The sequence below is a fragment of the Podarcis raffonei genome, chromosome 2, assembly GCF_027172205.1.
Source record: "Podarcis raffonei isolate rPodRaf1 chromosome 2, rPodRaf1.pri, whole genome shotgun sequence".
Classification (NCBI taxonomy): domain Eukaryota; kingdom Metazoa; phylum Chordata; class Lepidosauria; order Squamata; family Lacertidae; genus Podarcis; species Podarcis raffonei.
The window spans coordinates 56,250,458-56,394,636 of NC_070603.1; the positions used below are offsets into that span (position 1 = coordinate 56,250,458).

General features: G+C 43.3%; 5 protein-coding genes across 12 annotated transcripts in view; 2 read left to right on the top strand and 3 right to left on the bottom strand.

The window, feature by feature from the left end:
* Positions 1-11,602: 11,602 nt before the first annotated feature.
* NDFIP1 (Nedd4 family interacting protein 1) lies at positions 11,603-34,670 on the bottom strand. Of its 2 annotated transcripts, none has more exons than XM_053376715.1 (8): positions 34,248-34,670; positions 22,429-22,510; positions 21,258-21,388; positions 20,983-21,070; positions 20,380-20,504; positions 18,643-18,709; positions 16,516-16,621; positions 11,603-12,561 (listed from the first exon to the last, which is right to left on the bottom strand). In XM_053376715.1, the coding sequence occupies exons 1-7, from the start codon at positions 34,314-34,316 to the stop codon at positions 16,518-16,520; spliced, it is 666 nt and encodes a 221-aa protein (XP_053232690.1). In that variant the 5' UTR covers positions 34,317-34,670; the 3' UTR covers positions 11,603-12,561; positions 16,516-16,517. The 2 variants fall into 2 exon arrangements, with proteins under 2 accessions (XP_053232690.1, XP_053232689.1); XM_053376714.1 differs by having other exon boundaries at positions 22,429-22,516; positions 34,248-34,664.
* A 7,329-nt stretch (positions 34,671-41,999) lies between these two features.
* Positions 42,000-49,135, top strand: GNPDA1 (glucosamine-6-phosphate deaminase 1). 3 transcript variants are annotated; one of them, XM_053376731.1, is made up of 7 exons: positions 42,000-42,110; positions 44,243-44,372; positions 45,186-45,287; positions 46,624-46,806; positions 47,343-47,527; positions 47,951-48,125; positions 48,622-49,135. In XM_053376731.1, exons 2-7 carry the CDS (start codon positions 44,249-44,251, stop codon positions 48,717-48,719), a joined length of 867 nt encoding a protein of 288 aa, XP_053232706.1. In that variant the 5' UTR covers positions 42,000-42,110; positions 44,243-44,248; the 3' UTR covers positions 48,720-49,135. The 3 variants fall into 3 exon arrangements, with proteins under 3 accessions (XP_053232706.1, XP_053232705.1, XP_053232704.1); XM_053376730.1 differs by lacking the exon at positions 42,000-42,110 and adding an exon at positions 42,273-42,296; XM_053376729.1 differs by lacking the exon at positions 42,000-42,110 and adding an exon at positions 42,725-42,896.
* Positions 49,131-71,793, bottom strand: RNF14 (ring finger protein 14). 5 transcript variants are annotated; one of them, XM_053376727.1, is made up of 9 exons: positions 71,690-71,793; positions 69,712-69,863; positions 68,298-68,460; positions 56,314-56,465; positions 54,298-54,804; positions 53,357-53,585; positions 52,295-52,467; positions 51,240-51,370; positions 49,131-50,884 (listed from the first exon to the last, which is right to left on the bottom strand). In XM_053376727.1, exons 3-9 carry the CDS (start codon positions 68,449-68,451, stop codon positions 50,833-50,835), a joined length of 1,398 nt encoding a protein of 465 aa, XP_053232702.1. In that variant the 5' UTR covers positions 68,452-68,460; positions 69,712-69,863; positions 71,690-71,793; the 3' UTR covers positions 49,131-50,832. The 5 variants fall into 5 exon arrangements, with proteins under 5 accessions (XP_053232702.1, XP_053232698.1, XP_053232699.1 ...); XM_053376723.1 differs by having other exon boundaries at positions 71,666-71,762; XM_053376724.1 differs by lacking the exon at positions 71,690-71,793 and adding an exon at positions 71,463-71,573.
* Positions 71,794-74,217: 2,424 nt separating this feature from the next.
* Positions 74,218-98,460, bottom strand: HSPA4 (heat shock protein family A (Hsp70) member 4). The gene is made up of 19 exons (XM_053376722.1): positions 97,985-98,460; positions 91,138-91,195; positions 90,057-90,197; positions 89,690-89,812; positions 88,487-88,586; positions 87,483-87,616; positions 84,822-85,066; positions 83,369-83,445; positions 82,605-82,756; positions 81,990-82,096; positions 81,573-81,706; positions 80,983-81,164; positions 79,854-79,958; positions 79,488-79,640; positions 79,219-79,344; positions 78,803-78,910; positions 77,739-77,858; positions 77,190-77,351; positions 74,218-76,209 (listed from the first exon to the last, which is right to left on the bottom strand). The coding sequence occupies exons 1-19, from the start codon at positions 98,089-98,091 to the stop codon at positions 76,003-76,005; spliced, it is 2,541 nt and encodes an 846-aa protein (XP_053232697.1). The 5' UTR covers positions 98,092-98,460; the 3' UTR covers positions 74,218-76,002.
* A 30,899-nt stretch (positions 98,461-129,359) lies between these two features.
* ZCCHC10 (zinc finger CCHC-type containing 10) overlaps positions 129,360-144,179 on the top strand; it is a 17,159-nt gene continuing 2,339 nt past the window's right edge. The window contains exons 1-3 of the mRNA XM_053376732.1: positions 129,360-129,486; positions 136,623-136,781; positions 142,641-142,682. Of these exons, the coding sequence (XP_053232707.1) occupies positions 129,446-129,486; positions 136,623-136,781; positions 142,641-142,682 (242 nt within the window). The 5' untranslated portion in view covers positions 129,360-129,445. The remainder of the gene's footprint in view (positions 129,487-136,622; positions 136,782-142,640; positions 142,683-144,179) is intronic.

Genomic DNA, 144,179 nt, shown 5'->3' on the forward strand with positions numbered 1-144,179 from the left:
AGATAATTTGAGAATATTACACCGATCCTGGGCCAACTGCACAGACAATTAGTTTCTGGACCCAATTCAAAGTGCTGGTTTTGACCTATAAAGCTTTAAACAGCCCAGGACCGTAATGTCTCAAGGACTGGCACTCCCCATATGAACCGACTCAGATCCCATGATCTTCATCTGAGGCCCTTCCTCATGTGCCTTGTCCGCCAGAGGTCTGGAGGGTGGCAACATGAGAACTGGCCTTTTCTGTGGTGGCTCCATTTATGGAAAGCTAGCCTCAGGGCAGCTCACCTGGCACCTTCGTGCACATCTTTAGGTGCCAGGCAAAAACATTGCTCTTCTCCTAGGCCTTTGGCTAATTAATCTATGGTCTTTTAAACTGTGGGGGGGACATTGTTTCTGTTTGCTACTATGGTATTTATTTTTGTGTTTTTATTTTGTAAAGCACCCTGTGATCCTCGAATGAAAGGTGATATAGAATTATTATTATTATTATTATTATTATTATTATTATTATTATTATTACAATATTAAACTAAATAACTACCAATTTGCTTCCATTTCAAGACACCCCATTTCAACTGCCTGAGGCTGCCCTGTCACTCTGCCTAATGGTAGGGCTTTGGCCTCCTCATAGTCACAGTACTTACACAGGGCCAGCTGAGGCAAGGTTCCTAATCACTGCCCCTGGCCAATGAGCTGTTTTCCAGCTTTTGACACACATTCAACCGTCTGTGTGTGTGTGTGTGTGTGTGTGTGTGTGTGTAGTGATGTTGCTTGGGTTTGCTTTCCTTCCTTGCCTCTGCTGCAATCTTTTGCTAGTTATAGATTTAGCAGCTGGAGCCAATTGGATTTGTTTGATTTTTCTGTTGATGGTTATTAGGCACAGGAAGTGCCAGAAGGGATTTGCCTTGAGTTCAGAAATCCATTCCCATTACAGCCGCCGAGTCTTTAATTATAGATTGTGTGCTGCTTCTGGTTTTTTGTGCTTTGTTGTTGTTGGGTTTCAAACGGTCAGTTGTGTGCACTTTTGTTGCACAGAGCTTCAGCAACAACAGGGGGGCTGTGCTTATGGCCCATTTTAAGAGGAGGCTCTGGCAGATTCCACAGCTTGCCGAAAGGGGTTGCACCCTTGGGAAAGAGTTGTAAGGCTCAAAATTAGGTGTTTACAAAAAACCAAACTGCATGGGAGGCCAGCAGATGATACAGATGATATTTCCAGAAACAGCCTGGTCCTTGGGGTGCACTTGGCTGAGTAACAGGAGTCATCTGAACACTGCCCGTTTGGTGAAGTTTTGTTCCCCCACCAACACATGCATACCTTCTGCGCCCTCACAATGGTTTCCTGGTTTTCTCACAGCAAAAACACTGATGGGACAGCAGGGCAAGATACTCCATAATTCTCAGTGTTTTGTGGGAGGGATTCAAAGGCAAACCAGAAATTTATCTTGGTGGAATTCAAGCGGATTAAAGTGCTCTGTCACCCGGTAGTTTGGTTTTTTGGCAGTTAAGAAAGTGAGGGGACAATGCACTGAGAAGTATGGGATGGACAAATGATTGACAACGAGACCTATCACCACTGCACCTGAGGTGAAATACAAAATGGCACTTCCCTCCCCACCATGAGTGAGTGAAGATCTGCACCAGGAAGAATGGGGGAACCAAGATCTACATTGGGGTGTATGACAGCAGTGGATCCTGTCCCCTGAGGCAGCTGCCTCACCTTGCCTCCCTGCCACTGCACAAGCAGATCAGGATCGATGTCATATAACCTCTTCAGAAGGGAGGTTCAATAAAAACCAGACACAGTCTAAGCTCCCCGTGAGTTTTATGCAAGCACATCAAGATGAATGCTCAGCCCTGAAGCCACCAAGAGGAACTTTTTGTTATAAAAGGACTCAGGTAGGGCGCTAACTGTAACCCAACTGCCTGCATGTCTTGAGTGCCTGATGCAACCACCACCACCTATGCAATTGACCTTTCATGATTTGGTGCTGGGTGCAAAACAGGCAGCTCCTTTTTCTTTCCCTTATTCACATCAAATTCTTGGAAGCCCATTTCAACACTAATAGTTCAGAGGAGCTGATTCTAGTTGCCTCGCTACCTCCTTTATCTGACTCTATCCCTCTCCTAGTTTCTTCTTCCTTCTGGCCCCGTCCTACCCTAGCCAAGGTTTTCACTCTGCCTGATCCCATCCACCAGCACCCCAGCCTTCAGCCAGCCTTTCTCCCAATATTCCTGATTCTCACCAGACAGGTCCCTGTCTCTTTGCCCACTTCTTTATTTCTTTGCATCAGGATATATATCTATTGGGACATGGGTGGCGCTGTGGGTTAAACCGCAGAGCCTAGGACTTGCCGATGAGAAGGTCGGCGGTTCGAATCCCCGTGACGGGGTGAGCTCCTGTTGCTCGGTCCCTGCTCCTGCCCACCTAGCAGTTCAAAAGCACGTCAAAGTGCAAGTAGATAAATAGGTACCGCTTCGGCGGGAAGGTAAACGGTGTTTCCGTGCGCTGCTCTGGTCCGCCAGAAGCGGCTTAGTCATGCTGGCCACATGACCTGGAAGCTGTACGCCAGCTCCCTCGGCCAATAAAGCGAGATGAGTGCCACAATCCCAGAGTCGGCCACGACTGGACTTAATGGTCAGGGGTCCCTTTACCCTTATATATCTATAAATATTTCCTCCCCGCTGCATTAATTTGCTGCTTCAGCTTGCTGTTCTCTTCTTGCTCCCCTGTGCCTCTTTCAGGGGACCCTGCCCCACACGGTGAGAAGCGCAGCTCTGGATTCATGCTAGCCCTCTTGCAAAGGGGAATATACAAGGCACAGCACTCCGCTCTCCTGAGCGGAACTGCTGTTTCCAAAACACATTCTCATTAGTTCGTTTCCGAAGAGAGGGAACACATGCAGGCTTCAGGCGCATACATCTGGAGAGCAGAGGCCCTTTCCCTCGCCTCAGACCCCTCCTTCCTGACCTCAGCAGTGAAACCAGAGGTTCTTCCGCTTCTCCGACCCCAGCTTGAACAATTTCCACACACAGGCATAAATAACATGACAACGATATGGCCAGCTGTCTCAGCCAGCTGTCACTGATGTTGGAGGAGCCTCTCAACTTATTTTCACAGCTAAATAACGTGAAAAGTATACAGAGTTGATATACACAAGTAGAGCTCTTGTGTTGGATCAGGCCCAAGGCCTACCTGGTCCAGCATCCTGCCTCCAGGGTAGCCAACCAGATGCTGGAGGGAAGCCCACAGGCAAGGCAGCTGTTGTTCCCTTGCAGCTGGCGTGTATGGGTATGGTGAGTCCAGTCCTGGAGGTATACCAAGCTGGTATATCCAGCTGTAATTGTGGTCAAACTACTAACACAGAACAGTTGACAGCCCAGAATGAGGCTTCCTATGTGCATCGAAATGCACGTCCACCCAGTTCATTAGGCATCAAAATTCTGAAAATAAAGGACTGCTAATGTGGGTGATTCTCTTTTGCTGGATGATGATGATGATGATTTATTTATACCCTACCCATCTGACTGAGTTGCCCCAGCCACTCTGGGTGACTTCCAACAAATTATAAAACAACAGTAAAACATCAAACATTAAAAACTTCCTTGTACAGGGCTGCCTTCAGATAATAATATTATTATTATAATAATTTATTACTTATACCCCACCCATCCAGCTGGATTTCCCCAGCCACTCTGGGCGGCTTCCAACAGGAGATTAAAAATACATTAAAACATCAGTCATTTTTAAAAAAAAAACTTCGCTAAACAGGGCTGCCTTCAGATGTCTTCTAAACGTCAGGTAGTTGTTTATTCCTTTGACATCTGATGGGAGAGCGTTCCACTGGGCAGGCGCCACTACCGAAAAGGCCCTCTGCCTGGTTCCCTGTAACTTGGCTTCTTTCAGTGAGGGAACCGCCAGAAGGCCCTCATTGCTCAGTGTCTGGGCTGAATGATGTGGGTGGAGACGCTCCTTCAGGTATACTGGACTGAAGCCATTTAGGGCTTTAAAGGTCTGCACCAACACTTTGAATTGTGCTCAGAAACGTACTGGGAGCCAATGTAGGTCTTTCAAGATGTCTTCTAAAAGTCAGATAGTTGTTTATTTCCTTGAGATCGGATGGGAGGGCATTCCACGGGGCAGATGCCACTACTGAGAAGGGCGTCTGCCTGGTTCCCTGTAACCTCACTTCTTGCAGTGAGGGAACTGCCAGAAGGCCCTTGGAGCTGGACCTCAGTGTTCTGGTTGAACAATGGGGGTAGAGACGCTCCTTCAGGCATACAGGGATCAGGCTGCTTTGCAGGTCTGGGTCATTGGAATCTAAGAAAATCATGTTATTTAGTCATTATCAAATTTATATCCCACACCCCCCTCCAAAAGAGCCCAGGACAGCAGACATGTCAGTACCAAAACAGCACAATTAAAAACTTCTAAAATAGTTTTTTTTAAAAATTCCTAAAAGCAATGAAAACTCCTAAAAGCAACCAGCTGTTGCCAAACTAATAATTTCAGGGTTGCCAGGGACAGAATTTCAACCCTAAAATGCACTGGCAAACAGGAATGGTTTTTAATTTCTCCTAAGAGTTAATAGTGAGGGAGGCTGGTACACCTCACCAGGGAGGGCATTTCACAAAGGGGCATGGTGTGGGGAGGAGTACCGCCAGAATAGTCATAGCAAAAAACAGGCTTTTAGTCGGTGATAGAAAAAAGAAGAAAAACAAAGCTAGAAATCCCAAGGTTATCAAACACCAGCAGAAACAGCATGGAATGGCATGTTGACAGCTCAGCAGCGTCAGAACAGGAAGTTATGTCCACAGCAAGAGATAATCTAGAGTTGGTCAATATCTATCCACAGCTGAGCCAAGTTATTTTGTCAAGCCAAGGTCAATGATATGGGAGAAAGTTAAGGTCAGAATTCATTACAAACCAACAGTTAAGCAAAAAACAAAAAAACCAACAAAAAACAACCCCAACCCCAGGACTCTGGGATACTGAGAACCATCCAAGCATAAACATGCGGTGCAACCTTATACATGCCTACTCATAAGTAAGCTATCTGGTGCTGCAGGTATCAGGTTATGCCTAGGATTCAGATGTAAAGAAGCAGTGGCTGAAACATAAAACACAGCTGTTACCCAAATCTGTCTCTTCTGAAAATAGTGAGATTAACTGTCTTCCAACCTGATCTTGGTAAGAGGAAAAGGAAGGAAGGAAGGAAGGAAGGAAGGAAGGAAGGAAGGAAGGAAGGAAGGAAAAACAGGATTTTTCAGATGGCATAAGTTTAAAGTCAAAGATAGTGGTTGCTGCCTGGGCCCATTTTCAAGTAACATCCACACGCAGACACAGTTGAGACTGGTCCATTAGGCCGATGGGGCAGTTCCCCAGTAACCTCAGCCAGACAATCAGGGGTGGGGCTGGCTCTGCCTGCCATTGCTTCTGACTCCACCTGCTGTTGGTCTCCCTACCTGCCACTTTACCAGTCCTAGTGCAGAGCTTTTGGTACGGTGGAGCTAGCCAGATTTTTTGCCCCGGGTGAAGCTTCCAGAGGGGCGCCACTGAAGCTCCCAGCCTGTGTGTGTATGTACGCAAATACATGGGGGTGGGTTTGCCAATCTGGGTCTTTGACCCTGCTGAAATAAAGCCTAGTTTCATCCCTGCCTAGCTGCCACTGCACAGAAAAAAAACTTTTGTTTGCTCCCAATCGAAAGTTAGAATGCTCAGTCAGGATCTCAGGATAGTTATTAGGTTTAGGTACCTTTCCTCCTATGTCACTACTGACTACAGAAAGGAAGTGATGGGACCAGCATTGAAGCCTAAATTGGCTGATCAACCCACTTCCATGGATTTTGAAATCGAGGGTGTTCCCACCCACCCCCACAAAAACCCAGTGATTTGACTCAGAGGGGGAGAGAAACAGAAAATGAGATGCTCAAAGGAAGGGAGATTTTTTTAAAAACTTACTGACAAATCCCAAGCTCCTCTGCACATTTAAAATAGCTCTTTGGGTTCCATTGGTAACGAGATGGAGACAGAGGTACTAGCCATGAAGACCATACATCCGTACCTTGGTTTTCAAACAGCTCTCTTCCGAAATGTTTTGGCTCCCGAACGTCACAAACCCAGAAGTGACTGTTCCAGTTTGCGAACTATTTTTGAAAGCCGAACATCCAACGGCGCTTCCGTGGCTTCCGATTGGCTGCAGGAGCTTCCTGCAGCCAATCGGAAGCCACGCTTTGGTTTTCGAATGTTTTGGAAGTTGAAAGGACTTCCGGAATGGATTCATTCAACTTCCAAGGTACAACTGTACTCTATTTCCACAGTCAGAAGTAGCAATGCTTCTGAATACCAGTTGCTGGAAACCACAGAGAGGAGAGTACTCTTCTGCTCAGGTCCCACTTGTGGGTTTCCCACAGGCATCTGGTTGCAGTGGCGTAGTGTGGGTTGCCAGAGCCCAGGGGTGCGTGGAGGGGGGGAATGGGTGGAATACGCACGTGCATTCAACTGCCTAATGGTGTCTGCATCACCCAGGAGATTGCAGCCGCAGAGATAAGAAAAGAAGAGTTGTCTGGAAAGGTCACTTCCTGGTTCGCATGGAGAAGCCATTTTCAACAGAGCCCAGTGATGAATACATGCAGCTATATAATGCAGCACCGGGTGTTGAAATTTTGTGCCCCTAACAATTTTGCACCTGGCGCGACCACCGCTGTGCCTCCCACCACCACCACACTACACCACTGTCTGGTTGGCCACTATGAGAACAGGATACTGAATTAGAAGGGCCTTTGGCCTGATCCAGAAGGGCCCTTCTTATGTTCTGGTGCCAACATGGCAAAGAAGCACAGCAGGCCTTGCCCAGCAAATGCAGGTAGCTTGCATTTTGTTCTAGGTGCCGTGCATAGCACTGTCAATCGTAGTGTCTTTCTGCACTTTCCTACATAAACCATTCAAGCCAAGCAGATCCAGGAAAATGGTAAACAAAAAGTTCATGAGACAGCCACGCCTCTCCAGTTACACAAAAACATCCTTCCCTCCCTCCCCCCAACCTACCCCGCCTCACCTCACGTGGAAGTCCTAGAGGACAAGCCAAGTTGCCCCACCATGACCCAAATGAAATTCTAAACTTTGCACCATCAAGGCAAGGTAAACATGTGGCTGATTGCTAGGTGCAAATAAACACAGTGGGAGATAAGGTGCTGATACTCTGTTCCTGGTGCTTCCGGCAGGTCTATTTGAACACTTTCAGAGTAACACACAAAACGTTCCTTTGTCTGCTCTGCATCCATGGCTATTCCCTCTGCCCCGTTTCTGCTGTCAATATTGTCTGAGCGGCACATAGGTTATTATGACAGCATGCACTTTTGTGTTTTTCATGTTGTTAAGACTTGGCGCTTCTTTTCATTTGGCACAGCCACGCAGACTCCACGCCAGTGTTCGTTGAGGTAAACACCTGGAGTCTGAAGGAGAGGCATGTATTCTCCAAAAGCCCAAAGAGTTGCTGTTGTTTTTCATTGCCAGAAAACCAGCAGAAAATCAGTTCTCCCAGATGTTAGATTTATTCTAGTCGCCTGTTAAAGGCAGGTAAAGGTACCCCTGACCGTTAGGTCCAGTCGCGGACAACTCTGAGGTTGCACGCTCATCTCGCTCTATAGGCTGAGGGAGCCGGCCTTTGTCTGCAGACAGCTTCCGGGTCATGTGGCCAGCATGACTAAGCAGCTTCTGGCAAAAAGCAGGTAGGGATGGACTAAATCTGTCAATTTGTGTTTATTTTCTCATTTTTCCAATCTTGAGTTCAGCTCCCCACATTCCCACACTAGTTTGCAGCTGTTGTTGGGTTGGCTTTTTAAAAAAGTTAGCATGAAAAACCTTTTCATGTGCATGTCACATAGTATACGCTGGTTCAGGAAATGCATATTAAGCAGGCTCACATTAAAATGCAAACCAAACTAATTTTTCCCTCTGTCCCTAAAAATATTAGTGTTCAGATGAAGGGAAGTCATAGTACCACTCTGTTCTGCTTTGGTCAGACCCCCACCTGGAATACTGTGTCCAGTTCTGGGCACCACAATTTAAGAAGAGCTGTCACATGGAAGATGGAGTATGCTTGTTTTCTGCTGCCCCAGAAGGTAGGACTCAAACCCGCAACTACAAGAAAGGAGATTCTGACTAAACATTAAGGAGAACTTTCTGATGGTAAGAGCTGTTTAACAGTGGAATGGGCTACCCTGGGAGGTTGTGGACACTCCCTCCTTAGATTTTTGAAGGAGGTTGGGTGGCCATCTGTCAGGGATTCTTTAGCTGTGATTCCTCCATTGCAAGGGGTTGAACTAGATGACCCTTTGGATCCCTTGAAACTCTACAATTCTGTGGTTCTATGACTATTCATGAACTGGCCAACCACAGCATCTGGCTGCTCGCCCACAGGAGCAAATGTAACTAAGGCTACATACCTGCCACAGGTTGAACTCAGTTCTGATTAAGTTATATAGGATTGCATTATAAGCTCCCTGCTTCCTTGGAATTGTGAATAATTGGAAGAAGAGTATCCATAGGACTCTGTTAACCCCACAGCTGGATGATACAAGCCATTGTCTCTCCATAAGGGAAATGTTTTGAAATAGCCAAGCCTGTTTATGAAACACTTTGCTAAGGCATGGGGAATATTTGGCCCTCCAGACATTGCTCAACTCCCATCATTCCGGGCCATTGACCATGTTTACTGGGACTAAGGGGAGAAACACCTGGAAGGCCAAGGGTTTACCTCTTCCAGCCTATATGAATGGAAGTCTCCGAGACTCACTCAGCACCAACCCTACTATCTAAAACCAGCAAGCTTAGATACTGCCAGTTACTGCATGACTACTATATCCTTTCTTTTTGATTGATAATCTGCTCTAGGAAGGCATTTTCCAAGTCTTCTACCTGGCTTGGAGATCTGTGGCAGACCCACAGTAAGGTCACTGCTGCTTCCCTCTCCTACAAGAAATAATGCATATTTTTAAAGATGTCAATTGAGATATTTGGGTATCACCCCATTTTGCAAACTTTTATGGAGCAAAAGCTGAATTATGTTGCTGTGTTTGTTTCTGGACCAAAGAATGGCAGCATTTAAAAATGCATTTCACTAAAGATCACTCGGGATGAGCTTAATGACATTTCCTCGTTCCTTAATATGCTCTGTGTTGTTGTAAGAGGAGTAATAAGTGTTATTCATAAAGCGCACCCTGTGAACCCACCCCCAGCACACTCCACCTCAAAATGTTTTTAACATCCAGGCAGTCTGACTGCTAAGAGTGAATATACGGAGAACAGATTTGCCAAGTCAGCAGTCTCTCTCTTCATCCACAAAAGCAGCACAATAAAAACAAGGGCACCTTCTATTAAAAGATAGTTAATGATGTAATTGCATGGCAGGTTTGTCTCTGGATAGGATTGTAACATGTAACTTTGAGCTGGTCACCATGAAAGTAGCACAACCAGGCAATTCTGATATGGGCTCTGGGGCCTTGTACTCATTGAGCGGGATTAGGCAGTCATGGGATAGGGCTAATCTAAGGTGAAAACTATGGGACACGGGTGGCGCTGTGGTCTAAACCACCGAGCCTAGGGCTTGCCAATCGAAAGGTTGGTGGTTCAAATCTCCGCGATGGGGTGAGCTCCCGTTGCTGTCCCAGCTCCTGCCCACCTAGCAGTTCAAAAGCACATCAAAGTGCAAATAGATAAATGGGTACCGCTCTGGCGGGAAGGTAAACGGCGTTTCCATGTGCTGCTCTGGTTCACCAGAAAGAAGCAGCTTAGTCATGCTGGTCACATGACCCGGAAAAACTGTCTGTGCACAAACGTCGGCTCCCTCGGCCAGTAAAGCAAGATAAGCACCGCAACTCCAGTCGTTCACGACTGGACTTAACTGTCAGGGGTCCCTTTACTAAGGTGAAAACTGCCACGCACCGAATAAATGTGAGAGGCAGTTCTCCTTTAAGTAGTGACTACATTTAAAATTAGTCTGCTTCTCTGGAGCCAAGTGAGGATGAGCAAGTTTAACTGATACAAACTGCACAATAGCTCAGTTGCAGTAAGGTGTACCTAAATTGTCAGGGCACTTAGTGGTACCACTGTAGGGTTTATTTTAAAAATTCCAAATGCATGCACGTTTTTCTAAGCTGAAGTTGTAAATGACTGCCTTCTCTTTGCAAATGAAAGGATTTGTGTTCCCAAAGTGCCCTGCCAGGACAGTCAAATTACCCATTACCAAGTATGCTTCCTTAAACCTCTTAGGAAATGACCAGAGGAAGAGGAAATGTGACACCTCTTTAGTAAAAACAATGAATATCTATTGAAGGTGACAACAGTGAATACTCAGGATCATTTTACAATTAAGAATGCTGGAAGTTATACATTGCAGAGGATTATTTTTTAATTAAAAAAATTAAATATAATAAATTTAAAGTTCTTACAAGGGTCAGAATATTTTAATGGTGTTTTGGTGGGAAGGAAATAATCCTGATCTAAATAGGCCACTATGAAAGGTTGAAACTCATTAAGCTCCTTGTTCCAATAGGAAGCAAAAGGTTTAGAGCACTGCAGAACGAGGGATAACAATACTGAGTGAGCCATGAAGCTATGCCACCCCAGTTATAAAACTTTCATCAACAAGTCTCCTGTACATATTGCATCATCCAGAATGTACAATCTACCACTGTGCTGCAAGTTTAACACTTTGTCACAGGTCAATAAGGAGAACAGATTTTCCATGTCAGCAGATACGGAGGCAGAGTTTAGGTGACATTGCCATATCATAGACTGATATGCCTTAGAACAAAATGGGGAAAAAAGCTTCTAAATTGTGGTGTTCACAAGCATTTATATGTAAAAAAGGAAGGGGGAAAAAAGCACAGTGGGTGTCCCATAATCCTGTTGAAATGCTCCTCTTGTGTGTGGGTGGTGCAGTTTTGGCTACATAACAGCACTCTTGTGCTGAACTGTGGAAGTAAGATTGAAACAAGGGGGACCTGAACAAAAAGTTGCAGTGTGGAATGCTCCTGTTCATAATTCCAGATGCTCATATTTTATACCCCCACCCTGTTTGGATGGTGCCATTTTGGCTACATAAGGACTGACATTTTGAGGACTGAGAAAACTACCAACATGCTTTCAAGTTTCCGAATTAATGGCAATGGAAGCAACAGGTTTATGGAAAATAAACTCTATGCATCCACCAATATTGTAATATTAAGAGCTGGCACCTGATTTTGCTCCAGATTTGATTCAGCAACACACACACAAACTTGCCTGGGGTTAGTCAGGAAAAGTTTGTGTCTTCTTTGACAACTTCTCCCTAGAAAGGCCCAATGTTCCCAAATAGAGGGATCCACAAAGGAAGTCAAAGTGTTTAGGGCAATGAAACACAAATAACTAAGAATGGAGTGACTTCAAAGACAGTAGAGTGGAATGCCCCACTTAGTAAGAAAATCATAGCAAAATAGTTATTATTTGGCTGCTACTATCATGTCTATGTAACTCAGTTGCCATGAATTTACGGGGAATTTACACTGAAGGGAAAAAAGGCACCCATGTAAACACTGATGTACAGCAAAAAGAAAGCCCTAGTAATATAAGTGACATTTATTAACATTCTGCTATATTTACAGTTTTAACATAATAAAACTCTGAATTACTGCTTTGCAGAAATCACACAAGTGCACATTAATCTATATTTGAATGCACCAGAAATTAGAAAAGCAAGGAGTACAGCTATGTTAGGAACCATTTCAAGTTCTAAAGTCAACAAAAATGGCGATGTGCTTTCTGATTTTATGCACTGCATTATCAAATTATTTTAGGTGCTTTCTGATTTTATACACCACATTATCAAATTCTTTGAATTTGATACCACCAACATATACTATGAGAGTTCCTACCCAAAAAGTGTGCAGTACAACAGTAAGAAATACTGAATACATACTACCAAGAGTTAATACTTGTACCAGCTTCTTAATGCTCTTTCACTACTATGCCTTAAAAACATCCACATGGTACATGTAGATTTTATTTCCAGGTTGTTTTCATTTTATTTTAACAACAGATACATACTATGTGCAGAAATACAGTCAAAACAAATTTCTAAAGTTCCAAGAACACCCCTTCACAATGGCCAGCATTATTACTTATCTTACACTAAGAAAACATATTCAAAGTTCAATTTTAAGGAGAACAAAAAGCAAGACTGACCCCTTCTGGCTGCAGGGCAATAGCTCATGCTATTTAAAGAACTACAAATACTATATAAGGCATTATTAGTAACATCACAGACTTGATTGCAAGAGCCGTTTCAAACATTAGCCACTAATGATTCAATGATTACAGGAGTTCTGCATTAAACTATTAAAATTTTACATCTAGAAACAAATAGAAAGAAATGCTTCTTTTTTTCCAACAGTACTTTATTCATTTTAAAGCGGGTGATTATTTTTTTTCCTTCTGTGTTGAGAGTCTTGATTTATTTCCTGCAGGTGTCCACTTAAGGGAGAACTCATCAATGCAGGAAAATGTTGCCAGAAAACATCAGTCTGAAAAGAGCAAAAGCACAGTTACTATTTTAGCTAAGAGAAGGATGTTTACAATCTTGGAATACGTTTTTCATACGCAAATGCACAACTGTTCACTAGTTTTTGAATCCTTTGTTTCTAGTTCCCACCTTGCCCATTACATTTAATTCTGACCTCATTCCTGTGCCTCTGTGGCTGATGAACAAAATGTACACGGTCAAAGTTCTTTTTCTGGTATGGCACAGGAACAGAGGCACAATGAATTCCACCCCTATTCCTCCCACTCACAAAAAAAAAAAAACCTAAACGGGGATGGAGGGGGGGGAGAGAAATCTTCTTGATTACATGAGTTTAAGTTTAGATTTAAAATACTTTAAACTAGCAGAATCACCCAGAATCTGGACCACATCAAAAGCATACACCCGTGTGTGTGTGTGTGTTTCTGTCATTGTGTCTCTAAGAGCTACATAATTAGGGCTGAAGAGCAAAAAAGAGGACAGGCCAAGCTGCTGCCAGTCCGAGCTGGGGAAAGAGGTTGGTGGGTGCAGGTGGCCGTGGTCACTGTGCCCACATGCCTCTTTCCCGGCTTGGGCTGGCAGCAGCCGCGGCCTGCAGAGCAGCCCAAGCTGCCCCCCAACTCTGAGTCCAAACACCCCCCCCCCCAACATTTCCTTTGAAATGTAAAAGTCCACTTGGATGGGCATGTTGCCCCCCCTCCAAAAAAAAAGAGGACATGTCCAGGTTTTCCCAGACATACGGTATCTCTAGCATAACGGGAGGGAGAATCAGTAAATTTTCATTATCAAGCAATTTTTATACTTTTCCAAAAGATTAAGATTGCTAATGATATGCTGGATTTTACCATCCAGTTTAAGCAGCTCCAAAAGGAACCGTTCGCAGGCACACTATTGTTCATACGTGGCTGCTCATGTGGCTCCTGCACTAGGCTAGGTGACTTTTATACAAATTAAAGCTAAACACACCTCTTAGCAGTGTTCTTGCTTAGGTTGTAGGGGGATGTGGGCAGAGTAACCAACTATTACAAGAAACAACATTTTCTTGTCATCAAGGCCACAGGCCTTTTAAAGTTCTCAGGGAATTTCCGAAGATTAAAGAAGAAGAAGAAGAACCTCCAAGAGTGTAAATGGTAAAAACAAGGACAAGTGCTGATCTGGTGTTTTGTTCACAAATTACAGCAGCAGTACATTTATTTCCGATAGACAGGAATCCGAAAGCCCTGCTGATCTTATGGATATGAAACAAAAAAATAAGGAAATTGGCTTCTTCCAACAGGCTTTTGGGAACGGACTGCTGCTAATGAGAGGGCTGGCACAGTGCTGTTTTTATTATAATTATTTGTATGATTTTAATAGGTTTTATGTGTGTGTGTGTGTGTGTGTGTGTGTGTGTGTGTGTACAGAGAGATAATGAAAGAGAGAGTTTTAATTCTATCAATGTTCAATTGTTTTATTATTATTATTATTATTATTATTATTATTATTATTATTATTATTTCTACGTTTTCAGTTTTCTTTTTATCTGTAAGCCACCTTGAGGGGTATAAATAATATATGGGGGGGGGAGTTATAAGAATACATTGCTTAGTGCTGTTAAGCAAGAGTTAAGAGAGGCAGGGTGATTTTGTTTATGAACAAGGACAGACTGGACATAGGAAGCATGCAATCCTGTGGCTGGCTCCTAAGCCCTTAACTATGGTTACATATGCACCAGCCAATGGCCTCCTACATGAGCGCAAGGTCAAGTCTCCCATTCTACTTAAGATTACTTTCAAGTAAGCTCCATGGAACTGAGTCAGGGTAAACATACCCGGAATTATACTACACTTCAAATAACTAGTCATCTTTCTAGTCCTGTGAAATTTGTTATAAAGAGCCAAGCAGCTTTAACGTATTACAGTGGTACCTCGGGTTACATACGCTTCAGGTTATGGACTCCGCTAACCCAGAAATAGTGCTTCAGCTTAAGCACTTTGCTTCAGGATGAGAACAGAAATCATGCAGCGGCGGCGCAGCGGCAGCAGGAGGCCCCATTAGCTAAAGTGGTGTTTCAGGTTAAGAACAGTTTCAGGTTAAATACGGACCTCCGGAACGAATTAAGTACTTAACCCGAGGTACCACTGTATTTCTTATTACCTTTTTATTCTACCTTTCCTTGAAGGAGCTCAAAGTTCTGTACATGGCCCTCCCCATTTTATTCTGTACTTAAAACAGCCTCGTGAGGGTAGGTTAGGCTAAGAAGATAACGATTCCCCCTCTCCCCCCCCCAAAAAAAGTAGCTTGAAAAAGCTACATTCAGATAAAAATTGTATTTAATGGTTCCAGCAAGAGCAAAGGAAGAAGAGTGGCCTACTAGTTAATGGTGTTTCTAACATTGGAACTGAGGGGGGGGAAACATAGGAGCAGGGAAGTTTGTAATTCAGTGTGAATTTCAGATCCAAAAGGACTACAGAGGACACCACAAACCTTACTAAGGAAGTAAAGAAACCCTAACCACAGAGCATTTCTCTTTTTTTAAATAGCTTTTTCCAGCTCAAATGTTCTAATGTGGTGGGTGCCAACTGCATTTCTTACATGGCCCATGTCATGATGGTGGTTGGCTTTGGGTTTTTTTTAAGTGTCCCACCACTGCTAAAGAAATCTTCTTTCTGTGTGTGGTCTAGCCATGTATCTCATTAACTACTGGAAGGAAAGGCAAACCTTTTACAGCTTGTGCGGTTGCTGGCCAGCTAAAAAGAAAAGTGGAAAGGGAAAACTAGGGTTCCGTTTTATAGGATGCATGCTTAATAACATCCAGTTGAAACTTTCATTTTCCCACTACTGTCCTGGACAGAATATCTCCAGGTTTCTCTGCGGTAACAGTTTCTATGGAATGTCAAGGGCATGTCTTTCAAATATTTTGAACTAAGTACTCTTTTCTCAGCTTCTAGGCCCTTCTAACCCAGCACTTAACATCTGCTTGGCAGGTGCATATAGAGATTCCCACATCAAATTTTGTGGTGTCTAGGGCAGGGCAATAACTGGTTTTCAATATCACGATATATCACCAGTTAAACATTGCGCTATATCACAATATCTGAAATAAGGAAGGAACTACGCAGAGACAAATAGGACAATGTCCTGGCAACTGGTACTACTTAAGGGTCTAAAACTAATAAATGATGATATTATCAATCACCTCATGGTCACTTTCAGCAGCAGGCAAGCCATAATGCATCCAAATGAGACTTTTGGTTTTGGGCTTGGCTACCGAATGGTGGTATCCAGGACAATCCAAAGTACAGTGATGAGTCATGGTGAATACAAATAATCTGGAATCTATTGTGGCATAAGCTTTCATGGACTAGAATCCACTGTACCCCATGCCTTCCTTGGGTTCTGCTCCACCATTTAAGACTCTAAAAAGGCTATCTCTCTAGCAATTCTTGATCTGGGAGACCAGGGTTCGAATCCTCATGCACCCATGATGCCCACTGGGCGACCTTGGGCCAGTTCATATCTCTCAGCCTAACACACCTCACAGGTTTGTTGTGTGGTTGAAATGGGGGGGAGAACCATGTAAAGCAACTTGAGCAACTTGGAAGAAAAGGTGATATATAAATGTAATAAAATAAATAAACTGCAGGTTTCTCTGTAAGACACAACCCAGATTCCAGCAAAAAGGAAATGAAAGCAATGTTATCATATTTGTCCTTTCAAACTGGCATAATTTAGTGTAAATACCAATTTACCAATTAGTGCACATTAGAAGTTGGAGGAAGTGACTTCTACTGAAATCAATGGGACTTTCAAAATGTGTCTAGGATCATAACAGCAAATGGTGCTCTACAAATAAAATAAATCAGCCACTCTTATTTGGTGTACAACACTGAAGATGGTATATAGGGTGTGGGATGTCCTGCTTTTTAAGTCAAGCAAAGAAACACAAAGAATTAAAGCAGATTCCCCAGAGAATTACCTTTAGTAAATAAAGAGAACTCTAGTCCTGGGAAGAGTGGAAAATGTATCTGGCATCTTCCGAACCTTTGCATAATTGATAAATCCTCTGAGGAACAGGAGAAACCCTAACAAAAAATAACAGAGTTATATTTCACATACACACCTTCCATTCTTCTGAAAGGCAAGGTTCATTCCTACAATTGGTTCCCTCTCGTTTAACCAGTTATTAATCCACAGGATTACCCATTCTCTTATCCAATCACTGCTACACTTACCCAGGAACCTGCAGTGAGGGACTTTCTCAAAATGTTTCCGGATGTCCAACCATATATCTTCTGAACCACATATGTTTGTTGATACTCTCAAAGAATTGAAAAAGTTGGTGAGCCGGACTTCCCTTTATAGAAGCCATGCTGGCTGAAAAACTTGTTCTTTTATTTGCTTAATAATTCCAGCTTCAAAATGACTTTTAACCAACTTTAGAAAAAAGGTTTGCCTGACAGGGTCTGTTATTTTTTCAGTTCTCCTTCCCTCTGAGCCCCTTTTTGGGGGGGAGGGGAAAGATCTCATATTGGTTACCTTCCAATCCTCTGGTAAGGATCAGGTTTGGGTCTGGGAGTGTCGCAGGATTCGTTTCTGCTCCTGGAGGGGCAGGTTGTAGCCGTGATCAGAAGCACATTTGTACATCTTTGGCTAATGTACCTTTCAATCCTCTCATCAGGAGGCTGAGTTTAATGATGTGGTATACTGTCATTAAAAATTCAGCAGTTTCAATTTTGAGCAAAAGCTCTTGGGTTCACATTATCTGGACCTACTATGGCTTATGGCTATGAACCTTGCACGCTCCACACGCTGTTTTGAGTGAGAGAATATATTTAAAGTTTCCATGCCCTGTTTAGAAGAAAGTGCATCCAAACCTGGCAAAGGGTGGTTTGTTCAAACTATGCTTTGTTAATGAGTCACAAGCAACTCAGGTTTTAATGCAATGACAAACAGCAGTTTCTTACAAATCAGAAAAGGAAGTTTTAAATCTCACCACTTCATGCATAGTGGGGAAGGGGAAGTGAAACTGAGGCTCATGTTTGTACCCATGGGAGCATCTCTGCACCCCCCTTTAATTTTCCTTTCACAACTCTGTTGTCCAAAGTTCCTATTGCTTCCCCGGCTAGTTCCTTGTTCCTGATGTAGTTGAAGAAATATTTGTTTTCATGCCTTTACCAAATTTCTCCTCATTTTTTTCCTTTTCTTGCTTGACACATTTATTTGCTGGAATTAGGAATCATTTTTGTTCTCATTTTGGCAAGACTTCTTCTTTTTAAGAGAAGCTTTCTTGCCTTTTATGGTTTTCTTCACACTATTATTTAACCACACAGCTATCATCATGAACTTGTTTCTAAATCTGTGGTGTTCATTTTTCTGAGCCTGTTATAAATACATCCTCCCAGCTTCCCGAGAGGATCTGACCCAAAGCTGACAGATTTACTCCGTTTTGAAAAAGACTCTCTTCCTAAATAGTTAACATCACTAATGTTTTTTCCAAGTCAATGAGGGCTAAACTGTGACCCAACAGACCTGTGGAACAAATTTCCCACTTTTTTTTCTTCTTTATTTCAAAAAGTCAGGTGTGGATGCCAATTTGAACGCAGAGGGTATTTAATTCTTTCCTCCTGTGTTGTTTTAACAACTTAAGAAAAGCCCTGCTGGATCAAACGAAAGGCCCATCTGTTCTCATAGTGGCCAGATGCCTATGGGAAGTTTGCAAGCAGGATCTGAGCACTACATTATCCCTCCCTGATCACCACGACTCCCAGAGTTGCTCGTATCCCTCAGGGGTGAGGAGAGACAGCTACAGCACTGTACCTGTCATTTTCCACAGTCAAACAAGGTTGTGGGTTTCTTACTGCAAAGAATGAAATGTCCACTAGATGGCAGGATTCCTTGAAAGGAACATCTCAAAAATCTGCCAAAGTTCTCTCAAGTGGCCAGCATAGGAACTAACCTAAAAGACTGGCAGAAAAGCCCCTTTCTGAAATCAACATTAAAAATACACTACAATCATTATTACAAGAAAGGAATAACAACTAGATATGAGCAGGTTCATGCACGATTCCTAAAGTAAAAACTGAAATGAACGTTTAACACTTACCTAACACAAGGAACACCCACCACAACCAGTACTGACCATCAAAGTAACCAGGAAAATAGGTGGAGAACTAAAAAAAAAAAAAAAGACGGGGGGAGAATAAGGTCAATCAGTTTGTAGCTGCAGGATTTTTGCACTGGCATTTTGTTACTAGCAGCAGTTATTGCTGGATAAATTACTGCTATCACACACATTTCTTCTGTAAACTGTTTAGTACAATAATTAAGCAGTATATAAATTTTGTAAAATTGTACACCACCAGTAACTCAGGGTTAAGTTCCTAAATCTCTGCAAAAATTAATACTGCATGGTGACAGGACATGATCCGAAAAATCTCTATGTGAAGAGGTAACTCTCCAGATACACACAAGCACTTCTTGTTGCAATGGTCTGGGGATGTATGCTAACATGGTCAGACTTAATCCAGACAAGACAGAGTCCTTTTGGCCAGTAGGAAAGCTAATCTCAGAACCTGTTCTGGATGAGGAATTCTAAGGTGGCAGGTGATGTGAAAGAGCTTCTCTGCCTGAGATCCATAAGAGCGGCTGTAAATCAAGAATCCACAATACTGTGCTTAATGGCCCAAAACAGGAAGCTCCTGCATGTGCAAAATGCAACTACTGAAATACAAAAGACTATACAATTAAGGACCAAACATGAGTTCTCTGGCTTCTAAAAGCAATTCAATCACATTTTTTTCTTGCACATCCTCAAACTATCGCCACCCTGACACAAACCAGTCCATGAACTGCATACAGAATGTGTTGGGTGATTTCACTGCAATACCAATAACTTCCAGCGGGGAATATAAGCTTTGCAGACAGTAAATCCTTTCAGCCACTCAAATCATTGCTTCTACATAGGCATTTTCTCTTCTATCTCCACTTCAGAAACTAAAAGGTACAAGGCCAGTGAAATTCTAAATAAGCACCACTTAACAAACAGCTACGTTATACACATGTAGTTTTATCTATCCAACAACAGGAAAGTCTGACTTTATTAAGCCATGCTGTGATTCAAGAAACCTACACACACACACACACACACACACACACACACACACACACATTTTTAACTGGTTCTAAAACCGTGCCAGTAACTTTTATTGCAGTTTTGAATAAAATCTAATCAATAAAATGGGCAGGTCATTTTGGCACACTGTAGCAAGTACTCTGAAGGGCATCTAGTCTCTCTTTACAGTTTTACATACATCAAAAATGGAAAGTTTACATCACAGCATTTGTTTGCTCCTCTACATCAACCTATCTAACCAATCTGTTCCCGCTATTTGTGGGAATACATTACACCAAACACAAGTGTTTTTAGTATCCATGCCCTTCGAGACAACATTCACCTCACATAATTACAGAGCGAAGTATTTCAGATATCTTTTTTTTCCCAATTACTCTTCAATGGAGCTGCCTTTTGGTAATCTGAAGCTATACAAATTAGCTGAAACAAGCACACTGTGCAAATCTGCATAATTTCCATTTCAAAAATCATGTTTGGTGGTTGCAAAGATCATGGTGTTCAGAATTTCAGAATGCTTACACAGGGTTAGTAACTCAATCAAGCTGCATTTTCTTAATATAATAAAGACATATTCATATGCTTTGTACATGTTTTGTCTTTAGGACTTTCACAAAGGGAGGACTCACTAGGAAATTATTTGTTGCAATGCCTATCATACACAAAGCACTCGCCTTTTATTCAGCCTTCTTTTTCCACTCCTCAACTTACCCTGACAATCAAGATCCACTTAATGAGAGACAGACCAAATCCAGAAATGGCCCCATATCTTCCTGCTGCTGAGGTAGTCAGGCAGAAAGAGAGAAAGAATCCAATCCAGTTGAAAAGGAATGCCACTAAGGGAAAAAAATAGAGAGAATACAGCAATCACAATTGATTTCAATTTGTGCAAATTGTGGGCGTCATGGAGGCACCTCACTGGAAAACAAGGTGCTGGACGAGAGGGATCTTTGATCTGAACCATCAATGCACTTCATATTGTTTTTAAGCAGAAATGGTCACTCCACCCTTCCATTTTTCTGAAAGTTTCATTCCTAACTTTCCAATATAAAATGCATCCCAACTAACGACAAATCCCTTCTCTGCCCAGAAACAGCTGGCTTGTCATAAAAGTCGCCCATCTGCACTAGCAAGGACAACAACCACACCCCAAGCAGGCATGTAGCACACACTCAATGGGGAGAATCAATATTCAGGTGAGACAGTCTACTATATGGATGAACTACCTCTTTGAAAAAAGAAAGTAAAGTGCTAGTTCAATCATGTTAACAGTTCTGTCACAAAGATTCAGGTTGTTTTTTTTAGTGTACTTACTGAAGAAAGTCAGCATGAAAATGCCGTCATTTCCTATCCTCAGCTGGTCAGTATCGTCAAAGTCATCCCGTGCCACAAAGTCCTCCTCCTAAGACAGAAATCATTCAAGGTGGCTAGCAAATGTCAGACAAACTAATTTACTGGCATTAGGCTTACAATACTTTCCCCCAAAAGAAAGCTAAAGTGCAGCTACCATCAATGCTTACTCTTCCTTGAAAATCGCATGGTTGAGATACCGTAACTAAAGGCACATGACACAAAATCATCACACTTACCCTCCCAGGAACTAAAGGTATGGTAGCTTCCGCCTTGGTTCTCTCTGCTTCATCGTAAGTAGGCAGGGTTGTGGCTACATTGTAAGACGGGGGATTAGGAAACCCAGCCTCATCTTTATAATCAAAATACACTGCGGGGGAAATAGATGGGAGAGAGATAGGTTAATTATCAGAATACCTACATACTAAAAATTACAACCTAATATTTCTTCCTGATAATAAAAAAATAAGGATAGGTGAAATGATTATAGTGAAAGTATTGTGTATATGGCAGCAACCCAGCTTTATGGCACACAATGTGGCTAATTTGTGACCTTTCAGATGCCACTGGACTACAGCTGCCATCATTCCTGACCCCTCGCTAGGTTGGCTGGGGCAGATGGGAGTTGTAGTCCAACAGCATCTGGAAAGTCACTGATCAGCCACCCCTGCTCTATGGTGTTTTGTTCAGGTATAGAAATGGATAAAGGAGGATTCCTTGTGCACAACCTCATCAAACAAATCAGTGTTAATTTGCTTTCCAAAATGCAAGGTTGTCAAGGCTAGGCTGATGTAAATGACGAACATAATCATATAATGAGTGTCACTTAGAAGTATATTATGGTGTTTTGATTCATCTTATTAATTCTACACTGCATGCAAATATATTCCCAGGTGCCAATTTGAAACCCAGATGGCTTGGAACTTTGCAGGATGATCATAGCCTGTCATAACAGCTGAGCACATGTCTGCAGAATCCTCACAGATATAATGAAGACTTGGAGAAAGATGCACTCTGCAAGCAGCAAGGAATAATTATCCATGGTTTCAAAGTATGTTCAGAGGTGGCAACAGAATTTTTGGGTCCACAACACTACGTAGAGCAGACCAGTCACCCAGCTGCAAAAAAACTCTCCCTCTCCCTTTCCTGATACACACACCATTAGCATCAGGTTTTACAGCCACAACTGCAGTATAATATAAATTGGCAACAGAATGAAATGCTACCTTCCTCTCTATGCTAAGACAGAGCACTCAGGAACGTAAGATGAGCCAAGAAAGGTGGTTTATGAAATCACATTATTTCCCCATGAATTTATGTTGCCTTCACGTAACTTTGCTATCCTTCCAACCATTAGCAATGATAATCGACTAATGAAAATCAGTGAGCATTTAAAAAATAAATAAATACCTGCGTTCTCCCCAGAAATGCTGCTGTAAGGTGGTGGGAAATCATTTACAATTTGCAGGTTCTCACAAGGCTCCTCCTCATTCTGCAACTAAACAGAGACATTTTTGGTTTTAACATGGCAAGGACAAGATGAAGAGTGCACATTTTTATCTTAAAGGCATAGATAAAAAGAAGTCAGATTAATTTCAAATGTGGCTGCAGAAATTAGATGCCAACAGAGTATTCTTCCTATTAATAAACATACTTTAAAATGTTTTAAATGGTGTATAGATGTTTCATAAATTAAGAACATTTAATCAATGATTTAAATCATTATTTAACTCCCCAGTTCCCCTCCCAGAAAATTTAAATAACTGAGTCAAGTTTCCAATTTTAAAATTATACGTTTCCTAAACAAGAATGCATACTTTCTGGCTACTGTAGCAATTAAATGTACTGATTTGCAACTCAACGGAGTCTTTATATAACGTGGGAGCATAATCCAGAACATTTGACCAAACAGATCATGCATCTTTGTGCAACAGAATTGTGACTACTTAGAAAAAGGAGTATGGTTAGTTCTCTTTGTACATTTGCAAGGATACTGAGCAAGATCATATACTTGAAGGCTAAGTTTACAATCCTATGCATATTTATTTGAAAGTTAAGTTCCATTGAATAAACTGGGACTTAGTAACATGCATAGAATGGAGCTGTAGGTATCCAGAATTGTTAAAAAGCAATGGCAAAACAATGTTTTCTCCATGAGATAGAAAGCAAATGCCCATACTGTTTGGTTGGTAAGGGTCACAAATATTCTACAACACTGCCGAACTCAGATAGCGGGAGTAAAAGGTCATCCACAGATTTGTTTAAATAAATAAATATTAGCTGTATGGATTTGGGGAGTTACAATACCGTATCTCCTGGATTATATGCCCAGAAGGATAGAAGGCAACAGATAGTGTGTAATTTCTCCCCATGGTTCTCTTATTTTACATTCAGGAGGGAATGTTCTCTTTTTTACACTGAAGGGGCCCTTAGAGGAAAAGCTGTAGCTCAGTGGCTGAGCATATGCTTTGCATGAAAAACATCCCATGTTCTATGCCTGACATCTCCAGGTAGGTGTGGGAAAGAAGACTCCTGGCCTGAAACACTGGATAACCACTAGCAGTCATCGTGTTGACAATGCTGAGCTATGCTGACCAGCTCTGAGTCAGTAGAAGGCAACTTCCTGAGTGCCCAAGTGCAGGTTTTAACTGCTGATTCAGATATAATTTCTGTTATGATGAAGAGCCTGTGTGAACTTTAATCCTGGGCACTCTCTCCCCTCATCCTCCATAAATGGAAGAAGGAGAACAAAAGCTTCCACTTTCATTTTAGAACTTTCCACAGCTCCGTTACATTCTAACTCAGGGAAGTGCTGTCTGTTCCAACTACAGCCTATATTGACTGCAGTATTTAACAAAGGATCCAACATTTAGCGAGTAAGCAATTAAGGAGAAATAGAGATATAACTAGGACTCAATTATCCTTGTGACTTGGTTAAAAGGTTAGGAGGGGACAGAAAATGATGTATATAAGTAAAACTAGAGAATAGTAAGGGAGAGAGCTGAAGAGCTATGGTTGAAGAATTGAAGAGAAAGAGCTAAGAGACCTAGATAGCTTTAAAGGATGCCAAGAGACCTAGAAACTCAACTATAGAGTATAAATTGTTAAGTATTGGCTTGGTTAGAAAAACAGTGTCTAGAATAGTTGGATGTGTTTCTTTTTATTTGCTCTTATAGGTAACTAAGCAAAATGCAAAACCAGTTTTCTTTTCTCTAAAATAGTTTTCCAAAAAAATTATTTGTCTGATGCTTTACAAAAACTCTGAGGTAAAAGAACAGTTTGTTTCGGTTGAGAACTTGTTATTCACCTCACACTTAAGTGCCATATGACTCTTCCCAATAAAGGAAGTATACTGGCCCAATTAAAGAAAAATAGGATCTGCTTGGTGACAGTGGTGAAGGAGGGATCGGTTTGGTTGCCTCCCTTCCTTCTCAAGATGCACACCAAAGCCTGTGACACCACAGGAGCAGAGAGCAGTCTGAGTCAACCATTTCTGGCGTAAAGCAATTGTTTGCAGCAAGAATTGTGGAATGACTAGGCTGACGTGGAAGGCCATGCCTCTCAAACTGCAAGCCTAGGGATGGTGTTTCCTTCCCCCTCTCAGCTTCCAGTTTACCCAGAAGAACATAGAAGACTACTGCTAAGCTGGAAATCATCTCTACTTCCTGCACCACCCAAAAAGAGCAACGATGGTGTGGCAGAAAAATAAGGGAGGGGTGAGAGGGGAAGGTGGTTGCAGATGGGAAACGGCAGACCAAGACTTGGCTTGCAGACCACCAGTTGCAATCATTAACTTTAGTCTATGGCTCTGATAGATAGCTATGAGGGAAAGAAGTTATGGTACTGGAGCAGCTACATGTTGTATACATTTGCAAAAAAATGGACAGCCATTAGATAAATGAGAAGTGATTACTTTGAATATATTTCTGTGAACAGGAAGAAACAGTCAGAAGAACCTGTGAAAGAAGTGAGAATGAAATCTGAGGCAGTGCACGCAATGAAAGAAGAAATGCCACAGACATGGTTAAGGTAATTCCCCTAGAGAAATGGGAGAACTGCTGCTTTTGCATTCTAGATGCAAGAAAGAAAGGCATGCTGGAGGCGAACGGGGTGGGGGGAGACCATTTAAGATTTAAGTGTCAACCCTGGGAAACCATTGAAAAGGTGACATAATAATATCAGATAGAAAGAATGACAGAATGAAGGAGGAGGAAAGGTGATTAACAACCAAGAAACATGCTGACAATTCTGTTTTACAGAGTAAAAGAAATTGTTTTTTACTTTTTTATTCAAGCAAATTCCACCGATGCTGATAGTTATATGTGTGCATACGCACATACACACAAGAAGAAAATGAGAGTAAAATAATAGTGGTGTTGAATTATTCTGTTAATATGCTGCAATTTTGTTATTTTGCCATGATATTTATAATGCACCAAAGTCTAGGTAGTTTACCGTAGATGCAATACATTTTTCAAAGTCCAGAAAGTTACATGGGATCTCCTTACAGGCCCCTTCCTTCCTTCCTATTCAGTTGTTCTATTAAGAGGCAAGCTATAAATTCCAAGACTCAGCATTACATCTTGCCAGCAACATGAAAATGATCCTCCTCTCAATGGACAAAGCACACAGCCTTTTTCAACAATGCCAGCCATCTAAAATCAGCTAAGTGCTTATTAGCACAGTAAAGATGCACATAGTAGGAAGATCATATCATACACTTTTACATGAACAAATGCTGCTCTAATAGCATAAAACTGGCCAGTTGTCACTTACAATACAGTTTTATTTTTTGAGAATTAGCAACTGGGTGGCGAGGAACACAGAAAGGTAGAAAATAAGGCCTGCTCAAAGTTTGGGGTAACCAGGATAATGACTGTTTTGTGTTGTTGCAACTGGTGAAGTGGGTTTACTTTAAAACGGAGGTGGCTAACCTTTTTCTGCCCAAGAGTCAAGGCAACCCTTTCCAGAATCACATGCCATCGGAGACTGTGGCAAAATATCAGCACAGCACTCTCCTCCAAGAGCATAATTTGTATGTAAAAGTGCCCAATTACAAGAGATTCAAAAACGAAACTGGCTCTCTCTTTGTCCTTGTTATTTCTGTCAGTTAATAATGGCATGACTAGAATTCACTTCTGAGCTATACTACTGCAATATATTCTACTTTCAGGTCTTCCCTTTCCATCTTTCTCCTTTAACTTCTGATCAAAATCTGACCACCTGGTTAATGGAATGCCCATGTCACTATGATCACATTTCCTCATTGTAATATTTTATTCATTGGCTCCAGGCAGCATTCAGTTTTACTTGCTACTTTTAAATGCTCCTCCTTACCTTTCTTTTCTTATCTCACATTAGTCCTGCTTTTTTCATTTGTTGCACTCTTCTTTTTTCCATCTGCTTTATCTTTGCATGGGTTCTTTCTCAAACCCTGCTCATCATCTCTTCTTCGCCATCACTGAGAGCAGCTCAGAGTGCTCCAGGAAAAGGAAGAAGCACTCCAATTTGCTATAATGTTTCCCAAGTGCAGGTGATGACAAAAGGGCCAGGAAACATTGGAACAGCCACGCAGTGTTTTCAACCTTGGGTCCCCAGATGTTGTTGGACTACAACTACCATCATCCCTGAGCTCTGGCCTTGCTAGCTAGGGATGGTGGGAGTTGTAGTTCAACAACATCTGGGGACCCAAGTTTGAGAAAGGCTGGGAGAGTTCCTTCCTGTTTCTGGAGTGCTGTTATCTGTTCCCAATTGTAGTTAAAATAACATCATAAAAGGGAAGGGTGCTTTGCTGCCGAGCACCCACAGAAAATTGTATTCAGGGCAGGAAGGCTGTCAAAAACATTATGATGGGTCAGATCAGGCACATGGTCCAGTAGTTAATTACTCTTCCTTTAAAACATGGAGATAGGGCAAAACAGACTATTCCTAACCCCCATGTCTGCTGAATCTAAGGGGTTAGGATTGGTTCAAAGTGACCCATCGGCCAGTGGGGAGGAGCACCACCAAAGAGAGGCACCTCCATTCACAGAAGCTCTGCAGGCATAAATTTACCACTGGTAGTACTTCTGCCAGAAGCAGGCCCTGAAACAAGGCATTCCAGCAGTAGAGGATGTCAGGAGTCAAATGAATCTGAAGGCCCTCTGCTTCTCCAAGAGGCTGCAAGATCCAGGCCCATCAACTATACCAATCTGGACCTGGTGTAGTACCCCCACAAGCAAACAAAGAACCAATAAAAAAAATCTCAATATAAAATAAACCAATGCAGGGAATTAAAAACAACAAGAAAAACTACCAGAATGAAGAGAACACCCACCCAATCTCATTCCTTGGCCAGGACAAGTCACCAGGGCCTGGGAGGTGCTGGAATATCTGCAACTTCACTTTCCACTCACCTTGTTCTTAGGACTGCTCTATAATCCTTCTAGCTCAATATGAAAATGCGTAAATTTCTGAGTACATTTTTTGGCTAGGTACTCCTTAATTCTGATACTATTCATGACATTTTAAAATGATGTGGCCTTTTCATTAGGTATTTGCGCCTCTCACTCTCATTCAAATTACTCAGACTAGAATGTGTAAACAAACCTGTGATTGGTTTATTCTATTTTAATGGAAAATGGGTATTTGGTTCACTAGCCATTAGGATGCTTCTTTATTTGAAAAGAAAAAGGTCAGGCCATTACAATTTTCATATTCACCTTCACAAAGCAATGTAGAAAGGGAAAACAAAACAAAACACAAACAACTGGCATTTAAACTCCAATTAAATTAGAAGAATGGTCAATATTTCCTAACCTATGTTTTTCTTTCATTCCTTCTAGTAAAAGCTAATCCATTATTCCTCAAGAGTTTTAACACAACAAACCTCTCATGTGCATGCAACAGCAGAATCAATACAGGCATTACCTTACAACTGCTTATGTACATATCTAGAACAATGCAAGCCTTCATACCAAAACTATCAAAGAAAGATGGAATATTAAACATAGGCTTCTATTTCTGAATTCTATTGCCTTAACTTGTGTACAAAAATTAATTATTGGTCCCAGAATGACAACTCATGAGAGCCTCTAGATTGCAGAGATACCACTCCTCAAATCTCATCCTGTTGCTATGGCAACATAAGGGAGTTCTCAAAAGATCTCTACTAGGCATGTTTAAAATACACAATTAGCACTTCACAACAAAGCATGTAAAATACAACCCATGTATCTCAATCCATATGAAGGTAATGTATTATTACATCTGAGGCTTACTGCCAGTCATTTCTTTATTAGCTCTAGCTTTCTCACCATATATCCTCATTAATGTGCCTCTTCACTTTATGTCATAGCTGGATATGACTACATTTAGAAACCTGCTGAAGAGCAAGAGTGATTTGTTTATGGACGCCACCTCCTGTAGGTGAGGCAGTGTACATGATGCTACCAATTAAGGATTATTAAATGACACAACAGGAAGACACACACATCAAACAGAGGCAGAAGTCACCTAGATTGTCATTTGGAAGGAAATGGGGGGGGGTCACACCCACACGGTAAAAGCCTCATTTCACCAGTCCTACCCACATCTTTTGTCATTTTCTAGCCGATGTCTTTCATTTTTCAACATACATTTATTCAGCCATTTTGAAACATCTAGGTACCTCATCCCCCGATGTTGCCTCTACACTATTTTAAATCATTCCACATTATTACCTTCCAAATGATCTGTAAAGATCAGTTGCTTTTATATGTACTAAAACTGTTATATGTGTACTATGCCAGTCACTGACAATAAGGAATTACATCCAAGCAAGTGAGTGGCAGAAGAGTGATGGCTTCCAGTGGGCAGCCCACTGCCATGTTCAGGATCCCAGTGTTGCCTGAGGAGACCTCAGATTCAGACACCTCATGACTCAGTATACTCTGTGAGGGTATCTCAGCACACCCTTCTATGCTGCCTCAGCCTGAGGATGTGGGCCTCACATCAATCCTGCACTCATTCTAGTTCTTTACACTTGCTCCAACTTGAACTTATCATTGACAAATCAAATTGGATATATAACCATTGTTATTGTTATTGTTGTTATTATTGTAATTTCTATACCACCTTTCATCTGAGGATCACAGGGCAGTTTACAATATAAAAACACAAATATATGTACCATAGTAAAAAACAAAACAATACCCCCCACCCCCACCCCGTTTAAAAGGTCATTCCTGCTAGGATATTAACATATTAAATATCTACTACATTTTGAACGACAATCCTATTACTTCACATGGGCCACAAGCATTCATAGGATTGTGGTGTAAGAACAGCATGTGTCTTCTTTGTGAGTACATCATTTTGGCAGGACTTGGTCATCTTGCAATCAAATGAGATCTAATTGCTCTACTCTGCTTGTAGTACACTATATTCTGGAATCACAAAATTCTGTAGAACTGGTTGATACTGAAATCTGAATTGTGAACATTGATGTTTAATTCCAGGGATGGGGGAACCTGCGGCTCTCCAGGAGTTGTTGGACTACAGTTCCCATCATTCCTGACTATTGGTCATGCTAGCTGGGGCTGATGGGAGTTGCAGTCCAACAACCTCTGGAGGGCCACACGTTTACAAAATCGCATTTGTGTTTTGTCCTCTCTTTCCTTTTCCTTCATTTCTCTCTCTCTCTTTTCAATGCAAGCTTTTATCAAGGTTCTGGTGGCTGGAAATTTTACTGTATGATCTTTTAAAACACCATAGAAATTTGACTGTGCAACATTGAAAGGTTAAAATGGAAACTTACCATCATCACACTGCAAGTTTTTATAAAATAACTGCATTCAGTGTGGCTAACTCTATAATATGTTTAAGTTTTCAGAATAATCCTACCTGGTCTGGGGAGGGGCAATCAAGGCTGGGTGAACTGCCAAATCCCAAACCTTGCCAGGCTGATGCTGTGAAGGGCACATGACATTTTACCCCACACACCTACTGTCAGCAGCTTTCTTTATTCAAGTTTTTTCGTCCCATTGCGTGCAACAGGAGAGAAAATAAAGATCCAAAACCTCCTCTAATCCTTCCCCAACACGTCTCCTTTTTGTCCTTTCTGCCACTGGAGAGAGACAGCTGCAGTTTTCTACAGCTGAAATGAATAGGCCTTCTACTCTTCCCACAGAGGAGATTTCCAAAATCCCATTCCCCACCCCCAGGACACCCTGTGAGGGACCATAGGCTGTACCCTATATCACATTTACTTGGGCTTTTCATGCACCAGCAGCAAGTCATAGAATCATAGAATCATAGAGTTGGAAGAGACCACAAGGGCCATCGAGTCCAACCCCCTGCCAAGCAGGAAACACCATCAGAGCACTCCTGACATATGGTTGTCAAGCCTCTGCTTAAAGACCTCCAAAGAAGGAGACTCCACCACACTCCTTGGCAGCAAATTCCACTGTCGAACAGCTCTTACTGTCAGGAAGTTCTTCCTAATGTTTAGGTGGAATCTTCTTTCCTGCCGTTTGGATCCATTGCTCCGTGTCCGCTTCTCTGGAGCAGCAGAAAACAACCTTTCTCCCTCCTCTATGTGACATCCTTTTATATATTTGAACATGGCTATCATATCACCCCTTAACCTCCTCTTCTCCAGGCTAAACATGCCCAGCTCCCTTAGCCGTTCCTCATAAGGCATCGTTTCCAGGCCTTTGACCATTTTGGTTGCCCTCCTCTGGACACGTTCCAGTTTGTCAGTGTCCTTCTTGAACTCTGGTGCCCAGAACTGGACACAGTACTCCAGGTGAGGTCTGACCAGAGCAGAATACAGTGGCACTATTACTTCCCTTGATCTAGATGCTATACTCCTATTGATGCAGCCCAGAATTGCATTGGCTTTCTTAGCTGCCGCGTCACACTGTTGGCTCATGTCAAGTTTGTGGTCAACCAAGACTCCTAGATCCTTTTCACATGTACTGCTCTCAAGCCAGGTGTCACCCATCTTGTATTTGTGCCTCTCGTTTTTTTTGCCCAAGTGCAATACTTTACATTTTTCCCTGTTAAAATTCATCTTGTTTGTTTTGGCCCAGTTCTCCAATCTGTCAAGGTCATTTTGAAGTGTGATCCTGTCCTCTGGGGTGTTAGCCACCCCTCCCAGTTTGGTGTCATCTGCAAATTTGATCAGGATGCCCTTGAGTCCATCATCCAAGTCGTTGATAAAGATGTTGAATAAGACCAGGCCCAAGACAGAACCCTGTGGCACCCCACTAGTCACTCTTCTAAGTCCTTACTACATTCACATTAAATTCTCCAGAAATTTTAGTAGGGTACATTTTACAACTGTTTTAAAAATTGTAATAAATTCAGCAGGTAAGCATGGTAAGAAAACAACTACTGTAAAAGCGGTCCTATTTTTTCAAGCTTTGCTAAGTACCACTACTGAAAGAAGATAACACCCAATCAATTTTACTGTTATTGATTGTACAAATTGTAGAGCTTTGTTAACAGCCACAGAATATGAAATGTATAACCTGTTGGATCCTTTTTAACAATAAAACTATATGTAATGTATAACCTCTTGGATCTTTTTTAACAATACAGTATGAAATGTATAAGCTGCAGATAAGTCAAACACCTTATTTCCACTTGAGAGGCCCAAATCTGAGGTACAACAGGGAAGTTGAAGAAACAGCTATACAAAATCAAAATCTGAAATATATACTATGAGGTGCTACGTGATTTGGTAGAAGATCTAGTGTAATGTAGTAGACATTACTGGGAATTGGACCTAGGTTCAAATTCCCATACAACCATAACACTCACTTGGTGACCTTAGATCAGTAACTAGCTCTCAGCATAACCTACATCACAGAGTTATTGTAAGAAAAAATTAAGAGGAAACTCCATGTATATTGCCAAGTTCCTTGAACAGAATATGCAAGTAACTAAGAAACAAAGTAGTCCAGAATGTTCAGATTCACTGATACTTATTATTGTTAGTAACTAATATTCTGTCCTGAAAATTTTAATATGTTTCCCTCACAAAGTGCAATGTTAGGACCATCATTTATGCTGGTGGTGGGCAATATGTAGTCTGGAGACTGTTCTCAGAATTATAACAAATTAAATTTATAAATTCAAACTCAAATCCTCATCTGGTGAAGCATGGCTGAAAATATGGGGTGTGGGGACCTGTTTACAGAATTTGCAGAAATGAAATAAAAAGTAGCATACATTAATTAAATCTGAAAAATTCCATAATTTTGAGCATAGGGTGCTAACACAGCTAGAGCTCATATTAGGAGGGAAGAGCGCTTATCTCTCTTTCCAACAATGTCATCTGGTGCCAACAATCATGTGCTCTAACAAAATACCACACAGCTAACAGTGTTAAAAGGCCATGTGCTATCACAGAAATGCATGTTTTCTAGAGCTAATCATCAATCACTCATCAGACACATCTAAATTTTATGTCGCTGCAAGGAAGACAGAGTCATTTTCAGGCCTAGCATACTGTATGCTAAACTACATATACAAGCATTAATTCCAAATAAAATAAATTTTCTCCCTCTAACCTGAGAAATCTAGCTTTGCTTGCAAGACTCCCTTCAATAGGGATCTGAAACTGCTGAGTAAGCAAATTGTGAGAGTAATTATTTGTTCAGCCCCAAAAAAATGTCCTCAAAAAGGCACTAATAGACGACTATTTGTTGCCTTGAAATTTTCAGTCCAGGAAAAAAAACAGGGACAGGGCCAACTCAAAACACAAAACCAACTGATTAAAACAAGAGTAAAGTAAAAACAAAAAGCTGCATTGTTATTTTTATATGTGGTTGTTAGTGGGAAGACACCCACTTATATAAATCTCCCTGCTTCCATATATTTAGGTTGCAAACAAAGACTAACAACTATCATTTCTCCTTGGCTCCCACCCACTGCACTCAGGAAAGCATAAACAAAGGCATCCCAGTGACAGTTTGGGCCTTTTCAGAGCACTAAATTTACTGAAGCACTGGAAATTCTGTAATTCCCATGAAGAGGAAATATGCTGCAAACGTATAACTATCCACAGAATGCCACCCCACCACCAATTCTTTTATGCAAATGTCAACTTTTGCAAATTTCATCAAAATAGGAAGCTACTGTGCACTGATTCCACTGGTCAAACTAGTTTAGTATTGTCTTCAGAGTTTTGAACAGAAGAGACCTTGGAATTAGAAAACACAATCCCAAATGCTGGAATTCAAGAGTGTTTTGGGGTTTCCCAAACCTGAGCCTCCAGCTGTTTTTGGACTACGACTCCCATGATCCCTTGCTAGCAAGACCAGTGGTCAGAGATGATGGGAACTGTAGTCCAAAACCAGCTGGAGGCCCAAGTTTGGAAAACCCTGGCACAAGGTGGGCTAGGAGGCTGTGTTTACATCTCAACATTGTGAACATTTAAGGATCATAGGAATGTATAACGCCCCTTAACTTAAAAACAACAAACGCCAGCAAACTGGTGCTGCTGGATTTTTACTGTTTACATTGGAAAACTCGGGACTGGCGAGCGGGGGGGGGGGTGACAAACGCCAGGATCGAATTGCTTTCGGGATCTTTTCATTGTACTCGATGTCAATTAATCCGGGATAACTACCAAGCCATCTCCACATCATTGGCAATCGAGGCTGGTTAAAATCCCCGTGTAATAAGCAAGCACGCACTGAAAGGCCGGGGGGGGGCATTTATACCTCTGCCTTTAATGACCCAACTGTCGAGGGTGGGAATGCGAAGGCAGCCGGGCAACGTGGTTGATCTTAAAAGCACCGTCCCTCCCCAGCAAAGCGAAGGGAGGCTTAACTTAGGGCCTCGTATCCCCGAGGAGCCCGGGAGCCAAAGGGCCTCCCCGCGGTCTTCTCATCGGGGCGGCTTCCGCTTCTGGCCTTCAGAAGCAAGGGGAGGGGGAACAGGGTTGGGCGATCCGAAGCAAGGGGGCGGGAAAACAGATGAAACGGCCCCACAAATAAAGGGCCAAAGCAGCAGCTGGAGGGGGGGAACGCTGTTTTGGAGTAGATAGGGGAAAAAGCAAGATTAGGCCCGTGACGGGGGGGGGCAGAGAGCGATTCCCCCGCTCCTTCCGGGCCCCGCTTCCACGTCTTCAATGTCGGTCGTAGACAAGCAGCCTCTCCCCCCACCCCCAGTTCCCCACAAGCTCCTTCTTCGTTTCGCTTCCCGCGGCCTAAGCAGCCTCGGCGCTGCCGTGCTGTCTTGCCCAGCGCATTCCTCACCTGCTGGTATCGGCCGCCGCCGCTGCTAGGCTCGCCTGCTGCTGCTGCTGTTGCCGCCGCCGCCGCCATGGCGCTGGGCAAGAAGCGAGCGTGCTGAGTGAGGCGGGAGAGAATTAGCCTGGAGTGCCGGGCGCAGAGAGAGGGAGAGAGAGACCGGGCGGGGGCCCCGCTGGGGACGGTTCACGCGAACTCCCGTCCCCGAATGGGCGCTGCCGGGGCTGGTCTTGGCCGAGGAGGAGGAGGAGGGCGGCAGCCAGCCAGCTAGGTCACTTGCTGCTGCTGCTGCTGCCTGCTGAAGCGCCAACCCCTTCTGGTCGCCGTCCTCCTCCCCTTCCTCCGTCACACTCCTCCTCCTCCTCCTCCAGGCAGCCGCTCTCGTGCTGCTGCCCCCTCGCCATCCCCGGCGCAGTAGCGCCTCTGACGGCCCTCGCGCCCGCTCTTTTCCCAGGCCGAGGTGCGAACCTTCCACACAAGAATCCCTCGCGGCTTCGTTTCTCCTCCTGGTTTCATTTGGTCCGCAAGGACCGCGCAAAATCTCTCGCGGCTTTTCACTTCCCGTGAACTGATCTGATGCCAGTGTTCCTCCCTTGAGCTCGTTTTATCATAGCCATGAGGCGTGAGGAGAGTGTTTCGCCGCTGATCTTGAAATGCGATAACGACGACACCCTTCCTTGGGTTCAAGCAGTGCCGGATTTACGTAGAAGCTAAACAAACTATAGCTTAGGGCCCCACTCGCTTGGGGCCCCCCCCAAAAAAAAATTAAAGAGAAAAAACTGGATGTACATTTCCAAAACATGAGATAAAAAACAAATAAAATAAAACCTACATATAGCAACAGTACCTATTAGGTCCATAAATTACCATATAGCATATATTCAACCCAAAAAAAGCAACAATTTGTTGTTGACAAAGGACAGCTGGACATATAAAGGGGCCCGCTACCCTCAGTAGCTTAGGGCCTCATCAAACCTAAAGCCAGCCCTGTGTTCAAGTGATGGCCCCAGTGATGGAGCTTGCAGGAAACAGGCCCTTTAACTGAGGTGCACGGCAGTCACATTTGCTTGCCAGCGCCCTGCCACCAAGTGGTGCCATCATCTGAACAGACACCCCCACCTCACCCAGTGATTATAATTAATAACTACATCATTCGGACTGTGTCAGAATCCGAAAACCAGTTAACTCACTTGAAGAGCAGATAAGAGAGTAAGACAAGCCACACCAGCCTGCTTGCTCAAGTCCCACATTGTATGGCCAAGGCATTAAGCATCTAGAAAACGGTCGCCCATTTTACGGATGGAGAACGGGAGCTAAGGTTATCCTAGGGACAATCAACAGTCATTAGGCAGCTCAGACTGATTACACAATACATTGTAATTACAGTGCCCATAGCCAGTTCAGAGCCTGGCTTGACTTCGTTTGATCCTGTGAATCCTTCCAAGTTTCCTGTTTATATAAAGTCAGGCCGTGGGAGCTCATGGCGCAATTTAAAAAGTTGTAAGGTGGGAGTGAGGTACCATTCTGAACCTCTGATATCACATCCGCTCCTCCTTTAGATCACAGGAGCTGCTGCAATCCAGGTTGGTGTGCTCCCAGCTCACAATTTGCCATCCCTTCTGCAAGAGCATAGTCAGAAGGTAACATAAAAGCGAAGCCTTCAGTGTGGGTCATTCCAGCTTTCTTCACCCATATCAACATTTTTGTGCTGGGGTTTGTACAAGTGGAAATTTGTGAAGAAATTTAAGCCATTGTTTTCTGTGAAAGTGAAACTCCCCCCCCCCCATATTGAAACATCATAAAATGCCATAGGTACTGAAATACAAACCAAATTGAAAATGTTATTAAAAGTTATTTACTTTACAAATCAGAATCAAGTATTCTAGTATAAAATATTTCTGATATTTTCAGATTCCTCTTGTTGGCTTTCTTATGAGTTGCTGTTTTATTAAAAAGAACTATGAAAAAAAATGTTCTTTTTGTTGAACCTAACAAAACAGCCTTTGCCAATCCAGTGCACTCTAAATATTCACCTGCTAGCTGTTGATTTTACCTTGCCAAGTGGCCAGCTAAACTAGCTGATAGATGAAGAATTATATCTTTTATTTGTCACTTTTCATACCAAGAAAACTGGAAAAAGGGGAGCTCAAGAGAGAGAGAACAAATGAAAAACACTAATGAAGTCAAAGACATTGGAACCTGTTGTTCACTATATCAAATGGTTGTCTAATAAATTAGTGACACTGACATACAGCATACACCTCTGTGGTTATTTTTAGCCATGCATTTTCAGTTGTGTTCTAGGGAACTCTGGGGTTCCTCCCAAACATATCATGGGTTTTTCAATGGAAGGATGACAAGCGTTCATCATTCATTTCATTTATTACGGCCATAGGCCCATACAGGTAAAAACAACACATAAGTGATAGCTTGTGCCGTAGGGAAAAAAAAAAAGCAGTCGCTAAAACACCACTATAACAATAAAATACTATAAGATGGAAAGGCATACTACGCCTTAATTAGCTTGTAGTGCTCCTTGTCGTCGCTTTTGGGAAAGGACAGCGACCAGGAACCTAGCCACCTTCAGGGTCGTGTGGGTATCCTTGTCCTGCAAGATTTGGGCAAGGTGGAATTTTGGTGGGGTACCCTCTAGTTTCTGAATGATTGATCCCAACAAATTTGCCCGTGGCACATTGAACAAGGGGCAAATGAACATAATGTGCTGGAGCGACTCCGGCTCACCTTATCACATTCGCACACGGCGGGGGCTTGGCCCTTTGAGAATCTATGTCTCAGGACATTGGAGGGAAAAACGTTAAACCTCGCTTTGGTGAAGGCCAGTCTATGGGCAACAGTCGAAAGGGAGGAGAGGTATGATGGAACGCAGTAAGTTAAAGTGATACCAATGTTCTGGGGCGAGCAAACACCTCCCCCCAGCGTATAATTTCGCTGTAAGTCGATGTCATCCAGTCTTTGGCGGATCAATCTTTGAGCAGTGATTTGGTCTAGTTTTAGGGAATCTGAGGGAGAGATTCCATAACTCAGGAGTTTGGCATGAATTCTACTAGTCCAAAGGCTAGAGAATTCATCTCGCCATAAGCATTGGACAAGGTAATGGTTTGGTAATCTATGCCACAATGATAACCAGTAATTGAAGACTTGCTTCCACAGACAAGTTTCTAAGGATGCGATCTTCAATTCTAGTCGCATGGCTGCGTTGCTTACGCACAGGGGGAGCATTAGGAGCCGACGTAGGAATTGGCTTTGCAGAGTCTCAAGGGGAGCAAGATCTGTCATCACGGCCCAGAGCGGGGCAGCATAAGCAAGCACGGCAACCACTTTTGCCTTGAACACCTTTAGGGCCGAGGGAACATGCAAAGCTCCGTCTGAAAAGAAGAATCGGAGGAGCGCATATGACAAGGTTTTGGCCTTGTTAAGTAGGTGTTGAATTTGAGCTTTCCACCCCAAATTGTATTGAAAAATAACTCCTAGGTATTGAAATTTTAGGACTTGCTCTATTTTTGCTCCACCAAGCTTCCATTTGTATAATCTCCGGCTTCTGGAGAAAATCAGAATCTTGGACTTAGCATGGTTGATGGTTAATTGATTGAGTTGACAATACGTGGCAGAAAGTCAAGGGGTCCACTTCTGATCTTCCTCTGCAATGCACAGCTCCAGGGGAATATTGGTTATACAGTGGTACCTCGGTTTATGAACTTAATCGTTCTAGAAGTCTGTTCTTAAACTGAAACCATTCTTAAACTGAGGCACGCTTTCCCTAATGAGGCCTCCCGCCGCCGGTGCCCTTCCACCATTCGGTTTCCGTTTGTAGACCGAGGTAAAGTTCGCAAACCGAACACTACTTCCGGTTTTGCAGAGTTCGTAAACCGAATCGTTCATAAACAGGACTGTTCTTAAACCGAGGGACCAGTGTACTAGGATGCACACTCAGTACCTGCTCCAGTTCTTGCATCTTCTGAAGGAATTCTTCATCTTCTTTATTCACAATTCATTGTATAAAGAGATCAATGACAATAAATAGAAATCAACAGGACCGAAAAATGGTTAACTTTGGCTAGGTTGCTCTTCAGCTATTTAGTAAATTATCAGATATGGCAGATTCAATACAGCCAAAGTCATGTGTTTTTTAGTCTTGTTGATACTAATAGAAGATTTGCAGCCCCTTCCTATGCATGTTAACTGCAAAGTCTAGTGAATTCAATGATACTTACTCCCATATAAATGTGTATAGGATTGCAGCCATATGCAACTATTCAGCTCCCTCAGTGTAACCAATAGAATGTAGCTGCACTTAGCTTTGTCTGGATCATAGGATTTTACTTTTTAAAAATCTGACCCCATTGGAGCTCTTTTTCTTGATGTTTTGGTAATTTGAAAGAAAGTTGGTAAAAGGCTGCCTTGGTTGGAACATCAGGGATGAAAGAAACTATGACGTTGGAAACATCTCTTGAATAAAGACTGTTTCTAGTCATTTGCTTTCCAAATATGGTATGAATTATCCAGGAGCTGTATAACCAAACCTGATGATAAAGGCAGCAGTGATGTATTGTGAACCTAGTAACATGATTTTATACCTGCTAAATTTCAGCAATTAGTAACAAATGGGTTTCTGACTTGATAAGAGCAAAATGCCTGGATGTTGTCATCTGTAACTGCTATGGAAGAGAATTATATTGTGTCTGTTATTTCCTGCAGTTAGGAACATCACATGTAAAACAGCTTTCAAAGTACCGTTAGTCTGTACCTTCCTATTTCTATGTTTTATTTAACTGAATTTTATCTTTATTGTTTGCTTAGCAAGTATATGATAGCTTGCAAAGCAAAGGAAGGCTGGCGTACAGCTATAACATCAGTCATAAAATACCATAAAAGCAAAAGAGAAACCATCACAAAACCAAAACATAAGCCATCATAAAACAAGGATCAAAATACAATAGCTAAAAACAAAATGTAGCCCCTTTAAAATGACTTGGCAAACAAGAAAGACTTGACCTGCTTTCAAAAATATTGTAATGTCAATGCCAGTCAAGTCTATCTAAGGAGGGTTTTCCAAAATTACAGTGCCACCAGGAAATGGCTGTCTCCTTCATGCAAGTATAACGCAATACACAAAGAGACAGCACTTGGAGAAGGGCCTTAGTTGAAGATCTTAAATGCATGAGCAGGACAGTACAGTACAGTGGTACCTCGGATTAAGTACTTAATTCATTCCGGAGGTCCGTTCTTAACCTGAAGCACCACTTTAGCTAATGGGGCTTCCCACTGCTGCTGCGCCTCTGGAGCACGATTTCTGTTCTTATCCTGAAGCACTGTTTCTGGGTTAGCGGAGTCTGTAACTTGAAGCATATGTAACCTGTAGCATATGTAACCTGAGGTACCACTGTATAGGAAGAAGCACTCCTTCAGGATATTAACGGTAAGGACAAAAAAGCTCCTTGATTAATAAGCCCAAACCCAAGAAGGGCACCCTATTATTGTAATGTTGACTTGATAAGATCACAGTCCCTATGTGTATGTGACTTGCAGCTTTTTCTTCATTGAGGTAATCAGTATAACCTATTAAATGCCTTTTTCATCCTCCCTAATTTTCCTGCAGAGGTGAACAAACTGAAGGTGTATTAAAGTATCATACTAGGGTTGAATGTATTTACAGTAGGGCCTTGAAGTAGCCTGCCAACACCCAGACATCTTCCTCATCATTTAAAGTCTCCTTGCATATATTCCTACATTTCAGGTGGTGCTGGTCATTCCAGAATGACATGTGACTCTTTCATAAAACATCACCTGAATAGAACTTATTTGCATATTTATCCATATAAAACTGTATAAGAAGTTTTCTTTCATAAGGAAATGCGATGACAGCATCTTTATTTTCCTCAGTAAGCCTATTAAAATTCAATGAATGGCACAAGAATTACAGTAGGAAGTGCCCACCTGAGAGGTGCCGGAAGTGAGTTTCTGTGAGTTCCGGATGAAAAAAATCACTGCCTGTGGTGATGTTTTTCTGGGTGCTATCTCCCTCCATGTCCCCTACTTCCATTTTGTTTCCATCAGCCCAAAGGAAAGGCTGCAGTCTGCCTTTCCCCACAACCAACTGCTGAAGGCACATTTATGGTTATTTCTATTTTTACAATTAAAACGGCTCTTTTGCACAGAAATGCATTCGCACAAAAGAGCAGTGTTAAAAATCAAGAGTTTCCCTTGCAGGTGGTAGCTTTTATATGAGAGCGAGTCCATTGTACAGCGTCAGAACATCTGCTTGGGATGTCTAAGACTCAGATTCTGTCCCTAGCATCTCCAGGTAGGGCTGGGAAAGCTTCCTGTCTAAAACTCTACACTGTCCATCAGTTTAGTACAAAGCTGAGCTGGATGGCCCAATGCTTTGACACAGATAAAGTAGCTTCCTCTGCTCCTGTGACTGATCTGCTTTCTCCAAGAGCTATTGCTGGAAGAAGCCACTGCTGTCTGCCTGGTAACCCATTCCTATGCTGGCCATTAGTGATGTACGGAAGTGAGAGCTGGATCATAAAGAAGGCTGATCGCCGAAGAATTGATGCTTTTGAATTATGGTGCTGGAGGAGACTTGAGAGTCCCATGGACTGCAAGAACAAACCTTTCTTAAGGAAATCAGCCCTGAGTGCTCACTGGAAGGACAGATTGTGAAGCTGAGGCTCCAATACTTTGGCCACCTCATGAGAAGAGAAGACTCCCTGGAAAAGACCCTGATGCTGGGAAAGATGGAGGGCACAAGGAGAAGGGGACGACAGAGGATGAGATGGTTGGATAGTGTTCTCAAAGCTACCAGCATGAGTTTGACCAAACTGCGGGAGGCAGTGGAAGACAGAAGTGCCTGGCGTGCTCTGGTCCATGGGGTCACGAAGAGTCGGACACGACTAAACAACAACATGCTGGCCATTGAAGTTTGTCTACTTTGTACCAACCGCTTACAAAGGCAAAGTCCAGACTGGTTGTAGATACTGTCAAGAGCTTTGTCTGTTTGCACCCCGTTAAGACTGTTTAACAATCTTGACTGTGCCAAATTACAGAAACTGCTGCTCTAAGTGTGTCTGTTTTATATTGATGAGGAGGAGGATGGACAGACTCAGCAGGTTTTCAGAATTCATATAAGCTTGTAAAACTGCTTTGGACCAAAGATTTAATTATGAACAGTCTGAGCTTGTATCAGATTCCTGGATACAGCAATAGTAATCAGTGGTTAAAGGGCTAGACTAGGGCCTTAGGAGACCAGGGTTCAAATCCCTCAGTCATGAAATGCACTGGGTGGCCTTGGGCAAGTTACTGCCTCTTAACCTAACCTACTTACCGCACTGGGTTCTTGCAAGGAAGAAAATTGGGGAGGGAATTTGTTTCATTAGTATTATCTGACAAGATTTACATACCAGCCTCAACTGATGAAAACCTCTAAGCAGTTTCCACCACCTTCGAGGAAATAAACAATGAAAACTTAGAAAAGTGGGATGGGAGGGCAAACAGAATGGAGTATCCTGGGAAAGGTCGTGGCCGGCTGGCACCTTGGAGCAGAGCGCTCGACACACGACACCGTTCCGTCGCCAGCCTAGCCCCACTTGCAAAGCAGAAGTGCCTTCGGGTTTTTCGCCCCAAGAAGAGCTGAGCTAAGCGGAAAGGAGGAAGAAGTGCGAAGCTCAGCAGTTCCTGTTTGCACGGCGGCCGCAGCCGGGCGATCGAAGGGGAGGGGGCCGGGGCGGAGCTTCTGCTCTTGGCTCGGCTCTTCTCTCCACGTGACCTGCCGCCGTTCACATGACCGCCTAGGCTCAACGAAGAGGCGGGTCAGGAGTAAACTGGAGAAGTCGGGGCTGTAGCGGAACGGTAAGTGGGAGGAAATGTGCCCGGCGTTCGGTGTGGGCAGCGATCCAGGATGCGGATCCGGGGTGTTGCCTGTTCCTGCATGTGTGGACGCGCTGAATGACGTGTCGAGGCGTGTTCCGCACCGGAAGATCGGTACCTGTTGCAGAACCTGGGTCTCTTGCCGGACGCGCCTGCCTTGCGTGGCTGGTACAGAGGGGTCCTTTTGCGTGTGTTTGTCTGTCTGTCTGTCTGTCTGTCTGTCTGTCTGTCTCCCTCGTCGTCGTCTCTTCTCCATCTAGTGCTCTAAAATAAAGTTCCCTTTCCCGCGGTTTGGTCTCTGATCTCTGAGCCCTTGGCATGCAGGTAGGAGTTAAATGTTACTTCCCTCTTGCAGTGGCTTCCGCTATGTCTCCTAGCAACATTCCTTTTAAACAGCTCACCCGCCTCGTGGTGGTGGGGGGGTTTGAAGAGAGAAAGGGGAAAGAGGGCTTTCTAAGTTTTACACGCTTACACGTAACCTGGGTTGATGCCTATGAATCAGCAACTAAGACTTGGCCGTGTTTCTAATCAATCGCTATAATGTGGGGGACAGATATGCACTCTTCCCTAGGTGTTGTTAGCTGCTTTTGTTGCTTAGTTGATCTAAAAGTGCCCGTGCAACCTGTTGCTTACTGTCTTCTGCTCAGTGCACTGGAGGGTATATGAATGTGTGTGTTATATAAACACACTCACAACATCAGGTGGGAATTGTACTGGGAAAATATCCAGGTCCAGGTCCTTACTCATGGTGCCTACTGTTCACGCTGGGTATGTTCTATCTCCACGGTTGGAGGTCTATGCCTCTGAATACCAGTTGCTGAGAATCACAAGTAGGGAGGGTGCTTTTGTGCTTGGGTTTGGCTTTCAGGCTTCCCACTGGCATCCAGTTAGCCACTGTGAAAACAGGATGGCCCGATTCAGCAGGCTCTTTTTAGGCTGATATATCAATGCTCTTGATAAAAGTTTGGAACACCTTTGTTTCACTTGCCCTTCTCATTGGGTTATTTGGAGATCCTTTCATCATCTAGCAAACCACTTTTCCCTTTCAGATCATCCCTCTGGTGCTATTTATTATGTTTTTATATATGCTGGACGCTGCCCAGAGTGAGTGGGGCAACCCAGTCAGATGTTGTTGTTGCTGCTGCTGCTGCTGCTGCTGTTGTTGTTGTTGTTATTTCAAAACCTACTTCTGCAAAACTTTTCTTGGACCATCACAGTCTATGCCTTATGGGATTTTTTTTTTTACCAGTGAACTTTGCATGTACATTGTTTCTTTCATGCCCTCTTCTGCCTCCACTTCTCTTCTGTTGATTTAATCTACTCAACATAGTATACAAATGAATCTGAAAAGAGCAAACCCTGTGCGCTGGCTTACAACCCCCCCAACTTGTGCCAAACGTGTATGTTACAGTAGCAGGGGAGAAACACAGAAGGAGAAGAGGCAGAAATCGGAGCTAAAAGATGAGTGTAGATGTTGTTTAAACACTTGGCAACAAGGAAGAAGTGCAGGTGTCTGAGGCATCACAGGACTAGAGTCTAGACTTCAGAGGAAAAGGGGAGGAAGTGAGTGGAGTGAGGCATGAAATGGAATAACCCAAGGCTTTGACGAAAGAAGAGCATCAGCTGAGTAGATTCATCCACTGCTGCTCTTGCAGTATATGCTATGCTATCATGTGTACTGGCAATGGCAGCTCTGCAGGATCTGGAGCAGAGGTTTTTCCACCCCTGTTACTTGAGTGCCATTACTGGAGATGCCAGGGTTGAACCAGGGATCTTTTGCATATATGTCCTCAGCCAGTGAGCTGCAGCCCCTCACAGTGTACTGTTGTTGACCTGTAGGAGAGAAACCACTTTTGTGTCTGATCCTTCAGGATCACTGCTCCAAGCTGATCTCGTTTGCCCTCCTTTGAGAGACTCTGTATAAGCTGCACTTTCTTTCCTAAAAATACCCTTATTACTCTTTTTACCTGGGAGCAGTTTTAAGCTTGCAGGCCAAATGCATCCAAGCAGAAGAAGTGCTGTTGGCTTTAGGAAGGAATAGTAGGTGGTGATGTTGCTGATAGCTTGCCAGCTATTAGCAATCGGTTAATCAAACCTTTCTTTCACATTTGCAGGTTAGCATGAAACTCATCATTCTAGAAAACTATGCTCAAGCCAGTGAATGGGCAGCAAAGTACATTAGGAATCGGATCATCCAGTTTAGTCCTGGTCCAAGCAAATATTTCACCCTTGGACTTCCCACTGGTAAGTGACAAGCCTGGCTTTGTGATGGAAGGGCTCTTACCTCAGTTTTCCACCCCTAATTTACTTTGCTCTTAGTCAGCTGGAGGACTCAGCCTATATAATAGACATTCTTCTTTATATAGGGTATTTGCCGTTCTTTATGAGAAGTGACTAACTATTCTGAGGGCATCTCTATTTTGGGAAACTACCTTTAAAACAAGATCCATGTAAACTTCTTTTTAAAACACTTTTCTGTTGTGTGACTGCTCTACTACCCTCACATGCTACACATATTATTCCCAGTTTTACATAACCCCAAATCAGCCTCAAAATCCTATGGACTATGTAGAACTGGAAGATGGGGTGCAATGATGGTGGGGGATAGCATCTTCCTTGGAATGTAGACTATGGACTCTGTTAGATCATGTGATGAGGATTCTGTCACTTAATTGGCTTAGTTGTGTTGCGTCATACACCATCCCCAAATTCCTGATTCATGTACTACCCCACTATATATGCAGAGACTGGGATCATTTTCTCAGCATGCCAGCACTTAAGAGACTCTTCCAGTACTATTGACAGAAAACACTTTCAAGAAAATGTGTTTTGGAGCTGGGGTGCCAATATGGTCTTGGAGACCTTGATGGAAGTACTGATTAGAATGAATCTAAACAGGTGGAGCTAGAACTGAGCAGCCCCACAGGCATCTGAGCTGTTCCTCTGTAGTAGCACACACAGTGATTTCTAGTCAAATGCATGCTGCTTATCATTTCTGTGGTCCAGATTTAGATCTCCCTGACTGTGCAAGGCTTTTTTTTTTTTTTAAATCTCCAGGAAGTACTCCGTTAGGATGCTACAAAAAACTGATAGAATATTGCAAGAATGGAGATCTTTCTTTCAAGTATGTGAAAACTTTCAATATGGATGAGTATGTGGGTGAGTCACCTTTTTGTTGAGAACTGCAGGGGAGAGAAATAATTGCTATTCTTTGCCCACAGCATTTATTTACTGTGATCAACTCACTAAAGGTTTATTTCTCTACAGTATTGCAGTGATTCAGGAACCGAGCTTATGAACCAGGAAATGGCTGGTTCGCATCTCGCCACTTAGCAGCAAGTCACTCTCTCTCAGGCCTTTTTCCCCTATCTGCAATACAAGGACAATAATAACGGTTGTGAGGATTACTGAGATAATGTATGAATGCTGAAAACCTAAGAACTGTCTTTCAGAAATGAAGAGTGGATTATCAAATAGCATACTCTAGTAGCAAAGAATGAAGCACAGCAAAACAGGGGAGGGCAGACTTTGGGCTTGCAGAATCTGTTTTGTTGTTGTTGTTTTACTAAAACCTCAAGATCCACCAATCTGAGCTACTGTAGGTGTAAAAGACATACAGTGGTACCTCTGGTTACGAACGCTTCAGGTTATGAGCTCCGCTAACCCAGAAGTAGCTGTTCCTGGTTGCAAACTTTGCCCCCAAGAAGCGAATGGAAATCCCGCGCCAGAGGCACACGTGCAGTGGGAGGCCCTATTAGCGAAAGCATGCCTCAGGATAAGAACAGTTTCAGCTTAAGAACGGACCTCCGGAACAAATTGTTCGTAACCAGAGGTACCACTGTAAAGTTCCATACATACATGTCCAATTAAAGATCCAGGTGCCTCTGAGTAGCTACTGAGCAAAGGGCTTTGTTTTTAGTACCAGGGCTCATGGTCCTTTCATTCAAAAATCCATTCCTGCTTATCTCCAAACATTGTTAGTTCAGCAGTCTGTTTTTTTGTGGGCAGCGGTCTGTTTGTTTCACATTGCTGTTGCTTTCAGTCAAGCTGACAAAGCACCCAAAATATATATAAAAGGAATATTCATTAAATTGCTTCTCCATGTTTTTAAACTTAGTCTTTGGGGGAGGAAGCAAGAATTTAGTGTGTGTAATGTAGACGAACACTTCCCCACGATCCCTGCTTGCTGTGAATTAGAAAACAAGCTCCAAAGATTTGTTCTGTTTGGCCACACTTTCTTATCATGGGTCCATAGAGAGTGAACTTTAGACTGCTGTGTAACAGGCGAGGAGGAGCGTGGGTCGTCAAGTAGTGACATAATATCTGTGGAGTGTGAAACTCACCTGGAGAGAAACTCATCTGCAAAACCAACAATAAAATATGCAACTTTCCCCCCTGCTGGATACTACAGGAGAACATTGGGCTGTTGCCACTGCATTCATTTCACAGAAATGCAGGAATATATAGCCCTGAGCTAACCTTGTGTTCTTGTCAGGTCTTCCAAGGGATCACCCAGAAAGCTACCACTCCTTCATGTGGAACAACTTCTTCAAGCACATTGACATCTCCTCTGAAAACACACACATTCTGGATGGAAATGCAGCTAACCTAGAAGCAGAGTGTGAGGCTTTTGAAAGAAAAATCAAAGAGGCTGGAGGAATCGAACTCTTTGTTGGAGGTGAACATTGAGAGGGGGCAAGGTCTGAACATGCGTGGCCATCCCTCAGTGACTTGCAGGTGGTGAAATGACCTTCGTAGATCAGCAAATTGCCACAACGGCTTTTTGTGTCTACCTCAGAGCATGTGCTTTGTAGCGAAAGCAGTTCATTTTATGCTGCAAACCAGAGTGATGAACCATCAAGGGATAAGATACCAAGTGGTGTACACACATGTACGGAAGAGGCAGATAGTGTCAGTTAACTGAAGACTGCTGTAGCAGTCTAGTTTCATTATTTCTGCTTACCCTGTAGATAAAGCCATTCCTTTTTTTAGTGACTTTGTCAGGTCCTGGGATATTGGAGAAGATGCTTTTCCTAAATGTTTATCAGGGGCAAGTAAATTTTCACAGGATGGTTTATGAGCTAAAGCAGACTTGCAACTTCCATGTTAAGTTTTCTTGAGCCCAATAAGCACCTAATCCTGAATCACTTTCTTGTATTGTTGATGTTTCCTTTCTTTTCGCTAGATTCTAAACATGAACTGTCTCCATTACAGGTATTGGCCCAGATGGTCATATTGCCTTCAATGAGCCAGGCTCAAGCCTGGTGTCCAGAACCAGAGTCAAGACCTTAGCTATGGACACGATATTGGCTAATGCCAGATTCTTTGATGGAGACCTCTCCAAAGTGCCCACAATGGCACTTACAGTTGGAGTGGGTACAGTCATGGATGCCAGAGAGGTTAGCACAACAGTACCTTAATTTCAGGGATAGGGAACCTGTGGCCTCCGGAAGTTGCTGGACTACCAGCTTCTATCATCCATATTAGCAATACTGACGGGGGCTGATGGTAGTTGGAATCTTAGAGTGGAAATCAACGTCACACTGACTATGACGAATATTCCAATGTTGATAGCTCTAGTTGCTACTTTGCTCTCTCTGCCCCTTTTTGGCAGACACTCTCAAATATTGGTAGTATCCTCTAACTTTTGTCCCTTACTTTATTCGTAAAATGTTGGTTTTCTAAATCACGTCCCTCTCTCATCTCCTTCTCCATCCTAAAATCTGTACATATTAGAGAGTAGCAAGGAACATTTTTCTTATCTCGGAAGGTGACAAAAGCCCTAAGCCTAACCGTGTTCCCTGTTGTGTCTTACAATTCAGGTTATGATTCTAATCACAGGAGCCCATAAGGCATTTGCTTTGTACAAGGCTATTGAGGAAGGAGTAAATCACATGTGGACAGTGTCTGCCTTTCAGCAACATCCCCGCACTGTCTTTGTATGCGATGAAGATGCCACGCTGGAACTTAAAGTAAAAACTGTGAAGTACTTTCAAGGTAAGAAGCTTGGTAATGAGGATGAGAGATGGCCACCTTGTGTGTAAAACACAGAAGTGAAATATGGTAACTCAAAAGGACTTTACAAGAACTCGCCCTGGGTTGCTAAGTACGGCTCACTGCTCACCTGTTTTATCTTTTGGGAGCCTTAAATACAAGGAGAATCTTCTGAGACCATAACATGCAATGCAGACTGTTTTGGTCCATTCTCCAATTTGGAAAGCTATTACCTCACTGGGGAGTCACTAATTATTTTTCCTTTACTTGCTGCTACTCTTTTTTAGAAATGTTGAGGAGTGCAGCTTATATTTTTTAAAGCTCCAAGTGATGTACAGTATACTACTATGAACTGAAAACATTTCAACTGGCAACCACCCCAAGCTATTTTAGTAGTGACTGTAAGTTTAGGCAGAATGTGAAATATTTCCTTTGAAGCTACTGCCAGTTATATCTGCATTAGAACTAAGTGTCTGCTGTTTTGTATCAATTAATTCAGGTTTGATGCTTGTTCACAACAAACTTGTGGATCCACTATACAGTATGAAAGAAATGGGAGGAGAAAAAAGGCAGTCCAAGAAGCCATATAGTGACTAGCCTCTTACGATTTGGAGCAACTGGTTATGCAGTCCTGTAACTCACATGGAGCTGGTTGAAAGCACCCTGCCTTTGTATCTTGGGAACGGTCGACAGCAAAACACATTATTGGAAAATATCATTTTCTCAATGGTGAGGTAGTAGCAACGGATGCAGCTACACCAAGCATTGTTCAGCTGCAAAGCTAACTGTCAGTTTGCCCCCTTTTTAAAGACCAAATGAGAAAACAGAGGCTGTCTATTCTCCTTAACAGAGCACTGTATAACTTAAGGGTTACCGAGAAGTACATGTTATCTGAACATGTTATCTATTTGCATAACAAAAAGATCTGTAACCAAGAATGGAACGTGAAAATGTGGAGCTTTTGCTACTAATTTTTTTTTTTACATTAAAATCTGTACATTTTTCCAAAACAATCAAGTTGTATTTATTCTGTGGGATTTGGAAAGATGGATTGAAACATTGTTGGGTGCTGACTTGGGAACTAAGGGAACATAATCAGAGAAAGCAAGAATTGCAAGCCATCCAGAGAACACAGTTTTTTAAAGTTTCCACAATTCTGTAGTGCATCATATACAATGACTATATAATTCCCCCACTTCTAAGTCTTCCATGGTGCCAAAACATTGTCCATGCCAGTGACCAGCCTGCTCTTGAACTCTCCTTACTATTACTGCCTGGAGTAGTCTTCCCCAACCTGGCCTCCAATGTTTTGAACTAAAACCCATCAGTGCCAGCCAGAACTGAGTAATAATCCAAAACAGCTGGAGGGCACCTGCATGGGGAAGACAAACTACAGCTTCTGGGGATGCAGGATAGTAAATAGTTTTTGTTTGTTTTCTGTTTTGGTTCCTTTTTTATTACATCAAATACCATACTAGCAGCATATAGCCTGCGTGAAAATTAAGGTTGCACACCAAAATTCTTTAAATGTATAGTGCACTGGTTTAGTCTCTTCACAATGGAACCGTTTCTTCTTTAATTCCATCTTTTGGGATAATGCAGATTTTTAGTGCATCTCCAGGGTATACATCTCTCTCTGCAGCAGAAATAAACACCTCCTTGACTAACTGCAAAGCCTTCTCCAGAGACAAGGACACTTGTTCCCCATTTTGCAAGTTTTTGAGGCCAACCTGCTTGTCCGGCAGAGGCTGCCGCCTCTCTCACGCAATCCTAAAACTAGCATGCTGGTAATAGTTTGAGGACTTATTGTGCCAGTGCATCATTTAGCCATAAACTATATTATCTAGAGGCAGGTGTGATGGTGAAGGTGAATTTGTATGTAATTTTAATATTTATATGAAGCTATTTTATAGCACCTGTTGACCTTCAGTAGGGTGAGCTAGTAGGATGGCAAATATTTATACGCTGTGTGGAAGGCCAGCTTCAGAAATGAATATGGGAAGAGTCCCAAAAGTTCAAATAACCTCAGTGTTGGAAAGTGCTTCAGGAGGTGATGAATGAAAGGTAAAAATCAAAGAAATCATGCTCTCAGGTTCATAAGCCAGAGAGGATCTCCACTCCTGCTGGAATAGATTCTAGCATGAATGAGTTGCTGTTCTAGCATAAGAACCATTAAGGAATCCCTGATTTTATAGCAATGCACATTTATAACGCCACTTTCTCCTTAGTATGGGTAAATAACAATAATCACTTTCTACTTGTTTCAGTGGCAGCAGAGACATTTGCAAGAACTGGCATTCTAGCGAGTTTGCTCTAATTTTTCAAGGTGCAAGGATCTGAAAATTACGTAGGATTTCAAATCAGCCTGTGAATTTAAAGTGGGAATACAGTACCTCTGGCCTACAGGCCATTTCCCCCCCAGCCACACCCACCTGCACCACACTTGATGCCAGTTGAGTGACAGGCGGGCAGCCCCGCCCACCTACCAAAGTGGCCTGTGGGGTAAGTTCCAGCCCCCTTGCTGGAAATGGTTCCCCAGCCCCAGTTTGAAGACTTACTGATGACAAAAAAAAAAAAAGTTCTATAAGCATACTCTTTCAGTGCTTATGCATACTCTTCTCAAGTTCCAATGTTTAAGTACAATCTTGAACAATGGGTGGCACAACTTCATTTTTCTTTGATTTCTTTCACTTTGGAATCTGGGTACAGACTAGCCCTCCTCCTCCCAGAAGTTGCCATCATCTTCCCCACCTCGAAATAGTCTGAAACACACAAGAAAGCAACTCTTGAATCAGGAAACCATCCAAACGGACCTATACGTAACAAGACATGCACTCTGAGGTTCAACTTCCTTCAGCTCCTGAAGGACCCATTCATACAGATGTGCTGAAAAAGCACATCTTTGGATTCCAACACTTCAGGCAGCATGTTCTCAGCACAAACAAAACTCGTATATAAAGCCTGGTCGCCAAAAGAGAGCATGTCAGGGAGAAGGCTGACTAGATGACAATCTGCACTGAAATCCTTCTAGGTTTCAGCTCCTGCTGATCCAAATAAACTGGCCCCAAATGCAGTTGATGTAAGTTTACAGTTTCAGCATTGCAGAAGTATACATACCGGTTAAAACAGGGAGATGCTGGATCATTAAAGTGCATATATGGATTTCCTCTTGGCAGAGAACCCATACAAAGCCAACAGAAGTACTGTGTACAAGCAGTGCATGTCATCTTGTTGCAGCCATCCAACTTCTGACAGTGGAGAGAAATAAAGACACAAAGGCAAACAACTTCAAGTATCAATTATGTCTTATGCCACAGTCATCAGTGCTGTAATCACAGCACATTCAAAAATATGAAACTTGCTGATTTCTTTCTAGGGAAAAGGAGTTAACTCTGCTCTCTCTCACACACAATCACACAGGATTTCAGTTTAAGATCTTTCCACAGGGGGTGGCTGTGTTAGTATATTGCACAGAGAGAAAAACACATGTACAAACAGCTTGCAATTCTTCTCGCCCCAGATGTACACACACACACACACACAACTTAGAAGAACACACCATGCATCTGACAAAGCAGGGTCTGTTCTATACTTATGCTGTTTAAATTTGTCTAGGTTGAATCCAGACTTGGGCATGCTTAGAGTAGACCCATGGAAATCAGTGGGATTCAAATTAGTCATAACTAGCCTAACCCCCACTGATTCCAATGGGCCTACTCTAAACATGACTAAGTCTGAATTCAGGCCTTAGGGCAGATCTACACCACATGTTTAAAATACACCCAACACACATTTGAAGTGCATGGCTTCCCGCATAATGGGAATTATAGTTTCCCTTCAGAGTTACACTTCCAAGCGCCCTTGTCCTAATGCCAATAGAAGGGGACATCCTTCCTCTCCTTCTGCCTTCCTGGGTACATCATGTCCCTTAAAAACTACAAAAGCCAATTTTCTAAGTGTGTGTGTGTTCCAGCTTTTGAACTCCAATACCAAAGCTTCAAGGGAAATCTGGCTTTGGTTTAGTCTTTTACCCACAAGACAGACTGTGCATGGGTGCTAAAGAAGGAAACACTCAAGGTTCTAAGTTACTTGCCTATAAGAATCTGTGTTAGTATCCTTAAAACAAATGCCCTTGATTCTCTGAAGCATTTCCCCCTCTGCCCTGTTCTCACCTCTATAGGAGTCCCACAGCAAGGACAAGATTTGGAATTCTTTTCCAGCCACTCTTTGCTGTCCATTTCCTCCAGTGTCTTTTGGATCACCCTTTTTCCATAGCGCTGCTCTAAAAACTTCTGCGTGGCCTCGTCTGCTTCAAGGTACTCCTTGCGCAGGTCTGCTAACTTCTCTGAGGGAAACAATAGAATGAACAGAAGGCGCTGGTCAAGTCTGGCAAAACCGTACTTCACAAACGTGCCCAACTCCACTTCTCAAACAAAACAAATGCCATTACCGGTCAGCTTATCCCATATGGAACAATCAACAAGGGTTGTGAAGCAGCTGAATCATGGGCAATCAACGGGTTCTGAATCAATTCCACCACCGAAACTGATTTCCAAAACTATTGATGTACATAATTAGTTCAGGGCTTATTAAGAGCACTGAGCTAATTGGGGAGTTGATTACAGCCCTTCAGCCCTCTCTGTCTGGCTATCAGGGCTCTCCCCAAGCTTCACCCTCTTTCTCCAGGCAATGCCCCTCAATGGCCCTGTTTTGCACCCCGACCCTTTTTACCTGGATCAAGTGTGTCTGAAAACGCTTCTGGCTTACCTGGGTAGAAGATAAAGAGGAGTGTGTGGTGTGTGTAGAAAGTTGCTCTACTGTACGAAGGTAAAATGTACATTTCTCACTCCACCTTCTTCTGCCTCTAGCCCTGTCAACCACTGTCATGTGGCCTTTGGAGGGTTGGAAATGGAGCCTTCAGGCCGGAAAGTGTTTCCCCACCCCACTCTGGTGCACATCTGACTGTACACAACAGAATCTCAAAACTAGAGGCAGTACTTCTTCTTCTAATGGGGTGAAGAGGCCCATGGAATGGAGAGACAGCAGAAACAGTGGGATGAACATGTTATGCAGAAGACAACAGAATAAACTACATCCTTCAGAGAACTCCACTTAAATGATCCTATGGAAATAATATCATCAAAAAGGTGTCTACCTCAAAAGGCGAACAGTACATACATTTCACATCCAAACATTTCACAGTTAAAAGACTACTTTTGTTGAGTTCAACTCACCTGCAGTGACTTTACACCGGGAGACGCCATGGTAAGTCATCTTACACAATGTACAGAAGGCATAATTGCACCTGGAACAGATGCCCATCGTGCCAGATGGTTCCTGCATTACAGGTGTTTGGCAACATGGTCGTGGGCAATATACCACATCGGCCATCATATCCAAGCTCGACTGGAGCAGCAGGCGGTCGTAACGTGCAAAGAGTTCCTCTTCCACCAACTCTTTTACCTAAAATGATGGTGATCAATAAAATTTAGGGTTGGATCCAACTACATTCTAGTCAAGAGTAGATCCACTGAAATGAATGAACCCAAGTTAGTCATGTCCATTCATTTCAATGGGTCTATGCTGAGTTTGACTGCGACTGGATACAACTCATAGTGTTGGTGAGTTTCAACTATTGGAAAAAGAAGGAGCCTGCAATGGCTTTATTTGCCTAGCAAGATTCAGTCATGGCTTTGCTAAGAGAAGCAAAAGGCACACTGCTGAGGTAGTCATCAACTACTTTCTAGTTAGACCTGTTGCCTTTTCATAGGAACTTCAGCTAGCAGATCATAGGAGAGAGCAGTCAGTGCCCAAGACAGCATATCTACATGTGTTCCAGTTATTCCAGTACCAGACCAAGTCAAATTCCAGACAGCATCAAATATTCGCAAAAAGCTCTAGGTAGCACACCCATTCCAAATTACCGTGGCCTAATAACTCACTGCAGAAAACTAGAAACGTGGATTTAAGTTTGTGCTTAGTCTAAGTGCAAATCTATTTCACAAAACTACCGTCCTAGTCCTTTACAGCCACAAATCTTTTGCATTGAAGTCCAGGCTTTCATTTTTGGGTTAACGCCTATCTATTGTGGGGCTGAGAACAGTGCTGCACTTAAAAACAAAAAAATCAAACTCTTTTTTTTTTAATGGATTGCCATAGAAATAATTGTTATTACCTGCCCAGGAGTAGCAACGGAAGGACATTTCGGTTCTGGACAATTCAAGTAGTGGACCTCACCATCTTTGATTTTAATTTCAAAGTAGTCCTTCAAGCAAGCCCTGCAGTACACATGCCTGCATTCCATAAAGTACATACATTCACTTCCCAGCTTTTCAGAAAAGCAGACATTGCACGTGTACATTTTACTGTTGAAGCACTTTTGCCTTTGGGCCTGATCAAAGTCCAGAATCTCTCTAATCAGGCTGGACAGAGACTCAACATCCTGCACTGCTCTTGCATCGAGGGCTTCTTCATGCGTGGCTGCGGCTGTGGCGCCTGCCCCATCCTCTTTGCCTTTCCTGCTTTGCTCTTGTCCTTGGTCACATATCTTTGGCTCATAGGGCGAGCTGATGTTCAGATATGTAAGTGTTTCTTCCTTGAGAAATTGCATCCAGGCAAACAGGATCACACAGCCTCTGTTTTCTTCCCATAAGTTGTCCAAGTGCTTACAAAGCGCAGAGAGCTAGAAGAAAAACAAACGGCAGGGATGTGAGAGCATCTTCTACACTTCCCGAGATCTGTATCGTACTTTATCTTTTAAGAAAGCATACCATTTCAAGATTAGGGGTTGGATTCAAGTAACGGGTCCCACTAGCAGAAGCCCACACAAGGAATTCCACTAGCGAAACAGGGCTTTTCTCTCTCCCCCACCCCCGATTAGCTGGGGGGTGGGAGTCAGAAGAACCCCCGGAATAGCAAACAGGGGGAGGAGACAGCAGATTGTTCTATCTGGAAAGCTGAAATGCTTGCACTAACAGAATGATTACCATAGCACCATGCTGAATTCCTTCCTGGGGTTGGAAGTAGTGCAATGGAACATTCTGTTGAACAGAAGCTCCTAGCTTGGCGCTACAGCCTTAATAATATAGCAAGAATTTAGAGGTCTTCCTGAGAGCAGCCCACAGCACAGGGTGTAAAATACGTGCAATTCCAGAAGCAATTAAGTGTCCTTTGTACTTATATTTTATTTATAAAATGCCAGATGTAATAAATACCAGGGCAGTGTACAATGTTAAAACATAAAACCTCATTCCAATAGCACGTTACATTGGTAAAATGTAAGCTGGAAAGCTAGAGAGAATTTGGCAAGACTTCAAGTAAAGAAGAAAGGAGTCTCGTTTGGCAATCCACTATTGTTTCTGCAATAATTAATGGAGCTAAGTTCCACTGATTTCAATGTCTACTCTGATCATGACTCACACTGGATATCACCCACACACTTTTCTCATGATAAACTAAACCAAAATGCACATACCTCTCTCACTCTTTCATAAACAACTATAGATCTAAAATAAAAGCTATTTCTTTAATGTAAGGCAACAGCATCTAACTCTCACTTTCATGAAGCATTTTTAGTGTTATTGATGTCAAATGTTGAAACCCCTTTATTTCCTGACTTACCTAAATATAGAAAACCTTTGGAAAATCCAGTGTTCTGATGAACTGGATTACTATTTACTTAGAACTAAGCATGGGGCACAAAGTGAGTTTGGATAACTAGAAGGCTGGGGACTTTGCTGTACTCACACCATGTTTAGGAGAGCACAGTTGCTCATCATGTGCAGCGTTCATACTGCATGTCCCACATCACACAACAACCCTTTGTGTGCACAATATTATGGGTGCACATATATAGGTGACGTAGAAGGGAAAAGGAAAACCACAATTTATGGTAGGATTTTTCAAAAGAAGAAGCAATGCTAATCATGCCAAAGTTCATTGGACATGAAGGATTTAGAGCAGCTTTAAGAACAACTAAAAACATTTTAAACTCACACCATCTGACTTTAGGTATGACAGAGATACATCTAAGAAGTATTAATACATTATTCTTCCTAGCTAGCTCTTAAGCTTCTTCTAAGTAGTTTTTTGTTGCTGCATCCAGATTAATAACCAACCACGATATTAATCATTAACAAGAAATATTACCATTCTGGTGAACTACACGAATTGTTAAAGATCTGTATCAAACCTGTGCCTGAGAAAGCCACTTGCTACTGAGGGTGAAGACAGGTGGGGAAGTTGACGGGTAGTCTGGTGGGAATTCAAAATGCAGCACAATCGGAGGCAAAAAACAAACTCTGCATTCAAACTTGCTGTTCTGGAGATTCTCTGTCAGGTTGCCTAAAAAAATAAAAATCTGATAGTGTCAGGAAGAGGCAACAAGCTGTGCTACTACCTAACAGAATTGTTTGATATGGTTTCATAAAGTTTCCCTTCATCTGAAATATTTCTGTTATAAAACTAGTTCACACGGACTCTACTGAGATGTGTTTGGATTGCATGGTCCCTCCTTCCAACATGTTTTTTAATTCTCTCTTCCACTTCCTGGTTCACAGTAACCATTGCTTGCTGTGATGTTAAGCAAAAACCATGGTTATCACTAACCATGTTTTGTCTCCAAAGAATGAGACACCCACTCGGTAAGTTCTAGCTCCCAATAGTAGTTCTGAGGCAAACTGTAGTTAGTAGTAACAGTCACTGGCCCAATGAAGACATCGCAAGAAACTACCGTATTTTTCCCTCTATTACACGCAGATTTTTTCTCCTAAAAAGTAAGGGGAAATGTCTGTGCGTGTTATTGAGCGAATGTGTGGTCCCTGGAGCTGACAAGCGCGAGTGAAGGCAAAAATCAGGCAAATATCAAATCGTCCGGAGAAGGGAAGCCTTGAAAGGAGGAAGCTGCTGCTTTCCTGCATTCTGCCTCAGGGTCTTACTGCCCACCCGCTTCTGTTTCCTTACTGTGTTTGCTCAAACGGAACAAAGAGCAGAGAAAACCCCTCCCCTCCAGGCAAGCAGAGGGGAAAGCAGAGCGTCCTTCGTTCTAATTCCTCTCCGTGCGTCTGGGACTCGCAGGCAACATGCAGGTTGGGGGGGGGAGAGAGAGAGAGCTGGCTGGCTTGGGTGGGGGGGGCTTTTGCCTTCCTTTCCTCCCTCCGGTAAAACTCCTCTCCTGCATTCTTAGCCAGCTGCTTCTCTGTACACCCCTCTCGGTGCTCCTTGTCCCTTCTATGTTTTTCCTTCCCTCCCTACTTAAAACGTGGTTCCAATCACGGATCCACATGGATCCTCAGGATCTTTGCATTGAGTCACCCCAAATTCACCATCAGATCACATAGCAATGATCTGATGCAAAAACAGGGCTGCAATGGTGCAAAAACGTGGTTACAAAGCACGGATCCACATGGATCCTCAGGATCTTTGCATTGGGTCACCCCAAATTCACCATCAGATCACATAGCATGTCCATGGCTACAGCCTGCACCAAAAAAATCACGCACCCACTGTTGCCTGGGGCTGCAATGGTACAAAATCGTGGTTACAAAGCATGGATCCACATGGATCCTCAGGATCTTTGCATTGGGTCACCCCAAATTCACCATCAGATCACATAGCATGTCCATGGCTACAGCCTGCACCAAAAAAATCACGCACCCACTGTTGCCTGGGGCTGCAATGGTACAAAATCGTGGTTACAAAGCATGGATCCACATGGATCCTCAGGATCTTTGCATTGGGTCACCCCAAATTCACCATCAGATCACATAGCATGTCCATGGCTACAGGCTGCACCAAAAAAATCACGCACCCACAATTGCCTGGGGCTGCAATGGTGCAAAATCGTGGTTACAAAGCATGGATCCACATGGATCCTCAGGATCTTTGCATTGGGTCACCCCAAATTCACCATCAGATCACACAGCATGTCCATGGCTACAGGCTGCACCAAAAAAATCACGCACCCACTGTTGCCTGGGGCTGCAATGGTACAAAATCGTGGTTACAAAGCATGGATCCACATGGATCCTCAGGATCTTTGCACTGGGTCACCCCAAATTCACCATCAGATCACATAGCATGTCCATGGCTACAGCCTGCACCAAAAAAATCACGCACCCACTGTTGCCTGGGGCTGCAATGGTGCAAAATCGTGGTTACAAAGCATGGATCCACATGGATCCTCAGGAGCTTTGCATTGCGCTACCCCAAACTCACCGTCAAATCACATGTCTGTGGCCGCAGCATGAAGCACAAAAATGATACATCCACTGTTTCATTCAGAATTTTTTTTCTTGTTTTCCTCCTCTAAAAACTATGTGCGTGTTATGGTCAGGTACGTGTTATCGAGCGAAAAATACGGTATGTCTGAGGATGTGAGCCTGCAATTGTTGCAATGTCTGAACCAGGCCTTAGCTAAATAACATGTCTCTAAACCAGTGACAGGGAAACTCTTGTCTTGTGGGCCAAATTAAGCCCAGCAGGTTGTTTTGGCCAAACCATACCCACCTTTCCTGAGTCATATGGCACAGGAAAGTTCAAGGAAGAATCTTCCTTTGCAGCTACGGGTTGAATTCAACCTGCAGCTGCAAAGGAAAAATTGGAGTGGACTCTAAGTATGCACCTGATTCTTCCTTTGTAGCCCAAAGTGGACACTTTTCAAATTTTGCGTCTTTTTATGTTGACAATAAAATCTTTGAAGCCCCAGAAAGAATTCAAGCCAGGGATGCAAAGGAAGAATTTTTATTTGCAACCTCAGCTTCAGGTTTGACTCACCTAACATTGTATGGTGTCAGGTGTTGGGCTGGCCACTCTCAGATCTGGCTTTCTGTTCCCCATCCCTGCTCTAAGCAATAGTTGAAGCCTCTTAATTCTTCTACCACTGTGATTAGAGCAGGGGTAGCTAATGTGGTACCCTGTGGATGTTGTGGACGTTATCATCCCTGACAACTGGCAGCGCTGGCTGAGGGGGATGGAGGGCTCCATGTTGGCTACCCTAGGCTTAGGGGAAAAGCCCATTCCTTTCTCTGAATTCCCCAAAGGGAGAATGGTTTAGATCAGGCTTTCTCAAACTCGGCTCTCCAGATGTTTTGAGACTACAATTCCCATCATCCCCGACCACTGGTCCTGCTAGCTAGGCATCATGGGAGTTGTAGGCCAAAAACATCTGGAGGGCAGTTTTTGAGGAAGGCCTGGTTTAGATGCCCATGAACAAAACAGAAAAGCCAGACAAGCAAATTCAGCCTAAGTAACACTGTCATCCTATACAGTTAGGTGCATTCAAACTGGTGGGACAATTTAGTTGTGCACATGATTTCAAACTAAATAAATGTATGCATAAAATATTTCAGAAGGGAACAACATGGAGTTCCGGTGAGGCAGCATGGCGGCTGCAACAGCAGAAAAGAGCTCCTGAAGCCAGCCAGAGTAAAAGGCTGTCTGTCCGATTCCCGGGCTCCCAAGACTGCTGCCGCCAGCACCGCCAGCAGAGAGGAATCGGGGGTGCCCGGGAGTCTATCAAAGAAGCCAAAACACCCCCCCAGGACTGAGATTGAGCCGGAAAGGCACCCGACCCCCCCCCAACAGCCCAGAGGAGCTCTAAAACCAGGAGAACAGTGGAGCTAAAGCAAAGAGGGAGAAAGAAAGGGGGAGAGAGGAAGAAAAAGACAGAAAAAGGAGCCCAAAAATTTACCGCTGCTGCCCCCATCTCTGCCGACGGGAAAAAAGAGGAGAGGTAGGTGAGCACCGGGAAGGAAAAAGAGGCTCCGAAAAACACGTGGCTGAGCCCGACCGGAGCTCCAGCGGCAAGGAAAACAGCGAAAAGCCGCATGACAAAGGAGAGCACAGAGGGCAAGAAACTACCCTCTTTTTCCCCCTTTCTTTTTCTTTTTCTTTTTTTTTTTTATTTAACCCCCTTTTTGTTAACCCCTTCCTCCTCCCCCTCTCTCTCCCCCTTTTTTTTAAAAAAAATATCTAAAAATCTTTTCTATCCCCCCCCCATATACCTACTTTTATCACTCTTCTTTTTAAAAGAGGGGCCACTGCTGCTGCAGCCACCCTTTACTTGACTCCAATCTCTCCTCTCCCCCCCCGGCTCCCCCCTTCTTCTTTCTTCTTCTTCTTTTTACTCCCTCCACCCTTTACATATAGCCTATCTGTCTGTCTCTGCTTCTGAGTGCACTCCCAACCCCAACTTCCACCTTAACTGGACCCCAGTACAGTACCCCGTTGGGGTATATACAACCCCCTCCGAAACAAATATTTCCCCTGGCCCCACCCCCTAATCTTTTGCATCTCTACCTGCTGACCCCCTCCCTTTATATGAACGGTCTGTCCGTTAGTCTACTCATCTTCTTACCTCCCCCCCCCCCGCTTTGGCGGCACCGCTGAGGCAACTACAGAAGCCCTACAGAAGTTCTTAAAACACAGGCTAGAAGTGACACAAATGACCACCTAATCCAAACGCTCTGCACAAGCCACCAGCCAAAGCCTGATCAGCTTAGCAACCCAACAATACTCAGGAACCACCACTGCCACAACTCCTAACCACCGCTCTACTCCAAGAGGATGCCAAGCCAACCTCAAACCAAAACCATTAGGGAGACTGAGATGCCACCAACCAGGGAGATGGCAAACAATGCTAAGACCGTAACTCCCCTTCAAGACGATGACCGCCCAGTAACGAAACGAGACCTGAGGGAAATGGAAGCAAGATTAGAAGCACGATTAGAAGAAACACTGAAGGCCACAATGGCTCCCATGCAGGTACTAATCAACAATCTAACCTCCAAAGTGGAAGCTCTAGAGAACAAGAACCAAATGCAAGAAAGAATAATAGAGCAATACCGGGAGGAGAATGCACGAGTGAACAAGAAACTGGACGAACTGGTAAACCAAATGGAAGCAGAACACAGAGAGATGAAAATTAAGCAAGCCGACCTTGAAGACCGCAATAGACGTTGTAACATCCGCTTCCGCAACTTTCCTGAAAAAACAGAGGAGAAAAGCCCAGCAGACCTAATTATACACTGGCTGAAAAACACAATCCCAAGCCTGAAACTTGAGGCAGATGACTTGGAGAGGGCTCACAGAGCCCTAAAACCTATGCCAAAACCCAGCGCCCCCCCAAGAGACATCATTGTATGCTTCACACGCTACAAAAAGAAGGAAGAGGTATGGAACAGCATCAGAAACTTAACCAACCTTCGATATGGAGAAACCCCCATCCTGGCCTTACAGGACTTATCCCAGGATACCCTAAACCGAAGGAAAAGCCTGCGCCCATTCACCCAGCGCCTCCAACAAGCAGGGATCAAATACCGATGGGGCTTCCCCTTCCGCCTCATTGTAACAACTAATACAACACAACACACGGCCACCAACATATCTGAGGCCCTGCAACTACTAAAGAACCTTGAACTCGACCTCCCACCGGAATGGCAACCGACAAACCCACCAAGTGACAGCCCCAACCACGAGGAAACAACAGCAAACAACTGGACGACGGTACAGAAGAAAAAGAAACAACAGAAGCGGCACAACAACGCAAACCAATACAGGCAAGCATCATGCTCAGAACCGTCCCGCCGGCCATACGACACAAGAAAGCAGACCAAGATTAACCAAACCAATTCATCGCAGATGGACAACCCTACAACAACAACCCCAGCTGAATGAAGCAACCAGGAAAAAACCACAAACTGAAGGACTGGTGATTCCCCCCCTTTTCCCCCTCTCCCCCCCCAAAACATAGATTTAATTAACACCATCAACATCCCCCCCAGCCCCGCACCCCCACAGAAATCCTCACCCCAACACCAGTCCAGACGACCTCAACCATACTCCCCATCACCCACACCTTCAACATCCCCATACTCCATACTAAGGAAAAACAACTCCAACCTCAATAACACAACCCACAATCAGGCTAAAATCTGATACCCAACCAGCACTATGGTGGCACCAGAGCGTACCAGCACCCACATCCCCACCCCAACACACCAACAATGTTGCTCAAAACATTGGCAACATTGCTTATGAACCTTATACTTGACAGCGACGTTACAAAGTCACTTCACACTGTCTCGCTGATCACCCCCCATCGCAAACAACAGGGGGGATGGCCTGCCCTTGAACACGGCCCTCCACACCAGCTGAGACCTAGGACCAACCGGCTAAATGCCAGATGGCCCAAAACACCCCAAACAAACACCTATATGACTACATATAGGAAACTCTCCACAACTTACCCTCTACTCTTTAACCCAAATCTTACTCTAATCCCACTAGCCCCCCACCCACCACACCCTAGGTCAGCGCAACCCCACTGGTTCTTTAAACAACACGAAGAGAGAGACACAAGACAACCCGAACGGGTTGGCAGGGAATCACCCCACATAATAGATAAGCAAGATGGCTAACCTTAAAGCAATTACATTAAATGTGAGGGGGCTGGGAAACCCCATCAAAAGAAAGCGCATCACCTCATACATAAACACCATGAAACCACACATCACCTTCCTACAAGAAATACACAACCCACCCAAAGGCAGCAAACTCCTGAGCGACCCCCGCTTCAGTCAACAGTGGGTCGCACGAGGCTCAGGGAAAGCACGTGGTGTAGCCATAATACTTAGTAGAGACCTGAACTTCACTGCCACAACAGTCCTCAAGGACAAAAAAGGCAGATTCATCTTCGCTAAAGGGACACTAGACGGCAAAATCAAACTGACAATCGGCTCCATATATGCCCCAAACGCGAAACAATTAGAATTCTTCCAGAAGACACTAAACAAATTCCTCTCCTTCTCTGAAGGGGAAGCAATCCTAGGAGGGGACCTCAATCTAAATATGAAAGGTATATCCCTGAAAGATATCCACCCTACAACCCCATGGGCAACCTTCCTCCGAAGGAAACCTCCAACAACTAGGAACTCTTACAAATTACTAAAATTGCTAAAAAACAGGGGTCTCTACGACATCTGGGGTGAGCAAAACCCGGGAGACATCAGCCATACATTCCAATCGGGACGCCATGATACAGTGTCCAGACTGGACAGCATTCTACTCACACAGGGTCTGATCCCCTCAGTGGAATCAACAAACATAGGTAACATTAAAATCACAGATCACGCCCCAGTAGAAGTCATCGTTAAAATAGGAGAAGGAACACAAACCACCCCATCATGGTCCTTCAGCCCCATCCTAACTACAAACAAACAAATTAGAGAGAATCTCACAAAAACCCTCCAAAACTACTTCGAGGAAAACGATGTAGACAATATAACAACCCATCTCCTATGGGACGCAATGAAAGCGGTCACCAGAGGAGCTTGCATAAAAGAGAAAACATTCCTTAAAAAACAAACCACCTCAAAAATTAGCAAAATAGAACAAGACATCACAGTCCTCTCATCACGCTACAAACAAACAGGATCTAAAAAACTTCTCAAACTTATAGAACAAAAAAGGAGAGAACTAGACTCCTTAGAAATCAACAAAACAATGATCAACATTCTATACTCTAAACAACGTTTCTATGAATATGGAGGGAAAAACTCCAGATTACTAGCAAATAGATGTAGGAAAAAAGCACTCAAAACAAGAATACACTGCATCACCAAAAAAGACGGCAACATAACATTCTCCCCCAAAGAAATAATCTCAGAATTTGCAGAATTCTACTCCAACCTATACACCTCCCATAACCCACCAGAGAGGGAAATCAAAAAATTTCTAGCAGGACTGACCATGCCTACCCTAACTGATGAGGAACAGGAATTCATGGACAGCCCTATCACCCCAGAGGAAATAGATGCAGTCCTCAAAAATCTGAAACCACACAAAGCCCCAGGCCCAGACGGCTTCACAGCAGAATTCTATAGGAAATTCAAAGAACCCTTGATGCCTTACATGACCCGCCTATTCAACGACATCATAAAAGGGGGTCCCATCCCCAAAACCTGGACCCACTCCAAAATAGTCTCCATCCCAAAACCACTAAAAGATAGCCTCAAAGTAGAATCATACCGCCCAATCTCATTAATAAACCAAGACTACAAGATATTCACATCAATCTTGGCCAACCGCCTAAAAATCTTCCTACACAAGTTAATAGCCCCAGACCAGACTGGCTTTGTCCCTGGCCGCAATATAACAGACCCCATCAGGAAACTACTGAACCTGATCGAACACAGCAAGGCAACCAAACTCCCATTGACAATTATGTCCTTAGACATCCTCAAAGCCTTTGATTGCTTAGAGTGGAAATACATATTAGCAGTACTAACTAACATGAAATTTGGCCCCAACTTCCTACAAATACTCAAACAAATATACTCCCAAGCCTCAGCAAGATGCAGAACTAATAATATGGATTCTAATACTATAGCTATCCAAAGAGGCACGAAACAAGGATGCCCACTGTCTCCCTTCTTATTTATCTTGGCTCTGGAACCCTTAGCAATCCGCATCCGAGCAGCCACAGACATCAAGGGAGTGGAAATAAAAGGCAGAACCTATAAATTAGGGCTCTTTGCAGATGACCTAATGGTCACAACACCAGACCCCATAAACACAGCAACCTCCCTAATCAGAGAACTCAACACATTTGCAATGGTGTCGGGCCTACAGGTAAATTTCACAAAGTCAGAAGCTATGTGCTTCAACACCCCTCCTCACACCCAAAAAGAACTCACGAAGGTCACCAAAATAAAACTTTGCCACACCAAGTTCAGATACCTAGGGGTACAAATAACCAGAAACCTCAATAAACTGCACCTCCACAACTACAAGCCCCTGTGGCGACAAATTAACAAAGACCTAAAGAGATGGAATAACATGAATTTCACTCTCTCAGACAAAATAGCCATGATCAAAATGAGCACACTCCCAAAACTAACCTACCTATTCCAAACCCTCCCAATCTGGATCCCCCCAACCCAACTCCGCAGTTGGCAGAGAAAACTACACTCTTTCATCTTCTCACATAAAAAACCAAGAATAAGCCCCAAATGCCTGCACCTCCCCACCTCAGAAGGAGGATGGGGAATCCCCAACATAGAAGCATATTACATTGCCAACCAAATACGACATATAATCCCATATATACTCAAAGATGAGACAAAACAATGGGTACACCTAGAGAGGGACACAATTGAAAATACCTGCACCACAGCATACCCACTCCTCCCAAACAAACTAAAGAAAATTCCCACAACACTCAACAGGTACACACAGACCATGCTCAAAGCATGGAAAACACAAATAGGCAAACTATCCCCAACCCCATCCCCACTAATCCCCCTGGCGTACCACCCATTATTCCACCATGCAGCACAAAACCTCCAGATAAAAACCTGGCGAACCAAAGGCTTATATCGCCTAATAGACTTCTATAAAAATAACAAACCTTTGTCAACACAAGAAATACAAGACAAACTAGAAGACACCCAAATGCCCTGGTTAACACAACACCAACTACATGCCCTCTTAAACAACCCAACAGTAAAATTAGCAGCAACTAGGCCCCTGACAACCTTCGAAAACCTCCTCCTAACAACAAAGGGAAACAGTAAAGGGACGGTATCCGCAATATACAAAATACTACTCCAAAACCCCACAAACCCCCTAGACGCAATCAAAAAACAATGGGAGAATGACATAGGCTATGAGATTAACCCCACGCAATGGGCCAGAATGTGGTCTAAACCTCCCTTTAAATCCATATCAACGAAAAGAAAAGAACTCACACTGAAACTCACCTACAGGTGGTACCTAACACCAAGGAAACTAGCGCTAATACGCCCAGGAACCTCACCAAAATGCTGGAGAGGGTGCACCTCCACAGGCACATACCTCCACATGTGGTGGGAATGTCCCAAAATCCAACTATTCTGGGCAACAGCCATACGAGAAATATGTAAAATAACTAAACAAGTATTAGATATCACCCCAGAATTGGCCCTACTAAACATCTTCCAAGACAACAACGCCCATTTACACCACAAAGAACTCATAACCCACCTACTTTCAGCAGCTAGAAACACCATAACCAGACACTGGAGAGACCTGTCAGGAGTAAGCATGGACCAATGGTACCAAATAGTATGGGAAACAGCCCTACTGGAAAAATTAACTAATAAACTGAAACTGACACGGGGACAAACAGAAGAAGACACCTTCACTCCGATATGGCTCCCCTTTATCACATACACAACCCAACAGGACAATGACAATAATCCACCAACAGCATACAAATCAATATGGCTAACCTGATCCAAAACACCCACCCACCTCACTCACACACGGAAACAAAGATCACCACAGCCAATCACAAACAAACAATCACACCGTACGCCAACCCCAAACTCTCTCACCACCAAAGGAACACAAGTGAACAACACAAACAACGCTGACACCAAACTCTACATACACTAAGCATAATAGAAACACCGCCACCCGACCCCACCCCCATCCACCTTCCCTCTCTCCACCCCCCCTTTCTTTTTCCTTTTTTTTCTCTTCTCCCCCTAATGCCTCAACAAATGAAACGGATTTGTAAAAATGTTACATGGGAAAAAAAAATACGAGGCATTACACTTTTGTAAAACAAGAAAATCCTAAATAAAATATTAAAAAAAAAAAAAGAAGGGAACAACATGATACCAACCATATCTAGTAATCCACAAAGCTTTCAAAATAAGGTCATGGAAAACTTAAAACTAGGAGCTTAAGTTCAGTGTCTATCTTCTATATCTTATTAGGAAATTGTTCCTCCCTCTTTTGCTCTGTAAAAAGAACATTGCAAATGAAGATAACAATAGGAAAAAGTTGTTGAGCTCACAATCTTAAAAATAGCATGGTTCTGTCAGCGGCAGCTGTTTTATAAACATAAGCATCATTTCCAATGCTTATACGCAATATTAGACAGGAGGGTTGCTTCAACAGCTCTCTTTCTACCAATTAATATTTCAAGAACTCTTCTAAGAAGCTCTGATGAAAGATACTACACAAATGAAAAATTAATAGAAAAGCACATAATTTTTTTAAAAGAAGTGTGAGGTTCAGTTCTTTAGGAGTAAGTAAGCTTCAATCCTCTAAGTTGCCATGCCAGCTAAGATACAGGCAGGGTGAAACACAATATTGCATCAATGCAACATGTCATTCTGTGCTGGCATCACACCAGCACAACCATATTCAGTCAAAAACTAGGGTGGGATTCAACTAATGAGTTCTATCAAAGGAAGCCTTCAGCAAGGACTTCTGCTTGTGCAATGGGGCTTCCCCTCCATCCCCCCCCAAAAAAAACCTGAAATGGGGGAGGGGATTTCAGGAGAATCCCTAGAACAGTGTGAAAGAGGATTGATCTGTCTGGCAAGTTAAAATGCTTGCCCTGATGGAGCAACTGCCTTAGCCCAAAGTTGATTTCATCCCCAAATAATCCCACTCTATGGAGGTCATTTTATTTTGAAGACCGAGCTCTGTGATTATGTGTGATACAAGCAGACTGGGATCTCACATAACCTGAACAGCTTTCTTGGCAAACATTCAATGCACCTACCCCTACAGAATTTACAGTTAGCTAAATGTTTTAGGGCTGATTCACCTTCAGGCCCAACATGTAACACTCACACAACCTATACCAGGGGTCAGCAAACTTTTTCAGCAGGGGGCCGGTCCACTGTCCCTCAGACCTTGTGGGGGACTGGACTATATTTTTTGGGGGGGAGGGGAATGAAGGAATTCCTATGCCCCACAAATAACCCAGAGATGCATTTTAAATAAAAGGACACATTCTACTCATGTAAAAACACACTGATTCCTGGACCATCCGCGGGCCAAATTTAGAAGGCGATTGGGCCTTAGTTTGCCTACCCATGACCTATACCAACAAAATGTGTTGCATGATCTAACCTGTATTACACATACTTGCCCCCATCTATCATATATCCATGGATGTGGCATAGCCATCTGCTCACACCATATATTCGCCAGTATGGGGGTGGAGGTAGGGAGAGCAGGTGATTCCAAGGCTTGGTCCTGTGCAATACCATGTGAAGAATGAACATATCAGGCCACTGTGCAAATCAGTCCCTACTTCTTGAATAAAGCACTTGGAACATATGATAGTATTGCAATAAACTCAAAGAAGGTAAGTATCCACAGAAATGGACTCACCACTCATACATATGGTGAAGCCTGGTGGCAATTCCACAGAGATTCTAGTTTCTCCTCCCTGTACAGACTGCGCTCTCTTGAATTCATCTTCATCATAGATACTTGCCAAAGCAAGCAGCTCATCTTCCTGAGCTTCTTTGTCCTCTGAAGACATTTACAGTTCCTGTGAATGATGAACATATCGCCAGTATAAATTACCTAAGCAGACTCCTGTAACAAGAATGGTCTATTACAGCATTAATTCAGATCACGCTTAGGGCAATCTGAGGGTGATTGGAACCGAGAAAGAATGAGCCGTCACTGATAATCCTGGCTTCTGGAGGGATTGGCCATAGGAAACAAGTACATGTAACCAACAAAGCAGGACTGAATGGGCAAGGGGGTTAAATACGGATTTCTGTGCTGTACCCATCAAACCTGCTCAGCAGCAGATGTCACCCACCCATTAAGGTGATGTCATCTGATTGATAGGTGGGCATGTTCACGAAAATTGTCTTAGGGACAAAACTGGAACCCATGCTGGGTCAAGACTGGCCTGAGGGCTGAAGGCTCCCCAACCCTGTGCTAAGGCATGCTGCGTTCAGCCATGTAAAACTTCACTGCTTCCACAAAATTATTCTCTCCTGTATACTGAACCTAATGGCATGAAATAAGTGGTAGAACAACAATAAGGTAAAAAGCTAAAGGTAAAGGACCCCTGGACGGTTAAGTCCAGTCAAAGGTGACTATGGGGTTGCGGCACTCATCTCGCTTTCAGGCTGAGGGAGCCAGAGTTTGTTCACAGACAATTTTCCGGGTCATGTGGCCAGCATGACTAAACCGCTTCTGGCACACGGAGGACCATGACGAGTGCCAGAGTGCACGGAAACGCCGTTTACCTTCCCGCTGGAGCGGTACCTATTTATCCATTTGCACTTTGATTTGCTTTTGAACTGCTAGGTTGGCAGGAGCTGGGACAGAGCAACAGGACCTCACTCCGTCGCAGGGATTCAAACCGTCAATCTTCTGTTCAGCAAGCCCAAGAGGCCACAGCACCACCCGTGTCCCTTACAACAATAGTAGGGATGAAGAAAGCAAGACTAGAAAGCAATGGTTTTCTAAGTCTAAGCACATGTAACTTATATAGCCTCCTATTACTTCCCTGTTTATACCTGCCTCTACTTCTCTCTTCCTCTGTTGTGACTCTTGTGTCAGATTTTAAATTTGTAAGTTCCTTATCCCCTCATACTTGATAAAGTGAAATGCACACTGGTGACAGCACAGCAATCTTTTCTTAAAGGTACATGGAAAATGCATTTTCTTCCATTAAAATAATTGTTATTTCTTAAGCTACACACAATAATACAAAAGCAACCCCAATGTGTAACGTTGCCAATTTTCATTTTAGCAGAGGAATGTCGTAAGAAATTGGTACCTTTCTAGTTAGTCACATCAGTAAGATCTGATCATCAAACTTGTTTATCCACTGAATATCTAGGGCAACAGGAATACAACTTCTTGCTGAAGACAATGGCATTGGTGTCTTAAGTGGTCTACAGAGGGTCAATGATGCTTAGTGCTTGTTTTCTGCAGAAAAAGAAATAAAAGGTAAGAATCCTGAATTTCAGGGGGTTGGACTATTTGACACTCATGGTCCCTTCCAACTATACAATTCTATGATTCTAACATTACTTCTACTCTGCTAAAATATAAAATTCCTGGTGGATGCTTTCAGTCCCACAACAGGGTTTACTGAATTTAGAAAGGCTCCACCCTACTAAACCAGCAAACCCATTTAGTAGGAGTAATTCCCACTGCAGTTAAAGGGACTTATTTCTGAGCAGGCACATATAAAAGTGCACTGTAAATCTGACTAGTTTGCAACTCTACAGCACGTCCCAGAGCATACACTGATGTTAAAAGATGGGATTGTATCCAATGAAGTTGTTCCATTTGCACAATGACTTTGGCTTGTGCAACAAACCTTGCTGTCCCTTTCCTTCCTCTTGCCCCCTACCCAAAAAATACAATCTGGAGGTTTGAGGCGAACCCCAGAGCAGATTTGAGGAGCACATGAGGGGTGTTGCTCTGTTGTGCAAGCAGAAGTCCTTGCCCAAATGGAAAGACATCATTGGATATAACCTTTAATGTGTAGACAAAAATCAAAGTCATAGAGGTGTAACAGAAGGCAACAACAAAAATCTACTACAAACTCCTGCTCCATGTCAGAAGATAATGGAGAACAAGGCATTCCTGACAAATGCCTACTAAGTGTCTAAAAACACTTATCCCTTAGCTACTGCGTAGGGCTGGGCGATACCTGGTTTTCAACATTGTGCTATATCAACCTTGCGATATACTGATCTATCACAATGTCTGAAATGATGAAAATATGTAGAGGCCAATGGAGTCATGTCCTGGCAACTGCTACTACTTAGCAGTCTAAAACTGATACATTTTTAACTACCTTTACCATATTGATAAAACTGTTATTTTATGGAACAGCTACAGGGGTAGCAGGAATCAGGAGAGAAGCGATGACCAGCTTCAGTTTTTCCCACATCGTGATTTTTTACATAGCACACACAAAACATCGTGATTCAGGATATATTATGAAACGCTTATCACAATGTTGACTACTAACTGGTTTGGGACAATATATCGCCAAACCCTACTCTCGCATAATCCTGCAAAGTGTTCCCTTGACTGCAATGGCTCTCAAGAGCTAGATGCCCCGTGTCCTTAAAGCATTAAGGGAGAAGTAAACAAAAATAGCACAAATGCAGAGAAAGGGGCGAGGAAACTGCATCCTTTTGGTGTCAGTGACACTCAAAATGCCAGCATGTAGGACTTTCAGCTATAGTAGCTGGGGACAAAAGAAGCAGGTGTGCAAATCATTAGACTTTACTGTTGGGGGGGGGGGGAGACTGCATTTCTCTACAACAGAAGCATCGTGTTCAGGAAACCTACCTAGAGAATCCCCCCAAGAGGCTGCAAATTTGTGGCTCGTTAATTTTTTTAATTTGGGGGGGGGCTCTGAACTTCCCTCCCCGTCCTTAAAGTGAAAACACACCAATAGTTCCCTGTTGTTGGGCGGCGGGGGACGGGGACTACCATCTACTCCAGATTAGTTTCCTAATACAGACTGCGCTTAGCTTCCGGCCAGACCCCGAAGAGTCACGAAACCTGGGCGTGGCAGACCCCGCCGGTGCACAAGGAAATGCCGGAGCCGCGCCAACGTGCCTCTCCTATCGGCAAATCCCCCTGCCAGCTCCCGTGGCCGCTCCAGCCTCGCCAGAAGCCCCCAGAAGGCGCCGCCAGGAGCAGAGCAGGGGCGTCGCTCGCCTCGCAGGCGCGCGCGGGGACCCCGGCCCCGACCCGTCACTCACCAGCCGATGCGGCCCCTCCCTCACCTAAGTCTCCGGCCCTCGGCTTCCGGGTGCGACTCCTAGAGCGGCAAGGAGAGAGAGAGAGAGAGAGGAGAAGGGTAGAGAAGCCGCATGGTTGGCGGCCTACGGGTCATGCGCGCCCCTCGGCTTCCGGTTTGACTGGAGGTCTCCATCTTAACGTTCTTGGAGCGGTTGGAAGCTAATGGAGCGGCAGCCGCGTTCGTATCCGGCTGACCGGGGGGAGGGATCGCCCTCCCGACCCAGTGAGAACTTTTTGGCCGCTTTGGAACGTGGGTTGATTGCAAACGTGTTTGGCAAGACGCCCTTTTTTGCCGAAATCAGTTTAACTTGTCGTAAATAACCTGTGTATCTTTTTGGGTGTGTAGTTTGGCTCTGCTGCCTCTTAGCAGCAGTGTGTGATTACGGCGCAACATGGAGATCCGGGTCTGTGACGTTGCGTTTCACCAACAAAACAGTTGAATAGGCGAGTTTGCTGAAAGGTGCGATCGTGGCATCGTAAGCACCTTTAAGTGGTGCTTAAGTCATTCCCTTTGAATTCGGTACGATTTACAACCTACAAGCAAGCGGGGTTAGAACTGCAGTCTAAACTGTTATTAATCTCAGGGAGATACCACATACCCTCCCAACATTTCTCTGATGAAAATAGGGACATCCTATTCTCCATCAGGAAGCTTCTCGTGCGTTTGATCGCCTGCACACATAAGACGTCATATGCACATTGACATTGGTGGCTCTGCCTCACCTACCTCACAGGGTTGTTGTAAAGAAAAAAATGTGCGATGGAAGGGATCGTGTGCAACATCTTCACAGATGAATGGAATGAAATAAAAGTTTTAGCAGTAAGCTGCCTTGAGTCCCTGACAGGGGAAGAGGTGAGATATACTGTAATTATTATTAATAATAGTAATAATAGAAACTGAGAGACTGACCAGAGAGTAAATCCTATTGAACTTAGTGTGACTTAGTTCTAAGTAAAAATGCTTCAGAGTGCAGTGTAAGGTTGCCTGGTCTTGACCCAGTTACCTGTGAATAAGCTCCATTGAAAACAGTGGCACTTATTTCTGAGTATAGACAGTATAAGACTCCATTTACAGTAAAGGAATAAACACTCCGTGTGTTTCCAGAGAAATGGCTGGCTGCTGAAGCATTGCAATGAAAGAATTTAAAGTGGATTGGTAACCTTTTCCTTCAAAATTATAGGAAGGTTTTGTATGCCAGCTTCACAATTTAATTTAGTACAGGGATTTTATTTTCAGGATAAACAGGACCTAGTTCTGCACCTGCACACTTTTAATTGTTCTCCCGATATATGAAGGAGGAAAAAGGAAAACACCGACATTCTGGGATCACATCAGAAACAGAGACAGCTTCTATAATTCTGAGACAGTCCCTGGAAAAATATGCTGATATTATAGATCTATTGAAATGGTCCACTGATTTCAGTGGCTTCTGTCCATTAGCCTTACTCAGAGAATATTCAGTGATATTAATGGACATGACTAACAGGTCTATTAATTTCAGTGGGAATAGTCTGCTTATAATGTAATAGGTGTACTCAGAGCATTAGGCATGTATCAACCTCAACGCACACACATCTTTAGAAGGCTAGTTAGTATAAAACATGATGCAACATTCACACAGCTGTCCTGCTTCTCTCTGTGCAAAATGGGACGTATAATATTGGTCAGGTTATCTAGTGCGGGATACAACTGCATCGTAGTTTTTGTTGTTCAAGATTAACGTTTTTCTCCACAGATGATTATAAGGGTATCAAAACACCAGCTGCATACAGTAGTTGTAATGAAATGAATACTACTGAAAAGGTGGAAATAATGAGTTGGACTTCATTGCAAAAGGATCTGTGAAAATAGATGTAATTTCAGTTAGTACTATTTCTCCATAGGAGAAGCAGCTGACTGCAGGAAACTTTTGCCATTGGATTACTGTAAACCTCGTGCCCTCAGGATTCTCACCACCAGAATTTTACTGGATCACGGAGAAAAAAATATTAACCCTGCACCTAAAAACATTTCTGAAATAAAGAGGAACCCCCCTTTTTTTGCTCCTTTTGCCTTCTTAAGCAACATGCTGAAAGCAGCATACTGTTCCTAAGCAGACCTTTACACCTTAAGATGCTTTATTCTATTGCTGCAACCTTGTATATCAGCTATTTCCCCATGACTTCCCATTCCTTTTACCAGCACCTTGTATGTTTATACTCCCACCTTTTTCTTCCCTTGCATATGTTGTCTTTTCCCACATTAAATATTCCCCTTCATTCCAGTTTGGTTCTACCTCTCTTACCCTTTCCATATTTCTGAAACACTTGGGAAGAACACACCCTATTTAGCTCTAACATTACATACAAGCCCATACATAAACATGTAAGATTAAATATTTGTATAGATGTAAAGCAGTACTGATTTCATCGTTTCATGCACAGTGAAAAGCAAATGTTTTTTTTCAGATTTAAGGAAACTTGCACTATTCCCCGCCCCCCCGATGAAATAAAAGCTGACAAAACAATGGGGCATCATAGACCTAAAGCTTTTATTTCAGTAGAAGGGTTGCCCAGTCAATTTTACAGGCAGCAGTTGATGAACAGGTAGAAAAAAACAGCAATAATATTCTGAGTTGTCATTTAGACTCAAGGTGATCTCTGGAGTCTTCTCTAAGCCCATAATCAATGATTTTTGTTTTAACTAAAAGTTGGATATTTCCAGAGGTAAAAAATGGACTTCTGCATGTTAAAGAACCACTCTGATACTAGCACACAATACTTTGCTGTAGCAGAGTACCAGTTTAGTCTAAACTAACGGAACTGATTGTTTGATCCATGTGTAATTTTAAGGTATGACTTAACTGATGAAAGAACGTTACTTTCTTAAAACAATCCACCTCAGTTGTGTGGTAGTGTTTTCTTGCTTTACAAGAAGCTATTTGCAAAAAGACTGGACTCAACTCATAGATTTCTTGAGATTAAAAAAAAAAAGAGAGATTTGGCAATAGAGGGAGGCAAGCAGAAGCTGACATTTCTTCCCCTGCCTCCTGTTGCCAGTCCCTACAGCTTACCAAAATTATCTCCCCCTCCTAGAGGACCAAAGGACCCTGCACCTGCTCACTTTTCTGCAATACCCCCCCTACACCACTTATCAGGATTCTCCGAACTTCAGGGGAACAGAAAAGTGGGCTTCCGCTCACCCCCTTTTGTTGGCAGATTGCTGAATCCAACCTGTGTCTTTCACCAATAAATGGGTTTTTAAAAATCCAGTACAATCCAGTGCATTTATTTCTTGCAATGTGTATGGATGTATCCATTCCTATTTCAACACATACAAGTTTATATGACAATTATCAATACTAGAAGCAAAACAGCCAAAGTGTAGAGGAGCACATGAGAGAAACTGTCAGACTTCTTGTTTTGCCCAGAAGATAAAGCTAAGCACTTCCAAAATGAAGGAAGCAAATATCCTCTTCAGGGTTAACAATCAGAATTATCCAGAAGTGTGGACAGCAAGCAGTATCCTCTCCCCCGCCCCCCACATAAGCAACTACTTCAACTAGAGACAGAAATTTATACAGCATTTCATATAGCTGGGGCGACTTTACCATGAGTATACATTTTTGCATATCTAATAGCAGGTTTAGGTATATATTTGCTACTCTGCATATCAGATAAACAATCTGATACAATGCCCAGGACATCAATAATGGAGTGCGGACATGAACTGGAAAAAACACTCCAGCCTTTTCAATTCTTTGAATTTAGCACAAACATGTAATCTGATCCATGGCGCCATATACCTCACATAACTTATCAATGGCACAATGTGAAATGAATTATACTTCCAGCTAGGAAACATGCCATTATTGCCTCTGTAATTGTAGACAGATCACAAACTTGTATTTTGCTATATTACTCTTGTGCAATAAAACCAGAACTGCAAACACTTCTGGAACTTGTCTATCAATACTTATAAATGCAGCTGCTGCAATTCACAATAGAAACCTAGTGGCAGATTAGAACAAAATTATCTTCCTGTTATCCTCACGCTTTTAAAATGATCACCTGTGACTGTTTTTGCAAATCTAAGTGGTTACTGGTGGGCTTTTAAAGTCATGGCAAAAGAACCTATCTGACCGTTTAATTAAGCTACCCAAGAGTCAAGATGCTTTATACTGACCAATCTGATCTAAAAAGAGTTAGTGTGAGAAGCTGCAGCTCTCACTTGGCTCCCCGTTTATACTCAGAACATAATAAAGTTGACAAACTTAAAGCTTTATTGTAGTTTCTAATATAAACAAGGAACTGGGATTCAATCAATGTCCATTTCAGGAAGTTTCTTTTCTGTAGATGTTTGGGCTGTTGAATCAGTACTCTGTTCTGTAGTCTGAGACGCTCCAAAGCCATCCCCCTGGCCTTCTACTGGACCATTCTGTTCTGCTGGCTTTTGATCCTCTTTTGGAAGTTCCACCTTGGGTTTAGGTTTGTTGATTATAGGATTACACATGCTGATCAGTTCCTAAAATGAAAGAACCAGAGCACATTACACTAGGAAATTAAGTAAAGTTATGTTAAGGTTGCTCTCCAAAATGTAGCAGTAGCAGGACCATGGCTAGATACCAATATTAACTTCCCTAGCCTCTTTCTGCAGTACCTGGAGAAAAACAGCCTGAAGTGGCTGGAAGGTTTTGCCAGCAAACTGCTGGTGACACCTAACAACTTTCCACAGCAATACATTTTGGGTTGGGGAGTGGGAAGGCAGGGAAACCTAGTTTTTGGAGGTCACAATTGGCAGCTGGTCACCACCGGCTTTGGGTGCCTCCTTTGGGGTGGGAGAAGTGTGAGGGAGCCATGTGGGATTATTAATTGTATGTCTGCAGAGATGGTTTTATTGTTTTTAGATCGTTATCCTTTTTATTGCTTTTAGAGCTTGTGATTTGGTGCTTTATTCCATTTTTATCTTCTACACTACTTTGATGACTTCATGCTCTGAAGCAGTTTATGAATTTGTTAAATAATAACACAGTTGTGTGTTGGCTTGCTCCTAGGTGAGAAGCTGGAGCAGCTGTATGTTTGCAGTGGGCAGGATATGAATTAATACATTGTTCACCGCTTTGGAGGCCTTTGGGACAAGGTTAAGAAAACAGCTGAAAAATGTATGTGAATGGACCAACTGAATCAGAATGTACAATAACTTCTGCAATTCTCAGTTGTAGAAAATTCAAGAATATCAATATACAAATTAAAGGCACTGTGCAACGCTAGTTTAACTCAATTTATGGGGAGCGACCGTAGCTCAGTGGTTAAGAACCTGCTTTGCATTTCAAATGCCCCAGCTTCTCCAGGTAAAGTTGGGAAATACTGCTGTCCAAAATGCTTGAGAGAATCTGTGTACAGACAGTTCTGAGCTAAACGGGACCAATGATCTGATTTCATATAAGGCGGCAGTTCCCTAGGTTCTTAACTTCATCATTCCCCTGCAGTTTCAAAATTACTTACTTTTGTTTTTGCTTCAATTTCCTTAGCTGTGATAACAGGGTCCAAAGACAGGCTTCGCTTGTTCTGAAGATTGAGTTTGTTGTTCATCCATTCCATTGCATCATTTGCACTCTTCTCCACTTTGGCCACTTCTGCAGGATCTAAGTGGTCGTACTGTTCATCCTAAAATTTTAAGTAGTGAAATTTGACTTTGTAGAGTAATGCTATTCTACACTTACTCCTTTTGGTAAATCATAAAAAAACTTTAGCCTCAGTCTGACGAAATAATCTGAATGAAGCCTGGTGGTCTACTAAACAAAAAACTTAACAGAAGAGCACTATATCATGCTGTACTGATTAAAACATATCAAGTTAAGAGGGAGGATAAGCAGTAAAATCTGCTTGTTTGCTATGGGAAGAGACTACAATTTCCAAGCATAGCCACCATCACCTGAAAATTTATCCTATAAGGCCCTGAAAAGGAAAAAGAATTTCTGCCTTAAAGTTTACTACTGAAATTATTTAAGACAATTTTGAAATACTAACTTGTCATATAAAAGATAAAGATACCTTTGCTTTAAAAGCAAGAACAGCTTTCATGTAGAGTTGGATTTGTTTTCCAAGTTCTTCAAAGGCTTTTGGTCTTTCTTCAGATTCTTGAAATCGTGCCTGAATAGGCTGTCCCACAGCCTGAATCGAAGAGAAGTTTACCAAGACAGTTATTGATCTGAACCACACTTGTAAGATGAGTTACACTTGGACTGAAGACAGACACAGCATATTAATTTTAAAAGCAGCTTATGCCTTGACTGCAGAGAACTGTAGTAGCAACATAGAAAAAAAGCTCTAAATATACTATCTTGTAAGGAAAGCTGGTGATTCAAGATGCTTGTTGTGATTGCTTTACAAGTGTATAATTTACATGTTAAAGTTAGCATTTATACAGTAAGCCTGCAACTTACCCAGGGGTTATGTTCTACAGATCGTGCCTAAAGCAAAAATCGCATATAGACAAAACACATTGGGTTCGATTGTGGGTGGGATTGCCAATGTCATTTTCCCCAGAACTCCACTCACTGAATCCAACCTTGTGTCTTTCACCATGCACACAAAGCTGAATGCACACAAGTTAAATGTGTGTAAGTTGCAGGTTTACTGTATCAGACTCCTCAAGTGTCCCGATTTATTTGGCACATGACGGATTGGCAGAAGCCGCCCTGGCTTCTGTTCCCAATCCCAAGATGGGTGCTTGGATCTGCGTTGTATCAAGAGATGCAGTGCAGGCTGGGTGTGGCCTGCTGGAAGGTCAGCCAGGCTTGCACTGCTTCTGCCAACATGGCACAGGATGGGTGCTGCAGAGGATGACTGGAGAAAGGTAGGTGGGGTGGGAGCAGGCGAGGAAGGAGTACCCTGAACTGCCCTCCTAAAATGCTGGGAGGGATGCTGTATACAATCTGGCCAACCTGGATGAGCCTGTATAATCCTAGCACAGCTAGTTCACTCTCCACCCCAGCTGCAAGAATGTTTTCCCACGGTAATTACAATGCACAAGCAACATTCATGTATTGCAGATAGACCCTTGTATGTCAGGTTTCAGCTAAGTCAAGTTTGACAGTTTTTGAAGTCCCACTTACTTTCAATTCTGTCAATTTATCAATGTAAACCTGTTTTGACTGGTCTTCACCCTCTTCATATAGCCAGTTTTCTGTGTCTTCCAACTTGAGAGTGAAACTATTACGATCCTAGGGAAAAAATGTAAATAATGCAAATTGTGGGTTCTTTTTTTTAAACGAACAATGCATTTCAGATTAACTAAAGTGACATGAATCTTCAGCTCACATGACATCCTGTATGCAGCAGGTAGGCATAACTTGGTGGAACCACCTCATAGGCCAAATTAGGTCCTATGCTGGGGGAAACTAAGCCAATATGGCAGAGGTTGCCCATCAATGATTTATAGAGAAAGTGGACTATGTAAGCCTCCAATGCTGATACTGGATGAACAGGTCAGATCCTAACTTTCATAGCACTTGTTTTTAGAAGCACTTACCTCTTCACTAACAAATTTCTCATACACGCCACAGAGTTTGTCTCTCATTTCATAAACGTATTCCTCTACAGCATTCTTGGCGTCATTACGTTCCTTCTCCAGTTTATCTTGCATGATCATTTTGCCCTATCAGAAACATATTTATTATTTTCATTTCAATTAAAATAAGGTTACTTTGTGCCTGTGTGATTTATTACATGATCCCCTCACCTCAGCATCAACCACTAGTAATTTGTAAAAAACTTTTCTCCACTGACATTATTGCTTACCTCATTCTCAATAAATAAGTTCAACATATCCTTTCCTATCTGCCACACCAACTGATTCTCAATAGGAAGGTCAACAGTCGTAGTCTTTACTTTAGCTTTCTTAGCCTGAGGAGGTTGATCTGTTTTCTTCTCTTTTGATCCAGTTTGAGTTGTCTGCATTAAAACAGAATTCAAAACAGAAAAAGAAACTGTGACTAATCAATTGTGGCTTCTAGACATTTGTTTCAAGTTCTTTTTATTGAAGCTTTTCTATGTTGGGAACCAACACTAAGAACTCAACACTAAAACAAATCACTGTTATTCAAGTCCCACTGGCTACTTGTGTCCTATTAGTCAACACATTTTAGTTTAACACACAATTTTTACCTCCATTTCTTCAGCCTCAGTCTTGTTTTCAGCTTGTGCTTGTTGCTGGTGTTCCTCAGTCTTCTGTTGCTCCTTCTGTTGTTCTTCCTGGTCTACTTGCATCTTCTGAAATTAGTGAATAAAGCTTTGAATATAGATCAAGGAAACAGATCTTACTAAATGTGACTGATAGAAAGTCAATTGAATTTCTTTCATGTCCTTGTAGTGTGTTTCTTTCTAAACTTCCACTACTAAAGGAAGGCGGAAAAGTAGGCAGCTCTCATTTTCAGAGCAAAGGAAGGAACTCACGTCTCATACTGCAAAGGCTCTCTCACTTGTCAAAGTCCTCTCTCAGCAAATTCTCTAAGCACTTTAAAGTTCAGAGGCAGCACATACCCCTAACAGTAACGTTCAGCAAGAGCACAATACATTTGACAATAACATATGTTCTTCCGGCTTTTAAAGACTATTGGAGCTGGAGGAAGGGAGACACGCCAAAGAGGAGGCTATGACTATAGAAATCCAGATTGCTGCTTAGCTTAAAAGGTTCAAAAGCTTGTTTTCTATTTACAACTAACTTGAGGGTGGTTGGTTTTTTTAAAAAAAGTACATCAGGGATGGGGAGAACATGGGCCTTTACTGGACTCCAATTCCCATCAGCGCCAATGGTTAGAGATGATTAGAGCTGCAGTCCAGCAACATCTGGAGGGCCACAGGTTCCTCATCCCTGTGGGTACATTCTAGTTTCCTACATATTTACCTAAATGTATTTATGTTGTTGGGACAGCTGCATAGTCTATTTCACTGAACATGTGACGATGCAGTCAAAGTTAATTGTCAGCAACTTCAGCATTCCTTGTTAAAGGAATGTTTCAAATCCTGTGTTTGCAAAGTTCATTATTCTGGACAACCCGTATCAGTGGTAAGAGACAGTGGTACCTCCAGTTGCGGACAGGATCCGTTCTGGAGCTCTGGTTGGATCCTGAGGTTTCCGCAACCGGAGGGACTGCTTCTGCGCATGCGGCAAAAATCTGGGTTTGCCGCTTACGTATCCCAAAGTTTATGTAAGCGGAGGGATACGTAAGCGAAGGTACGACTGTACTGCTAAAAGCTAGGCTAACAAGGGCATATGACAATTAATAGAAGTTACCTCTTCCTCTTTTGCATGCTGATCTGTTTCCATAGGCTCTTCACTTTCTTCAGATTTATGAACTTCTACAAGTGATGCACTTGAAACACTGAAAATGCCATGGATGTTTACTCGGACTTTAACTTTAACTTTTGAACTGGTTCCATCTTTTTGGGGAATTACCTTCTGAACTAAAAATTGAGCTAAACAGGAAAATAAGACAGTAGCTTTATTAAAAGTAAGTTCAGTCATTTTTAGGTGGTTCTTAACAGCAAGCATTTGGTTCTATTTTAATAGTAGCAAAACATTTTGTGATTTGAGTGAGAAGCTTGATTTTGGCATGCACTCAACACCTACCCATCCCCAACAGAGTACAAAACTGGTTCCAAAACTCATCTTTACATAGCTTTTGCCTTTTCATTTAGTAGGAATCTTTACACCAAATTAATATTTACATTAGTTCCCCGTTTTTACACATTCAAATCCTAAGCACAATGGAAGCTGCAGCAATATTAAAAGAATCTCACCAACAGAATTAGAAGGAAACTGGCAATTAGGTTCTCACTCCAGTTATATTACAAAGTCAACATTACTTTCTTATGCATACATACCTATGGCAGGATTTGGGTAAGGCAATTCCTTAGGACAACTATAGTAAGCTTCCAGCGTGAAAGGTTCTTTTCTGTAGAATGTCAAGACCTTGGAAAATGGTGCAGCATGATTCTTTGGGAAGACTTCACAATCACTGTAGGAAGGGAGGTTATTTTGAGTGTACATCTTTATATAATCTATTTAAGAACATGCTACCCTGCCATTTCAGACAGGAGCAGCTATGTTTAGTGGACCCAGAAAATGTATGTGTTATATCCTACAACAATCATAGCAATTTATAATAAATTTATTGCATGTTTCATTATAAGCCAAACAACTGAGATTCTATATGCACATCTACATAAAATAGTATAGAATTAGATATGACTCAGCAGTAGCTAGTCCTTCAGAAGCACTTTAAAGTGTTAAATATTTACCTTAATCCTTCTTCTGCTGGGGAATTCCATTTCAAAGAAATAGGATATGGCACTAAATCTGTGATAGAAAACTCTCTCACTTTAAAAGCTGGGGATAGAATAGCACACTGAAAAGGGGAAAAAACATTAAAATAAGTTGTGCAATATTAAAGTACAGGTCAGCTGTAATATAAAAGCACTGATGGTTTCTTAACCGCCCCCCCCCCCATATAATTTGATTTGACAATGTCTATCTGCTATTGTGGTTCAGTAGACCTCTTTAAGATAGGATTTCAAAATAACTTTCAAGTAGATTCTATTTGTATTGCATTCCCAAAAACTTAGTCTAACTATTAAGATACATTGGATTTTTAGAAAAACCAAAAAAGTTGCCTGATTTCAGCTGCAAAAAAAAAGCATGTAGAGTGTCCTGAGCAGCACATCCTTTAAAAACAAACCACACACACAACACACTTGATGAGGTAGGAAATAAATGTATTGCCTTTCAATTAAATGTGTAATATTTTTTCCAACATTATTATTATTACTATTATTTATATGCTGCCCTATACCCAGAGGTCTCAACATTCAAGAAACTAGGATAAAGGTCTACAATATTCCAACAGTGGTTCTTACCTGCAGGGCAGCGCCTCGGGTGACAGCTTCATCAGCATTCAGAGTTGTACTGACCTCTTTACCAAAAAATTTACTGACACGCTCTTTTATAGCAGGTATTCTTGTAGATCCTCCTACTATTTCTACTGCATAGATATCCTCCTTCTTTAACTCTGTAAAGAGAAAAGACACTTGAGACATTCAAAGTCTGAACTTCTTTGAGCTGGAAGAATCTGACCAGATGAAATGTGAGTTACAAGTGCATTTTGGAATTGCGTCTATACTTGATACACACAAATCAAGTTAACTTTACTGTCTCTCCAAAGAAAATAGGTTCCCTAGTGGAAGATGAACACCTCTGAAACATCCCAGCTGGATCCACTCATTAGCACCAAGAAAGTCTCTGTTCATATACTGTAAACTGGGCAGCAGTTGCCAATGAAAGTGGACTAATTAAAGCATCTTCATGGCTAAGGTAGTTATTGTTCCAACAGTTCAGAGGAAGAACAATTCGTCTATATTAAGTTTAACTCTTGTTCTAACCTAAAATAATCTTATAAACAAAAAAATTACTTAATATATGTATTATTAGTTTTCTAAAATGAGTTAACCACAACGTTACCTTGAGGATACAAAGCCAGCCTAGTAAAAAGCTAACAAGACACCTAAAACAAAGATTACTGCTTTTATTATAGAATACTCAATGTACCAATCCTCCATATATTATACTACTCTGTGTAATCTTTTCCTGTTTATTTTAATCTTTGAGCTAAAGTGGCACTTACTAGCTTGCTCCAAAACACTGCGAAGTGGTGGTTCAACTCTAGCCAAGAGGTCATCACACATCTCTAAGAATTTGCTCCTGTGGATGAGTTAAAATATGAAAATATACTTTAAAACAAAGCAGAAAATAAAACAGAGTTGTTTCCTGCAGCCTCTTAAATCCTGCCTCTCCAAAATTTACAAAGTTGCAGCAATGTTAAGAATTTTACAGTTATTGGTGATTGATTACATTGATTACCGTACTGGCCCAAATATGAGCCGCACCTGAATATAAGCCACACCTTTAAAATTGGAGGCGAGAAAAGAAAAAGAAAAAAAACCCAAATATAAAAACCAAATATCCCTTCCTCGCTGCTCCTGGCTGCATGGGGGGGGGGGAGTCACGCTCCTGGTTGCATACCGCAAGGTTGCAAATATAAGCTGCACTTTAACTTCTCATGGTCGGAATTTGGGGGGAAAGTTTGGCTTATATTTGGGACAGTATGGTATGTCATATTCAAGTACACCCACTTACTAAAATCAATTATCTTAAGTTATTTAAATCTACTGATTCCAATAACACTCTTTTCTTACTATTACCAGCATTGGATATTATCCTATATTTATTTTTATTGTACAGGATTCTACTAAATTGTAACACTACAAATATATAATTCACATTTTATACACACACACACACACACACACACACACACACACACACCATAAATCAATTTATACTAATTAATCATTTAGCTCCAAACTAACTCTTCTGCTTAAGTTTATCACCTAAATAATGGAAGAAAATTGTCAAAAGGTCCAAGTGTATATCAAGGGTCATGTGTGAGATTCATCAGTTCCTTCCCCCAAAAGTGTCTATCACTGGCCATAACCACGAAATGTGGTTCATATCTCCCTTTGGTGATCGACACCTTTAACATTTATCCTCACACCCAGCATATACTTTACAGAAATTTTTGTGGTGTTAAGCTCGTTTTACGCAGATTTTCTTTCATATTTGCACTTGTTAGTGAATTATAAATTTTGTTATTCTTGGGGGAAAATGCTATCTAAGTCTGCATTCAGCAACCGCCTCCTCTTTTGAGATTATTACTATTAATATTATTATTTTGAGTTCTAGTAAAGGGTTAGAGAGCTGCATCCAACATATATGACCATGATGAAAACAGGTTGTGGCAAACATTCCTCTTTCTATTATCTTAAATATATAATATGGAATGAGTTTCTATTGTTTTAGGTAATCTAAGCACTGAATTAGTGATATCCCCAAGTACATTGTTGGGACGGGGGGGGGGGTCACATCTTGCTATATGTAAATAAATAAATACTAATAATTTATTTATACCCTGCCCATCTGGCTAGTAGCAATTTTATTGGTTTAGCTATGAAAGACATTCAGAGACATTCAGAATTCATATGATTAAAAAATGAATACACTGAATTAAAATAAGTTACCTGTTCATAGTTCCAGAGACATCAATATCATTCATGAAGCATTCTATGTTCAGTGGCAGATCAGAAGCATTTGCACTCATCAACTTCTTCAGTTTCTCACATTCCTGAGATAATCTCAACAGTGGACGAATTTTGGACTTTATGTCTAGTTTATATTTCTTCCCAAATTCTTCACAAAAATAATTTACTAATACTTCATCAAATTTCCTGCCACCAAGTACTGTGTCAAATGCTGTTGCAAGAACCTTTACAAGAGAAGGCACAAAGTATCTCAGTTAAATAAGATTACTTTTCAATATTTTTTTTAATTTTAAATTATTTTAAATTTTACTGTTAAAATAGTTCATCATTAATCCACATATATTACAAATATACAAGCATACAAACATACATTTCATACAATCCTTAAAAGTGTTCAAACATACTTACACTCAATCCCACAAATAATTCCTTTTCCCATCACCATCCACCACCCCTCACCCCACCTTTGTGTTAGACTTCCAATCTACTCAATTGCAATTTCTTTCCACTTCTATTACTTTCTTTCACACACCTTTACCCTAATTTCATACTTCTTTTTCTGTTACACATTGTTATCCATCTTATTCAGTATTTCAGTGTTTGAAACGGAACTTGTTTATTCTAATAGGAGTTCTGATTTTTCGATATGGTTTTGCAAGTATCTTTTAAACACCTTCCAGTCCCTATCTATCTTCTCTTTTGAGATCCTTCCAATTTATCCCATTGTTTTGGATATATTGTAGTACTCCAATAATTTGGCAAGCCACTCTATTTTTGTCAGTACAATACCACTTTTCCAGTTTTTTGCAATCAATAGCCTTGCGGCTACTGTTGCGTATGAATATAAGGTCTTGTCTTCTTCCTTTAGGCTTCCTGGTACTATTCCCAATAGAAAACCTTTTCAATATTCTAAATCACTAATGATTTGATTAGCTCAAACTGGCATTTCACTCAAATCAGTGCCTGGTTTACAAACTATCACATTGTTATTATTTATTGTAACACAGAACATTGTACAGAGTTATACAACATCCCTACTATCTACAGACCACTAACAGGACGCTCAGGTGTGAGAGAAAATTACCAGCATGTGGAAAGCTTTACACCAGCCTATCCACTTCCATGTCATCTGTGTCAGCATGCAACCTGGCCAACCACAAAGTCATATTCACCCAAGTCAACCCACTCACACAAGGACTTCCAATTGCACAATGGAATTTCCCCTCCCTCTCCTCCCCACCAAAGCTGCTTCAGTTAGTTGGGGGAACGCCCAGAACAGATTTTGAGGGCACAGGGAAGAGAAGCGATGCAGAAGTTTCATTGTGGAAGTGGAAGTCCTTGTTCAAGAGTGATGGCTTCACTGCATACAACTCAAAGTTGCCATTCATACATTTAATGTGGCTACCATTATTTCATAGAACCTCTTCAGGGAAGGCATCCAAGTTTCACCCAGACTCAGAGACCTTTCAAAACCAACATCCTTTGAAATGATAGCTAAACTAAATGTGTGAGTCACTGAAGGCACAGAAGTTAGGCATCCAATCAGCTGTTATTTTTTTTATGGGTGAACCCCTGAAGGAATATATAGCCTTCTATATATGAACCGCTACTGAGTTGTTCTGACAAGGCAATGAAGCAGCTGCCTACACATTGTTGTGTGCAAAGTCTGTTACATATTTTTTGATGAAATTTTACTTGGAATAAGAATATGACAGGTTTGAACACCAATGGGACATTACATATTTGTTATTTATCCACCACTTCTCAGGTGACCCTCACAAATGGTTTAGATCAGTGGTTTTCAACCAGTGTGCCGTGACACACTGAATGATGGTAAGGGGTGCTGAGGGAACACGCCACAAGGGAAGGTGTATGAAAAAAGGGTGAGAAGCTTCCAGCTCTGAAAGCAAGGGGTGACATAACTGGGCTCCTGAGCCCCACAGGGGTGCCACAGAAACAATGTAGTTGGTCAAGGGAGCTGTGGACTCAAAAAGGTTGAAAACCGCTGGATTACAATATGGTTATCGAGTAGTGCTCTGGTAACAACTGGAGGCAGGGAGAAGAAAGCTTAGCTTGAACACCAGCTGCTGAACCCTCTCTCACTGCCACTTTTAAGAGGAGTACCTTATGACTGCCTGTGCAAACAGTGCATTTCTGACACTGGAGTCAATCCAGACATCTTTACAAGAAAGATGAGATACCATAAGAGGCACAGTGAAAAAAGTGGACTGACTTCATCTATGGAGAATGCATTATCTACCAAAAAAAAAAAAAAAAAAAAACTTAACACCTTTTATTAGTTTTCTTTTAAGCAGAATACATGCCACTGCTGGAGACCATATGTTTCTGAATCCCAGTTGTTGGGAACTGCAGGAGGGGAAAGTGCTGTTGTGCTTCCCACAGGTATCTGCTTGACCACTATGAGAAAAAGATACTGGACTAGATGGAATAATGGCCTGATCCATCACACTTTTGTATTCTTTTGCAGAAGTGATGACAGAGCAGCAACTACTAAAACATTACATGTATTTAATGACTCAGTTTGTTATCCTGACATAGCAATGCTTCTTGACTCTAACATTTTGTATACCAGAAAATCAATATATTCTATTACTAAAATAAGTGCATAGCTTTACTTACCTTTAATTTTCCCTTGTTGAATGCACATACTGAAACTTGATATGCCGAATGGCCTATGTCAACAAACACGACGTTTCTTGGCTTCTCTTCTAATGAAGGCAGATCTTGTTTATAGATCCCATATGCCAGAGCAACTAGAGAGAATTCAGTTCACTATGAGTGAAATACATTTTCATTCCTAGCTAGATACATTATTTTTAAACAAAACGATTTCCCCCCAATTATGTAGCTGCAATAATTATATAAAACTTTATATGGCTGCAAATTATTAGAAAGCCAAGCTATCAAAGCACAAATGCTATACTGTATAACAGAGGTGGAGAACCCGTGGCCCTCCAAATATTGTTGTACTATAACTCCCATAAACCCCAGGAAGTATGGTCAATAGTCATGGATGATGGGGAGTTGTAGTCCAGAAACATCTGGAGGGAAACAGGTTCCCCATCCTTACCCTATAAACTCATTAGATGCTTCCATAAAGATTCCCTTGGGATTCTGGATGCTTCTTTATTTTTCTCAAACAAGTCTTAATATTAATTGCTTTGCAAAGTTCCAAATAAAACTACAAAACAGAAGCATTCGTTTTCCTCAAACCTTTTAATCTAAGCATGTCTTACATGTTTCTTACATGCTTCTGGGGCATCCAGAGAACAAGTTCACATACGAATGCTCACCTTGCATTGACTGTCATCAAGTGATGACCATGTATGAATAAGCCATCAAAGCTTTATTACCAGACAGAACTTTCATTTCACCCAGTGCCAACTCAAAACCTTTCTACAGAAATAGCCATAAAAAGTTGAGCAAGCAAGTGATGTTCATTCATGTGTGAGCCAGCCCAAAGTCGAAAATTAAAGTTTTCAGCCAGTGTCTGGAAATGATTTCACCCTTCAGCACCAACAATAAAGCAGGTAAACCCTTCAAACCTAATACAAAAGAACCTGAATGATTTAAGCTGTATGGAAACAGCCATCACACTGTATTTATTACAATTAAGTAGTCACCTGCTGTAGTTTCATTAATTAATCGCAAGCAGTTGAGTCCAGCAATTTGTGTAGCATCCATCACAGATCTCCGCTCTGCATCTGTATAGAAACAAGGAACCTGAAAGAGAGACAAAAGCATATTTTTACAGCAACTAATTTTCCAAAACAAAGTCTAACAAAAAGTTTTTCAAATTCTGGGATACATATTTTTTAACTAAACTGCCGTTTACAGTAACAGCAACACATTATAATGTGTTTGTGGGAGGGGGTTATTGGTTTGTTTGTTTTATTCTGTATTTTCTGTTCTCTGTATTGTTATGTTATGAACTGTCCTGTGATCTTCAGATGAAGGACAGTATACAAAATTAATAAATAATAATACTTTTGCATTAGTAAAATACTAGTCATCTCTTACCCCAAACCAACTCTCTTTTTTACTACAGGGTGAAATCACACAGGCTGGTTTCCAGAATAATATTGACGGAAGCTGCAATATTAAGCAGAGGTTCACAGAGTTTGGCAGCTCTTGGAAGCCAAACATTTGGACGAGGACCCTCCTTCCATGTAAGTTTTGTACTTGACTACATATGCTGCACTTCTGAAATTACAAACTTAAACTTGGGGTATGTGAATACCATAGCATAACAGCCCCCTTCCAGCTCTAAGCTGGAAAATTAAAGGCTAGCTTTGGCTCTGCCCTTGCTGGGAGCTCCTAACACCAGAAAAGCAGAGCGCCTGCAGACCTCCACATAGCTTTGAAAGGACAAAATGCATTTTTATTCCTTTGCCTTTCCCAGAAGCTCCAGTTGAAATTCAACTGCCCCTGCCATATCTGCAGACCAATTGTAAACTTGTAAATGACACCTCTCCTTCCCCTACTATTACTGTTACGTAATGAAGGTGAGTCATCTTGTCCAACACTGATGAGTCTCAGATGAACTCTTATCAATAATGTTAGATGAGATGTGATAACTTAAACAATGGTTTTCTAGATCAAATATTTGCCTAATTGTACTCTTAAGTAGAACGAAGAAATCTGGTTGCAACTTAGAGAAAACTAAAGATTCCTAAAATAACAGGAATTAAAATCTAGTTAGGAGATTTTCATGTTAACCAAATTCAGAGGGACTAAGTGCCCATTCAATATGATTGAAATTCCATTATACTCTTTCCATTTACAAAAGATCCATACAGAAACTAAGGCAAATATTGTCTACTTACAGATACAACACAGTCAACTACAGGTTTCTTAAGCGCGTTCTCTGCAGTTTCTTTTAGTTTAGTGAGCAGCATTCCTGTCATCTGCTCTATGGTGAAATTTCGTTCTTCTTCCATATACATAACCTTAGTGGAAATATAAAACAAAGGAAACACATTTTAATGTTGCAACATTCAAGAAAGCCCTAAGCATTTCTAGTGTTGATCAGAATAACATCTAAAGGAAGTAAACCACATCCATATCTGTTTTTCGATATTTTCCAAAAGGATTCTACTGTTTTTACTTCTATCAAACATCACCGCGTGGAGGGGGCACTATAATGTGCATATTTGTATGTGTGTTTGAATGCACACATACATACTAACTCACCTTGATGCCAGCTGAGTGTGAGGGAAGCTGGACAAGTTCATAAGCAAGCTTTGCTTTTTCATCTTGAACAAAGGGATCCGAAAATGCACGGCCATGAAATCTTTTAAAACCTTGTACAGTATTCTTTGCATTTGAAATTACCTTTAAAAAAAACAAAAAAGTTTAGTTTCATCTTGTAACATAGAAGATTTCTAATACTTCCTGATGAATCATACTTTATAGCTAATTTGTTCTTCCGTGTTATATATAAAGCAACAAGTGCATTTCCTGGGGGGGGGGGATATCACAAAAGCAATCAGAAGCCAGCAATAACCATTTGAAAATCTACTGGAAGTGGCATATAAAAGATACTACCCTTACACATTCATAGCTGTCAACGTTTCCCTTTTTTAAAGGGAAATTCCCTTATTCCGAATAGGATTCCTCGCAAGAAAAGGGAAAAGTTGGCAGCTGTGCATATTCCTGATAATTCTATTAACAAGCTCCTCAGGAAATTTACATTTACAATTAGCTTTCTATCAGTAAATAATGAGATTTATTCTATTTGAATTCTCTAGTACAGTTTGATCATAGAACTGGGCACTATGCTCCAGCACTGGTGAGCACAGAGATCTCATTCTCCTGCTTTAGCTCAGAAAGCAGGCCAAATCATCTGCCAAAAGTTAGTAGCCACAACTAGTGTTTCTCAATGGGAAAAGGGCTCAATAACTCCTTAAGCTCCCAGAGCAACTCTGGCCCCTAGCACTGCCCTAACAAGAGCAGGCACATTCTTTAATTTATCTTGTATATCAGTCTTCACCAACCTGGTGTCCTCCAGGTATTTTAGGCTCCAACTTCCATCAGCCCCAGCCAGTTTATCATGACATGCAACACAGCTATACAGTACAGTACAGTACAGAGTGCATACAGCATGCACACACATTAAAATGTCAAATCAATACAGCCAGCAGAAAATATTTAATAAAACTGCATTATGAAATTCTGCTTTCAGTATTTTTGTGGGGGGGGGGGTTACTACTGTCCTCGTTATTATATCGGCGATTCTATTAATTATTTCCAAATACAAAAAAAAATTCCTTACTTGGCTTTTAGCTGCAGCTCCAATTGAACGATTCTTGGGTCCAAAGGAGATACATGACCTACAATGAGAAGAACATGTTCAGTTATAAGACACAGGTTGAAATAAATCAATTTATCCTGATGTGAAAACATTATAATCAAAGGGATCCATTTACAAATATCTGCTTTAATACCAGATCTTTTGTAAGAGGTTTTCTATCAGCTAGGTAAAGTTAAAATTGCCACCAATAGCTCACTTCTATGGAATACAGCCACTAATATTATTATTTATACCCTACCCATCTGGCTGGGTTTCCTCAGCCACTCTGGGCAGCTCACAGCATATTTCAAAACATACTACAACATCAAAATAAAAACTTCCCGATGCAGGGCTGCCTTCAGATGTCTTCTAAAAATCAGATAGTTGTTTATTTCCTTGACATCTACTTGTTATGAATGCCTTTATTCTGAATTAAAATATTAACACAATCCACCCACAACTTTCTTCTAAGCTGTTATTGTCTCCTTTATCTCAGGGATGAACTGTTACTGCTAAAGCAAGCATATTATAACAATTATTCATTGCATTATCAGTTTGGATCCTAAGTTCCCCTTCTGTTTGCACAAGGGTGATTCCCCCACACCCTTCCCAAGGGTTACCCAAAAATCTATTCCTGAAGATTGGGGGAGTGCTGAAGTAACAGGGGCACAAAAGCCCCATCTGGTGAAGCCAAGTTAATATCAACACTATTGGTTCCTGTGTAGAAAGATGTTGCTTCATTAGACTATTTCAAACACTGAAATCACAAGAATACTGAAAAATAACTTTGCAAAATAGCAAGACTGTGCTGCCTGTTGTTTCTAAACTATCAAGTACACAGATTAATGGCCCTTTAAAATATATCCATCAGAATAAGGCAATAAACCCTGATTTTACACATACTGCTTGATACTGGCACACTGCATTTTAATATAATACTATGTTCGATGCTACAGAAGTAGTAAATCCACTCACCCCCCCTTAAACTAGATATAGCTTTATTATGATACAAATATTCAAAATAAAGGAAATTTATTTATATTGTTCAATTGAGCGATTCCCAGGGTGCAACACTTTTCATGGGTAAACATTTAGGCCACTATCTGCATATTCTTGAACAATTATACCATACTTATTTATATTGCTTTTTATGCTAGTTTAGTGATTGGCTCTTAAAGTCAAAATAAAGTTAGTTAGGTCCACTGAATTGGGGATTCATTTCAAAGAGAAATGAATATCAAGCCATTACAAGGACATGTACAGTAATTATACAGGTAATACGAAACAGAATATGGCTATGGCAGTGGATGTGTCAGGCAAGGATATGTTAACAGGACTGAGATTCTGTTAAGGATACCACCTATGTTGCTGCATAACAGTCTCCCTGGCCAAGCCTTGGGGGCTTTTGGCCTTGGGGGACTTCAACATATATGCCAAGGCCACTATATGTGGGGTGACTTGGGATTTCATGGGCCTGTCCCAAATTATATCTGTCCTAATGCATGCAGAAGGACACACAATTTCAGTGTTCTGTACTAGATCAGTAGAAGGTGGGTAGTGGGTGGAAGAGCTGACAATAACTCAGTTGTCATGGATAAATCACTACCTGATGAGATTTGATATTATGTCACCTTTGAACTAACCTATGCACAACTTCTTCCAAACTGGCAGGGTGTTTTGTCATCAATTTTAATGACAACCATGCAACTTACTGCTATGAATACACCTCACTTGCCAGAACTGCCCCTGTGTTCCAAGCAAACAAAGCACTTTTTATTTATAACTTGCATGACTCAATAATTGTTGAAAAAAACCTTTAGATGTAAAACAGAAGGTCTGTTCTGTATACATGCATTTTGAGCCCATGCAATTTTTTTCTGGCATTGATGACATTACTTTAGTTAATATGTTTCTAACCATTTTTACTTCATCACTACATATTTACCAACATATTCAAAATATATATACCACATTTTTCGCCCCATAGGACGCACTTTTCCCCCTCCAAAAATGAAGGGGAAATGTGTGTGCGTCCTATGGGGCAAATGCAGGCTTTTGCTGAAGCCTGGAGAGTGAGAGCGGTCAGTGCGCACCGAACCCTCTCGCTCTCCAGGCTTCAGGACGCAAGCCTTGGGGGCCCGCGGGAGTTCCCGCCGGGCTCCCACGGCTTGCGGAGAGCTGCCTGCATCCGAAGCCTGGGGCGCGCAGCAGAGCACACCACGGGCTTCGGGCAGCTCTCCGCAAGCCATGGGAGCCCGGCGCAACGTCACGCTGGGCTCCCTAGGCTTGCAGATAGCAGCCTGTTCTGGGGGCTGGGGAATATTTTTTTTTCTTTATTTCCCCCAAAACTAGGTGCACCTTATGGGGTGAAAAATACAGTACTTTTCCTGTACATGGCAAGTTTTACAAACTAATGCTAGTATTTACAAAAGAGATGAGTTCCTCTACCAACCAGTTTCTCAGGGTAAACCTACAATGTCAGACTAACAGCAAAGGCCATGATGACATTAAACATGCACCAGTCTTGCATCTGCACAGGGTGAGTAAAGGTTCCTTTTAGACAAATACAGACAACTCCCCACTTAGTGGAGGTTATATTCCGGGCCCCCAAACACATAATCAAAATTGCGTGGGGAGCACCCTCTAAACACCCTTTAAAAACCCTATCTGTCTCTCTTCAATCCATACCAAAAATACTGTATCCAAAAATATCCACAACTGGAATTGAAGCTCTGGGGCCAGCGGGAGGCCATGCTGCTGCACTACCCCACACATCAGGAGGGAAGGCTGGGCAGTGTAAATAAAGCCCCACTGTGCCTCCTTTTGGGGGCTTCCTCTGTCCTCACTGATGTCCTCTTTGGGCTCCGGGAAGGGTTCTCCTCATGCACCATGAGAACTCTCCAGCTCTCTTCCACCATTTTAAGGTTTCAATCAAATCATTTAATTATTTCTTGGCACTGCGCATATAGGCGGTCATGCACAAATCAATTATGCCAAAGTGGGGGGGGGGAGCCTGTATTACATTAACCTTGTAAATAAGCCCATAAAAAACAGCATTTTTTAACTAGCCTACTAAGGGTCTAGTAACACACAACGACAACCCTAATCGCAGAGACTACCATGCAAACTGTGGTTAGAGGGTATGATGGTCAGAGGGTATGATGTGGACACAATGAGACACATCCAAGTCCCTTTCAGCAGTGTACTGAGACGGATACAGTATCTCACAAAAGGAGATCCTAGAATAAAATTGTGCCTAAACACAAATTAGCTCTTGAAAATAGTGCCATAGTGCCATCATTTTGGTAACAGCAATTCCAAGGCAGACAGCAATCTCCATCTTGGTAGCATACTCAAATAAACTATGCAACATTAGCAGTGCCTCAAGTGCACTATAAAAGGCAATAAAAACAGAAACCATAAAAAAGCATTGACATCACCCAGAAACTAAGGTAACACTATATTGCTCTCAACTGTTCATAAATCACAACTTATCAGATGTTAACATTTCTTCCCTATTTAAGAATAGTTTGTTTCAAGCAAATTGCACGTGGATTGTCTTTCTCCTTGTTTTGCTTGAAATTTAGGCATTCCCCACCACAATTTAAGTGTTAGGAATTCAAAAGATTACCAGATAGTGCAAATTTAATTGCAAAAACCAGTTTTAGAAAGGCTTAATAGCAACTTACTTGTATTTATTTTGTATGCCACCCTCAGAAAAAGTATCAGACACTGAATGATAGGATACAAGTCTCAGAAATAAGTAAATGAATACAAGACTAGGGGCCAAATGGCTCCTTACACCAAGTTACAGTTGCCAAAATGGAATGTCTAGTTGCCATTTGGGGGCATTTTCAAATGATGGACTGACTGATTATCAGTTTAAACATCTGGCTGGTTGTGATGACAACCCTGAGCTAGGTTAAGAACTTTGAAAACTTGAAGAAAAGTCACTTTATCCAGGGACAGTCCACATAAATATTGGCTTATTCTTATCTCTTTTTCTTAATGATGACACTGACCATTTATAACGTATTAATGTTCTTCACAACTGTGAGCAGGGTAGTGGGCTGGGTTAAGTGAAGACAAGCTACAAAAATTACTGTAACTATAATGTTGTTCACTACTCTCAGGCTGCACAGAAAAAGCATTTTGGTTCCTGAAATCTATTATGATTGTGCAGATAACTATAACTGATAGAATTCTACAGGATGTGGTATTTGTGTGTGAAAACTGTCAAGTTCCAATGATCCCTAGGCATGCACCTCCAGATGGTGGAGATGTCAGGTCATGTGCCATCGTAGCACCCAGGCATCTTCACTTGGTAGCAAGTGGCCAAGAGCTACCTGGCTAATTTCAAACACTGGCTGACACACGTAGTGACTCAGAACATAATCCCCGCGCCAACAGGGAGTTGCCTGTATACCTGTTCCTGGCTCACTAAGTACTGTAGTTAAGACAATCTATTTGACATTCTGAAAGTTTAGCTTCCATGTACAACTGGCCTCCCGTGGGATAAAAAACCAATTTTTAGCAAGTTCTAAAACGTTGGTACCAAGAGCTGATGTGAGCCACGGTCACAATTTCAAAATTCACCTCAATTCCCACTAACTCACTCACAACTAATATCTGCAATATGATTAATACTGACCTGTTTAAAAACATAAAATACATAATAAAAACAAAACAAACCAGCAACCAGTGTTAAAAACTGAGATATGAAAGCTAAATGGTACCTTAACCTAGGTTATGGGCACCACAACAGAATGTCTAGGGGTACTTCTTATATAACAAGAAAATAAAGCTGATAAGGAATGAACTGCAGCTAAAATCTTATATTCATTTTTCACATGGTCTAGTACTCACCTGAAGACTGCAAAAACCAAAACCATACTTCCCCTGCCTGCCCCCCTAATATTCTTATGAGGGTCCCTTCTCCAGTCCTCAGAGAGTAGCTGGAAGTGGGGAGGCAGGAAAAGGTCCTCCTTTTGTTCCAGCAGTGGCAGTTTTAATCTGAAATCTTAAGTGCAGTACTGCTCCCAGAGCTCAGAAACTTCTCACATTAATGAAATTTCCTGTCGCAAAACGCACCTAGAACAAGCCCTGCACCTAGAACAATGGGCGTTTCGAATGCTGCCAGCAACGCCTTCCCCTTCACACCTTTAAAAGGATATAGGATGTCAGCAAAAGGCCTGGTTGAAGAAGAATGTTCTTGCCTGGCACCTAAAGTTGTATAATGAAGGCACCAGGAGAACTTCCCCCAGCAGAGCATTCCTGAAAAGGGAAGCCACTGTACTCATGTTATCACCCAATGGACTTCTCATGGGGGAGGCAAACGAAGAATGCCTCAGATAATGACCCCTGGATCCAGACCCATTCATATGGGGAGAGGCAGTCTTTGAGGTATTGTTGTCCTGAGCCATTTATGGTTCTATAGGTCAAAACCAGCATTTTGAATTGGGCCCAGAAACTCACTGGCAGCCAGTAAAGTCGGGGCATGATTGGTGTAATTTGCTCAAACTGTCTTGCTCCGGTGAACAACCTGGTTGCCGAATTCTGCATCAATTTATATCTTACCCTTCCTCCTAAAGGAACACAGGCATTCTTGACCATGGTTGGTGTTGAGATATTCAAAGCTCGCCAGACAATAAAAAGAAAAGTAGCCATGTTGATCGATTAAAATACCATAATGGGACATGCCTTTATTGGGACCACTCTGAAAATCAAACTTGCCACAACTATGTGACACTTCGGTGAGTTTTCAATAAAAAAGCAAAAAAGCACTGTAATGTCATACTGCTATTTGATTTAGAAGTTTGTGTGTGGTGCATAAGAAAACTATCCCAAAAATACAACAAGAGAAGGCGACCAAACAAGCAAACTCAGAATTCATACCAGCTGAGAACTGCTGGCCTCAGCAACATTTGCAATTTTATTTCCCAATAATGCATGTGTTTTGCTGCCTCACCTTTTTGGGAAGAGCTTTAGTTGTGGTTTTTAACACAAGACTCTCAGCTCTTCACCCAAATACATAGGCAAAAATTTTGGCTTCTGCTGTCACAGCTGACACCAGAAGGACTCACAAGTCGGCACCATGCAGAGATATACATACCATTTGAGAAAGCCATCCTTATGGGGAGAATTTACAAATCCGAAAGCAGGTCAATTATCAACTCACAGATGGTTTCAGGCATTTAAAGCAGACACACAAGAATAGCAAAGGACAGTATGGGAGCAACACAGAACTATATTCCCGAAACAAACAACGAATGACTCTTCGACATGGGCTGCATTTTGCAACCCCACGAACGCAGAGCACGAGATCCCGCCTCCTCCCGGTTGGCCCCCTCTGCGCAAAGCGGTAGCGCAGCTTCCCCCGGCTGGTCGCCTTCAACCATTAATGCACCATCCCCGAGCGCACGCACGTGGGGAAGGAGAGGGGTGGGGAAGAGAAAGGTACTTCCTCCTCCTCCTCCTCCTTCTCGGCGGAGGGGCTCGTCTTACTCATAGATTAAACCTTCAGCCTCCGCTTTCTTCCCTTTTTTTCTTTGAGGGGAAAAAATGTGTCGCAAAGACTCTCCCACCTCAACAAAGGAGGGCGGGGAGGGGAAGGCAAAGGGGAATCTGAATGAGAGCCGGCCCTTTCTTCTAGGCCCCGCATACTTGGCTCCTTGGGATGATCCGGCGTGACAAGTTAGCCGCAACTGCGCTGCGCGGCCTCTCCCACGCCGCCGCCGCCGCCGCCCTCCCCGAGGAAGCCCTTCTCCCCATTCGTCGTCGTCGTCCGTCCCCCCACACTCGCCCGCCCTCCCTCCCCGCCGTTACTCACGGGGTGCAGCGGTCGCTGTACTCGTTGGCGATGGTCTCGATGCCTCCCGCTCGGGCCACGGCCACATAGCAGCTCTGGAAGCCCACGTCGATGCCCACCACCGACATGCTGAGCCTGAGGGGGGCGAAGGCGGCGAAGGCGGAGACGCAGCGAGGCGGCCTGAGGGGCCCCCGAGGGAAGGGAGGAAGCTCGCCGCGAGGGCCGGCTAGGCAGGCCAGGGACAGGTCCCGTCTTCCTCCTCAGCCTCTCGGTTCGCTTCACAGAGCGGCCGCTCAGGCAGTTTTAAATGAGTGGCGGCGGCAGCGGCGCGCGCGGCTGTGGCTGCCTCCTCGCGAGGAGGGGGAAGGGAGGGCGGGCGCTACAAGAGGCAGCCGGGGAGAGAAAGAGAGAGAGAGATCTCGAAAGATCCTGTCCCGTCCAGAGGAAGGGGAGGCGGGAAAGCGTCTCGCGAGATTCCCATTTCTGCGGGTTCCCGCGGAGCGCGCGCAGTCCTGCTCTCACACGCAACGCACGCACGTACGTTGTCTATAAGCTCTGTGGCGCCGCCCCCCTAGCGGCTGCGGTGGGAGGGAGCCAGGGTAAGGCAGGCGGGAGGGGGTGGGACACTCCGAAAGCCCCCTCCCCCAAGCAGCTCTTGCGCACGCTCCGAGCGTCACTGGCTGCGCGGGGTAGGGCGCGCCGGGACACCGTAGCTCAGTGGTGGGGGCTTGGGGTTTGTATGCAATAGGTTCACGTGCGCCGAGTTCGATCCCTGGTGTCGCCTCTGCCTGAAACCAGAGAAGTTCAGTGTAGACATGACTGAACTAGATGGACCCAGTGGTTTATCTAACTCAATACAGGGCAGCTTCTTCGTCGGTATTTTATTTTATTTATGTAATTTGTTAGTCGTGTTATCTTGCCCAGGGCAACCGAAGAGCTTACAACCAACCAATCAATTGACTGGTCGTTGATTGGAGCATAGTACGCACCTTCCTCCAAACTTGCCAGCATCCAGACTCCGAATGTGCTTCTCCCAGGCGGTGCCATCCCTTCAGTTTTAACACTCAGTTTGTCTACTGAAGGGTGTTGGAAGGGAAGGAGCAATAGGGCCTCCAGCCTCTTTATCTGACCCAGGCCGCACCCTTCACTGACCCTGCCTTGCACTCCCAGGTGTTTGGGGCCTGGCTGGAAAGTTTCTTGTTTGTCTGGAGGGAGGCTAGAAAGGGGGATGTATGGAGACTAGCCTATTGTATAACATTTCTTGCTCCACCCACTTTTGGCCCTGGCCACGCCCACCACTGGCATTCGGAGCTCAGAAGATCGAACAGAAGGGAATGTGGTCCCAAGGCTGAAAAATGTTTTCCACCACTAGCCTTTGCCTCACAAGTGTGCTGGAATTCCTTCACATCTGTCTCTGGGCTTCTCTTGCAGCAGTGCAGTTCTCCGCAAGAATCTCCCCAGTACCTGCACTTTCCAAAGTGCTCATTTCAAAACTGATTTGGGGGGGGGGAGTACAATCTGGGCCAGGACTTGGCCTCAAAACTTATAAAATGCACACCAGAGTGAGTTTTCCGTGCCAGCCTTGGCGCTGGAAGAAGAATCCATCTGAGTGTACAAATACTTTATTTTCCTCACCATTGAATTCTCATGGCCCCTTTTTGCTATATGGTTGCAGGCCATATTTACATAAAGGCCCCAAACTCTTCCACTGACATCATGTCCAGTTATGCTGGCAACCTTCCAAATCTCCTGTCTCTGTCCACACCTCAGGGCAGCAGGGAAGGACAGTTTTCTTGCAGTACCAATGGCCCTCAATGACCCTCTATTGTTTCTTAATGGCCCTTGCTTTGCCAGGTTGTTTGGCATAGGCTAGAGCAGGAATTCCTCTCCAGCTTGTATTTCTCTCTTCATGTCCCAATTAGTCAGAATCCTAGCATGTACAGTCGCACCTTGGATCTCAAACGGCTTGGCTCCCAAACCAACTGGTTTCCGAATGATTGAAACCCGGAAGTGAGTATTCTGATTTTTGAACAATATTTGGAAGCCGAATGTCTGGCATGGCTTCCATGGCTTCCGATAGGCTGCAGGAGCTTCCTGCAGCCAATCATAAGCCGTGCTTTGGTTTTGGAAGTCAAATGGACTTCCGGAATGGATTCCGTTCGACTTCCAAGGTATGGTTGTATTAATTTCTATGGTTTAGGGAGGTTCCCTCCCCAACCTATATAACATGTAGCAAGTGTTGGCAGTTGTTGTTGGAGGAACAATATTCATTCAAAAAGATGGAGTCTTTTGTCCGGGAGCTTAAATGAAGCAACTGTTGCAAGCTGGAAACTGCACCTTAAACATGCTAGTAACACACTAAGGTGAGCACTTGTATGGCAAATGATTCAGATCTGAACCCTACCATGGAAATTCATTTAAGAAACAACCACCCAATAAAAACAGCCAGCAGATAAAGCCGCACGATCAGCAATATTTTAAAATGCCTAAAATATCTTGAAAGCCTGGGAGGGTAAACTAGGTTTTGTGCTGTACCTAAAAGAAAGCAAAGAAGGTGCCAGACAAGTCTCTGGAAAAGGCATCCCCTGGAAGGAAACGCAGCTGAAAACATCCTTCTCTGGTTGTCACCCACTTTACCACTAACAAGCAGGAAGGGCTACAGATTATGATTTCATGGTGTGAGCAGGTCCCTGGGTCTGAATAAAAGGCAGTCATCATTTAGATGTCTGCCTAGCAACATTAATGTGTCAAAGGGAGCAGAACCCACACTACACGGAGCAGTTATCCAACAATTCAGCAGCAGGAGAAGGATGTATTATGATCTAGCTGTTATGATCTAGCCCATATACACTAGGACCAAGATAATCTTAACCTGGAGAAGCATGGCAGGTGTCACATGGAGGAGGTTTCATCTTCGTATGATACCCAAAGCACCGTAAGGTAAAACGTGTGGAAGACATTTGGAGAGATAACCTATGTTTATATGCTAATGCCAGCAGTCTCCAAGCCCAGGTGGGCAAGCTGGAGTGTTGGGTGTTAGATAAATATACAGTAGGAAGCGTAGTAAAATGGAATAAAACATAGTAAAATGGAAAGAAGCAGTGGGACATAGGAAGGGCATTCTGAAGGTGGTGCTGCAAAAAGGGCATAAGAGTCCAAGAAACCAGAAATCCCAATAGGGCCACACTGCTCCACAGAATTGCTGTGGGTGGTGATATCGGACTCCGAAGTCCAAATGGGAAAAAAGAACACACTTCAGCAAAAGAAATGCAAGCAGAAACTGCTGCACATCGCTAAAAACAAAAAGAGCAGCAACATGTTTTTTTTAAAAAATTACATTAGTAGTAAGACTAGGTAGGAGATTGGACCTTTAGATAAGAAGGAAGTCAAAGATATGGTCAAGGGTGAAAATGAGATTACAGAGAAGATGAATGAATTATTCGCATCTGTGGGTCAGAAGATGTAGGTCAGAGCCTTATGCCTGAACTTGCTTTCTTGAGAACAAGAGCAAAGGAGCAGAGGCAAATAGTAATGGCAAGAAATAAAGTGCTAGGCCTTGTTGATAAATAAAAAATAACAAATAAAAAAACAAATCACTGGGTCTGGGTGGGCTAATTTACTTCCCTGTAGTTCTTCCCCTCGGCCAGGTGTGGGTAGCGGTGCACCAGCTGAATCTTTGCCTGACATCTATTAGATCAAAACTTCAGGACTTAACTTTTGTGGGCTTAACTTTTGACATTCACTTTGCTTTATCCATTAGGCTTTGGACAAATAAAATTTGGTCTGCTTTCCACTGAAGCTGGAAGAGGGGGAGAGAATAATTCCTCAACTGCAGCATGCGATTCAAAGATATTTTAGTCATTCTTTTGTTGTGAGAAAGCCACATTTTTACAGGGCTTAAAACCAAAATATTTTGTCCCTGAGTGTCATAGGCAGCTGCCAGACTGTCAGTATTTTGCATTCCACTAAATTCAGGCTGCATAAATAAAGTGGATTTGGTACATTCTCATGACCCTGCGTAGGGAGGTGGGGAGGATCAGGATTTCTGCAGTAAGTAAATATTATGATTATTATGGTATCTCGTTTATGAAGTGACTAAAATTTACTTAGTGCTGTACTGTGATTAAAAAACCAAGGCAACCCCTGTCTTCAGACTTACAGTCTAGTAAGAGTGACCCAAAAGTGAAAAGGAATGAGGTTCGAAGAGAAAAGTTATGCAAACAGAGTCAGTATTAATTCTTATGGTTACATGGTTCTTATAATGACCAGGTTGAATGGAAATAGTTCATGGAGGATAAGAGTTGAGTGGAAGCTGGTCTCTGAGTTGTGCCAATCGAGTGAACCCCCAGCCCTAACTCTTTATCAACAGTCAGGTGGAGGGGTTGCAGTCAGAAGAGCTTGAGTGCCCCTCAACATCTTTTTTATTGTTCATTCACAACAAATTGTTCTCATTATGCTATTGGAGTAGTCATACACAATCCTGATTTCAATACCATTTGAGTCTGCAGAGGCTTTGCAGCAGTAATACTGCTTCATTTCCCATCAGTGAATAGCTTGTAACTTCCTGCTGAAATCATATAACTTTTCATGCCACAAATCTTCTGGTGTTTTTGTGTGTAGAAGGGGTTACTGCTTTTCTTGTGTTATAGTGCTTTTTTCTGGTGGTTAGTCAGTGGTACACAGTACTGGCACCTTCCCGCCAAAAACAATCTTGTGAGCGTGCGCATGCATGGCTGGGCGGCAGTGCAGGTACAGTGTGGCTTAGCCACTATGAGGGGAAGGGACAGGACAGGTGTCTGACTGTCTGGCTCATCAGGTGGCGGACATTTTGGGGGCTCCGTGATGTACCCCTGTGAAAAGGGATGGCGGTGGTGGAAGGCAGATCACCATGATCCTGTTGAGCACCGGCACTGTTTTTCCTAGGGGGAAAAAAGCACTGGTTATAACCCCTCCAGATAGCAATGGTATGGTAAGCATTGGAGAAGCATCACAGAACAAAAAAGAAAGCAAAGTAAATCTATCATTAATGCTGTGCTATTGTGTTAAAGACACTTGCAATAAAGCAGTCCGTAAAGGCCCTGAGACCGCATTCTAATGTCATGCTTGGTAATTGGGTAAAAGCACAATGGTGAGCTGACAGCCCCTGATTTAATGTCATAGGTAGCCTTAGGGCTCATCCACACATCGGCTTGTCCTGCCACTTTCCCCCAGGGAAAACCTCCTGTTTACCGCTGAATCAGAGCAAACATAAATCAGGGGTTTTTTTGTGGATTGACATTAGCTCTGATTCAGTGGTAACCAGTGGGTTTTCCAGGGAAAGCATCAAGGCAAATGGAAAGACTCATGCTTTCTAGGCACTTAGACAAGTGGTATCTCCCTCATTCTCGCCTCCTGTTATATTGGCAAAATGAACCAAACCTACCTTATAAAGCTGCTGTAGAGGTGGCATGTGAGCACTTAGGGTAAGTGAAATAAAAAGGATAAGTATCATTATTGAGGTCATATGACTTAAATGCTAAATATCTTCAGCAGTTGATTGAGTATTAAAGGAACAGAATTGTTCTCGTGACACTAGGTGACCTTGGGGCAGTCACACTCTCTCAGCCTAACCTTCCTCACAAGGTTGTTGTGAGGATAAAACGGAGAAGGGAGTGAACTATGTGCTCCACCCTGAGCTCCTGGAAGGAAAGGTGGAGTATAGATGTAATGATGATAATGGGAAAGTCTGTAGTTTACAGGAGAGAATAAACCAAAGTCACTGTGAAAGCTAACATTGGCGTCATGTGTATTTCTGTCTTTTTTCACTTTCCTTTTGAAGAGATCCCTTGCCAGAGCATGACCGGGATGGGATACAGCGGCCCACATGCATCACAAGATCTTTCATGCTGATATAATAGCCTACAACTGTCTCCTCACACCTGTTTTGCATGTCACTTGACACCTCAGTGAAGCTCTCCGTACTAGAAAAAAATATATATTGATAGTTATATATGGCAAGGAAACTCTCCATCAGAAGAACATGGCTATGGCAAGCTAATCCTGTTATGATCCAACATCCCAGCGGCTGTTATGTCAGGGCTAATGCCAGCATAACGTGAGTGCCATCCTTTGCACCGCCAGTAGCAGCTCCAGTTTTGAGATGGCAGCCTTGGGCAAGATGTCCTCAGCTGGCTCCCATCCCTGAGTCTGTCCCCCCCTTCTTGCCAATGGCATTACTGTCTCCCTCTGGGCCCCATCCCTACCACTGCCCAGAAGGAGAGGGCAGGGCACATAAGGGTGCTAGTCCTACTGGTTGATATCACTGCTTGGCTCAGCCCCACTAAAGCCTTGGAGACAGCAGTGAATAGGCAGAAACAGCAAGGAGGTGGTGCCTCTGGGTGTCAGCCATGGGCCTCATCAGATGCCCAGCTATCTATATCTGACTATGTTGCATCAGAGAGGTTCCCAGGCTCTATTGTGAAAACTCTGCCTTCTATATGACTGGGATATAAATTTATAAACCAGAGAAAGAGCCCCTTTCTTTCCCAGCGCGTACCCCTCTCATTAATAAGTCATCCTTTCTGTTCAATTATATTTCATTATCAGAAAGAGTTTCCAGCATTATTGTTGTAGCCAATGGAAACCATGGATATAAGTAATGTTGGTCTATTCATTTCCGTGTGTCTACTCTGAGTAGGACTGAATGGGTTACAAAACAAAGTATTGTATCTGATTAACAGTGTGATCCTAGACATATCGGCTTGGAGGTCAGTCACATTGAGCTAAATGGCACTTATTCCCACTTATAGAATTACAGCATAAGGGTATTAATAACTCCTTCTCCTGTTCACTTTACTTACCTTGTGAAAAAGTAAAATAGTGCAAGAATACACGTCACACCTGCCTGCCTTTATATCCTGGCTTATGTCCAGATGTCCTGGCCTTGTATGTTGTGACATGGCCTGAAAACCACTGATAGATGCCTGAGTGTTAAAATAGATGTGACCTGAATATAAACCATAGCTACTATTTGTGTCAATCAATCCTGATGTCATTGCACGCAGCCCTAGCATGTCATGTAACATATTGCTCATAGTGCTATTCTTGGGTGTGCATGCACAAGTGGCGTTTGTAGTCTCCTGCACTCAGGAATATCATGTTTCTCAGAGGCCACATTCAAATCGTCGGCAGATAATGTTACACAGTTCTCAGAACATCCCAACTGCCTGTGGAATTGAAAGTTGTATGTAAGCCACTTTCCACCAGAACTAGTTTCCAAATATTTGTAGGAAATTTGTATTTTGATTATTTATATGGTCCATAAAACTTCTCTGTTTTAAAGGCCTGGTTATAAGTTCAGTGGCTTCTTATTTTATTGTCAATAATCCAAGGGTGCTTCCAAGCAGGGTTTCTTAGTGCCTTCTTTGTGGTTCATAATGGGGGTTTTCACAGGGCTCCACACAACATCATTATCTTTTTGAAAGTATCCCATGCCAACCCCATATTTTCTCCTAACACAGATAGTTCAACTTTTATGAAAGATCTGAAACAGCACCAGAAAAGAATCTGGTTGTGAAGTTGTAGGTTCTTTTTTGCACTTTTATCCCTCAGGTTTTGGTGGGTGTGGTTTTGACAGTGACATTCTTTTTCGTCTTCTTTTCCCCCCTTGTACGCCGCTTTTTATTGAACATGAGCGGAATTACTAAACCATACCCGACTGATATGACTCACAGTACCATAAGGCTGACTAGAATTCTCTTTTTAAAAATAAATTAAATAAAATAAAATTATTTTTACATAACGTTATACTGAAGGCTGAAGCCTTATCCTTGCCAGGGAATCGTTTGCCTGCGTCCCCAGGGCCGAAGAGAGAGCAAAAAAGCACCAGGAAAGATTCTTCTTTGGAGAAAAAAGTTTTATTGAAATCTGTGCACAGAGGTGGCCAGTGGGATCGTTCCCAAAAGACTGGCCCCTAGATACAAATAAACAAGCATCTTTATACCTGAGAGTCTGCCCATCTCTTCCCACCTCTTCAAATTCTCCAATCAGCTAGCAAGGTTAAGCTTATTTCCTTATATGGCATATAGGTGTTTGGCTAGCTAAGCCCCCCTCCCTCCCTTGTTCGTGTATTCTTCTCTTGCGTTACTGCAATAGGAAGCTGCAATAGGAAGCGTGTGCAGGAAGCGGCCCCCTTGCTCTGTCTGACCACATACGGTAAATAGATGCGGTTTCTGCTTAGCTAGCAAGCACAGGAAATGGGTCTTGCTGCTGTTTGCTAGCAACTGCAAAGCAAGATTAAGAGAGGATCTTACTGAATTTACTTCAGGAATTTACTTCAGGTACAGGGTACAGGGATTACTGATAGCAACCCAACCCCTACACCTCTCCCTTCACTCCCTCCTCTTCTTATGAACAACCTAATACTTAGGTTCGTTCTGGCCTCTCGGGTTCATAGTATTCCTGGAGGAGAGCAGTGAGGGTCATGACACGGGGCCCCATCCTGCGGGACATCATCTTCCCCATCATATTTTGCATACATTGCATCAAGCAGGGCATACAGAAGCAGAAAAGCAGTAAGATTATAACAGGTCCAGCAATTAAAACGATAACATGACGAAACCAACTGCTGTCAGGCAACCAGGAGTACAACCAACTCCACGGATCCCCAGCATCAGAGGGTTTCAAAGGTTTTTGAGCTATCATTTGTTCCATGTGGTCTATGGTTGCAGAAATGCTGACATTATTATCTGGGACATATCTATTTTATTGCTGAAGGGCCCACTGATACTCGTGCTCTATCAGCTGCCTTGCTTCTTGGGAGGTTGTGTCCCACCTCTCTGAGGAGGAGCCTATTATCTTAACCAATTTTCCCACCTGTCCTTGTGGATGTTTAATAAAATCAGTCCAGGGGGAGCTGCGCCTGGATTGTCTGGTTGTCGGGTAACTACGGTGGGAGCGCTGCCTGCGGGCGCCCCTCCCATCCACCTTCTTCAGCCGTGCGTAGAAGGGTCAGCGTCCGGAGTGACCCTAGCAGGGCGGTCGTCTAGCGCTCTTCTAGAGATGGTTAGCTTCAGTGGATTAGCAGGATTTGGCGTAGCTGACCAGTCAGACACAACTTTCTTCGCTCGGGTGTGGTGGACCCACGGGGTGATGCCGGTGACTTTAACAGTGGTGGGTGTGGACAGCAGGACAGTGTGGGGACCCTTCCAACACGGTTGTAGAGGTGTCTGGGCCCAGTCTTTGATCCACACCTCGTCACCCGGCTCGAACTGGTGCAGGGGTTCAGTCAGAGCACACGGGGTGCGTTCGTGGGTCCACCTATTAGAAAGAGAAAAAATCTCGGGAGAATTACTGCACATAATTATCAAACTGCACATTTTGACTAGCATGGGGGGTTATTGCAAAACTGAGTGGACAAAGGCTGGTCCATTGTCAGATCCTATTGACCTAGGTAGTCCATAGCGGGGAATAATCTCCCTAAGCAGGCACCTGGTTACTTCAAATGCCTTTTCAGTTCTGGTGGGCCAGGCCTCAACCCATCCTGTATACGTGCAGATTGCCACGAACAGGTAGCGGTATAGTTCACAGTGGGGCAATTCAATGAAATCCACAACAAGGTCTTCCAAGGCTACCACTGCATAGCCTGCTTTCCGCTGTCCAGCCTTAACAAAGCTGCTTTCATCCACAAACCATGAAGGCCAGTGGGGGTTTGCTTTATCTTTAAGGTCAGGCCTGCTAAAATATTCTTCATCCATTGCTTCAATGCAATCGTGCATCTGCTCCTCACCTTCTCCTACCGGGGACAGGGTAGCTGGGTTGAGGGCGGTGGTAACCTGGAACTTCAAACGCGGATGCAGCAGTAACATCTGGCACTTTCTCATCTTCGCTTGGGAGAGAAAATAGGTACCCTTCATGTCAAGCAGAGCTGGGACTGCATGCGGGGTCACACAAACAGTGTCTTGGCCAAAAGTAAATTTGTCTGCTTTGTTCAGTAGGGTGGCTACTGCCACAACTGCTCTCATGCATGGCGGTAAGCCTTGTTCTGTAGGCGTCAGGCGCTCAGATAGGTATGCCACTGGCTGTTGCCAGCTTCCCAATTTTGGCACAAAACCCCTTTCGCCGTCCCTTGGTCCTCATCCACGAATAGAGTAAAGGGTTTCTCAGGGTTTGGGATGCCAAGCGCTGGGGCTTGCTGTAGTGCCCTCTTCAAATCCACGAAGGCTTGCTGTTGTTCTGTGCCCCAAACAAAGGGGTCTCTCTCAGTTCCTCTGGTTGACTCATGTAAAGGCTTGGCAATGATGCTGTAATTAAATATCCATATCCTACAAAATCCTGCAGACCCCAGAAAGCCACGGAGTTCTCTGCAGTTCTTTGGCTCTGGTATCAGGATAATAGCCTGCTTCCTTTCTTCACTGGTAACAAAGGGGTGTTCCACTGTGATTGGCATTGCCTCAAGATTCTATGTTGGAGCAGTCGCTCTAGATGCACCCACACTCCTTCAGCCGCCCTTCGTGGGATGGGATACTTATTTACTACAACAGGATTGGCAAATGGCTTGGGCTTCACAATTATTGGTGGGATATTCTTTGCCATTCCTGGGGGGTTACCTTCAGCCCATACCGTGGGGTTCACTTGTTCCAGAATACTGGCGGGGATGGATCCCTCCTCTTCTTTTACCATCATGAGGCGCCAGTACTCCCTCAGGGGTGCCTCCACAACCAGTTCCCCAAGTGACATAGTGGACAATGTGGCTTCTCCCGATGGCTTAAAGGTAATTTGGGCTTGCAACTTTACCAACAAATCTCTTCCTAATAATAGAATAGGGCATTCTCTCTTCCAGTGCCCTTCCTGTCGGCAGATGGCGCACTGATTCCTCCCCAGACGGCTTCGCCCTCCTCCCCGGGCACTTCCTCTTTCCTGAGGGGTGGGGGTGGTAGCCTGTAATGCCATCAACTTCTCTGTTTGATACTTCTCCTTTTTTCTCTGGGCTTCCTCATCTCTCTGATTGCAAGTGGTTTGAGCTATTTCCAACATCTATTCCAGCCCATGGCCGATGAACCCCTCAGGCTTCTGGATTTTTTCTTTTGGCGAATATCGGACGCTGCCTGAACTACAAAGGCAGCCTTTATAATGGGGCGTTGGCAATATCATCTGGGTTCTCCTCAAAGGTAGGGTTCTAATTTCTCCAATTGCACACATCAGCACTTGAAAAAGGCACATGTTGGACTGTATAAGTGCAAGGTGGTGCTTCCCCACCCTGTCCTGGGGGGGGGGCTGGTGGGTCATACACTCTGCGTAGAGGCATCATTGCAGTCCCACCCTTTTTCTGTGCCTTATGGGACTTATGGAGGGACGCCCTGGTTGCTGCTTCTATCCATTCCTTCTGTGCCAACAAATGGGAACTAACATCCACTTCTTTCGCATAGGGTTGTACATACTGTTGCAATCTCAATGTCTGATACTGTGTCCACATTTTTTCCTTTCTTTGCTAACTCAATTAGTCCCTTCATAAACTCCTCATCATCCTCTTCCTCTTCGCTCTCTAATTCATCAACCTTGGAGGGTTCAGGCTGAGGGCCGGCTCCTCCCTAGTCCTGGGGCCCTGGGCCTGGGGGATTCGCTAGAGGGGCAGTTGGTGGAGCATAGGGTGGCGGCGGTTTAATGACTTCCCCCTCTTCTCCTTCCGGCTCTGGTATCACCGGGGGCTTTTCTGACTTCCCTGCCGGTTGGACTGCACAAATTGTATTTTGTGGGGCGTCGCCTCGGCAGGCTTTCAGCCACGGTGGATTCTTTTCTACATTGATTTTCCAGGTAGAAATATAAGGGATCTGGTCTGGGTGGACGTTCAAGATATTTTGATATAGTGGGTTGATTAGTTGCAAATTAAATCTGCCCTCCGAGGGCCAATTTGTTCCTTGGGTGGGCCAATCAACCTCACATAGTGTTCTAAGGCGCTCCCTTTTCAACTTAAAGCCCCAATCGTCATTCTTCGTGGCTGCTTTCCAATTGCTCAAGAAACACTGCAAAGGGGTACATTTGCTGCCCCCAGGCCCCATTTTCCAGATACTCCGCTCCTAACCGGGCTTAAGATCCTTTCACACACCAACCACTACAGGCTGTGACTTGGCGAACTCGCGTTGCTAAGAAATGCACAGCCCTGCAATCGCTCGGCCAAGGGGACGCTAAGCCCCGGCCCACACTTGACAATTCAACCACTGGAGTATCTGGCACACAACACACAAAACACACCCCAATATAATTCCAACATGCAACACACAAAACACACCAAAATAATTTTCCCTCTGTTACCCCTTTCCCCAACCTTACTGGCGGCACTCTACTGCTCACAGCCAGACCCTTTCCTGGCGGCACTCTACTGCTCACGGCCAGGGGAAGCTGATCAGGCTTCCTACCACGCCCTTTCCCTTAGGGCTTACCTGCACTCCGCTGCGGACCTCTCCTTCGGCCGTCCTCTTTTCTCCCTCGACCAGGTGTCTCCACTCCGGAGCGGTGTGGCCGGCTCTCCCCACGAACAGGCAGGGGTGCGCACTTGGAGCCGCGAACGCCGGTCCGGGGCTGTTCACCGAGGTCGGGCCTGGCCCTCCCCGGCCCCCTGGGGTGGGGCGATTCCCGGCCAACGCACCAAAATGAAGGCTGAAGCCTTATCCTTGCCAGGGAATCGTTTGCCTGCGTCCCCAGGGCCGAAGAGAGAGCAAAAAAGCACCAGGAAAGATTCTTCTTTGGAGAAAAAAGTTTTATTGAAATCTGTGCACAGAGGTGGCCAGTGGGATCGTTCCCAAAAGACTGGCCCCTAGATACAAATAAACAAGCATCTTTATACCTGAGAGTCTGCCCATCTCTTCCCACCTCTTCAAATTCTCCAATCAGCTAGCAAGGTTAAGCTTATTTCCTTATATGGCATATAGGTGTTTGGCTAGCTAAGCCCCCCTCCCTCCCTTGTTCGTGTATTCTTCTCTTGCGTTACTGCAATAGGAAGCTGCAATAGGAAGCGTGTGCAGGAAGCGGCCCCCTTGCTCTGTCTGACCACATACGGTAAATAGATGCGGTTTCTGCTTAGCTAGCAAGCACAGGAAATGGGTCTTGCTGCTGTTTGCTAGCAACTGCAAAGCAAGATTAAGAGAGGATCTTACTGAATTTACTTCAGGAATTTACTTCAGGTACAGGGTACAGGGATTACTGATAGCAACCCAACCCCTACACCTCTCCCTTCAATACACAATAACCATATCCAGTGGGTTTTTTTCTGGGGAGTACGCATACCCCTAAACATTTTGTGAACCTTTGTACTTCTGCCCATTTACTGTATTTATTTTTCCTGATTTGAACTATAAAATGGTGGTTCTCTTGAGTCAAAATGAGAGTACCCCTAAACATTTTTTAAAGGAAAAACCCCTGCCCCCAACGGACACTCAACATTCTGCAGCTCCCAGTGACCACTGAGCATGATCAGTCCTCACTGGGCAGCTTTTTTGTGGGGGTGCCCACTCTTGGTTGTTATTGGTTTCTAAAAAAAACAACAACACTTCTGTGAACATGCTATCCTCTCATTTCTTGGAAGTCCCATTGGACTCCATTTCTGCTGGCATCTACCATCCTGAGCCTGAGGTCTTCTGGGAGGAACAGGGCTCCCAGAGAAACTCAGCATCACCAGCAATCCTAAAGAGCCCACTGTTCCTGCAGTGCCTTCTGACCAGAGGACCGACACGTTGCCTGGGCTTGTTAATAGCAGGGCCATGGGAGTAGAGCAGATGACAAGTTATCTGGGATCTTCAGGGCCACCAGCAAGGTGCACGGCTAGCTGCTGGACGCTTCCATTTACATGAGACTACTCAAGAGGAAGGAGGAACCCATGCACGTACTCACCTAGATAACAGTGGTTGCAGTAGTGTGAAACACCACAATGCTGAGGTGGGATAGTTATGGGAGTCGAAGCAAGGTGCTGTGGCAGGTGTATCCCAATAGCTTCTTGGGTATGCTGGGTGCTGATGCTGGGCCCAGCGGGCATTGACTGAGTTTTCTGTTAAAGGGAATGACAGAGGTGCCTCTGAGCTATAAAAGGTATATCCTTGGGAGTCATGTTGACAGATTACTATAACAACACCAACTGGATTGGGAATAGTACAGCATAGACAGTTGAATGATTCACTACTCCTTCGCCAATGTTTACTTACCCACTTCACACATTGAGGCAGGCTTCATAGTCACTAGAGATTGAGATTTATTGCACAAGAGAAACACTTGTAGATGTAAATAAAACATGAAATACATTCCAATAATTTGTTGAATGGTGCATGTTTCTGCAAATCCACCCAGAGTGGCTAGGGCAACCCAGCCAGATGGATGGGGTATAAACAATAAAATTATTATTATTATTATTATTCACCTCAGTAATATTCTTACACCCACAAACATCACATTCTAGCAGTGTTGTTTGTGAACTGTTGCCACACAGAGATACGCCATGTTCACTGAAATGTGAGTTCAGCATCTAAAAATACCGCAGATCTTTATAGTCCAGTGCTTGGGACACTCACCATGCAAGCATTTACTAAGGAAACAGAAAGGCAACAGCATGTTTCCATGGGAACATTACATTAAAATGAATCAGTAGTATCAGGTTCACAGGGCATGAAACAGAAGGCCTGAGAAAAGATAATTAGAACAAAAACCAACAGAAGATTTGTTGACCCTTGAGTACTGAAGCAGCTTGGTCCTAATCAATATGTTTGCTACACCTGGATAATCCTTTCTATATTCTACCAACTCCCTCACTTTTTAATATTATGTTATAGAACCATATATAAAATAAAGGGGAGTTCTGTATGGATTTTTCATACAGCTTGGTGTACAACCCAGCAAAATATATTACGTTCCATGTTTGGATCTAGTAACTATGAGGTCATGAGAGGGACCCATGGAAGGTTCCCCATGAGGCAATATAGTGCTTTGTCTGAAAAAAATATTCATCACCCCTTAAACAGCCCAGGACCACAATACTCAAGGGTTGCCTCTCCTCCTATGAATCAATCTTGACCCTGCAATCATCATCTGAGGCCCTTATTTGGATGCCTTCTCTATAAGAAGTCCAGAAGGTGACAATATGAGAATGGGCCTTTTCTGTAGTGGGTCCTTTATTTGAGGAATTCTCTCCCCAAATAGGCCCACCTGGTGCCTTCATTACATATCTTTAGGCGCAAAGTGAAAACGTTTCTCTATAATGGGGGTACAGGACTTATTCCGCAACCCAGCTTGTCAGGGTGCCACTCCCCGCTGGTCCCTCCAGTCAGCAAAGAAGGAATCTCCAGCCAAGTTACAGAAGCCAATCAGTGGTCAGTAGACCTGGTCATTATTTGTTGCAACAAAGGTTCAAATGCAAAAAGAGAAAGAACCAAGAACATGGGGCTGCACAGACTTTTGAAATTTTCCCAGCTTTCCCATAATACACATCATCATCAAAACGTCATGAAAGAGACATGAAAGTGTCACCCACCCCAGTCAATCGTTCCAATTCCCAACGCCTTTTAACCACCTTCTTCCCCAAAGAACAATAAAAGTATTTACACATCCCCCTAGCTGCAAGGCTTTCCAGCACTTCTTCTCTGAAAGTACAGTATCAGGATTCAATCCACCACCCTGATGGGTTTTTTGGCTGCTTAAACAAATCTATGTATGGCCTTTTAAATGTGGCTTTGCAAGGGGGGTTATTGGTTTGTTCTTGTTTTTATTTTACTATGTATTTTGTTTTCTTATTTTGTATTTTCTGTTGTGAACTGTCCTGTGATTTTCAGATGAAGGAAGAAGAAGAAGAAGAAGAAGAAGAAGAAGAAGAAGAAGAAGAAGAAGAAGAAGACTATATAGCGCATACTCTACTTTCACATTTTCTTCTTTTAACTTCAGGGTTAGGCACCTCCTTTCACAGCTATGCTAGTGAGGGACATCAAAACACTGGTTGTGATGTGTGAGGGTTGCTTCTGACACAGTCCTGTGATGGGCAGGGAACGATTATACTTGAACCACTAAAAACTTGAATTAGTTCATTCTCTTCTGCTGAGTACCAGCTCCCACCACGAGGGGGCAATAAAGACATGGACTGAGAGGGCAGGGGAGCTCGCAAAACAAGCTCCTCCTTCATGTTCACATCATGGTTGCCACCAACCATAGATGTTTTTATTTTTCTCTGTCTGCTTCCATGAAACTGACCTTCTGGACTTTAACTGGTTCAACCCACTGCTGGTGAAAGGGTTAATCTCAATACTATCTGCACCTAAGCTAACTTCTGCAGTTGTGGTTAAGCAGCTAGCAAAAAACCGCAATTGCAAGCTGGGAGCTACTTCCTCTTTCTGCCGGCTAGCAGGGAGCTGCAGAAACGCAAGAGACAAGGAGCACACAAACAAGGGAGGGAGGGGGCTTAGCTAGTCATATGCCATATAAGGAAATAAGCTTAACCTTGCCAGCTGATTGGAGAATTTGAAGAGGTGGGAAGAGATGGGCAGACTCTCAGGTATAAAAATGCTTGTTTACTTGTATCGTTGTAGCCAGTCTTTGGAGAGGACTCCACTGGCTGCCTCTGCGCAGATCTCAATAAATCTCTTTTCTCTGACCAAGAAGTCTCTGGAATTGTTTTTCCCCTCTGGCCACGGGGTTGGCGGACCGCTGGACCTCCGGGTACTGCTAATCTAAGGCTTCATTTTGGGGGCTCGTGTCCGGGATGGGTCCCCACCCCACGAAAGGTGGACCGAGGGGCCAGACTCGACCGGGTGAGCAACCAGGACCAGGGCTCGCAATCTCCAGCGCGCACCCTGCCAGTTCGTAGGGGGAGATCGCCACGCTGTGCCTGAGCCGAGACACCCAGTCGAGAGAGAAAAGAGGACGGCCGAAGGAGGGGTCCGCAGCGGAACAGGTAAGCCCAAGGGAAAGGGCGTGGTAGGAAGCCCGATCAGCTTCCTCTGGCTGTGAGCAGTAGAGTGCCGCCAGAAAAGGGATAAAGGGTCTGGCTGTGAGCAGTAGAGTGCCGCCAGAAAAGGAACAAAGGAACTGGCCGTGGCAATAAGGTGCCGCCCCGCCAGACAGGGACGGGAAAAGGGAAAAGGGGAAACAGAGGTGGCAGTAGAGTGCCGCCAGTAAGGTTGGGGAAAGGGGAAACAGAGGGAAAATTATTTTGGTGTGTTTTGTGTGTTGCATGTTGGAATTATATTGGGGTGTGTTTTGTGTGTTGCATGTCAGATACTCCAGCGGCTGAATTGTCAAGTGTGGGCCGGGGCTTAGCGTCCCCTTGGCCGAGCGATTGCAGGGCTGTGCATTTCTTGGCAACGAGAGTTCGCCAAGTCACAGTCTGTAGTGGTTGGTGTGTGAAAGGATCTTAAGCCCGGTTAGGAGCGGAGTATCTGAAAAAAAAATGGGGTCTGGGGCAAGCTAACGTAGTCCTCTGAAATGCTTTTTAACCAACTGGAAAGCAGCTACGAAGCATGATGATTGGGTTCAAATTGAGAAGAGAGAGGATGAGGACATTATGTGAGGTTGATTGGCCCACCCAAGGAACTAATTGGCCCTCGGAGGGCAGTTTTAATTTGCAACTAATCAACCCACTATATCAAAATATCTTGAACGTCCACCCAGACCAGATCCCTTATATTTCTACCTGGAAAACCAATGTAGAAAAGAATCCACCGTGGCTGAAAGCCTGCCGAGGCGACGCCCCACAAAATACAATTTGTGCAGTCCGACCGGCAGGGAAGTCAGAAAGGCCCCCCCGGTGATACCAGAGCCGGAAGGAGAGGAAGGAGAAGAGGGGGAAGTCATTAAACCGCCGCCACCCTATGCTCCACCAACTGCCCCTCTAGCGAATCCCCCAGGCCCAGGGCCCCAGGACCAGGGAGGAGCCGGCCCTCAGCCTGAACCCTCCAAGGTTGATGAATTAGAGAGCAAAGAGGAAGAGGATGATGAGGAGTTTATGAAGGGACTAATTGAGTTAGCAAAGAAAGGAAAAATGTGGACACAGTATCAGACAATTGAGATTGCAACAGTATGTACAACCCTATGCGAAAGAAGTGGATGTTAGTTCCCATTTGTTGGCAGCAGCAGGATGTTCCCCAACACAAGGGAAGAAATGGCAGAAGGAATGAATAGAAGCAGCAACCAGGGCGTCCCTCCATAAGTCCCATAAGGCACAGAAAAAGGGTGGGACTGCAATGATGCCTCTACGCAGAGTGTATGACCCACCAGCCCCCCAGGACAGGGTGGGGAAGCACCACCATGCACTTATACAGTCCAACATGTGCCTTTTTCAAGTGCTGATGTGTGCAATTGGAGAAATTAGAACCCTACCTTTGAGGAGAACCCAGATGATATTGCCAACGCCCCATTATAAAGGCTGCCTTTGTAGCTCAGGCAGCGTCCAATATTCGCCAAAAGAAAAAATCCAGAAGCATGAGGGGTGCATCGGCCATGGGCTGGAATAGATGTTGAAGTTAGCTCAAACCACTTACAATCAGAGAGATGAGGAAGCCCAGAGGAGAAAAAAAAAAAGGAGAAGTATCAAACAAGGAAGTTGACGGCATTACAGGCCACCACACCCACCCCTCAGGAAAGAGGAAGTGCCCGGGGAGGAGGGCGAAGCCGTCTCGGACGGAATCAGTGCGCCATCTGCCAACAGGAAGGGCACTGGAAGAGAGAATGCCCTATTCTATTATTAGGAAGAGATTTGTTGGTAAAGTTGCAAGCCCAAATTACTTTTAAGCCATCGGGAGAAGCCACATTGTCCAATATGTCACTTGGGGAACTGGTTGTGGAGGCACCCCTGAGGGAGTACTGGCACCTCATGATGGTAAAAGAAGAGGAGGGACCCATCCCCGCCAGTATTCTGGAACAAGTGAACCCCCTAGGAATGGCAAAGAATGTCCCACCAATAATCGTGAAGCCCAAGCCATTTGTCAATCCTGTTGCAGTAAATAAGTATCCCATCCCACGAAGGGCGACTGAAGGAGTGTGGGTGCATCTAGAGCGACTGCTCCAACATAGGATCTTGAGGCAATGCCAATCACAGTGGAAGACCCCTTTGTTACCAGTGAAGAAAGGAAGCAGGCTATTATCCTGATACCAGAGCCAAAGAACTGCAGAGAACTCTGTGGCTTTCTGGGGTCTGCAGGATTTTGTAGGATATGGATATTTAATTACAGCATCATTGCCAAGCCTCTACATGAGTCAACCAGAGGAACTGAGAGAGACCCCTTTGTTTGAAACACAGAACAACAGCAAGCCTTCGTGGATTTGAAGAGGGCACTACAGCAAGCCCCAGCGCTTGGCATCCCAAACCCTGAGAAACCCTTTATTCTATTCGTGGATGAGGACCAAGGGACGGGGAAAGGGGTTTTGTGCCAAAAATTGGGAAGCTGGCAACAGCCAGTGACATGAAGGGTACCTGAGCGCCTGACGCCTACAGAGCAAGGTTTACCGCCGTGTATGAGAACAGTTGTGGCAGTAGCCACCCTACTGAACAAAGCAGACAAATTTACTTTTGGCCAAGACACTGTTTGTGTGACCCCGCATGCAGCCCCAGCTCTGCTTGACATGAAGGGTACCTATTTTCTCTCCCAAGCGAAGATGAGAAAGTGCCAGATGTTACTGCTGCATCCGCGTTTGAAGTTTCAGGTCACCACCGCCCTCAACTCAGCTACCCTGTTGCCAGGAGAAGGTGAGGAGCAGATGCACGATTGCATTGAAGTAATGGATGAAGAATATTTTAGCAGGCCTGACCTCAAAGATGAAGCAAACCCCCACTGGCCTTCATGGTTTGTGGATGGAAGCAGCTTTGTTAAGGCTGGACAGCGAAAAGCAGGCTATGCAGTGGTAGCCTTGGAAGACCAAGTGATCGAAGCGCAGCCACTCCCGCCTGGAACGTCGGCCCAGCTGGCATAAATAACAGCGTTCACCAGAGCCTTGTGCTTGGCAAAGGGACAGTAGATAAACATTTATACTCTAAGTATGCCTTTCTGACTTTACATGCCCATGGAGCCTTATGGAAGGAAAGAGGTTTGCTTACCTCCAGAGGAAACCAGGTGGCCCACCCACAAGCCTTATTGAACCTTCTGGATGTTGTATGGGAGCCCAAGGCAGTGGCAGTTATCCATTGTTATGGACACAAAACTGGACTAGGAGAAGTGGCCAGAGGAAACCGACTAGCAGACAGGGTGGCCAAGGAAGCAGCCCGGGAACCAGCTCCCGCGTCAGTTATTGGAGCACTGGTCCCTGGAAGGATCTTGAACACCGCTGATAAGCCAATATACACCAAAAGGAAAGGGACACTGCAGATGCCCAGGGGCTGACTATGTCCAAAGAAGGATGGTACCTTACTCATGATGACAGAATATGGATTCCAGAGTCCCTTTCTCAGCAGATTACTCAGAGATACCATGAGTCCACCTACATGGGACCAGATGCCACAACCAGACAGCTGAAGCAGTGCTTCTATATAGCCCACCTTTATCAACTGGCAGCCCAGATCTCCAGGAAATGCCTGCTGTGTCAAAAGAATAATCCTAGAACCGGACCCTTGGCTCCCCCGGGGATTCAGCATAGTGGAACTGCACCCATGGAAGACCTTGTTGTGGATTTCACTGAATTGCCCCGCTGTGGACTATACCGCTACCTGCTTGTGGTGGTCTGCACGTATAAGCTTGGCCTACCAGAACTGAGGGGGCGTCCGAGGTAACCAGGTGCCTGCTTAGGGAGATCATTCCCCGCTATGGACTACCTAGGTCAATAGGATCTGACAATGGACCAGCTTTTGTCCACTCAGTTTTGCAATAACCCCCCATGCTAGTCAAAATGTGCAGTTTAATAATTATGTGCAGTAATTCTCCCGAGATTTTTTCTCTTTCTTAACAGGTGGACCCAGGCCCACTGCTGTTACCTCACCCCTTGGGTCCACCACACTTAAGTGAAGAAGGCTATTTTAGATTGGACAGTTACACCAAATCCTGATGATCCTCTGAAGCTAACCATCTCCAGAAGAGCGCCAGACGACTGGACAAGTGGATGGGAGGGACGCCCGCGGGCAGCGTCCCCAACGTAGAGACTTTTTTCCCCAGCAAATTTTAAGGCACCGCCAGGACTTTTGATATTGGGGCCAGAACTCTTTGATATGGTCACTCCGTGTGTCAGGCCTCTGCAAGGGTGGATATATATTCCTGTGGGTATATGTTAATATATGTAGAGGGAGAAGCCCCTTTCGGATACAGTGTGTTGGGAAGAAATCATGAGAGTATTAAGCATCCACAAGGACAGGTGGGAAAATTGGTTAAGATAATAGGCTCCTCCTCAGAGAGGTGGGACACAACCTCCCAAGAAGCAAGGCAGCTGATAGAGCACGAGTATCAGTGGGCCCTTCAGCAATAAAATAGATATGTCCCAGATAATAATGTCAGCATTTCAGCCACCATTGATCACATGGAAACAATGATAGCCAGGAACCCGCTGAAAACTACAGGAGGTGATCTATGGGGTTGGTTATATTCCTGGCTGCCTCATGGCAGTTGGCTCAGGCATATTGTGGTATTATTAGCAGGGCCGCTGTTAATCCTTCTGCTTCTTTGCCTCTGTATACCCTGCTTGGTGCAATGCTTACAAGGTGTGATGCAAAAAAATAAAAATATCATGGCCCTTATTGTTCTCCCCCAGGATTATAAACCCAAGAGACCAGGACGAACCTAGGAGATAGGTTGTCCAAAAGAAGAGGAGGGAATTGAAAGGGTTAATCTCAATACTATCTGCACCTAAGCTAACTTCTGCAGTTGTGGTTAAGCAGCTAGCAAAAAACCGCAATTGCAAGCTGGGAGCTACTTCCTCTTTCTGCCGGCTAGCAGGGAGCTGCAGAAACGCAAGAGACAAGGAGCACACAAACAAGGGAGGGAGGGGGCTTAGCTAGTCATATGCCATATAAGGAAATAAGCTTAACCTTGCCAGCTGATTGGAGAATTTGAAGAGGTGGGAAGAGATGGGCAGACTCTCAGGTATAAAAATGCTTGTTTACTTGTATCGTTGTAGCCAGTCTTTGGAGAGGACTCCACTGGCTGCCTCTGCGCAGATCTCAATAAATCTCTTTTCTCTGACCAAGAAGTCTCTGGAATTGTTTTTCCCCTCTGGCCACGGGGTTGGCGGACCGCTGGACCTCCGGGTACTGCTAATCTAAGGCTTCACTGGGTAGAGTGGTGTGGAGAAAGTGACTAGAGAGTAGTTTTTCTCCCTCTCCCTTCACCCTATGGCATCCCAGTGGGTGAGTGTTTGCAATAATGAGAGAGAGAGGAAGAAGAACTAGCAGGACAATAAGCTGTAAGGACCTCCAGTGGCAAGGCCATGAGATGGATGACGTCTCTCAGCCTTTGGTGGGTGGGGCAGCGTAAAACCCAGGCAACCCTGGAAATAACTGTCGTGAGTATTGTGGGAGAGGCTTCCTCTCTGCTAACCATGAGAAGAGATGCATATGTCAAACACCCACAGCTTTAAATGAATGGCAGACAATGAGCACATATTGCAGAGGGGCAACGGCACCTATCCACCCACACCCCCCAGGGTGGTCCTGTGGGATGGTCACAGCTGGAATATATGCTCCAGTGTGATCTTGGCTTCTGGTTCCCAGGCCTTCATGCTAGCGACAGCAGCCCAAGTCCATATGAACTGTGATACATAACACAGCATACTTGGGCATGCAGCACTAAGGACTTTCTGCGTTAGGTACCAACTGGCTAGTATGTGCTGGGTGTTTGTGACACAATATAGCAGAAAGGTGTGATATAGCTTCCAAACAAACAAAACAAATATTTAGAGTACCTGTCCCCCCACTCTTCAGCCAAAAAAGCTCCCAAAGCAGCCTACATACAGTGAAAATCTATGCTGCCTTAGGGTTCAGCACTCCTATGCTTTTTATCAGCTTTCTCGTGTCACATGTATGGTGTCTAGAAGAAAAAGAAAATTAAAGGCATTATCGTTTATCAGCAATGTTCACACACACCATTTATAATAAGCATCTTTACCAGAGCCCTTGGCTGGTGCCATTGCAACTACTATATATTTTTGCAAGGCAGGGATGCAGTGATTTCCACTTTTAGGAACGACAGCTGCATTAGTGGATTCCTAGTCTTCATTACACCCTCTCTGCCCCTCCCCCAACCCTGCTTTACCCACCATATCACCAGAGGAACTGCACGTATTTGTGGGCCTCTCTTAGCTAGCCTTGTCACAAAATGCCCCCTTCTTATCTTGTGCTGTAATGCTCTGATTCTTGATTCTGACCACAGAGCACCCCATAGGTCTATGACTTCTTTCCAACTTCCTTAGTCCCCTAATCTTGCTCTCTTTCGGTTATGAGGAAAGCAGGAAAGCCAGTGGGTTGAATGTGAACTCTTCCCCTTTCTGATTCTTTCTCTCACTCTCCTCCCCACCAGCTAAGCTGGATCCTTAAAGCTCTGCCCCACATCTCCATATAAGGTCACCCCCATCTTCAGCCTTCTCCCTTCCTATAACTACATGCTGATCTGGGCAATGTGAGTGGGTGGCCTGCATAAGGTCTTATTAAACTTTTTTACTCTCTATATTTTTGGAAGGGCATGCTAAACCTCAAAAGCTGCTTTTTATGCTTAAACTGTTTTATCTTCCATAAATAAGCAAGCACATTGATATAGGTTTCTTACTGATCAGTGCTAAATCACCCAAAGTTAGGAAAGTCATCACTATCAAGGCTGGCCCTAGAACAACAGTGGGCCTCATAACGACCTGCCACTCCTCCTCATTCGGCCTGCGAGCCTCTTTTGACCAAGCTACACCCTCCTGCCCCCCACAACTGAGCCAAAAGGGGGGGTTGCAGACACCAACCACCAGCTGATTAGTGGCACCCACAAAGCTGCACACACCTTGTTTGGAAAGTGTTGATGACCAGCTGATCACTGAGGCGTGCAAAAGTGCTGTGCACAAGGCTTTGCAAACACCCAACATCACCTGATCCTTAGTGCCTGCAAAGCTCCGCACTTGCATGCTCAGTATACAAAGTAATCACTGAAGCTTGCAAAGCGTTGTGCCCTGAGCCATACAATTCAATTTCAAACCATGTGAGCAAAAACAAGTCATTGCGACTTCAGGTGATTGACAGGTAGAGGGCCCCACCCACCTGTCAAACTTGGCCTGTGGGACATGGGGTGGAGTAGATAAAGATGTGGCTTGCTGGTAGGATCCCGTTTTCCCTCCCTGCTCTATAATGAAGTACCCGGAGACACGTGCCTCATGCAGTGGGCAGAGACAATGACATTCTGGAGAATGTCACAGGGAACCACCTGATGAGCAATGACCCATCACCAAACTATAGGTCCTCCTTGCCAAATCACAGCATCGCATCATCAACTTCTCATGGTAAACTGTATCAAAGGTCACAGTAAAGATGGAAGAGGATTAAGAGGGTGCAGTGCCTCTTATCAGACTCTAGGTGGAGATAATCAGTCTGGGCCATAGACACAGTCAGTGCCATAGCCAGACTATGAAAACCAGATTGGGATGGGCTAGTATTGCTAATGCTAATGTGCGCATTAGTTTTGAGAGGAAAGGTAATCATCATGGTTAGCTAGGCTTGAGGTAAGATTGGAATCCAGGGAAGTAGGCTGAAGCAGAGGGATGAAGGACAGGGAAGGCATGAGCTGAAGGCAAGATCAAACAGCTCTGAGGAGGGAACAAATACCCTATTTGTTCCCTCTGCAAATCCTCTAACACTCCCTCTTGTTAGCATATTCAGGTGGTGAGAAAATGAGCCAAGCACAGCCTCTTGAGAAACAAGAGGGGGGATAACAATAGCACAATAGTTTTATATTTCAGAAATATAAAACAAAAACAAAACACCAAACCCCAAGAGGGCACCCTGCAAAAAGAAAAGAAAAAGAAACCAACCCAATGAGGGCTGGGGACTGACCATATTCAATAGCTACAGAATGTGGAGCTTGGGTTAGAGAATAAAAATTACTGACTTGGGTGGTGGAGGTAAAATGGAATGGCCTGCTGTCTCAGTGGGCTTGGCTGGCTGGCTGCGGCCCCAAACAGCAACACTCCTGCGAGGGGATGAGAATATATTGCAGTATCTTGTTAAAGTTCTCCTTTGTCCTGAAATAATGCCAACAGAATGTCCATCCATTGGTGATTACATATATATCCCAACTAGCTAGTAAACCAGTAGCCTTCAGGACTTTAAAAGGAAAAGTCAGATAGATTTTGCTGCTTTGAAGGCATTTGCAAAACAGGGCCAGTTGAGGCTTTTACCCACAATCAGCTAGATTATTGGAGGAGGGGGGTTCTAGGTGTTGACCTCTGAAGTGTTGCCTCTGTTGTGTCTCAATGACTTTTACTGTCACATGTGAGTTGTCCTTGATCCTGTCCCACTTTTCTGACAGCCACACCCCCTGGCTATGCCATCTTCATGTAACAACAAGCTTACCTCTGTTATGCCACAAATACTAATAGCTGAGGTTACCAATACTGTAGGACACTGCTCTGTCATTGCAGCACATTGGTTTAAAAGTAGCATTAATGCTACAATTCTTACATCTGATTTTTGCTTATTGGCACAGGCATAGCTGTCAACTTTTCCCTTTTCTTGCGAGGAATCCTATTCGGAATAAGGGAATTTCCCTTTTAAAAAGGGAAAAGTTGACAGCTATGGGCCCAGGGGTCCATAGGAGTAGGCTGAGAGGTAGCAGTACTGTACCAGTAAGCATGATTTAGGTTGCTCAGTCTAGGAAGCATCTTGAACGAAGTACTGTACTGCATATTTGGCAGTAGAGGTTGCAGTGGTGGACAACAGGAGGCAGATATGAGTAATCACAATATAAGTGCATGGTATCATATAGACAACGAGTAGAACAATCAAGCAGTAAATCTGAAAAGGAGCAGAACTACCAAGCAGCACCATTAAGAGTGCAAGCACACAAGCAGTTATTCAACATTACAATTAAAATGTTCAGAAATGGGAGTTGCTTTGGGATTCAGTCATGAGTCATGAAGTAATTAACAGTGATAATTTAGAGGCCTGAATATCAAATCAAAATCTTTATTAGTTTAAATGGCAGTTGAGGCAAGGGGATGTATTTTCTTTCCTTTAAAAAAATTAATAAAGCATTTATTATATATGGCAAGCCTTCAGAAATCCCTGATGTGAAACAGGTAAGTGATAGTTTTACTGAGTCAATGTTTGAACATCAGTAACAATTACGGTACTTAGTATTTCTTAGGAAAAAGCAATATATATTCAGTTCTGAGCATATTAGAATATGCATTAGATTCATGGCACAAAATGAGTCCTGAAATTGGCCCATGTTGGAAAGCCTAAGAAGTCAGAGCAGACTCGTGTATGCAGGTGTAACATTTGTGACATCAGTTCTTATCCAGCTTTTAAGTGGGTCATTAAATTCTGCCCCAACTTCAGTTTCTGATAGCGTTGGAAAGCAAGTTTCCCCAAAATGTTTGTTGTAAGCTATTGTCATATGTGCCGTTCATAGAATTTCATTTCATGGAAATGATTGTTCAGATTAGCATAAGGAATCATCTCAGCTTCTTATATCAATGCTTTTATGTTAGGCTGTTGCAGCACACATCCTAACTGGTTGTCATACTACAGTTATGTCTTTGTATGAAATATCTAGTGGTAGCACATTAAGACTGGCAGTATTTTTAAATACAGAGTAGCTGCTTTTAAAAATCTATTTATGTGGCTCATTACATATATTGTTAAATCCTTGACCATTTATGAAGTCAGCACAAATGCGTTCATCCCTTACCTTTAAAGCTCTCAGTGACTTTGCACCATGCTATTTTTCATAGTTTCCATTTTGTCCTTACCTTTGACCTTCACTCCTCCATATTAATGCAATACTTCTCCTGTTACTTTTGCCTCTCCATTCCCTCTTCTGTCTCCTCCCTTGGTTGTCTCCACCAGAGTGAGCTTTCAGGCCTGCCCTACTGGAAGGCAGCCAACTCAAGTAGCAAACATGGAGGAGGGTGTGTGTCAGGGAGTAGTGGTGAGGTGTTTGAAGACAGAGCCATCTCACCTGTCCTGTATCCTCTAAGGCTAAGCTAGCCTGCTGCCCTCAAGTGTAGCGGAGGGCATTTATCCCACTGCCAGAGTTGATGTAAGATCCCAGTTTTCATACATGGATTGGTGGTGGGGAATGGGGGGGAGACACCAGCTTGTCCTTTGCCTCAGGCAACAAAATGTATTGGTGCTGGCTTGTTCAGTTTGCACTTCTCATGACTGGCATTGTGTCATGAGCAGTAATAGAACAGACAATTATCACTTTAGTCAAGCTAATTTGCACAGCATAATTCTGTAGGCTGAAATGAATGGTTAAAAGTGGAATGCTCATAAGAGACTCAAGAGTTTCTATTGATCAGGCTTATCACTGACGTGCATACAGAAGGAAAACTAGAGCATCAATACAATAGTGAAGCTGTTAATGCCTAAACTTTAATCTGCCAGAGGACACCTTGTTGGAAACAAACGTTTTTTTGTCCAAATGGCACTATATGAGCAGGAACAAAAATTCCCCAAATACTACACACATATACTTAGTATTGTATTGTTAATCATGCCTCACTTTCCCAAGCACTGAGAAGTACAGAAGTTTTACTGGACAAGAGAGAAATGGAGACTTGGGATCTCTACAGATGTACCATCTTATGTACAGCAGATATAATTTGAATGCACACATTCCCTGCTCAGTACATATTTATTTATTAAACTTATTAGATGCTTGTCACCCAAAGAGTCTCCAAGCAACTTACACTGAATACACACACACACACACACATTCAACCATGGGGGGGGGGGGAAGGTGAGGATCTTATATTCCATACAACATATGGGGGGAGGGGAAACCAAACCGCTTAACAGTAATAAAAAAAAGCAGTGTACAAACAATAAACAAAACAATACTCCCAATAACAGCATTGACACTCCCTCCCTAGCCCCAGAATCATTCACATCAACCTGGCAATTAAAAAAAAATAAAATCCAATTTTTGCCTTATCTCTGTAACAGCACATAACATGAGAACAGTGGATCAGACCAGGACCAGATCAGGATCTGTGTCCCTCTAGCCCAGCATTCTGTTTGCACAGTGCCCAGCTAGAAATCAATGGGAAGCCCATAGCAGGACCTGAGTGCTGTAGCATTCGCCCCTCCTGTGGTTTCTGGCAACTGATATTCAGAGTTATACCGCCTCCAACAGTGGAAGGAGGAAGCACAGCTTTACTGTATCCAGAAACCAATTTCCCAGCTAATTTCACCTGCAAGTGAGTTGGCAGCATTCCCCACCCACCCAAAGATGCCGGCACAGCTACAGGAGGGCATTTCACCATTTGGTCATTGTTGAAAACATTCCCCACTCCCAGCCCTACCTACAATACTTACCTAGGATTATTCTCACTTGCAGCTTAGTGGGTAAGCTGTCATCTAAATAAGCTATGATATGTGAACATGGATGACTCAAGATGCTGCAGCATTATCTGAACATTTACGTCACTTATAGTCGTGGAAGGACTGCACAAGAAACATTTTACCGTATTTGTACAGGGTTGTCTCAAGATACATCAGATCAAGCCTGACAAAACTCAGATACAGTGGTACCTCGGGTTAAGTACTTAATTTGTTCCGGAGGTCCATTCTTAACCTGAAACTGTTCTTAACCGGAAGCACCACTTTAGCTAATGGGGCCTCCCGCTGCTGCTGCTGCGCCAACGGAGGACGATTTCTGTTCTCATCCTGAAGCAAAGTTCTTAACCCGAGGTAATATTTATGGGTTCGCGGAGTCTGTAACCTGAAGCGTAGGTAACCTGAAGCGTATGTAACCCGAGGTACCACTGTACTAGTTTGGACTTTATTCACAATTTCCTCCAAGTAAGTCATCTGATTCATGGTAACTACTATTCTTCTGTTTCATCAATTGAATGTAATTACTTTAAATGTAATTACTTTTCTGCTGGTTTTTCCCATGCTGCATTACACACCGAGAATTGCTATCACATTTTCTTTTGCAATTGAGACAAATGGGACTGCTAAGTTAAATCCATGCGCAGAAGATCACAGCCATACCTTATGATATTTGGGGGGACCTGCCTTCACCTCCCTCATGGGATATAAGCTTGCCAGCCTTATTTTTTTCTGAGCAAAGGCTCTGTGCCTTCAATTAGTAGTAATGACGGGCATCTGTCAATAGAAGAAACTTTCTCTCCATCACTGCATCGCTATACAGAGGGAAATATTCATTTATTGATTTCTGCATCTTAAAAAGACACAGAGCTTCTGTTTATAAAAAGTGGCAACCATACAGCACGGATGTTTGAAAACCTCCCGGCAGAATCTAAAACAGGCAGCATCTAACTTGTGTAATAGTGCATTGTTTTTTTTTAAAGCCATATAGTTAAGTAAAGGTTGATCCTATGCCTGTCATCCCAATAGCATTTCAGTTATGGAAATGCCTCTCTTTGAAGGTTCAACTGGTGCCAACACTGCATAACTTTAAGGGCCAGCCGAATATCTGTTTGTACAACCCTTTTAAGCTAACCCATTGAATAAACAGACATGTTTAACTTTTACATTTTGTATGATTTTTACTTGTCTTTATACTTGCAACCCCCCTGAGATTTTGGACAAAAGGTAGTACAGTATGTAAGTCTAATAGATACAGATAAACACAGTACCATATCAACTTGAAGATACTGTACGTAGTAGCTTAAATTAGTGGCTAAAGTTTAACACCAGCAAGAAGGTATATTCTGTGTCCTATGACGCCAATTACACTTGTAAACTGTGATTGTATCTAATCTGTGAGCTGGATTGCAAGCCGTGTGTGTGTCAGTGAGCCAAATATATTTGAGCAAAAGAAAGCTGTATAATTCTGTAGTAGCAAGATAGGATGGCAGAGGTTGCAATGCACAGAGGTGCAATCTTACGGAAGTCTACTTTCAGTTAACTTCTTGTGCAGCAGAGATTTAGTCTGTAGGGGATGTGAACACAAACGAAGCCCAGAATGTATGGCTTACAGTCAGGGCTGGTGCTGTCGTTAGGCCGACTGCCTAGGGTGCAGACTTCAGAGGGGTGCAGAGTACTGACCTTTGAGGGGCACAGTTTTATTCAGATTAGTTTTTGGTATATCTTACAAATTTCTGGTAATATTTGATTTTTATTTTATATTTTGAAGAATTTTATCATTTATACCAGACATCTGTTTTTGAAAACTGAAATTAGCAATTTGGAGTGGGTGGAGGAAGCCCTTAGCTGTGCCAAGGGTGCAAAATAGCTTGGCACTGTTTACAGTATTTGCATGTATGTCACATAAACCTACTTGTTAAATATTTTATTTTTGTCCACCTTTCCCCCAAGGAGCTCAGGACATCATACATTATTCATTCCTCCCCTCTTCCAATTTCATCCTCACAACCACCTTGTAACAGAGGCAAGTTGAGATAGTGGGACATGATCTCCCTGTGAGCTTCATAGCAGAGTGGGGATTTGAGCAGGAATCTGGAGTCCTAGCCCAACACTTGAACAGGACACCTTATCTATGGTGTTTGTTAGGTACCAAGGTTTGTATCTTACGCTGTGAGCAGCATTCTATCAATTAAAGTGATGCTTCGCTTGGGTTTTTATAGATTTCTCATATTACAGGTTGGATCCACACATGCAGCAGAGGTGAGGAATTAGAGGAAAGAGTTCTGAAGTGAATGAATGGAATGGATCACTTAGTACTGCAGATGCTGTCTGACATTAAAACAAAACAGGGTGCCCTGTAAGTAGAAAACTAAACAGCAGGGAAAGGGGCATGGCAAATGTTTCTCTTTGATGAGGTAGTTTTCCTCTTGCAATTTGTTTAAACGTGGGGTAATCAGACATTATATGGAACACCACCTGCAATCTGAAACAGCACACTCCGTTGTTGTCATTCAGCGGTTGTAAAGCGGACTGTCCAACTCAAGTCTGCAGGAGGGCCGCACAATTTATGATACCACACAACAACATCGCTCGCAAGAAAGCAAACTACTTCGGGTCCTCCCTGCTGTGCTAGATTTCCACTTGCAGGGAGTTCTTCTCTTAACGTAAGGGAAAACGAAAGCGGCCCAATCCCATGTCTTTTAGAAACCGCAGAGCTTTCTAAAGCGCCAAGAACATAACTTGCAGCCGTCATTTCGAGATTGAGAAGGGAAGCTGGGAGAAAAGGACTGTAAAGCAGGTCCGGCTCCGTACAGCGAAGAGCTGAAGACGCGGGGATGGGGGGGGAGAGGAGGAGGAGTGAGACCGTCTTCGCCCCCCCCCCGCCCCTAATGGTACCGCCCTCCTCCCCCCACCCTCCCGGCGTTCGCTCGACAGGCTGCCTGAGCCCGGCTCGTCCAATAGGGCGGATAAAGGGAGGGCGGCGTTCCCGGCATGCAGCGTGCGCTAGTGCCCGGCCGGTGGCTAAGATGGCGACTCCCATGCACCGCCTTATCGCTCGGAGACAGGCGTAAGTGTGCGAGGGGCTGCTGCTGCTGCTGCAGGCGAGGGTCGGGGGTCGCGCTGCGGGGAAAGAGGAGGAGGCGGCGGCGGGGGGGGGGAGGGGAGGCGCCGCCGCTGGAGACCAGCCGCGGGGAACGGCGTCCTGCCGGGGAGTCCCGTGCAGCCGAAGAAGCTCCGGGGTTGCTGCTACCTGTCAGCCGCGAGGACGAGCGCGAGCTCTGGGAGCGGGGCAGCAGCTCGCGCGGCCTGAAAGCGAAATAGAAATGGAATGAGAGCGCGGGGGGGGGGGGCGCCTGGTTCTTCGCGAGGCGGGACCGTCCCTTGGTGTCCGCGCGGGGATGTGCCACCCGGGCGCTGCTCCCTCGCACCTGCCTCTGAATGACCGCCGGGGTTGTGGACGGGCGATAGATGGGGGTCTTGAAAGGCTTCAAATCCCCTTCAGGTTCACGAAGGGAGGCTCTCCGTGGCCTAGTGGGCGCTACTTTCTCCTTTTCTTGTTTATCTTGCCTGCTAGCAAAATATGGTTAGGCATTCAAATGAATCTTAGTGGCGTTGGTCGTCTTTCGTTTGCGAAGTTGTGTTATCTCGCCCACTAGCGCTTCTAGCCGTTCAAAAGCTACTGTTGTGTAGAAGGTGGTCTTGTGTTATGTGACGTGCGGTTGTTTCCTCGCCACACACACACACCTCCTTATCGCATGGAATGACACACTGCTTTCATACAGGCTTTGCGGTAAGTTGCCTTCGGTGCAGTGGAGCTGGAAAAGTTGTTGTGTGTAGATGCTTGGAAGTAAGCGCCGCTAAGTTGAATGGGGCTGGCTTCTGTGTAAGGGTGGAAAGGACTGTGGTTTTAAAAAGGATTATCTAGGCACACGAAGTTGGTAGCTGATTGCCTCAGAGTGAATGCTTAGCAAAGGTTGAAGCTATTTTCTTTGGCTTGGTGCCTCCACTAGGGTTCCACATGTATAGACTGGATATGTGGATATAAGACTGAATTGGAAATAACCAAAGCTTTCCAGTTGACTTTTTGCTGTGACATTTCTATTAAAAAATATATAGAAATGATTCTCACACTAGAAGTGTGTAATCCCTGTGAATGTCAGAACTTTTTGATGGCTCTAAGCTTAAAGGAAAATGTGAAAAGGAGACATGACTTTATGCTTGTTTTTGATTACACATACAAGCTTTTTATGTACTCATAAATGCTGCTTCACATTATTGTACTAATAGAGTAAAGTAGTAATACTTATGTGAGTTAGTCAAGGTCATTTACAGAAAGAATATCAGAGGGACAAAGCAAAATTTAAAATGCTGCATGTTCTTTGGTTTCAAAAATTAAGATGCCTGCACAAGACAATTGACCGATACAGTTTTCCTATATTTTTTCTAGTTTCTCTTGCAGCATGGATTGTAGGGTCTGTTGTAATATCCTTTCATTTCTATCATGCAGAAGGCTTGTACAGTGTTGATTCTTAATCCTCATTATGATTTACTCAGAAACGGTATAGGGCCTTTTATGAGGTCTTGGTGTGTGTATTAGTAGTGTACCATGCCTTAAAAATGTTGTTCCCTTTACTAAGGGTGAGTAAAACGGCAAGTGAAATAAAGACACAAGTATCCATCTAACCCATCTCCTAGTTATTATTTATTACTTGGTACAAACCACATACTCTTAGCTGCTTCATATACACTCATACAGCTACAAAAATGCTTGGAGGAAAATCCATCATAGGCATACTCTTTGATTTAGTACAACAGGGTGAAGGAAACAACACTTGTAGGTCTAAAGAGGATTTCCTTTGGAGTGGTTTCACAATATTCTCCTTCAGGACACCCACAACCACTACCTATCAGAATGAGACACTAATGCCCACCTCGAGCCAGCTGGTCAACCATCTCTTACTGGACATTAGAAGCCATGAGTATCAGGTGTCCAGCAATGTGTAGTAAGCCACATCCTTGCAAGCATGTTGACCTTCAACAACTGGCATTCGTCTGATAAACTATTACCAGTTATTTCTTCAGACACATTCACTGATTGCAGCAATAGTAGTTGTGTCTAGGTCAAAACAGGTGCAAGCAATATTATTCTTAAAGTGCTTAGCAAGTAAATCACAGGAGACTACCGAGGCTTTTAAAAAGTAAACTTGTAGGCCTAGCTGAAGAAGACCCCAAACCAGGTGTGGGAAACCTTTGGCCCTCCAGGTGTTTCTGAACTACAACTCCCATTGGCCTTCCCAGGCATGGACATTGGCGTTAGGCAACATCTGGAGAACCACATGTTCACCATACCTGCCCCAAACCATTCAAAGTGTTACTGGACGTGGGATTCATTGGTTGTGAAGTATTCATTCTTCACTCCTATCACTGGTACAGAGTAGCTCTTAATATTAGTTGTTCATTGGAATCAGTTGAATTGACCCAAAATTCCCATAACTTGTGTTCAAACCAGTGTTTGGTCTGCTTCATTGTCCCCAGTTCACTAGTATAACAGAGAGCTAAATGTGCCCTGTTTAATAGGTATGGGCATTTGGGAGTGATGTTCGAAGCCCAAGTCATTTCTGCAGCATACAAAGCTGCTATGACTTTGACATGAGCACCAGTCCTTCCTAATTAGGTCCCAAACATTGTCAGGAAATTTGGCTCACTCTGTTTCCAAGATGGACCATTCTAATTTGTTCACTACTCCTGCAAAGGGAAGAGGTCTTCTTGGTGTATTTGTCCTGTATGGAGCCTCACTTTTATCATGTGGAAGCCACACTCAAATAATTATTTATTTAAGAAAATTTATGTACCACTTGATTGTAGAAAAGATTTCAAAGTGGTTTACAAAAAAACCCCACACAATCCCAATAAAATTATTACTTAAAAAAATGTCTGTAATTTAAAACACACAGGAGGTTAAAGCTGCAGTAAACTAGACTAAACAAATCAAAACTCCTACAAACTTTCTAAACATCTGGATAGGCTTATCTAAATAAGATTGTATTCAGCAGGCACTGAAAGGAATACACAGAAAGTGCCTGCCTGATATCAGTAAGCAGGGAGTTTCAAACATGCAGAAATGTCTGCAGTGCAGCTGTTAACTATGGGATACTTTTCTGCTTTTTAAGTTGAATATTCTCTACATTCCTGAGCAATTTTTAATTTTTACTTCTTGTTGTGTTGGTGCTGCCACACTAAATGATCAAGTTTTTGCAGAAGTAGTGTGGGTTATATGGCATTGGTAAAAGTGCCAATTCTGCTGGTCAAGTGGGCACATAAGGGATACAGCAATCTCCTAGGTTAACTGGTCCCAAGTTGTTAAGGGCTTTATATATTCATAGTAACACCTTGAACTTGGCCCGGCAGCAGACAGGCAACCAGTGCAGACTCTGAGCACAGGTGTTAAATGTGGACAAGGTCTCACTCCCCCAGCAATGCAGTCATGTTACAGCTTTCTGTGCATAGAATTTCAGTGTGGGTATAGTGATTGGCCCTTCAAGTTTTTATGGGGATATATCTGAGATATAGTTTATGGAGTACCTCATTATCAAACTTTGCATGGTGCCAACTATTGTCATTCTGACATCGAGTGAGCACAATTGTTTCATGGTATTCCTACATATAATGTAAATTGGTTCTACATGTAGTTTCATCTGTTTTGCTGAATTTGTTGACATTCTGACCTTTGTTCTCCATTGAGTTTTAGAAACTTTTTACCATAAGATGCTCCAAAAATTTAATTGAAGGGTAGTGTAGAAATATTCTAAACATAAAAAAGGGGATAGTAGCTTTTACTTACTCATTTAGAAGTGTAAGTATCTTGACTTTTTCTAATGGCTCATAACTGCTTACAACAGAATTAATGTTATGTAAATCAACTCCAGGAATTGAGAACATTAAAATTTACTTAACGAAAACAAAACTAAAGCCTCAGTTAGCACACCTCTCTTCAATTCACTCATACTTATATCTCTTTTTAAACCTTTAGCGGTTTCCCTTGCAGTAATAGACCATCAAAATTTGTCTAGTTAGAAACAATGTATTTATTATTTTCTTTTTATTTATTGTTTATTTATTTTTATTTATTAGATGTGTGGCATCCACATGTAGATTTGCACACATGACACCCAGGTAATCTTGCTTAGTTTCAGCAATAGAAATGTAGTAGAATATCAGATATTCACTGGTTCAGTGTTTGTAGATCTGTGAGGCATCAAAGGGTGGAGCCTATTGCTATAATGTTGAAATCAATTTGAAGTCAGAAAAGATACTCTCATGTAAATAACTTCTGGACCACAGCCCAGATTCCTGACTCTGGTTTTAGTTTTAAAAAGCCAAAAAGATACTCTGTGCCTTCTAGGAACAATCTCAGGCCAGGTAGAATGTATTTGTTTTTCAGATGAATTCTCAATTTTTATCTTCAGAAATACTTTTAACTTGCTGCTCATGATGAAGAGCTTATATTTTTAATACATTTGCTCCAATTTATACAGTTGCTGCTTTGCAGCTGTAATCATTATCACCGAATAATAGTCTGTGAATAAATGTACTAGTATTTACCGTAGCTGTTATTCCAGTTTGGATATTATCACCTGGCTTGTGAATTGCATGTGATAGGCAGGGGTGTGTGTAGTGGTGGTGAAGGAGAAAATCAATAACTGCTAGCTCCACAGCTAGTGAGGTGAAAATAGCTCTTGGCTACATTTTCCCTACTTTTGTCTGGTGTTTTTTATCATAGTAACAGTTCCTTAAGCTTTCTTGCACTTATTTGCATTCTAACAGGACAGTTTGAAACCATATTTACCACTTTCCCATATGGGAATTAAATTTGTCAAAAGTTTGTGCCTTAATTCTGAAACAACAACAACAAAAGCACTTGCTTTAGTTCTAGAAGATTAATCCTCAGTCCAGCTAAACAAGAGTACTGTACTTAAATGTAAGTCATATTTGTCCCAAGGGAGGAAAAGTTAGTAATGCAGCAACCATTGGAGGCAATGGTAAAACCGCAATCATTTTAAAAATGTTTTTAATGGAGTTAGATTGCATTGGAGGATTGATGTAATCCATGTACTCTGGTTCAACTGGCTTGTGGATCAGTCACCTAAATTCCAGTTAGGTCATTGGTGTGAGTAGCAAAGCATACATTAAGTGAAGCTATAATTTTAGCTTAAGCATATTTCCTTTACCAACTTTTCTTTGTAGTGTAGTATCCAAGAGTGTTCTCTCTCCCTGCCTTTGGAGCTCCTGCCTCCAAAACCAGAGATGTTGTCACTACCTCTCCATTTCCTCTGACCTTGAGACAAGGACAATTCTCAAGACAGTAGGCGATTACTATTGTGGATATGAGGGAGCATCCAGTCTGTGCCTCTTTCTCTCCTGGGAAGCAGGGCATCTTAAGAATGTAAGACAAGCCTACTGCATCAGGCCAGTGGTCCATCTAGTCCAAGTCTGTTCTTGCAGTGGCTGACCAGATTCCTGTAGGAAGTCTGCAAACTGGACATCAGCACAACAGCACTTTGCCCACCTGTGATTCCCAGCACCTAGTATTCAGGGGCATACTACCTTTGACACTTCCCTCCAGTTCTCCCTAGACACAACTGAGTAGCATGGGTTGAAGATGTAGGCAGTGTCTCCTGAGCAGTCAGAAGCACACCCCAAATCCCAGTAACTATAATGGGAAACAACTATAACTTTATGCATCTTGTCTATCTTGGTTTGTCTTATGATAACCGTGCAAACATGGCAAGTCTCCAACTTATATATCCAACATGATCCAGTGAGACCTGTAATGCAGATGAAGCTGTGAATCCACATCAGTACTGAACCTGTATTTCATACCATCCCCCAAATCAATAGTCAGGCAGAGGGTAAGGAGGAGTTTATGGTCTAATAAACTGAATAGGAAAATTAAAATTAGGATCTAGCAATGATCTGTCATTTGATCTTGTATAAATACACTTGGCCTTTGCTGTCCAGTTAGCTCTTGGGTGTATTAACTTATTTTCGAGAATGTACTTCAGAATCTTATACCACCTTGATGTTCTGGCAGTCAACTCAAGGAAACTGAAAGAGGGTTTGACAGCTGTTCCTTGATTTTTCATTTTTCTTGTGTTGTAAAACTATGTAAACATTTTTTCTATTAAATAATTGTATGGACCGAAATACATTTCTATCTAGATTCAGTTTTCACCTATCTTTGCTATGACAATGGAAAGAACATTCAAATGTTATTTTGGAACATGCTGTAGTTCTAGCTGTTCCTTTTTCTTGTTACAGCTGCTCCTGCTGGTAACACATCTGTGTCTCATGCTGGGTTGGGGGAAGAGATGAAAGGATTTCTGCAGCAGGTGTGGGATGACTTCATTGGACATTCAGCCTCCTTTGCACTTTCCCCCTTTTACTAATTTACTGCCTTTTTGGAGTAAACAGGGATGGCACACTCATGAATATTTAAGGACAGAGATCATAAGCTGGGAAGTGTTAAAATTACCCTCATCAGTAGATTGGTTCAATACAGTAGCTAGCTCCTTGTGACACCTTGCCACCTTATTGTCTGGAAATGGAACTCTCTGATTCCTTTAAACTTTATATTTTCCCCTTTCCCCTGGGGTGGAAGTAAGAGCTGCCCATAGGAAACCGTGGGATTTCAGTGTTGCTTGCATGTAGATGGCATTGTGCCCACCCAGGAACTGAAGCAGAGAGATGAGTGCATGCTCATTCTAAATTGGATCTAATTTCATTTGTGACTTTTAAAAATCAAAGCACACACCAGAGCAAATCAAAGGAGCACAAAGCTTCTCCGTGTAATTGAGTACAGGATTTGGGCTGGTAAGGGAACTAAGGGAACAAGTGAACTAGAATGACCTTAGCTGTGATGTGAGGGATATCTTAGATAAGAGATATTTTTGCTGGAAGTTGAACCCAGCCTCTAACTTGTAATGTTATCAGTGGATTATACTACACAGTTGTCATAAGCTTCTTGTTCAGCCACAGTCTGTTCTCATCGAATTACAAATGTAATCCCCTACTAGGGGCCCAAAGTTGGTAGATTTTATGTTGGAATTGCCATCTATTTTCTAGAATGTTGATCTTAGCTGTGGTTAATAGTCAGCTTTTAAATCAAAGACATATGGTTTCAAATACTCTTGGATATTTCCATAGGGAAGCAAACAAGCAGCATGTGAGATGTCAGAAGTGTTTGGAATTTGGACATTGGACCTATGAATGTACAGGGAAAAGAAAATATCTCCATAGACCATCAAGGACAACAGAGTTTAAAAAAGCACTTCAGGAAAAAGAGAAGCAACTATTACAACAGAGGTAAGATCACAGAGGAAGGAGACTGTACACCATTGGTAGAAAAGTGCATGTGATCAAGCTGTAGTTTGAGAGCCCTTGAATCGTACAATTGTAGAGTTGGAAGGTGTCCGAGGGTCATCTAGTCCAACCCCCTGCAATGCAGGAATCTCAACTAAAGCATCCATGGCAGAGGGGCATCCAACCTCTGCTCAAAAACCTCCCAGGAAGGAGAGTCCACCACCTCTCATGTGAGTCTGTTTCACTGAAAGTTCTTCCTGATGTTTAATCAGAATGTCATTTCTCGTAACTTGAATCCATTGGTTGACTGTTGATTTCAGTGGGAAAGATAAGCATGTTCTGGGAACAAGGGCTACTGCACATGTGATGCAACTGTGGTGTTATCTTGCAACTTGACATGGGATGACTTGTTCTCTTATTTTTACCCCCTGGCTTAAACATTGTAGTGTTCTTCTTTCTGGTTTGCCTCTCCTACAGTTTCATCTTTCCTCTAGTCTTAACTCTGCTGCTAGTTTAGAATTTGCCCCTTTCTGCATCTCACGTTGACCAAGCTTCTCTTTTCATAACATGCCCTTTCATTTTTTTTATTACTCCCTGATCCCAACCTAATAATATTTATGCCCTCCCTCCTGTCTTTCCTTTTTGCTTGCTTCTTTTTATAGTGGTACCTCGGTTCTCGAACGTCTCCATCGACGAACGTTTCGGAACCCGAACGTCGAAAACCGGGAAGTAAATGCTTCCGTTTTCGGCCACGCCTTGGAAGTGGTACAGCTTCCGCTGCATGTTTTTCCATTTTCTCAACTGAATTTTCAGAGAGCTCTTTGCGCCTCGGTTTTCGAACATTTCGGAACTCGGAACGGTTTTCCGGAATGGATTACGCTCGAGGACCGAGGTACCACTGTCCTTGGTTTCTTGTTGCCTTTGTTATGTTGATACTTTCTTACTATCTAAACCTTGCCATACTACTTTGACTTGACTGACTTCAGGTCCATTTCGATTGGATACTCCCTACTGATGTGGATAGATTCCTCCAAGTTGGTAGGCCCACCACCTGCCTCCTTGATCCGTGCCCGTCTTGGCTGATTAGGGCATGCCCAGATGTTGCCTGGACCCCCCTGGTTGAAATTATCAATTTCTCCCTTGACACGGGGACATTCCCATGGGAACTGAAGGAAGCAGTGGTGTGTCCACTCTTAAAGAAAACTTCATTAGATCCCTTAGACCTATCCAATTACCGCCCAGTTTCAAATCTTCCATACCTGGGTAAGGTAATTGAGAGAGCGGTTGCTGAACAGCTTGGTAGGTTTCTGGAGGAAACATCGGCATTAGATCCATTTCAGTCCGGTTTCCATCCTGGTTTTGGGACGGAGACGGCTCTGGTTGCCCTAACAGATTACCTCCGTAGACAACTGGATCGAGGCAGGTCAGCACTGCTGATCCTTTTAGATTTGTCAGCAGCCTTTGACATGGTCGATCATGATCTTCTGGACCACCGCCTCGCAGACGTGGGGATACAGGGCATAGCCCGTAACTGGTTGTGCTCTTTTATCTCTGGTCGGGGACAGAGGGTGGCACTAGGGAGGGAAATGTCGTCACGCCACTCCTTGGTGTGTGGAGTGCCGCAGGGCGCAATTCTCTCCCCGATGCTTTTTAACATCTTTATGCGCCCCCTTCCCAGATTATCCGGAGCTTTGGGCTGGGCTGTCACCAATATGCTGATGACACTCAGCTCTATCTGCTGATGGATGGCCACACTGACTCGGCCCCGAACACACTGACCAGATGCTTGGAAGCTGTGGCTGGATGGTTTCGTGGGAGCCGATTGAAACTAAATCCTTCGAAGACAGGGGTCCTATGGCTAGGTCGGGATGCCATGGGGATGAGGGACCAACTCCCTTCTCTTGCGGGGGCCCAATTAGTGCCATTGTCTTCCGTTAAGAGTTTGGGTGTAATCCTTGACGCCTCCCTTTCCATGGAGGCGGAAGTTACAGCAACAGCCAAGGCGACATTTTTCCACCTTCGCCGCATCAAGCAGTTGGTCCCTTACCTTTCCCGCCCCGACCTGGCCACAGTGATCCATGCGACGGTCTTCTCCAGGCTTGACTACTGTAATTCGCTCTACGCGGGGCTGCCCTTGAAGCTGTCCCAGAAACTCCAGCGGGTACAGAATGCTGCAGCGAGGCTCCTCACGGGGTCTCTGCCATGGGAGCATATTCACCCAGTGCTTTTCAAGCTGCACTGGCTCCCGGTGGAGTACAGGGTCAGATTTAAGGTGCTGCTTTTGACCTTTAAAGCCCTTCACGGCCTAGGACCCTTGTACCTACGGGACCGCCTCTCCTGGTATGCCCCACAGAGAGCCTCAAGGTCCATAAATAACAACACCCTAGTGGTCCCAGGCCCTAAGGAAGTTAGATTGGCTTCAACCAGAGCCAGGGCCTTTTCAACTCTGGCTCCGGCCTGGTGGAACGCTCTGCCTCATGAGTCCAGGGTCCTGCAGGATCTGATTTCTTTCCGCAGGGCCTGTAAGACAGAGTTGTTCCGCCTGGCCATTGGCTTGGAGCCAATTTGATTCCCTCCCTCCCTCTCTTTCTTTTTTCTTTTCCTTCTCCTTCTGCGATGAGGCTACATTTTAATATTTTAATGTTCCATTATTTTAATGTTGTATTTTATTTTTGTTTTTAAGTTGTAATCATTCATCTTGTTTTTATTGCTTGTAAGCCGCTCTGAGCCCGGCCTTGGCTGGGGAGGGCAGGGTATAAATAAAAAAATATTATTATTATTATTATTATTATTATTATTATTATTACTTTTGCATGTTTCCACCTTTTCGCCCCTTTTCCCTGGAATGTCTTGCCTCAGAATCTCTGCATCTCTCACTTCTGTCTTCTCTTTAAGCATTTGAAAACATGCTTTTTGTCCTGTTGTTTTTTTACCTCTAAAATTCCTCCTTTCCTTTTTAGTATACTCTTTCACTCTTATGCCTTAAGGAGGGTTGTTCACTACAATTGTCATATAGCAATTGCAAGAAAGCTTTGAATGCAGGGGTTGCAAATGTGGTGCTCCCCTCCACAAAATCTGCTCTAGAGGGTCCCCAGCCTTCCAGAGCAGATTTTTTTTCTGGAGGGCGTGGGGTTGCAGGGGAAACAGAAGACTGGAAAGTCCACTTGAGTGATGTTGGATCTTAACCCATTGAGAACAATGCTTAGTGAATATTTATGTAGCCCACTCCTATGCAGTTTAAAATCAATGAATTTGTGTATTCTAAATTACTACTATTGCAGATTTAGACATTTATTTAACAAAACATAGTTGGCTGTGTAATAAAGCTAACATTGTTGCTATTGTCTGCCAACCAAGGGGCTTAAAAAAAATAACCAAGAGGGGTTTTTTGGTTTTTTGTTTTGCAAGCACACACTCAACTCTCAACCTAACATTTCCTCATATCATTATGTTTAGTGCATATTTTCCCACCCTCCCAGCAAATTTTAGAGTATTTCAGTACTCCTTAAAACAGCCTTGTAAAGCAAGTCATTATCTCCACACTAAAGATAATTTGCTGAGTTTGAGGCAATAGTAGCTTTCCAAGGCCAACAGGTTAGTTTGCAGCTGAAGTGATATGAAGTGAAGCCAAGGGGTATCCAGCTTACATTCCTAGCCATTTCACCGCATCATGTGTAAACTAAGAAATAGGAGCTATAGTATCATAATAGGAATAAATGGATGCAGTGAGACATGTAATAAACTACAATGGGGGTGATGAAGATGATGCTGGTTTCCTGCTTATAGTAAAGATACAGCCGCGCTGTTTTCTGTTGAAGATATAAATGTTAGCCAAGAGCAGCAAAGCAGCCATCCATATTATATTCACCCAGAATTACTAGTTCTGCTATTTACTTAAACAGCTGGCATCTAAGCTGCATGATGTTTTGACAGCACTGGCATTTTAATATACTAGCTTTTCCTGCAGTATTGCTGAACTCTGAATAATTTCCTAAACATTCATGCCTGAAAATTATTATTCTTGTGTAGTTCTGATAAATGACTGAACCAACTATTTTTCCATGCTTATATTTTCAAAATAGTTTAACTGTGTAAAAACCAAGACTGCAAATTTGCCCTCTTTTTAAGCAACAGCAAATCAAATAATAATGGATGTATAGAATAAACTGCAGACTCTTGAGACTGAGATACATGGATAAGTAGGTTCGCTACAGCTAGCTGATACAGTTTCAAAACAATTCCCACGCTTTCTCTTTATCTATGCATCTGTCGTATGGTATTACAAATTCACCATAAAAGCTTGGGCAAATTACACTACATATAATATACCCATTTACATCCCTGTTCTTTTTAGCAAATTTGATGAGCCTTGTGAAATCAAGCTGTGTGATATGTTGAAAGGCAACTATATCTAAAGAAGAAAAATTCAGTAATGCTGTTACCACGCTACCGGGTTTCTTATTTCCTTTAAGTGGGACAACTTGAGAAAGAGGCCAGCACATGGTTTTTCTCAGTTTTGCTTCTTATTTATTTATTTCATAAAATTTTTGCGCTGCTTGATTGTAAGAACCCTCAAAGCAGCTTGTTAAAAGGTAAATCAAGAAAATCAGGAAAGAGTCACGACCCTGCTTTAAAACATACTAAAGTAAAAATACTAAAACAGATTAAAATTACCTAAACTTTTAAAGCATCTGGATAGGCTTACCTAAACAAGAATGTTTTTAGCAGGCACTGAAAAGAGAACAATGAAGGCACCTGCTTGATCTCAATAGGCAGTGAGTTCCAAAGGGCAGGTGGGGCCATACTAAATGATCAAGTGCTTACCAATGCAGAATGTGTATTATGTGGCACCTGTAATTCCAGTTCTGCCAACCGAAGGGCACAGGTGGGGTAAGGTGGTCTTGTAGGTAAACTGGTCCCAAGTTGTGACATCTTAAACTTGGCCTGGTAGCAAATCAGTAACCAGTGCATATCTCTGAGCACAGTTGTTATATGTGGACAAGGCCCTCGCTCCAATCAGCAATCATGCTACCCCATTTTTACTAACTGCAGCTTCTGGATCAAGCACAAGGGAAGTACATTAGTTTGTGTACTAATGCTTGTATGCAGTTCTGTCCATGTGTGAGCGGAATGGTTTTCCATCCTTGTGAAATAAAACTTTGCCTTGCAACACCCCCTGCACCCCCAAATCTGCTTTAGAAAGTGGAGGTGGGGCTGTGCAAGAGATAGGGGAGGTATGGGTGCAATGGGCAGATCGGAAAGGGAAGGGAAGTCCTTTTTCTCTGCTTGCATGATGTTGGATTTCACTAATATATATAAAGGTAAAGGTACCCCAACTCTAGGGTTGCGCGCTCATCTCGCTCAAGAGGCCGGGAGCCAGTGCTGTCCGAAGACACTTCCGGGTCACATGGCCAGCGTGACTAAGCTGCAGCTGGTGAGCCGGCAACAGCGCAGCACACAGAAACGCCGTTTACCTTCCCGCTATAAAGCGGTACCTATTTATCTACTTGCACTTAAGGGTGCTTTCGAACTGCTAGGTGGGCAGGAGCTGGGACCGAACGATGGGAGCTCACCCCGCCGCGGGGATTCGAACCGCCGACCATACGATCGGCAAGTCCTAGGCACTGAGGTTTTACCCACAGCACCACCCGTGTCCTGGCTATCAATGTCTTCCCTGGACAGTTTGCATAAATACCTCTGCCACTAGCATTCAATAAAGTGATTTATTAATACCTGTATCATTGCCACTTACCACTTTTGCTCATCTTAAGTTTAAGTTCTAACTGTGATATATATATATTTTAAATCCAGCATATTAATTAAAACAATTGTTTCTCTTCTCTTGCCCTTACTTTCAACCAGCTCTGGAGAATGCACTACAGATAGGAAGAACAAGAAGAAGAGGTATGTGAGAAAACCTGAAACTCAACCAATTGCCCCTGTCTAATGCCTATATTCTGTGATAAATGATGAAGCTTGGCTAATGAACTAGACATGCATGTTGTCGGCTGTAGTGCTAATTATGGACATGGAGAAGTAAGTGTCTGTGGGACCTACTTTCCAATTTGGGATTTACTTAATTCTAGTAGCCTTTTAATATTATGCATAGTGTGTTCTATTCCAGTTTATTTATTTTTTGTTCCATCTGCTCTACCTCTTCCTGTCTTTAGTGGTAAGCACAGGTGTATCACTTGACAGATAATGTGAGATGGTTTTATTAGAAGTAGCTGTCAAAACCAAGGGATAGAAGGAAAAAACGTTTCCCTACAGAGTTTCAACTGCAAAACTGTGCTTCCTAGCCTGCAGTAGTTTCTCATACTAAGATATATCCAATATTTTAATTTCCAAGTCTCTCTGAAAACCATAGGCCTCTTGAACTTGTAAGTGGCCCTCTGCTATATATCTGCTGATTATTGGATTCTCTAGAAACAAACAGATAAATACTGACAAAATAAACTTCAATGTACTTTGGAAAACTGGGATCTTCCCATTTATAGTAACTGCTCTTGGCTGTTTCACACAGCTTTTCTTTTGTTCTGAAAGAAATACAGAATTCAACTAATGATAAACTACTTTTTTTAATGCTGCCAATTTTTACAAAATAATGTAATTTTAAGAACTTTGTGGAGGCTTCAAAATAACGCCCCCTGCTCGCAGCTTAGAGGCTGCAGGCCTCTTTTGCTTCTGGGTGGAATAAACCAGTTTCCCATTCTGGCAGATGCAGAAACTGGAAGCAAAATCTTCCACTCTTATCCCTGGGTGCTTGAAATATAGGAGTAGCATATGGGCCCAAGCCTTATTGCCAGTGGCGTAGCGTGGGTTGTCAGCACCCGGGGCAAGGCAAGTAATTTGCGCCCCCTAACCTGTGGATTTTAGCACTCGAGTACGAGCGCGCCCCCCCCCAGATGTTGCGGCCGATGCGGCCGGCCCCCCTGCACCCCCCCACGCTATGCCACTGGGGCTGGGGTCGAGTGAAGGAGCCAAGGACCCCCCCCAAAGGCTCAGCCAGAATTTATTAAATTTATTATTTGCGGAGCCCCCCTGGGCCAAGGCAGCTGAAGCCCCCTCCCCTCAGGCGCCTCCCCGCCCCCTCCTCTCCTTGGGCTGTAGGTGGAGCCCGCGCTCCGAGGTGGAGCGCTCCAGATCCGGGCTTGGCGAGCGCCTCTCCTCCTCCCGGCCAGGTCCGGGGGGGCTTCCAGCCGCGCTCCGTCCTCCCCCCCCCCCCACGGCTGAGACTTGCGCTGAGAGCCGGAGCCAGCGGCGCCCCCTTCCGCCGGGAGATCCTCGCCCGCCCACCGGCTTCCTCTCGGAGGGTTTTGGGGAGGGCAGGGCGCGTCGAGGCCCCTCGGAGCTCTCCTCCCTCCCAGTCGGCAGAAGCAGCCGCCGCCTGTGGCTGGGCCG

Bases quoted from the DNA above. Each gene is read 5' to 3' on its own strand.
- NDFIP1 (XM_053376714.1), bottom strand. From the start codon at position 34,316: ATGGCGGCGGCGGCGGCAACAGCAGCAGCAGCAGGCGAGCCTAGCAGC. The intron at 22,517-34,247 runs GTGAGGAATGCG...GTCTCTGTTTAG, and splicing joins GCGGCGGCCGATACCAGCAG to TTGCAGAATGAGGAGGAGCC. The intron at 21,071-21,257 runs GTAAGTGTGATG...TTTCTGTCTTAG, and splicing joins TACCTTTAGTTCCTGGGAGG to GAGGAGGACTTTGTGGCACG.
- GNPDA1 (XM_053376729.1), top strand. From the start codon at position 42,795: ATGTGTGTGTTATATAAACACACTCACAACATCAGGTGGGAATTGTAC. The intron at 42,897-44,242 runs GTATGTTCTATC...TCACATTTGCAG, and splicing joins GTGCCTACTGTTCACGCTGG to GTTAGCATGAAACTCATCAT. The intron at 48,126-48,621 runs GTAAGAAGCTTG...CAATTAATTCAG, and splicing joins AACTGTGAAGTACTTTCAAG to GTTTGATGCTTGTTCACAAC.
- RNF14 (XM_053376727.1), bottom strand. From the start codon at position 68,451: ATGTCTTCAGAGGACAAAGAAGCTCAGGAAGATGAGCTGCTTGCTTTG. The intron at 56,466-68,297 runs GTGAGTCCATTT...TTATTTTTTTAG, and splicing joins CTTCACCATATGTATGAGTG to GCAACCTGACAGAGAATCTC. The intron at 53,586-54,297 runs GTAATAACAATT...CCATCATTTTAG, and splicing joins CCGTTGCTACTCCTGGGCAG to GTAAAAGAGTTGGTGGAAGA.
- HSPA4 (XM_053376722.1), bottom strand. From the start codon at position 98,091: ATGTCGGTGGTGGGCATCGACGTGGGCTTCCAGAGCTGCTATGTGGCC. The intron at 91,196-97,984 runs GTGAGTAACGGC...TTCTCATTGTAG, and splicing joins TACAGCGACCGCTGCACCCC to GTCATGTATCTCCTTTGGAC. The intron at 82,097-82,604 runs GTAAGAACCACT...TCCCCTTTTCAG, and splicing joins CCCGAGGCGCTGCCCTGCAG to TGTGCTATTCTATCCCCAGC.